We start from the raw sequence: 143,474 nt of genomic DNA on the forward strand, positions 1-143,474 counted from the left end.
CCTCTCCAGAGGTAAGTATTTGTAGACTTTTTGATGATGACCATTCTGACAGGTGTGAGATGATACCTCAATGTCGTTTTGGTTTGCATTTCTCTAATAGTTAATGATGTTGAGCAACTTTTCATATGCCTGTTGGCCATCTGTAATCAATGAAGTTAGAACACTCCCTTACACCATACACAAAAATAAATTCAAAATGGATTAAAAACTTGAATATAAGACACGAGACCATTAAACTCCTAGAAGAGAACATAGGCAAAACATTTTCTGACATAAATCATAGCAATGGTTTCTTAGGTCAGTCTCCCAAGGCAAAAGAAATATAAGCAAAAGTAAATAAATGAGACCAATCAAACTTATAAGCTTTTGCACATCAAAGGAAACCATAAACAAAATGAAAAGACAACCTACAGAATGGGAGAAAATATTTGCAAATGATGTGACCTACAGGGCTTAATTTCCAAAATATACAAAAACTCATAAAGCTCAATATCAAAAAAATAAATAGCCCAATCACAAAATGGGCAGAAGACCTAATGGACATTTCTCCAAAGATAAGTCTTTTTTTTTTTTAAATGGTGAATCAGAGAGGTTTTCCTATAGGTCTTAAAGAAGAAACAAATTGCCAGGTTGTGAACTGCCTATGAAAAGAGGGGGAGTTTCTATGAGCTGAAGGTGCTCTCCAGACAACAGCAGCAAGAAAAAGAAGACTTTAGACATCCATCTGAAAGGAAATAAAGGGAACTTGGAAGTGGATCTTGCCTCAGTCAATCCTTCTTAGGAGGACGCAATAAGCTAACACTTTGATTTCAGCCTCCTGAGACCTTGAGTAAAAGACCCAGCTGAAATGTGCCAGACTCCTGATCCATCAAAACTATAGGATAAAAAAAAGTTTGCTGTTTCAAGCTGCTAAGTTTGTGGTAATTTAACTGCTCTGATCCTCTTTTTCTTGCTTCTTAAAGTGGTACCTTGCATCATTTGTCTTAGATCTTTCTTCTTTTCTAAATGAGCATTAAAGCTACAAGATTTTAATACTAACAGTGGCTCAGCTGCATCCCACACATTTTGTTATTATCGATATATACTGATAGAGTAAGTTAGATTGACCTTCCATTTCATTATTTTTTTTGTTTGTTTTCTTCTGATTTTTATCTGTTTTTCTCTGATTTTTCTGTTAAGCCTTCCTGCCTTCTTCTAGATTATTTGTATATTTAAAGTATTTTATTCAGTTCTAAATACTTTCCAATCAATAGCTGGTATAATTTTTCTTTGACTTATTAATTACTGAAAAGTATGCTGTTAACTCCCAAGTATTTGGGATTTTCCTAAATATCTTATTGATATTCTAATTTAATTACATGGCTATTGGGGAACATTCTATTATTTCAATCATTCCAGACCTACTAGGATTTGTTTCATGACCCAACATAAACCTATCTTGATGAATATACCATGTACACTTGAAAATAATACATATTTTACAATTTTGGAGTGTACTATTCTATAAATATCTATTAAGTTGATGAAGTTGAGAGTCTTGTTCAAATTTTCTGTCTTTATTGAGTTTTTGTCTAGTGTTCTATTAAAGTCTGAGAGAAGAATGTTAAAATTTCTTACTACCATTCTGGAATAATCTATTTTCCCCTTTTTACCATCAATTTTTGTGTCATGTATTTTGAGGTTCTGGTACTAGACATGTATACATTAATAATTATGGCTTCCTGAAAATGTCTCTTTTATCATTATGAAATATCCCTTTTATCTCTAATAATTAACTTTGTCTTAAAGTCTATTTTATCAAATGTTAATATAACCACTCTAGCCCTCTTATATTTACTGTTTGAATAATACATCTTTTTCCATCCATTTAGTTTCAATCTGTTTGTGTCTTTGTAGTCCAAGTGTGTTCCTTGTAAGCAATACATAGTTAAGTCTCACTTTTTTTTTAACATTTTTTATTGATTTATAATCATTTTACAGTGTTGTGTCAAATTCCAGTGTTCAGCACAATTTTTCAGTCATTCATGGACAAGTCTCACTTTTTTATCCATTCAGATAATCTGTTTCCTTTCATTAGTGTTTAGACCTTTAACATTTCAGATAATTATTGATATGGTTGGATTTATACATGTTGCTTTTTGTTTTCTATTTTTCTCTATTGTTTCTTTGTTGCTTTGTTTTCCCTCTCCCTCTTTTGAATTATCTGAATCTTTTTTAGCATTCTATTTCAGAGCCTAATCTAGAGATTACAACACATTCTTAATCTTTCCCGATCTACTTGAAATTAGTATTCTGCTTCTCCACAGGAAATGTAGAAATCTTGAAACCATATAGGTATCTTTGCATCCCTGCCCCTTGAATACTTTACGGAATATTTGTCATAGGGATTACATTTACATACATTTAAAAAAATCACAGAAGCAATTGTTGTAATTTATATTTTAAGCAGTCATACATATTCTAAATAGCTTCTGTAGAAAATTGTAATCTTTTATTTTTCTCCAGTTATTTACCATTTCAATGTTCTTAATTTTTCCTGAATATCTAAGTTTCCCACTGATGCTACTTTCCTGCAGCAGTTAATACATTTGGACATTTTTCATGCTCTTAAATATTTTTTCTAAAACATGAATTTAAAAGCTTTATAATATTGCATCATATAGACGTTCTGTAATTTACCATTCTTCCATTTGGAGATGTTTCATTTTTTTCATTTTTGTAAAAACTTTGAGATGAGCTTTTGTCTGCACCTCTGATTATTTTGTCATAATGAATTCTATTGGGAAAAGGAGTATAAAGAACTTTAAAGATCTTAATCTAAAGAAGCTTTATATTTTATTGTCCCAGAAATGAGTTCCAACACTGGGTGCTGCATTTTTTTATTTATACAAAAATGATAGCAGAAATTATATTTTGTTGTTCACATTTTGTTTGGTTATTAGCAAATTTGGATATCATATTATGAGTTTGGGGCAGTGTTCTTTTTTTTTTTTTTGGAATCAATAGTCAATTAAGATAATACTTTAATATTTTTTCTAGAAATTGGAATACCCTTTTCCTAGTGAACTGTATGATCACTTTATGAGCTAATGACACTAATCCTTTATCTATTATGTGTGATACAGACTTTCATGATGTATTATTTGCCTTATACTTTTGTTGATGGCATTTTCATATGCCAAAGTTATCTAATGGATTATGGAGATATATTCATTTACTAAAATGCCCTCTTCTAGCCATGGGTGAAGAGACATAAGACATCTGCTGAGACTTCTCTAAATTTCTTTAAACATGAAACCAAAACTAGGTCTGAAGAGAGGAAATACCCATGTGTGATGTGGAAGACAAACCACTTCTCTCCAAAGCAGAGAGTCTTGATGCTCGAGATCTCTGAATATTAGGTGTTGGACAGAAAGATTTAAAGTCAGGAATCGCTAACTGCAAACAACCGAACAGCAAAGGACCACTTCAGAATCATGAACTAAGTGTTACTGTTTAAGAAAACCATAATCCTTGGGTCACTCAGTCTAGAGGACAGTTTCATTTTTCCAAAAGTGAGTGTAGTGAAATATATATTGGAGCATCCATTTCTGTCTGCTATGCACTTACAGGGGCGTACTCTTAATACGTAAACAAAAGCAATGTCTTGCTGATGAATCAAGAAACATTTATAACAAGAGTTATAAGTGACAAAGCAGCAGTCTCTCACAGGTCCCTGTGATGTTTTACTTTCCTCCCAGTACCGTCTTTCTAGTAGATGAAATCACATTTACAAATTACTCTCTCTTGACAGTTGTAGATTCTTCTCTCTCTACTCCTTGGATTGAAGGAAGTTGAATGGACCTATCTGCTACACAAGCCTCTCTGAAAACTAATCTCTCCCTTCTTCTCTGTCAAGGGGTAACTAATGTAATTCTGCTTCAACAACTGCTATTTCTTCATGCCTTCAACTAGGCCAGGGCTGCTTTACATATGGTGTGAGAGGTAAAAAGAGGAACAGAGGGAAGTAAGCACAAAAGGAAGAAGTAGTGGTTAGTAGCTTGCTGAGAAAGTTCTCAGATGGTTGCAAATTGAAAAGATTGGAAAAATGAGCAATTCTGTACAAGCGTCTGGTTTCTTTTCTGTGGCATTTCCAGGCAGAAGAAAAATAAATAATCTATGACTTCTCTTCCTTCTTTATGATCTCCAGGCAAGGTCAACTCCCTTGTCGGTACCCGGGGACCCATAAATAACTAAGCCCCTTCTGTCTAAGAGCTACAACAGTGTGGCCCCCTGCTACTTGAGGCCAAGGGAGCTCTGTGGTTACACACATCTGCCCTCCAAGTCACTTGCCCTGTCATACTGTGTGAGCAGACCTTGCCCTAAAAGGTAACCCTGCCTGCTGAGGAATGCTAATGAGAGAGGGGAGGCGCTCTTCACAGAGAAGGGCAGGTTTTACAGGTGGCTGTTGACAGAAAAATGTACCACCATAAATCCCCTTGGGGCTCGCAGTTGATAGATTCCAGTGCGATGGATCCTGAAAACAAGGGGGCTATTGCAGACAAATCCATGTTCCAAGTGTTCCATGTCCAGAATACAATAATATCCTTGTGATCATCATCTTTTTTCAGTATCCAACCTTGCTGCTTAACGTCAGCTTCAGATTAACCAGGTGCCTCAAATATTTCTCCATAAACACTTTTTTATTTTTGTCCTTCAATACCTGATGGAAAGAAGGCACTAATATGGCCAAGAGAAAAGCCCTGCTCTCCATGCAGGGTTAAATCTCCTGAAGTGGGGATTGCTCTTTTATTCATAAAGTATTGACAGGACTCTCTTGTTATCAGGGAACATAGTACGATAGACAGAAATGGGAAATTATTATTAAACAACCATGGCTTTTAGAGTACTGATTGGGAAGGTCAGGAAGAAACTGGAGCCAGAAAGTGGGATGCTGTGGGAACCTTGGCACAAACCTGCCCCTGCGACCAGACAGACTCCTCCACCTGCCATCTGTGTGCTTGGACAAGCTACTCAACTTTCTTACACTTCAATGTCCTCCTCTTCAAATGAGAATAATAACATTTACCGCGCAAGATTTAGTGAGGACAAAATGAGTTAACATATGTGAAGGGCTTGGCGCTATGTGTGAAATTTACTGACCACTCAGGTAGCAGTTACTGTTGCTGCTCTCATTGTTCGTGGTTGTTGGTTGCCCACGTATCTTCATTTCTATTGTGTTTCTTTGATAGAATTCCCACTATCTAAAATTATTTTGTTTACATAAATGTTTATTTGTGTAATATTTGCCTTCTCCGCTAACACGTAAGTTTCCTCACAGCCTCACTGAAGGAAGTGAAGCACAGCGGGTGCTCGGCCGTGTGCCCTGTTGCTGGTGCTGAGAACGCATGCTCAGCCTGCTTCTCACTCAGCCCTCGGAACACTTGAACTCTGGAAACTGTAACTATGTCTCATCGCCGGGGCTGCTTCTATCTCTCTGGCTAAAAGCTGGACTTCCTGGCCCAGGGAGGAGAGCTCAGGGAACCGCAACTGTAACGAAGATTTCATTCGAATTCATTCGGTTTCAAGTCAGACTGACTGAGAAGACGATCACAGACCAGGCTTGAAGTTCTGCCCCTTGGAAGGATTTCCTTCATCGCTTTCCTCCAGGAGCAATCCTAGTTGGGGTTGGAAGGCTGCAGCAGCCGACTTCCAGTGAATTCCAGCATTTTGTCCAAAGTCATCAAGAAACAAGCCTTGGTTTTTCTTCTTGAGTTAACTAGTTATAAAGATTTCTAGGTGAGGCCGTAGGTGTGGATGAGAGAGAGGAGGGAAGGAAGAAGAAGCTGGGGCCACAGCGGTGTGAGCTCCCTGCTCATACAAGCTGCTTGTGCCTCCCCGAGCCTTGTCTTTCCTTTCTTGTACATTTCCTCTTGAGGACGGATTGCTGCTGTGCATGTACAGCCTTATGATTAGATGACATTTAGCTCATGATGAGAAGTTCAGTTGTGTGGTCACCGGATGTCCCACGGTTAAGCATTCCATTTCCAACAAATTGGATGCTGCTTCTCAAAAGAAGAGCAGTTATCTCCAGGAGATAGTACGGTTTTGCTCAAAAATCCTAGAATCCTATGCTTGGAAGTCTCCTCTCCTAGTTCCCCAGATGCTCCATATGGCATCCACATAGGTCATGGTCACTTGAGGCCACATCAGATATGCTGGGCCATACACCTCACCCCATGTGGTGGAGCAGCTTCCACAGCAACGTGGACTTGTTGCAAAGCCTTCTCTTGCCCTAAGCCTCACTTAGAACTGACATCTGGGCTGCTCAGTAAGTGGGTCAGAGCAGTGCACTGAAATAATGAATGCATTACCTCCAAAATCCCCCAAAATCTACCAACTATTTTGCCTCCTCTTTAGTAATAACGGTGTGCAAGGTGTAGAAATTTGCTTTGACTTTGGTGATATCCTGAAATGGGGGTAATATCATCTAATTTAGAGCGGCTTTGTGAGGGGAACATGAGCTACTTGGTCCAACATATGACATTTGGTAAGTGATGATAATTCTGTTTATTATTGTTACTGTATTTGGCATTTAAGCACCACTGCTTAGAGAAGTCCTTTTCAGACTTCTAAAATTTTTTTCTTCCTCTGCTCCTCTGCACACCGCAATCAGCAGAGTCAGAAAGGGCTAGAGATAACATCTGAAGTAGCCATAACTTTATTAATAGCCCTTCATAAAAAGCGGCCATCAAATTCAAGAAATTAGCTTATATCACTACTATAAAAAAATTGATAAACAGATCCCTCAGTTCAATAGAGTTGGGAGGCCAGCAGGGGGAGCGCTCATGCCCGGTGATGATAGCAGAGGCCAACAGAAGAAAGATTCCTTTCCTGGCAGGGATTCAGCAAATAAAAAGCCATGGACTGTTTATTACAGCCCATCCAACTTCCTTCTCCCCTCTATAAAAGTATTCTTCTTCCCTTGACCTGTGAGGACTTGCATGTGGCTCGCCACATTTGCAGACCATGAACTGCAATTCTTTGCTGATTCCAAATTAACCCATCTTTGCTGGAGAAATAACTGGCAGCCTATTTGTGTCAGGTCGACAGTACAAACAGCTTATGTGGCTGAATCATTTTATATGTAGCAATATGTTTCTGTGAAGTCCTATGCTGTTTTTTTAAACAGCTTTTAGCAAGAAAAGGCAAGAATCTCCTTTGTCCATCCATACTTGCTGTATATATTTGTGTGAATGTGCATGCAGGGCAGGGGTATGAGGAAGGATGGGGTGGGGGGACAATAACTTTCATCCCCGAGAGGATAACAGGTCTTTGGGTACCTAAGTACCAAATTCTTCATAATCCTAGAAAGAATACATAGGTTTTTAATGGATTTCTGTGGGCTAAGACTTTCCCAATGGACAATTTAATCTTTACTTTCCAGAAGGGAATGAATACTTTGAGTTCAGAAGGCAAAGGCAGTGGTAGATGAGCCTGGAATGAGACTTGGGGGAAGAAAAAGAAACAGAGGCGTTGGGTCAAGGAGGGAGGTAGTCTCCTGCTCCTGAATAGATGGCACTCCTGCGTGTCTCCCTTACCTTGTTTCCCAGATCTGTCTGCATCCCACGAAGTCCTAGGGTCAATCACCTGTAGACGCTGCCACTGGGAGGGGCATTTTGAATGTGTCAAGCAGTGGTGGCTAAAACAGAGGACCTGCCCCAGAGGTACTTATGCTAAGGAAGCCCTCCTGCCACGTGACTAATATCATTGTTACCCATGGGCTCCCAAGCCCCGAACACCACTTACCTGCAGAGCTATGAGCAGGTAGGTTTTGTGGGAAAAGTGGGGGCAAGATATCAACAGGCAGATGGAGGAGGGAAAATCAAGGAGTGAACTGAGTGTCTGCTGTCTGTTGCAGACTGGCTGATTCTCCAGGTCCCATATTCTATCTTTGAAGGAGATAGAGTGATTCTGAGATGCTGGGGGAGGGAGGAGGGGACCTGAATGAAATGAATTATCGTAAAGATAGGAAAAAATTTGCTGCTTTTACAAGGAACTCAAGCTTCATCATACCAAAAGCAGTCTCCAGCGACAACGACTGGAGAATGGGGAACGTTACGTATCCCTATGGGAAGGAACTTCCAACCTGGTAAGGATCAAAGTTTAAGGTAATGGCTACGCGCCAGGTTTAGCAGGGCTGGATGCAAACAAGGCTTGTCAAGGAGCAGGGAGGTGGAGGGTGTGCTCATCAAGCTCCCCTAGAAAGCCATGGGTAGAAGCTGTGATAATTCAGCTGTGTCAGGGAGATGGGTGGTAATTCTGCTGACTTGGTTCTGTGAGACCTGCCTGATGGTGCTGAGACCACAGATAGGTCTCTCCAGGAGCTCTGGGCCTCCCTGCTCTGGGATTATGTTCGTTCTTCTCTCTAGAGCTGTTTCCACGTCCTGTGCTGATAATAACACCCTCTGGTCCACCAGGCAGAGTCCAGTTACCCTGACCTCTGAGACTCAGCTCTCTTGGCAGAGGTCAGATGTCCAACTTCAATTTAACTTCCTCAGAGATGTCTGGGACCTGGGGTTATGCTGGAGTGGCTCCCCGAAGCTCCAGCTGTCAGTGGGCAGATGGAGAAAAGACTCAGGGGCTTACTGGTACAAGGCACAGTGACTTCCTGTGTCTGGAAATGGAGCCAGTGATCCCAAATTCATGTGTGGAGTGAGTTTTGGTGAAAAGGGTCGTTGGGGATGGAAAAAGGGCATTAGTCAGACCTCAGTTCCTTCTTGTCCCATCAGATGGGAGTTGAGGTCTGTTCCAGAGACATCCTGATGCTCCCTGAGCTCCTCTCATTTCTAATAATGCTTTGGGACTGGAATGGTTATCAGGAGACCTCAAGAACTATGAAACTTCAGAGTGTTCACCACCTTCCTCTTAACTTTACCTTTCCCGTTGTAAAACCATCACATATATACTGGGTGCCTCTAATTATGCTGTAGAGGTTGTGTGGGATACACATGGTATGTGACGCATGTCCACTATGGGCAGGGAGCTGACATTCAGCTAGAGAATAGCCTGGTACCAAATCCAACACAAAATAGGGATTAAGAGAACAGAGAGACTCATTTTAGAGAAGATGGTATTGAAGCAGGAGGTCTTGAGGTAGGTCTGAAAAAAGGGGACAGAAGCAAAATATCATCTTTTGTGATGTCCCTTTAAAGGAAAGCTAATATTTTCCATTGTCCGTAGTTTTCAACACAGGACTTTTCCACACACTGTTGTTAAGCACATGCGCAAGTATTTTTCTCTGGGGTTGTCCATCCTGGCCTCCGAGGGATACCAGGCTCCTGAAGTGAGCACATGATGAGCTGGGGAACCACATGTGACTGCAGGCTGGGAAGTGAGGCTCTGGCTTCCCACAGAAATATACTCAGAATTTCTGAGTCTATACCCATCATCTTCTGTTCTTGCTCTGCAAAGACCTCTGTTTTCTGGTCTTGCCTGAAATTTTCCAACTCATCTGCTATCACTTTTAGGGTGACAACAACCACTTCAGCCCTGATGTTCCCCAGAGTCAGGTGTCCCCTGCTGTCTCCTGTTCACACAGGGATCCCTGTATCTTGTGTCTCCATGGAAACTCTGCACCCAGGGCGGGCAGCTGATTGAAGTGGAAGATGCTGGTCCTTGTGTGCTCTGTGGCTGAAGACACAGGGGACATCTCATTCTCCTGGCACAGGGAGGAGACGAAGGAGAGTCTAGGGAGGAAAACTTGGTGTTTCCAGAGAGGAAGGCTGGAAATCTCTGCTCTGAGGGAGAAGCAGCCTGGAGGCTGCACTGTACAGCTAACCACAGCTATGGCCTCATCCAGAGTGAGGCAGTGAACGTCACTGTGAGAAGTGAGTCCCACCCTCCCACAGTTCAGCCGGAGGCTCACAGACAGGGCTCAGGGATCCTGCATAGGGTCACGAGAACATTTTAAGACGGCCATAGGAACCAGAACTATGAAAAGCTCATTCTTTTCTGATAAAGGCAGACCTTCCAAAATAAATAGCTGCTCTAGGGAGCTACAAATTTGGTAGAAAAAAAATAAGCAAATAGTAAGATGAAAGAGATGAACGACCGTAATTGCAGCCAACAAGCCAGAAAAAGGCTTCCTAAAACTGAGCCTCACAGCTCTGGGGTAAAGGTCTCTACCCTTGTTCTGTCCAGAACAGTGGCCACTAGTCCATTTAGCTTTTTACATTCAAACTAATGGAAATAAAAATTCACTCCTTCATTCACACTAGTCCCACCTCAAGTGCACAACAGCCATGTGTGGGTAGTGGCTACCACACTAGACTACACAAGAATAGAGCATTTCCATCATTGCAGACAGTTCCATTGGACAGCTCTGCTCTAAGGATTAAATCTGGAATGTGGGGGCATTGAGATTTGAGAGATGTGTTTGGGGATGTGTTATGCTGAGTGTATGCAGGGTGAGGTCACGAACTGTCAAGCAGAAGGGACCCTCTCTGATGGCCCACTGTCTCCCTTAGACCCAGTGTCTCGCCCTGTCCTCACCCTCAGAGCTCCTGGGGCCCAGGCTGTGGTGGGAGACGTGCTGGAGCTTCACTGTGAGGCCCAGAGAGGCTCTCCCCCAGTCCTGTACTGGCTTTATCATCACCCTGGGGAATAGCTTGGCCCCTTCTGGAGAAGGAGCATTCTCTTCTAAACCTTTTTAAAGAAAATTTTATTTTATATTGAAGTGTGGTTGATTTACAATGTTAGTTTCAGGTGTACAGCAAAGCAATTCAGTTATACACATACATCCATATATATATTTTTTTTCAGATTCTTTTCCATGATATGTTATTATAAGAAATTGAATGTAGTTCCCTGTGCTATACAGTAGGTCCTTGCCATTTATCTATTTTATATATAGTAGTTAGAATCTGCAAATCTCGAACTTCCAATTTATCCCTTCCCGCCCCTTTTCCAGCTTGGTAACTATGTCTGTGAGTTTTGTTTCTATTTTGTAAATAGGTTCATTTGTGTTATTTTTTAAGATTCCACATGTAAGTGACATCGTATGGTATTTTTCTGTCTCCTTCTGGCTTACTTCACTTAGAATGACAATGTCCAGGTCCATCTATGTTGCTTCAAATGGCTTTGTTTTATTCTTCATTATTCTTCATTCTTCCATTGTGTGTATATACCACAACTTCTTTACCCAGTCATCTGTGGGTGGATATTTAGGTAGTATCCATGTGTTGGTTATTGTAAATAGTGCTTCTATGAGCACTGGGGTGCGAGTGTCTTTTTGAATTAGAGTTCCCTCTGGATATATGCCCAGGAGTGGGATTGCTGGATCATATGGTAACACTATTTTTAGTTTTTTAAGGAATCTCCGTACTGTGGAGGAGGAGCATTCTTGAACAGTTCTCTGACCACAGAACATTCTGGAAACTACTGTGTCAGGTCAACAATGGCCTGGGGGCTCAGCACAGTGAGGCAGTGCTATCCAGTGTCATTTGTGGGTTGCCTGAGGCTGGGCTATGAGCTCTCCTTCCAGAGGACAGACTCCAAGCCTGTCTAAGAGAAAGGGCATTTGGTTAAAACTGGAGTTCTTTTAATTCAAAAAGACACATGGACCCCAATGTTCGTAGCAGCACTATATAAATATATATATAAAAATATATAAATATAAATATATATAAAAATACATATATATATATATATATATATATATATATATATATAAACTATATATATATATAAAAACTGGGGTTGCTAAGTGACTGGAGATTGTAAAAGTTAGCAGCTGGCCTCACACTTGCCTGACAGGGGTGGACTACACTCCTGGTCATTGGACAAATAACTGAACATCTACTTAACTGTTTCAAACTAAGACAAAACTCACTGGGACCCCTGCCCCATCACCCTCCACCTCACACCCACCTCCCCTGCAGGATCTGCAGGATTCCAGCCTGCGCCTCGGACCTCTGAGCGTCACACACAGAAAGGCCTCTCTCCTCAGAGCCTGCAGAGGACAAGTCACCTTCTGGCTGCAGGTACTGGGGGAGCTGCTTGGTTTCCTGGCAACGGCTGCTCTACTTTTTTTTTTTTACCTAAGGTTCCAGAGGAAGTCACATTTGTAACTTCTGCTTTTACTCTTTGTTACTCTATCATTGATAATTACCAAACGTGCTACTTCTGTGGATCAGATAGCATACACATATCTGGAAGCTGTCAACCGAGGGTGGAGCTGTCAGTTAAAGTAATTCAACCCTCCAAGAAAGTGCTTTACATATGTGAAGTCAAGTGAGACTGATTGCACATTTAAATTTGTTTCTTCAATAGAATTCTTTTGCAAAACAGCTATTAGAAACGATCTCCATAAAGATGCATTAACAGAAGAAATACAACAGGGAACTAGATTTTATTTTTATTTTATTTTATATTTTAAAATTAATTTATTTTTAATTGAAGTATAGTCAGTTTATAATGTTGTGTCAATTTCTGGTGTACAAAGTAATGTTTCAGTCATACATATACATATATACATTCCTTTTCATATTCTTTTTCATTATAGGTTACTGCAAGATATTGAATATAGTTCCCTGTGCTCTACAGTAGGACCTTGTTGTTTATCTGTTTTGTATATAGTAGTTAGTGTCTGCAAATCATAAACTCCCAGTTTATCCCTTCCCACTCCCCTCTCCTCTGGTAACCATAAGTTTGTTTCCTTGTCTATGAGTCTCTTTCTATTTTGTAAATAAGTTCATTTGTTTTTGCTTTTCTTAGATTCCATATATAAGTGATATCATATGGTATTTGTCTTTTTCTTTCTGGCTTACTTTACTTAGAATGACAATCTCCAGGTCTATTCATGTTGCAACAAATGGCATTATTTCATTCTTTTTAATGACTGAGTAATATTCCATAGTGTACATACACCACATCTTCTTTAGCCAGTTACCTGTTAATGGACATTTACGTTGTTTCCATGTCTTGGGTATTGTAAATAGTGCTGCTATGAACATTGGGGTGCATGTATCTTTTCAAATTAGAGTTCCCTCCAGATATATGCCCAGGAGTGGGATTGCTGGATCTTATGGTTATTTTGGTTTTTTGAGGAATCTCCATACTGATTTCTATAGTGGCTGCACCAAACTGTATCCCCATCAACAGTGTAGGAGGATTCCCTTGTCTGCACAGCCTCTCCAGCATTTGTCATTAGTGGACTCATTGTTCATGTATGGCAATGGTCAGTGCTGCTCTTAGGTCAGGGCTGCAGGTAAGGATAGGGGTAGGGAAAGGACCAATGAGGTGGGGCTTGTAAGGATGTCCTTGACATCTCAGGTCCTGCTGAGACTCATTTGAGGTTGTCAAGGTAAGAATGAAGCATGTGATCGGAAAAAGTGCTTCTGTGAGTCCTTGGCCACCACTTCTGTCTAACCTTGTCCCCTCTTACAGTGAATCCAGTGTATCTCGGTGTGATTTATTCCCAGGTCTGGAGCACTCAGAGGGCGCAGGTGAGCTTTGGGGCAGTGCTTCTGTCTTTGCCGGAGCTGATGGGGAAAGTGGGCTGCTGGGCCCAGCAGAGCTTTTCAGGGCGGCAACTTCTGTCCCTTGGTACTGACAGCAATCATCGCTCTGCGCACAAGAGAATGTGGGTCTCCACTGATGGCTGTCTCCTTCAGAGCCCACTGCTGTCATGTCTCCTGTCTTGGGAGAGAAGCTGAAACTCTGGGGGGTGAAGTTTAAGGACTGGGCTGTAAGAAGCTTGTTGTCTTTCACTGCTCATAATTTTCTCATTCCCTCCAACCACCACCGCACCCAGCAGAGCACTTGGAAACAACTCTGAAAGGCAAAGTGGGCCCATGTTCCTGGTTTTCCTCTTCTCAGGACTAATTCTCCCTAATGAAGCATGTGTTCAATGCATTAAACACAGCGGGCCCTCCACAAAACGTTCATGAGCTTTTTCCTCCTCAGGGTTCCTCCGTTGTCTATGACAAGTTTAAGAAAGGACAGCCCCCCGCAGCCTCAGCTGAGCAGGTCTCAGCATGAAAGCAGCCTGAGAGGCACCTCCAGCAAGTCAGAACATGTCCTGTAAGCATGCCTTGACCTTGACTCAGGTCATCGGGGTCTTCTTGTACCCATCAGGATAACTGCGCATTTCTCTCCCAGGAGCCCCAGCCATTGTTTCCGGGAAAAGGAGAATTATTTGCCAGGTCAACAAGAGCTAAGAAGTACCTCAATAAGGATGCTAGAGAAGGTTCTGTATCCATGACCGGCTCATGACCCAGACCCTGTGTTTCCTATAGGGACCAGTGGTTGCTGTAGGAGCCATCTTTCCAGTTCTCTGCATCGTTTCACCCTGGACTATCCCTGTTACACTCCGAGGTGAAGTCAGAACAGCCCAGGGGCCCTCAGCCAGGAGATCCAGGCCACAGAAGGGACACAACGGCAAGGGGACCCTTGTGAGTAGGAGCCGCCCGCAGTCTCCTGAGGACCGGCTGTGCCGTCAGCACCTGCACATGGTGAGCGGAAGCCAGAGCGCCTGGGGGAGGCTTTGCCACGAGCCTCAGGTTTAATTGTGACAGACGGCTCTCAACTTGTTAAGCAGTGGGAGGAGATGTCCCTGCCAAGTCCATGTCCCTGCCAGACATTGCGATCTGCCACCCAGTGAACCTTCGTGCCTGCACAAGATTCGATTTCCCCAAACAGCATTCTGAAACAGGGTCAACTGATTATCTTGCCCTCCTTGCCTCGGTCGCAAGAAACCAAGACCTGAACTTTCAACCACTTTTACTACCAGGCAGGGCCTTCCGGTTTGCATGTCGTGTTATAATTCCACTCTTGGTTTTGTTTCACTCGTTGACCCCATTTCTTTACATTTAATCTTTCATTTAAGTCTTGATTGTCGCATACATTTTTTATCATCTACCCTAGGAGGCTAGAATAAATCAATAAATTAAATATAATAATGTAGTGTGAGCAGTTCTGTTTTTTTTTTTTGGCACTGTAGGTTCTCAGTTTTTGGACCCACAGTAAATTTTTTTTCCCTCATTTAAAAAAATGGGAGTATAGTTGATTTACAATGTTGTGTTAGTTTCTGATGTGCAACATATTGATTCAGTTATACATATAAATATATACATATTCTTTTTCTCTTTTATTACAGGTTACTATAAATCAAGCAGTTACTACAAGTAAGTAGTTCTAAATGGAAAAAGGAAGCAAGTAGTGAAAAAAACTCTTGTGATGACTCTGTATCAGTGGTATGCTGTCACATCCACCTGCCTTATCTGCATACTGCAGTAATACAGTCAGACTACACTGTACTACATTAAGGTAGTTTAATTATGTGCAAAACCACCTCAAAGCATTAAGTTCCCAGCTAAAGGGTTCCCTTTCTCACTCTGCATCCTCTACTCCCCATTTCTCCCCTCCAAAAAAAAACCCAGATTAATTCTTAATACAGTTTCTAGGTTAACTTTCTACTTGACATATATTTAAAAAGAAAGAAAAAATAACTTTCTTAGGCAATTTGAGTGTGAACATTCTTTCCAGAATTTTTTTTTACATTTTTTTATTGAGTTATAGTCATTTTACAATGTTGCGTCAAATTCCAGCGTAGAGTACAATTTTTCAGTTATACATGAACATACATATATTCATTATCACATTTTTTTTCGCTGTGAGCTACCACAAGATCTTGTTTATATTTCCCTGTGCTACACAGTATAAGCTTGTTTATCTATTCTACATTTTGAAATCCCAGTCTGTACCTTCCCACCCCCTGCCCCCTTGGCAACCACAAGTTTATATTTTATGTCTATGAGTCTGTTTCTGTTTTGTAGTTATGTTTTATTTTCATTTTTTTTTAGATTCCACATATGAGCGATCTCATATGGTATTTTTCTTTCTCTTCCTGGCTTACTTCACTTAGAATGACATTCTCCAGGAACATCTGCAAATGGCGTTATGTTGCTGCAAATGACGTTATGTTGTCGGTTTTTACAGAATTGTTTTTTTAATACACTATCAGCTTGAATTTCATATCCATTTAATCCCTAGCTCTAGAGATTTCAAATAGTTATGAAATAAGGCTTTCACACCAGGAAATATAAAGTAGTTGAGACAAATATAAATTTGCCTTTACAGAAAGTTCACTGCACTGTCCCTGAAAGCAGAGAGCTGCCTCTTTCCTTCTTTTATGCCAAGTTTTTCAGAGTCCATGGTCACCAAATACCGCAGACTGCCTCTCCTATCTTCCTCGTCCCCACCCCCACTTCTTACCATATATATCATCAGCCTCTTCTCTCTGGACTGCAGGAAAAATGTAAATCTTTGAAATGTTTCCATAAACTTGTTTAGACAAAGAAGACAAGACATATATTTCAGAAATAAAAGGGGGTAAAGTAAATTCTAAACAGAGAAATGATGGGTTAAAACAGCCCCTCGTTGCTGCAGAAATAATAAGGATGTCATAGACAAAAGTAAGGTGGAAAAAAAGAAGAAAGGAAAACCTGACAAGCCACCTCAGTTGAAGTCAAGACACTTGATGGTTAATCTTATTTGCCAACATGACTGGGCTCAGGGATGCCCAGATAGCTGGTAAGACATTAATTCTGGGTGTATCTGTGAAGGTGTTTCTGGAAGAGATTAGCATTTGGATCAGTAGACTGAGTAAAGATTTAACCTCAGCAATGCAGGTGAGCATCATTCAAACTGCTGCGGGTCCTAATAGAACAACAGGTGGAGAAAGGGCTTGAGCTGGGACATCTGTCTTCTCCTGCCTTCGGACACCAGAGCTCCTGGTTCTTGGCTTTCAGACTCAGATTGGTTACACCGTTGGCTCCCCCGGTCCTCAGGCTGTCAGATTTGGGCTACAACTACACCACTGGTTTTCCAGGGCCTCCAGCTTGCAGATAGCAGATCATGGGAATTCTGAACCTCCTTAATCGTGTGAGTCAATCCCTCTTAATAAATCTCCTTTTGATATATCTACCTATATTCTATTGGTTTTGTTTTCCTGGAGAACCCTGACAAATACAAGGCACAAAGGACGAGCTAGGTCAACCCAAAGAGGGCGTGTTTGGAATAAGAGCATCCGGAGTGCACCTAGCAGCACTTACCTGTGTGTTTGGAGCTGGCAGTGCTGAGAAGCACTCATCAGTAGGTTACAAACCAGAAAGAACTAGAAATAAGATGAGGGTCTGAGAATATCCGATTGACACAATGGTTAGGAAAGATATCTGCACAGACTTAACAATAACAAGATGAGGTTCACAAGGTATATTTGGGGCTGCGATCTTTCCCACTCTGTTTTTGGAAGAAAGGTGACATGACAGAACAAAAGGAGAACAAGATTGGTCACTGAAAGAATTTGAATCTCAGAAGTTCTGGACTCTGTATGTTCCAATCACAGATTTATTTGATTAATCAGTTAAAATATTTTCTAGACTCCCTGCTTTCTACAATGAAATGGAGGATTTTTGATTAAATGTGTTTTGTGGTCTATATAAAAACAATGCACTTGCTGGTGTGACTTACCCCAGTACAGAAGGATCGACTTCTACTTTCTCTCTCAATTTATACCATCACTAATGCCCACAAACCAACAATAACCCCAGTTCGGTTCTGGCAACCACATACATGCTGAGAATTTTTTTTTTTAATTCTGGAGTTCTTCAAGGTAGGAACTCCACCCAGTTGCCAAGAACTAAAGTAAGGAGACAAGCTTAGGAAATCTTCCAACTATCTGAATTGAAGAAATGTCTTCCTAAGCTTGAGAGAGCATGATATTCAGAAGTAAATGAATTCATAGTGTCTTTTTTTTTTTTTTTAGATTCCACATATGAGTGATATCATATGGTACTTTTCTTTCTCTTTCTGGCTTACTTCACTTTGAATGACAATCTCTCAGTCCATCCATGTTGCTGAAAATGGCATTATTTTATTCTTTTTATGGCAGAGTAGTATTCCATTGTATAAATATACCACAGCTTCTTTATCCAGTCATCTGTCTACGGACATTTCAGTTGGTTCCATGTCTTGGCTATTGCATATAGTGCTGCTATGAATATTTTGGTGCATGTATCTTTTTATATTAGAGTTCCCTGCAGATATATACCCAGAAGTTGGATTGCTAGATCATATGGTAAGTTTATTTTTAGTTTTTTGAGGAATCTACATACTGGCTTCCATAATGGCTACACCAAACTATATTCCCAGTGACAGTATAAGAGGGTTCCCTTTTCTCTACACCCTCTCCAGCATTTGTCATTTGTGGACTTTTGAATGATGGCCATTCTGACTGATTGTCACATTGCAATTGGCTATACTTCAATTTTAAAAAAAAGTAAATGGATGGATGGGGAAGGGAGAGAAGAAAGAGGTAGGACAAAGATTTTGTCCTACCCTCTCAAGCAGAACTCTTTGAAAATTGATGGTTCAGTGTTCTTCATCTCTTTGTGTACCCAACCATTTTTTTCCCCCAACCATAACCCCTTCCATAATCTGGAGAGGATTCAAGAGGGGTTACTACAAAAGGAGTTCAAACTTTAGGGTCCCGTAAGGAAGAATTTCTCTGTCAAAGAGGTAGAGTGTTTTATCATGCGGACCATGAGGAACCTATGAAGAGGGAGTTTTTTTCCACTTTCTTGAGATAAAGTTTCCTTCAGAATGCCTCCCCAGTCGGCCTCCTGCTACTTTTGTCTTTCTCCTCCCTGACTTGCTCTACCGGATCCTAAAGCCAAGCCCTGAAAAATCTTTGTCCTTCCCTATTTGTGCCCCTATTTTATCCCATCGTATCATACATTCTTTCATCTAGTCTGTGTTTCGGCCACTTTACTTAATACTATATATTGACCAGAGGGGAAACGTAAAACTCCCACCATACTGGTGCTGGTTGACTCATATAGCATTTAAAGGTATTGTTTAAATCAGTTGTAATTTAGAACTCAGGAGATTTCACATAAAAATCTGTATTTGGGGCTTCTCTTAAGATGTTTGAAAATCAGATAGTAACAGATCTTCAGACTTGGTAACAATATGCTGGAGTCGCTTTCAAATGGAGCGTGTGCTCTCCAATGGACCACGGTATCTGCCACTCCCTACTGCGTCATTGAATCTAAGCCAAGTGACAGCTACCATTTATTCTCTCAAAAGTCCAATTGTTTACTTACACTAGATTTAAAAGTGACTTTTTTTCTTTACCCATGTCTCTACCAAAAGCAGGAAAACAAAAGACAGAACTGGAAGAACTTGTGGCTTCAAGAAGAAAAGTAGAGGTCATTTCCTTGTAAAAGTGAAAAGTATACCCATATATATGCAAATAAAGTGTGTCCTTTTTGATTAAATACAAATAAAGGTATCATTATAAAGCAAATTATGACAGGCTAGAGGAAGATGCATGTTGAAGAACTTAATGAACTAAAAAATAAAGAACTGAACTTTAAAGAGGGCTTCGTTTTAGTATTCATAAATTAAATGTTACCACTATGAAATGTAGTTACATGCTCAGTGAAAAACAAAAAGTTTTCCAAGTAGAAAAACTTTCACAGAGAGTAAATCTATAAAAGAATGTCAACTGAGGGCAAAAATATCATGTTTCCTGAAGAGAATCAAGCATTGGCAAACAAGTCTGGGAAGTTGAAAATGTGGTTTAGGAGCTGAAAGGCTAAGTGAGTGAAAGTTTTAACTAATTCATGGTGTTTCCTAGAGCAGTCTATAAAAATATAAATATATATGCTACCCCCTGGAATAACTGTATTTCTTTCAATATCATTAAGAATTGGGATGGGACTAAAACCTCTGGTATTGATGCTAATTGTGCATTAAGAAAAGTCATATCAGATAGTAACTCTGTGTAGCAAACCATCCTAAAACTTAATGGCTTAAGTCAACATCCTTTTGTTTCTCTTCTGACTTGGCCGTGTGTTAACATGGCTTGGGTTTATCTCGACAGCTGCTCTGTCCTGGGCAGTGCTGAACTGTTACTGACTGGACTCACTTGTACATTTCTGCTGTCAGCTAATAGTTGAGTTTGGGCTGCCTGGTTTATGGGGAAGCAGTGAAGGCAGAAGCAGGCAAAACCTCTTGAGACATTCAGAACTTTCACATCATTGCTGCTGCCACTCTTTGTTGGCCAAAAGAAGGTGCAAGGGCAGACCATATTCAAGAGGTAAAGAAATAGATTCCCTCTTTTTTATGAGAGAGGCTACAGCGTCACGTTATAAGGTCACAGGTGCAGAGTGGGGAAGAATTTGTGGTCCCTTTTTGCATCTACCACAAGTCTTGAAATGTTTATAGCCTGGACATAATTAGCAAGGAAAATATAAATGTGCACTTCCAGTAGTCAGTACTGATGTTGAACTTGTTACGAAATGTAAATTCAAGATGGCAATGTTTTGCAGTGATAGGGAACTTAATCCTGTCACCACATCCTTCATGAGAAATCACTCTATGCTAAAAGAATGCATCTTGAACTCAGCAATTAAAACTCTGAGCTGGATAAATTCCTGAGACTGTAAGAACAGAGGGGTTAGTTACTTGATGAGTAAGATGCAGAGGATGTTGGTCATCTTTGCATGACTTTTAGGTGGCTTACTTGAGACAGGGCACCAAAGAGAACTGAAAGAAAATAACTTGTCCATGTCATCGCCCTCGGCTCCCCATCAAAGATCAGATTAAATATGTGGCCTTTTTAGTAGATAAAACGATCCGAAGGTTTCAAATTTATAAAACTGGATGTTAAAAAAAAAACTGGATGTTATGTTGCACATACAATATGAAATATAAATTCTGATACTGATTTCTTGATGCAGAATTAAAAATGCCAGGTTTCTAGTTCCAGTTAAGAAATAATAAATAATGAAAGAAAAAAATAATTAATGATGTCTGCATTCCAAGCTGTATTTTTCAAACTTGGATTTAAAGTGTAATCTCCAATGTCACACATGCTTGTATTATGTTACATACATATCCAATTGTTTGGTAAAATAATTAAACTTTTATTGCATTATGGCAGTTGGTTTTTCCTCACACCTCACTTTCTTCACTCTACATTGCCTGCCCAGCTCCCATAAGCTTTGAATTCACATCCCTTGAAATAGGCTAAGTCAGGTTAAAACTGATGCCAAGGGCACCAATCTTTGAAAAGCAATTAAAACAGGGTAAATCAGTAAAATGTAAACTTGCCAGACTCCCATAAAGTAGAGAGCACCCTCCCATGTAATTTTTTTAAAAATATACCTCTCTAGAATAGCCTCCTGTCTATCAAAGTTTTTGAGATGTGCATTCCCAGCTAAAAATGGGTAGTTATAGAACCAAATGAATAGTTTAATGCTGTTTACCAGTGATGGGTGATTTTACTTTCATATCTAAATTTTAAATTCTTTAATCTACAGCCTCCCAGTGACTTGCCTGATTTGGAAAATTACAAAATCTAGCTAAAAAGTTATGGTTTTAAAATTTTTATTTTGATGATTCTTTTTCGAAATGCTTTGGCCACTGGAAGTGAAGTTGTACAAAATTCAATTTCTACATATAACAAAATCAGTGGAAAAGCAGTATCTCACTTCCCCTTCCAAATAAATGTGCCTCTTCAACATTTGCAGGGTTCAAGACAAGAGTACAAATGGAGGCCTTCCTTGTATATATCTGGAGGTTTAAAAATTATAAATCAATCTAGTAAACTAATATGATTTCTCTTCCTACTTTGACAAATATACCTTTATAATCACCTGGTAGTCTAAGTTCAAATATAACATTCTTGTATCTTTGGAATTCCGTGCTGGATCACAGCATCATAAGAAATGCAAGCTCTGGTCACAGGTCCCAACCATGCAACTTTCTCCTTCTCTCCTGCCCCCTGCTCTACCCGACAGCACCATCCATGTGGACAAATCAGCCTGCATGTCCAAGCTTCTTACACATCCCACACACAGTGATACCTTTATCATCCCTCTGAAAGAAAATAAGCAAATGTGGTAAAATTTTAATAACTGATGAAACTATGTGAAGAGTACACTCATTGTATTATTTTTCATTGTGTTATTTTTACTATTTTTCTAAATGTTTAAAATTTTTCAAAACAAAAATGTAGAAAAAAATGAAGGTTTTGATACTTAAAAAAGAAATAAGTCTCAGAGCAGCAAAGTGGATCTGCCTTGACCTGTGTACCTTGTAAGTGATGGAGCAAACTCATAGCCAGACCTTAGATTTCACATCTGCAGTTCATTCCACACCCTTTGCCACACCCATGTGTCTGTGAATCTGGGCTAGAGGGCACTAAGGACCTGTGCTTCTGTTCTCATTTGGAGTTTTTGAGCAAAAAGATCTGTATGTTCATGAAGATGGAGGAACCCCTACTTAGAATAAGCAAGCATCTCAGAAAATCTCTAAAACCAATGGCAACATCTTTTGCTGTTGGAGGTTAGAAATATTCCTGGTTTTTTTTGCAGGGAAAACAAAATAATACTTCCAGACAGCTGATTCACTGCCTTTTCTTTGAAGTTCAAAGTTGATTATTCTAAGGAGTTATTCCTCCTTCACTAACAAATCAGGCTCCAGATTAAGGCTATAGAAACCTTAGCTACTGGTTTTAAAGCAGAAGCTATTAAAACAAGAACCACTAATTTACCTGCCCAGTATTTTTCCACTCATAAAACATTCTCAAGATCACAGACACTCTATCACTTACCTTAAAATACGTACTTTTTTCCCCACTAGTAAGAACATCCCCAACATCCAGATTTTGGCTTCTAAATTTCTTCTTCATTGAAAGGAATCAGGGCTCCTTGGAGAAATAGCAAATTCCAGAGCTGGGGCACTAGAGCATCTTGTAGTGTTAGAGAGTCAGGAAGTGCTCAAAAGAAACAAACAAACAAACAAAAGGATGAGGGCATGTCAAAGGGAAATAGAGGCTAAACTGAAAGAGCTCCCAATGGCCAAAGCTGAAACATTTTAAGTGATGAAACAAATAAAGTAACATTAGATTATTACCTAAATTATAAAATAAATAGATGATTCCATAGTGTTATAAACAAAGATTGATTGAATGAATGAATACACAGACAAACAAATAAATAAATGGAGAAGAAAAGAAAAACTTTCCTTAAGAAGCTGGAACTTAACCCCCTCCCAGCCCCACCTCCTGAGTGTGGGGTGGACTTGGTGACTTGCTTCCAAACGATAGAGTATGGAAAGGGACAAATGGTAACTTTGCCCTGAAGAAACCTGGCAAACATCATGCCTGTGATGATAACGGTGATGGTGACTGCCTTCCACTTTCGTCCACGCTTATCTCTCAGTCACAGAATAATACCCTTCAACTTGGATATTACTTCCACTGGGAAGCCTCTCCTGATTCCCCAGAAATGGGTCAGAGTTTCCTCCTATTGAACTATCGGAACACGTTCCACTCTGTATTTAACTCCCTATTGGCTTTTCTGTCTTCCCACTAGTTCAAAAGCTTATCGAGTCTTGCTTAGCTCTATGCTCCCATCACCTGGCACCATGCCTAACATACAGCCATATAATCAATATGTACTTGTTGAGACATTCCTATAGCAAATTTTATATTCTAGGACGTTAAGTTAAAAATTTCACAGTCCATCCTCCAGGAAGAGAGTGATGGGGCTGTAATGAATTGTTTAGTTTTGGGAGGGGGATGGGAAGGGGCAGACTGGGAGTTTGAAATTTGTAGATATTGACAGGCATATGTAGAATAGATAAACGAGATTATCCTGTATAGCACAGGGACATATATACAAGATCTTGTGTAGCTCACAGTGAGAAAGAATGTGACAATGAATACATGTATGTTCATGTATAGTTGAAAAATGGTGCTCTACACTGGAATTTGACACAACACTGTAAACTGAGTGTAACTGAATAAAAAAGTGTTTTAAAAAATTGTTTAGTTTGCATCCTACTCAGATCAGAGTTTGTAGCTTCCTCTGAGACAAATGAATCAGGACAGTTTCATATATGTCAGACAAGATACAAGTTGTCTTATGATTCAGATACTTCATCATATGTACATGATCAGATGGACGTGGTCCAGCAGAGGCTGTCAGGGGTCGGAGGAGGCCATTTCTGCACCGAATGAGAAGTTTTCCAACTCTGGAGTGATTTAGGCACATCCTTGGATTATGCGAATCTCAGCAGCACTGCAGTCTTACCTGACATCTGGTAGCAGAGAGAATAAGTTGCACCTTCCTTGGAAAACAGAGGCTGGAGGGTTCTGAAACTGTGACAGCTAGAGCCTTGAGAAGCTATTCATACCAAGATGTCATAGCAGCACTTAAATACTTTGATAGAATATTGACTTTTGCCACTGAGATTCTCTCAAGCGGGTAACATGCTGTTTGGTGTTTTAAGATATTCCTCCACTTCCCCCTTTCACTTCATTATCGCAGCCAGCTATACTCAGAGAAGCACCTTGTTGAACTCACTCCCCAGCTCCGGGAACTGACCCATCTCCTGAGAGCTGCTCCTCTTCAGGATCCCAGAGCAGGCTTCCATGCTACTGTGGGCATCCTTGCTGGTCCTCGGTAAGTGGTGGGGAGGGGAAGCCTCTGCTCCCTGAGAAACCTGAGCCTCTCCACGGGCAAAAGATCTTTCCTCTGGGCTGCGGAACAGATGGATTTTATTCCCGTTTAGAACAGCAGAAAATGAACAAAGGGGGAAGACACTGATTTAATGGCATGAGGGGAAAAATTTTTATTTCCAAAAATGTGTTCTGCATTTGCTTTTAATTGCCTATGAAAAACGCCTCCTACTTCTCCTTCCCCCAAAGTAGACTTATTTTTCCATGTAAAAAACTACAATTAGATTTGGTTACCTCCCTAATTACAGATCATGAAGACCAGGAGTAAAAGATGAACTGAGTCCATTGTGAAAGGACCATGTTCTGACTGTGAGCTGTTATAGAATGGTCTTCTGCCAAGAATGGTTACTTCTTTCTCTGTGTTCTAAGATCAAACCTGCTCTGCTGTTTGCCAAGAGCATGAGAAGAGAAGAAATATGATGGTTTTCCTTTGATTTTCCCCCCGAATTCTGTACTGCTCGTCAATATTTGTCCAAAGGAGGAACTGGTTTCCTAGTAGGTCAAGCTAGGGAAATAAAGACCAGGCAGTGATTTGTGGACTGAATTTTATGAAACGTGTCTGTCTTGTTCTTAGCTATATCTCTAGACTCTGATTAAGGGAAGAGTTATTAGTGTGACTGGCACATTATGGGAACTCAGTGAATAGTGACTGAATGGTCATATGGAGCACAGCACAGTGCTGGGCACTGCAGAGGACACAGGGACATGGAGGACACGGCTTCTGCCCTCAAGAACTGACGCTGATAAGGAAACCAAAGTACAAATGCAAGAACATTTGACTTGGCAATACAAGAAAAATATTACACAATAGATCACAGGATAATGTGTGATGATAGTTAATTCTTGCTGAAAATACTTAATTCTTGCTGAGCCCAATGTCAGGCAGTCTTCTGAGACTACCCCAAGTGCTAATGTGTCTAATCCTCTAACAATCAATGAGCTGAAACTGCTATAAATCCTGTTTTACAGATAAGGAAACTAAGGCACAGAGTTGTTCTCTTACCTTAAGTTTCAGGAAGTAGTACGGTGGCAGAGCAGGGTTCAAACCCATAATCTGACGCAGGAGCTTTGCTTTTAACCATTGCCCCTTGCTCCATGTCTAATTATGAATTTCAAATGAGCTGTGGTGGTTAATGTTCTGAGTCAAAAGAAAACTGAGGATGCTGCAACCTAGAGGCATCTGGGAAGGCTTCACGGAGGAGGTGGGATTTCATCTGGGTTTTAATGCATGGGTGTGACTTGACTTTGCTTTGTGCTGAAGAGAAAGAGTAACAGTCCAGGCAAGAAGACAGTGAAGCCGAGCCCCAGCGACAGCCACAGACATGCCAAAAAATAATCACATGGCTCTTAATTGAAGACTTACTAATTTAACTCATTAAAACAAGACCATGGGGTCCCCATTTTACAGATGAGGAAACTGAGCCTTGGAGATTTTATGCAGTTTCCCAGAGTCACACAGCTAAAATCCAAACCTGTTTCTGCCAAGTCTACAGCCTGAGCTTTCGGCCATGGTGTTACCTACTTCTCCAGGATGAGTGAAAATGGACATGTTTCTCCTCCTCTTGGCTGGAAGGTGGGCTCTCAGGGTGGAATGGTTTGGGACTCCGTGCCTTGTGCTGATGCCTGGCTCTTATCTCTCTCGCAGCAGCTCCAGTGAGCGGACCACTTGGTAAGTTCCTCTTTTCCTTTCCTTTCTCTTTTATGTTTTCTAGATATCCTAATAATCGTCCTCTATCTCAAATCCTTGTCAAAAGAGGACTTCTTGCCCTTGTGTCCTTTTCCTGAGGACTACAGGCAAGTGCAAACATGTCTTAAGACTCTGACTCTAAGAGTTTGGGAGTCACACTCTCAGCCCAAACCTGCCATTGTGCTGGATGCTCTTGGTCAGGGGGCCGGGTCCCATGTCGTGGAGTTCAAGGAGAGGGGCTGTCCCTGTCTGATGTGGGATCCTAGCCAACCAGACAGAATGCATAGAATTATGAGAGGGGAAAGACAGAAATAAGCCATTACTTCAACAAGGGAGGTTGACGTGCAAACAACTTGCCTACTTCTCCACATTTCCTGTCTCTAGCTCAACAACACATTGCCCCTAAGGGTATGCAACCAATTCATCCCAAACTTCAGCATTCTTTGTAGACATTTTTCTGTTAATAAGCTCAGATGATGATGATGACTTTGAGCCCCTATCCTACTGGTCAGCAGAAAGTTCACCCTTCTATTGGGAGCTGTCTCCAGGTGTTCTGGCAATCCCTGCAGAGACCTTCAAGCCCACTCTACCCAAGAAGCTGCTTACAGTGGATACAGAACACTTTCCACAAATTTCTACCTAACTGGGAGGAGATTATAATTTGGCAAGACTTTGTTAAACATTCTAGGATGGAGAAATACAGAGAGTGTATTATGTCAGCTGGTAGGTGTGGTTAATTTTAGAACTCACTGACTTGGTCCCAATCTCACCAAGATTCTGACAAGATGTGTCTTCTCCTGACCATAGGACCACCTGCACACAGCAGGGGCAGCTTACTTGGACCAGTGAGGAATGAAGTTGCGTATATCAAAGGAAGTTTTCCCTTCCCTCCAGTACAACACCTGCTGCCCAAGTCCCCATTTCTCTAACTGCATGTGCTTCCCAGAAACACGGAGAGTGAAGATGTTTACTCTCTTCAAGAGAAACAAAACCCCATACCCACTGGGGACATAGGAGATTTGTAAAAACCTCTAAAGAAAGAGAGAGAAAAAAGTCTGCAGAGACACATGAATATTTATGTTATTGAACTCAGTTCTGGCTGCTCATCCCTCAAAAGTCAACACTCCAGAGGCAAGGTAGCTTTAACCACAATGGTGGCATCCTGGGGAGAAGGTGGACTCCTGTCCCAAAACCAACTCTGAAGATTCTGCTTAGCCATGAAAGTTTTCGAAGGGGAAAAGGGGGAGTAATGTCAGGTGACCCCTGAGATAAGAGTACAGATTTGTTGCCATCTCCGACTGCAGTCCTGTCAACTCCCTGTGATCTTTCTTTAGATGCGAACTTCTTCACACAGTTTGCTCATGAGATTACTGAAGGGGAAGCTGGGGAGATGACCCAGTCATCTGTTAATTACTTATTCTTCATTTCTATTTCTTTGATCTAAGAAAAGAGCCAACAGATGAGGCAAGGCTTTGTGTGATCAAAAGATTTGAAAGGTGTGATTGGGCTGGAGATGAGCAGAGCCTGGGGGCGCCTGGCTTAAGTAGTGACGATATGGCTTTGCTAAAGTGACAGGACAAAAGGGGCCTCCTGCAGAGAGCTCTTTCCTGCCGAAAGCTGCTTATATTCATATACCCAGACAGAACATTTAGCTTCTTCATTTAAAATACACGTTCATGCTACTCTACAGTTTTTACCCCAAAACAGGCTTTTTCCATTACATTTGGGTATAATTCTAAGGCATATGTGGGCAATTCTTCTAGAAAAAGTTAAGAACATTTAAAATCTCAAGCTTTAAAACAGCAATTGCTCGTAAGCTCTTGAATATTGACAGTCCTCCATACCTGAGTATAAAAGGTACTAAGAAAAAAACACATTAAAGTGATTCCACTTACAATTTTAAAGTAAATTGCATACCCCCAACATTGAGATTTTGTTTTAGGAAAAAAATACAAATAGAAATAATTTGTTTTATTTTCTACATCACATAATTTAGATTACCATAGACAATTTGTAGAACAAAGCATGAATCTATTTATTTATTTATTTATTTATTTATTTATTTATTTATTTAGTATATGGTAGCTGCCGCAGCTTCAGGCATCATGAAAAATTAACCTATCAAAGCACTGATCTTTGAGCAGGCTAGATAGTAGCATTAAAGAGGTCAGGATGTTTGAGTAGATGTTTCCAACAGTAGATAATTTGTAATTTTATTATGTCAAAGAAGAAATTTTTTTCTATCCTCTTAGGTTTTAAAATGGGGGTCTGCAAATTAAACTGACAAAAGCCAGACTAGCAAGAGAAAAGACAAATTTTTATTCAAAACTTGCAGGAGTACACACAGAAAAAAAGTGACTCAAGGAGGCAGTTAGAATTTGGGACTTGTATAACATCTGGATAAGGAAAGGGGAAGCAGAAAAGGGTACTTACTGGGAAACAAATCACCTATAGGAAAGACAGATGGGCACTTAAGAGACTAGATTTTAAGCTATGACAGTTCTGTGACAATGTCTATTTAGGGGTGATGCTGACTTCCAGTCTCCTGCCATAAGAGTTAATCATTTATTTGTTCCTGGAGATATGATATATGACAATTGAGCTTTTCAGGAGGCTTTGCTTTTAGGCAGATAAGGGAATTCAGATCAAAAAAAGTAAAATAAAACCTACTCTCAAATGCCTCCAGCTCAAAATAATTTTTATGCCATGGTGGTGTATTCACCCTTCAGTTAGTAATCCTCACAACCTTGAAACTACAAAACTTAGAAAATGAACACTCAGATAACAAAGAAATGCAGTAACAGTTTCTTGTTGGGGAAATATAGTTAAAAACACAGTCTCTTAACTCTGAAATCCTCTCCACAAAGGTAATAAAGAAAACACTTTTAATACTGAATAAGCATTAAACCAGAATAGACTGGGCACCCAGGCAATCCACTAACAGACGGCAAAGACAGGAAAGAATCTCTCTTACAGAGCCAAGGAGATTCAGCCCAATACATACATGTTTTCAAGATAAACAGTCACTAGATCTCAGGCAGGAGGACTTGACAGCCCTTTCTGTGGCACACAGTTTATCCTCAGGTTATCACGGTAATTGGCTTTTATCCAGAGGAGAAACAAACGTCTCACATCTTTAGGACTGGTGGTAGTTTTCCATATGAGAGTTAGGTGCCCAGCAGAGGTAAATCATAATGAGAGCCAGGGGAGCGTCTCCCTAAATGCCCGCATCTCAAAAAGATGGTGCCTTCTTGAGAAAGATGTTTCCGAGTTGTGAAGCGGGCTAGAGGCTTATTTAGCCGTTAGAAAGATTTACATAGACTTGAAAGAAACTCTGAAAGAAAAGAGAGAGAGGGCGGAGTCCTTCCCTCTGTTTTCAACAGGGAGAATTAGATGTCTTCCTTTTAATTTGTCTTTACCCTTACATTCTCCAGCTTCTGTCCATCAGTGTTTCAAAGATCTTAAGGCCTGATTTTATGCCAGATCCACATTTTCTTTCCTTGAAAGTATCTTTGAGTTTTGGGGAGTTAGAAGCACTTACTTCTCAGCAGTCATACTCACTGTAGTTTTTTAAGTATTGTCTCCACTTCAGACAACAGCCTGCTCGCCCCTCCCCTGCCTGCTTCTTGTTGGTCAAAGTACTACTTGGGCCATTTTCCATCACTGCATAATTGACCTCAAATTCCTACACTCCTTCCATCTACAATCTGCACCCCACCACAAGGTCATGCCACATACATGGCCGTCTTAGAGAGGCGACTGTAATATGGAAAGCCCCGAGGGGAGGGAGTCCAGGAGGCATCTACTTGAGGACCTGGCCCATGGGAAAAGGTCAGGGGGTTTGTGAGCCTCCCATCACTAACCTTCCGTGCTGAGTAGATCCTGCTGTGGTTGGCCTCCGAAAGGCCAGTCTGCTCCTGTAGACCACAGAGCAGCCACCCCACTGCTGGGTAAGGTCAACTCAGCTGGAGAACCTGCAACCTGGGGAAACAACTGCCCCGCCAGGGGGCCTTGTGAAAATTCTCCGAAGCCATGTCTTCCTGTCTGTCCCATGCAAACCACCGTGGTGGGGACTGCAGGCGCTTCCGCCTGAAACTCATTTCTCTTCTTCTCAGTTCCTATATCGAAGTCCGTGATTTCCCTCCAGCCTCCATGGACCCCTGTCTTCCGTGGAGAGAGAGTGAATCTGACGTGCGATGGATTTCGCCTCTATGCACCAGAGAGAGTAGAGTGGTACCATGTGTTCTCCAGGAGAAGAAATTCAAGTGAAACCATGGGAAACATCCTTGAGGTTCGTGATTCTGGAGAGTACAGATGCCGGGCACCCGGCTCACTCCTGAGTAACCCCGTGCAGTTAATCTTTCACCCAGGTGAGAAGGAAGGTGAATTAGTTAAACCTTTGGTTTTGTTGCCAGAAAACTGGCCTCTGTACCCCAGTAGCTGAATTGAGAGGCAGAGGCAGAGTTTCGAGAGGATAGAAAAGAACAGCTTTATAGCTTTGCCAGGCAAAGGGACCCACAGCAGGCTGATGCCTTAAAGTCTGTGAGCCTGCCTTGGGGGAAGTGTCCTGGGGTTTTAAGGAAAAATGGGAATAAGAGGGTGATAACAATCAGGGTGTGAGCAGGGGCTACATTCCTGTCATCTCAACAAGAGCTCGATGTCGTTATGGAGGAATTTAGGAGGGTCTGCCCATTTTCTTGAGGGTCAGTCCATGGCCTTCTTTCAAGACCTCTAGTGTAAAAGGGTAAGTTGTTCTAAGAGACTCTCAACGTGACTTCAGCAGAGTAGGCATTGGAGTCACCTACCGCATGAATCTGACTTCTCATATCTCGGAGGAATGCTGTGATATTGCCACCTTCATCTGGAACAGAAGTAAGGCTTTCAGTGTGAATCACTGCCCGGGTCCTCTTCTAGGAGGTGGTCAGAATATCCAAAGCCATTTGATTTTGTAATGAACAAAAAAATGGGGGACACGGAAAGGATTTGTACCAGGGAGGATCCCACAGGGCCCTGCTGTTTCAGTTTTAGTACATCTTAGCTCCCTGGAGTGTCTACGAACTGAGGTCTTTTCATTCTACTCTAAACTGCGATCTCTGTTCCTTTCAAATTCTCATCCTCCGTCATTGTCTGCAAGTGTTTTTCAAATTACTATTGACATTAGAGTTTAAGTGTCTGATATTAATCAACAGACATTCTTGCACCTTCACACAGTCCGCTTCAGGGGATTCAATTGTGAAGCTCTCTTAGAAGCTGCCTTCTAGGACTTTGCAGCCTCCTGTGAGAGAACTTAACCTGAATGTACTGAGTACAAAATAGAAACTGAAAAGTGACATAAAATAAGAGTTCAGAGGTGGGAAATCTCCAGCCCCAGGTCTCATGTCCCCACCTGTCCTAGACTCTGTCCCTTCTCTACCCCGCTCTTCTAACCTGCACCCATACCTCTTCGTGTCTAGTTGTGTCCACAGGGATCATCGTTTGGATCCCTCCACAGGCAACGTTCTGCAGAAGAAGGCATTCACTGCAGTCATTTCAGTGAGAAAGAATGGAGCTAGCCTCTAATTAGAATCTGACGAGCATGAGCGTTTCCTTAGCGGATTACATGCACTGTCCCTCAACTCTGAATGTGTGTCTGCACCCATAAGCCTGCTGCATATTGCACCCCAATGTGCTGTAATACATCTTGGTATATTTTTCCAAAAACCACCTCTTTGATGACTCCTGCTCTAGGATTTGGTGAACAAGTTGGTGTTGATCCTCTCTGTATTCAACGATATTGAAGATTTTGGGGGATTTTTGAAGACACCTCCTCTCAGCTTTTCCTCTCCGTATTAGAACCCTCATACTTTGAATCTGTCCCAGGATAATGAAACAGATGTGTTTGGGATTTATTTAGAAATTATATCTGAAGCAGGTCACACTGATTTGGAAGGAAGGAAGTGAGCTTGAATCAGGAGACTAAATCCTGGAGAAGAATTGTAATTTGTAATTCAAGGTACACTGAGGAAGGAATGCCCTAATGAATGCCTTATCTCTGCTTGGTTTCCAGGGTACTTCATCCTCCAGGCCCCATATTCTGTGTTTGAAGGTGACGAGTTAGTTTTGAGATGCCAGAAAAGGGGAAAAGAGAAAATGACTGCTGTGAGATACATTTGGAATGGAAAAGTTATTTCTAACTCTAGTAAAAGCACAGATGTTTTGATACCACAAGCAAGATTAAGTAACAGTGGCTGTTACCAATGCATCGGATACTTGGAAAACGCTTATGTATTAAAATCAAATCTCAGATATATTCAAATTCAAGGTAAACCCTTCCTGTCATAGGACTTTGCCTACCAATGTGGGGTTAGGGGAATTGGGCACATCAGTGGGGATCTATGTAAGTTGATATCGTATCAAAATTTTAGATAAATGCGAGGCTAAAGTCCTCTAAGGGGCAGAGAAAGTGGAATGATTTGACTTAAAATAATCCTTGGGGGGAAATGTGATAGAGTGGTCAATCGGTTTGTTGGTCTTACTGTGTCCGAAGTTTGCTGAAACTGAGAATCTAAGCCTGCCTCTCCCAGAGCTCTGAAAGCCCTCACACAGAACTTGATTTACTTCTTGTCTCTAGAACTGTTTTCACGTCCAAAGGTGAAAGTCACAGACCCTCAGCCTACAGAAGGGAATTCGGTAAACCTGAGCTGTGAAACACAGCTTCCTCTAGAGCGACCAGACACTCGGCTTCACTTTGTCTTCCTTAGAGACAATGGGGTCCTCCTCTCAAACTGGAGCAGGTCCCCGGAACTCCAGATCGCAGCCATCTGGAGAGAGGACTCAGGGTCCTACTGGTGTCGTGCTGAGACGGTGACCAGCAGTGTCCACAAACGCAGCCTCCCACTCAAGATCCATGTGCAGAGTGAGTGCCGGAGAGCCAGGCAGGCGGGGCCAGGCTGTGGCTTCTTCCCTGACTGCTCCTTCTGACCCTGTGCGCGTAGGGACTGCCCAATACAGATGGATTTTGTCATCCTGACAGGGGCCAGGCTTAGACTGAGAAGGGAGGTACTATAATAAAAGAAATACAAGATTTCATTTCCACCTCTGTTTCTCTAAAAACTCAGTCTTTCTTTGAAACTCTATTGCCTTGAAATGATAGAGGTGATTCATGGAGGTAGGTAGATATAAGAATTGGGGGGGAAAATATCCAAAAACAAAAAACAAAGTGCCCTGCTACTGAACTGACAGATTCTAGGATGTCAAATCTCAGGACAAATGATTTGGAAGACAAGCATCCCCAGAGGTGGGTCATAATCGATAGCAGCAAATAGCGTGAGTGGCTGTGATGTGTGAAGCAGAAGAGAAGGACATATGTACATACAAAGATAAATGCAGTAAGTACCAGCTTGTCTCAGCTACCAGAGCAGGACTTCTGGAAATGGGTGTGGTCTGGGTCAGTGTGATGATAGCCGCCATTGCTATGACCTATCCCTCAGAATAATTCAGACTGACAACTAGGACATGAGACAAAACCCAGATGCTTTTCCAGGGAGTCAGGTTTTCTCTCCCGCTGCCTTGTGTGCCAGGATGGGAAGTTTGTTACATTTAGTGATACTCTAGGTCCAAAATCCACCGTCTACGGGCTATAATGCCAGCACATAAAAGTGACCCTATGCAACATCCTAGCCCTGCCCGCCTCCCATCATGCCCTCACCTGTTGCTTCATGTTCACACAGGAATCCCCGTGTCTGACGTGCTCCTGGAGATCCAGCCCCAGGGGGATCTGGTGGTTGAAGGGGAGACGCTGGTCCTTGTCTGCTCTGTGGCTGAAGGCACAGGGAACATCACGTTCTCCTGGCACAGAGAGGATATGGAGGAGAGTCTGGGGAAGAAGAGTCAGCGTTCCCAGAGAGCAGAGCTGGAGATCCCTGACATCAGGGAGAGCCAAGCAGGGAGCTACTACTGCGCAGCTGACAACAGCTACGGTCTCATCCAGAGTGAGGCAGTGAACGTCACTGTGAGAAGTGAGTTTTAATCCCCATTGACCTTATTTATTCTTAGATTTCTCAAATTAGGGGTGTGCATGGCCACCCCTATCTTCATGATTCTCCTTTTCCTGTTTCCATTTTGCCATCTTCCATTGTGATAGATAATTTCTTCCATTATATAGCGATGACTCAGGTTATCATAGTGAGGTAATGCTGGCCAGGAGCCATGTCGCCTCTTTGGGATGGTTTTGTGGGCCTGTACGCTGATCCATTGTGTGTTGATCTCAAATGGCATCTCACGTCATTAGTGTTTTGGGGGAGGGTGTAGCTCCATCATCTAAGCATCAGCTGTTCTCTCCTTTCAGTAAATCAGCCACAGCATATCTGACAGGTCTCTTCAAGTCTAAAAGGACCAAAGACATAAGTCTTTCCTTTACTCCATTACTGCAGGCCTGAGAGTGTGTCTGTCTCTTACAAGTACCAAGAGCGAACACAGAGCCCTGTTACGTCCACACCTGTTATGTTACTCGCTGGATCATCTCATCAGTCTTGAGATTTTAAGTGCACTTAACACTTCTGTATACTCATGACTCCCACATTCAGTCTACAGCCTAGATCTCTAGTCTGAACTCAAGACCCATATATCCAAGTACTTCCATCAACTGCTCTACAGGAAAGGCTAATTGGCATCTCAAACTTAATTCTCCCCAAACCAAACTTTTAATTTTCACTCCAAATCTGTTCCTGCTTAAAACCTCCCCTTGGTAAGTGTAAAACACCACCCTCCTAGTTGCTCTGGCCAAAAATCCAGACATCATTCTAGATCCTCCACATCTAGCCCACCTGCAAGTCTGGATGGCACTACCTTCAAAATGTCACCAGAATATGACTGATTCCCACCACTTCCTCTGCCACCACCTGATCCAAGCCACCAACATTCTCTGCCTGGATTATTCCAATAACTCTCTGACCTTCTGTTTCACTTGTTGCTCAGCACAACCTATTCTTAACACAGCATCAGAAAGAACTCTCTGAATCATAGATTGGATCATGTTACTCTTCTGTTCAATATCCTCCTCTGGCTTCTCACCTCCTTCAGAGGGAGAGCCAACATCCTCTCAATGTCCTACCAGGTCCTGATGATGTGGCCCTCCTGCTACTTTGACCTGACCTCCCATGGGAGAGGGTGACCTCTCCCTTCACCTTCTCTACTCTAGCCACTATGGCCCTCTGTCTCTTCCTCAGACCTTTCAGTCACACTCCCACCTCAGGGCCTTTGCACTGCTCTTCCCCCATATCCTCATACTCATCCCCTTACTTCCTCCAGAATTCTACTCACCTTCTCAATGAGACCTTCCCAACCACCCTATACAACGTAGTATCTCTTCACCAAGGTGCTTCCTCTCCAGGTCCTGCTTGATTCTTCCTCACAGCATGAGTCACTGCCAAGCCATGGAGTCTTTGTTTGCTGTCTCCTCCCACACCTCCCATGGTAGCCTCATGAAGCTAGATCTCTGTCTTGACCATATTGTATCCCAAATGCCTGTTCCAGTGCCCAGCTCATACTGTGCATTCAATAGATATTTGTTGAATGAATAAATTATACGTGTCATTTTTGTTGATTGTAGTAATAATCTTAGAAAATAAAGATATTATTATCTCCATTCTATAGAAAAGGAATATGAAGCTTAGAAAGTTTTGGTAATTTGCATAAGATCACAAAGCTTATACCTGGAAGCCCAGATTTGAACCTCGATAAAATCTTTTGGCTAAAAAAGACAGAGATCGTTGTCAAAGTTCTTTGAAGAAGTACCAAACAGTCAAGCATCTACCATCAGCCATGCTAAATAAGTGGAGAGCTGTGTTGTTTATTTAAAAGCAGTCAGCCCTGACAGAGCCGTGACCCTGAACAATTTGGTTAGTGACCCTTGAAAGGGGGTTGCTATGCTAATGGCCCAGCTGCTGTGCAATGTTCCCTTCAGCTCCCTCGAGGCAAGTCTTGTGATCAAGCAAGGCCTTCCCAGGTCAGGGCACTGACATGTCTTCCCATAAATGGATGTCACAGGAGGGTCTGCATCTCACCCTCAGAATTTCGTAGAGAATAGTAACGTTGGGTGTAATTCCCAGCAGATAAGGGCAGAGACTAAGCCTGGTGTCATTTTAATGGCAATTCAAGAATCAGGTGGGCGAAGGGAAAAAGAGGTTAGCAAAGCTGAAAGCTGCCCAAGGATGTCCCCTGAAGACTCTTGAATCCCCTAAAATCCAGAGTGACTTTGGCGGTAAGAGTGTTGCTTTTCCAGGAAGGTGCTTGTATTAAAAATTTACCTTGGGGACCCCAAAGGTTGCCATGCTGAAGAACAGAGTAATTGTGAATCTGTTGGTAATTCACAACTAAGTGTAACATTTCTCATCTTCCTTTTGGAGGTTGAGATCATTAGGATGAATTAGCCTCCTCTGATACAGGCAGTGAGCCAGTTACTTCACACATGGAATTTCATTTTTCTCTCACAAACTCCTCTGCAGGGCAGATGTCATCATCTGCTCAGGAAATGGGATCTCAGAGGTTAAGCAGATATCAAGGATTCCATTGATATTTGACAGAACAAGAATTTCTTCTTAAATCTTAATTCATGGATGTTATGCAAAATCTTGTGCTTAGAAATGGGAGAATTTCCACCAGGAGAGAAACTCTGACTGTGGCCCGGAGCACCAAGGCTAAAGTGGTCTTTCTTAGCTTGCATTGCTATAGCCAGGTGGCTCTAACAACAGAAATGTATTTCTCATAGTTCTGAAGGCCGGAAGTCTGAGATCAGGTCAAAGGTCAGGATGTCTGTATGGTCAGGTTTTGATGGGAGCTCTCTTCTTGTCTTGCAGACAGCTGCCTTCTGGCTGTGTCTTCATGTGACATAGTCAGGGGAGAGAGGGAGAGAGCCCGCTGTCTGACGTCTCTTCTTAAAAGGATGCTAATCCCATCATGAGGGGCCACTCTCAGGATCTCATCTAAACCTGACTACCTCCCAAAGTTCCCATCTCCAAAACCATCACATTGGGGTTAGGGCTGCTTCAGCACATGAATTTTGGTGGAACCCAATTTGGTCCATAGTAAGGGCTGAAGTTGGCTGGGGTGGTGTTGTGTGGAAGCAGGCCTCGTGTTGGGGTGGGGGGTCCCCTAAGCTGGTCAGAAGGTAGCATGATATTTCTGAGGGCCTAGGGCATAGTGTAGGGGAAACAAATAAGAACTAACACTTATACAGACATAGCACTTATCATGTGTCAGAAACTGTTCAAAGCACTTTACATACATTAACTCGTTTCCTCCACTAATAATTGTGCTACTATAGCTGCCATTGTCTCCATTATACAGATGGTAAAACTGAGGCAAGGGAGATTAAATAAAGGAATCTACATACTGTTTTCCATAGTGGATGCACCAATTTACATTCGGACCAATGGTGCACAAGGGTTCCCTTTCTCCACTTTCTCACCAACATTGGTTATTTTCTGTCTTCTTTATAAAAGCCATTGTAACAGGTGTGAGATGCCACCTCACTGTGGTTTTCATTTGCATTTCCCTGATGATCAGTGATATTGAGCTCTTTTTCATGAACCTGTTGGCCTTTGCATATCTTCTTTGTAAAAATGTCTATTCAGATACTTTATCCATTTTTAAATTAGATTATTTGAGTTTTTCACTATGGAGTTGCATGACTTCCTTATATTATTGGATACTAACCCCTTATCAGATATATGATTTCCATGTATTTTCTCCCATTCTGTAGATTGCCTTTTCATGTTGCTGATTATTTCTTTTGCTGTACAGAAGCTTTTTAATTTAATGTTCTACTACTTGTTTATTTTTGCTCTTTTGCTTGTGCTTATGGTGTCATATCCAAAAAAATCATTGCCAAGACCAAGGTCAATGAGCTTTTTCTCTATGTTTTTTTCTAGGGGTTTTATGGGTTTGGGTCTTACCTTTAAGCCTTTAATGCATTTCAAGTTAATTTCTGTGAGTGGTGTAAGATAGAGGTCCAGTTTCATTCTTTTGCATGTGAATATTCCCAGCACCATTTGCTGAGATATCTTCCCCATTGAGTATTCTTGCCTCCCTTGCCAAATATTAGTTGATGGTATATGCACGGGTTTATGTCTGGGCTCTTGATTCAGTTCTGCTGGTTTAGGTATTTGTTTTTATGCTGATACCAATTTGTTTTGGTTACTCTAGCTTTGTTGTATAGTTGAAATCAGGGTGTGTGAAGCCTCCAGCTTTGTTCTTTTGTCACAGGATTGCGTTGATTATTTGGTGTATTTTGTCATTCATATAAATTTTGGGATTTAAAAAAAATTTCTTCAAAAATGCCATTGGAGTCTTGATAGAGATTGTGCTGAATCTGTAGATGACTTTGGATAGTATGAACCTTTTAACAACATTAATTTTTCAATCCACAAACATGGGATATCTTTTCATATATTTGTTTCTTCTTCAATTTTGAAAAATACTGTCTTGCAGTTTTCAATATACAGAACTTTTAGCTCCTTGTTTCAATCTCTTAGGAAGTATGTTATTGTCTTTAATGCTATTGAAAATAGAATTGTTTTCTTTATTTCTTCTTCAGATAATTTATTGTTCTGTATAGAAACACGATTGATTTTTGTATGTTGATTTTGTATCCTGCAACTGTCCTGAATTCGCTTATTAGCTCTAATAGTTTTTTGTTTGTTTGGCTGGTTGGTTTTGGTGTGGAATCTTTAGGATTTTCTTTATTTAAGATCATGTCATCTGCAATCAGAGACAATTTTTCTTCTTCCTTTCCAATTTGGATGCCTTATTATTATTATTATTATTATTAATTTATCTTTTGCCTGATTGCTCTGGGTAGGACCTCTACAACTATGCTAAATAGGAGTGGTGAAAAGGAAACTCTTGTCTTGAAGAATGGATCCAATGGAAAAATCAGAATTCCCCAACAATTTAGTTTGTTTCTTCCATCAGTTTCTTTCCCTTCAAAGCATGTAGGACTCAGGCTTCTATGAGGAAGGAGACTGACATCATTTAGGTGTACTTTGTGGTGCCCCACACAGACTTTGTTAATGGAGAGCAATCTCAGAATTACTGCTGGTTGAGCTAGTGCCCTAATCAGTGCTAATATTTACTTTCTTTCTCAGGCGGGCTGATGTTCCAAAGTTAGGTGCTGCCAAACCCCTGCCCCATAACATATTTCCAGATGTCTGGAGGAAGTGTCTAAAAGGCCAGATTATAAGAATATGGGATGGCTAGATAGATAGACAGATGATGGGTGGATGGATTTCCCCCCAAAGGTTAATTTCTGAAATGATGTCAGTGGGTCACTGCAGAGAGCTGGCTGCCTTTCCTCCCCTCCGCCACAACCCACCCAGACTCCACTTCACAGTGAGTCACTTCCTGCCACACACAGGCTCGGGGCTGTGCTGCCTGCAAGTAGAAGCCTGCTTCCTGTGCCACACCAGCCAGCCTAGTCCTCAAGGTCCCCATGAATCCTAGACTTTAAGATTCCTCCCTCTCCCAGGGCCCAGGACCCCAGCCACGCCGAGGAGAGGTTCCAGGGCTTCATGGCAATTCCAGGCCCTAGACCTCTCTCCCTGAGGCTCACACAGACTTTCTCCCTCCAGGCATGCCCGGAAACAGAGGAGGCCTTGTTGCTGCAAGAGCCACTGGGGGAACACTCAGCACGCTTCTCCTGGCTGTGGCCCTGCTCTTTTACTGCTGGCACCGGAGGAAACCAGGTTTGGATTCCCTCTTGCCCTTAGCTGGAATCCACGCCCTGTCTCTGCCCCAGATACCTCAGCTTGCCGCAGCCCCAGTCACCGCCACGCCACCGCCCGCCACCTCACCACCCCAGTGCTTACAGACACATTCACACCCATTCTTCAAATGGCAGTTTCCTTAACAAATATCTAGTCTGTTTTACTAAGCCTCAAGTGAAAGTTAAGGAGGAAGTAAAAATTTTAATGTAAAGTTTCAAAATTTTTAAACAGGTTCCTTGAGTAGTTTCTTTGGTTCGAACAGACTGGTCAGCTAGATACTTCAGCCCATCCTACGTTCCCCATAAGTGGACAATCAAAATAAACTGAAGGGCCCATGAAGAGATGACTGAGTATAGCAGCTGGCGAATCTCTGTCTTTCTTCCTCAGGGACTTCCTCGAGTCAAAGCCTGAACCCACCACCCTGTGCTCCAGTGGTCCTGCTCTCCACAGGTCAGCTTCCGGCTCCCTGTCTACCTGGGGGGGGGGTTCTCCCAAGCCTTCTCTGCCACATGCTTCCAAAGTCTTGCTGCCTTAGTCCAGGTCAGGCTAGTTTCAGATGCCAGAAAACCTGGGGTAGAAGACAGGTACAGAATCTCTTTCAGTTCTAGTATAATTACTTACCTCCTCCAACTCTGTCTCTTAATTCAACTCAACTCAACTCAACTCAACTCAATTCAGTTCAATTCAATTCAATTCAATTCAATCACCATATCCTCCTGAGTCCCTTCTGTGCACGCTCCACTGGACTGGATATAGGGAGCTTCGCACCTCTGACCGTAAGTCTCCTTAACAGGTTTGAATCGGAGCCTGAGGTTCCTCTGGGCATAACCCCAGGTGCTCCTGAAAGTCCACCAACAGCCCCTCACCACTCTGCAAGAAAGGCAGTATTTCTTGAGGTATATCCACACAGCCTTGAACTTTAAGTCAAGTCTCAAATAATGGCATATTCAACCCAGGAATGTGTAGCCCTGTCCCCAGCAATTTATCTGCTTTGTTAAGTTCTTTTTCACATCATTTTCATCAGAATCCGGAACTGGGCCCATGTTTGAACTGACCTTTTCTGATGACCTCTCTTAGGCAGCACAGCTGTGTGAAGTACTTGTGAACGAGCGCCCTCTGCTGACACAAATCTGCCTTTGTTTTATTTTGCAGGAGATGGTTTTCTGGGAGACACAACCAGGTGAGGCCTCAGCCTTCTGGTTCCCCAAGAATAAAATATGATGAACTGTGGGGCTGCAAAATTAGGCCAAGTAATTTCTCTATGTCCCTGTGGCTAGGTGCTCCCGTTTTCACATTGCTTGAAATGGCCACAATTATAGTTTCCTGGAACCTTTCTAATAGTTTGTATAACAAATGTTGTATGTATTTAGATCAGTTTCTTATTTCAAAATTATCCGTTCATCTAAATGGATGATACCAAAGGTTATAGGTTTTCTAGGTTAGCATGGGATATTTCTGGTGCCAACAGTCCTTATAGTTAGACAATGTGTTACTATAACTATGTATAAAACGACTATCAGATCTAGATTTTCTAAGGGATTCTCAGTTTCTGGCAATCTTTTTGCCCCACATGTGCATATATACTCATCAGACTTTATGTCTTTAAATTTGGTTTGGAAAATATGGTCTTATTCTTCTATGTCAGCATCTCAGTCGTAGGTTATAGTCAGGGACTTGGAGCACATATTATGTCTAATGTCTTCTTGAATTGTCCAGACAGGATGACTTGAGGACACTACCTCCAGAAGATGAGGCTGGGTTTTTTAACCAGTTGAAAGTGACCGTTCTATCCATGAGATGATTGTTCCTACGATGTCAGACTCCCCCAGTTCCTTCTCCACTCTGTCTATCCCACTCTCGTGCATAGGATAATGTTCCAAGGGTGATCACGTGTTTCTGTGTCTCACAGAAGCCCTGCCAGCCCAGGCCCCGGAGAGCACCCCCATCCTGTGTGCCCCGCCCCAGTGGGGCTGCAGCTGTTGTACGACAACGGTAAGGATTCCCCGGTAGGAAGTTGCTCCCTGCCCAAGGCAGGGAGATATACTGTGTTTTGAGGTCTGGCAAAGGCTCCTCGTCTCCCTAAAGTATTCCAAACCCAGACACTCACAATAGAGGATTGCTTAGGAAGAAGCATCTGAAGCACATTGCACTGACTGGGGCAGCTTAGAAAGCATTATTTTTTCTTCTCAGTGCACCTCAGAGAAAGAGACTTGGTGTATTCTGAGATCCAGATTGTTCAGCCGGGAGAAGAAGGAGCAGGTAAGTCACTGGGGAGAGATTCTGGTTGCAAACTATATCGATTCATTCAGCTCTTATTTATCGAGCACCTCTTATGTGATACTGTTTTAAGTGCATCTAAAAGAGTGAACCAGTGACAAGGAAGATAAAAATCTCTGCAGTGTGGTGCTTAGATTCTAAGGAGAGAAGACAGACACTGGAAAGTACATATCTTTGCTGATGATCAGAACAGAAATTAAACATCATTCTAATAGATATTGTAATTGTGAAGGTGTGTATGCAAAGGCTCCCGTTAAGTAATGAATCAGTCATTACAAAGCACTTACTATGTCATAAATATATATATATACACATATGTATATATATGTTTACTTAATCCGTATAACAACCCTATGTAACCAATACACTGAACAAGCAAGACTTGTAACTTAATTGCAAAAATTTTCTATCCTTTTGCTTTTTCTCTCTCTCTTTTTTAAATGGAGGTACTGGGGATTGAAACCAAGACCTCATGCATGCTAAGCACGTGCTCTACCACTGAGCTATTACCCCACCCCCACCCCCACTGTCTCTTTAAACTTTATTCTGCAGATCTTTCTGGGCACTTATGATGAAAATTCTGGTAGCCAAAGGCTTTTCAACATACTCTGCTTTCTCTTAGGTAATAGACAGTAGCTGGATAGGTGGATGCCTTATGTCACAATCTCAATTTAGTAACTAGAATACCTAGTTTGAAGATGTTAATTAAAACTTTCCCCTCGACTACTCCAGGCAAATTTCAGAATGGAAGCTGGCAATGGTAGGGATGAAAGGGAGAAAGGGAGGACAGGGTACAACTGGCTTCTTCTCTCTTTCTTTAATTGGCTGTTTCTAACTAGCCTGGAGGTTTCTAGGGAAAGGAGTTACTCCACCTGGTATCTTAGAAGCTGGCTCCGCCTCCCTGGGATGGCAGGTGCTCAAGCGGGCACTCTCCCCTGTGAGGTCCATGTATGGTCTCTCGAGGTTTCCTGCTGGATCCCTCCTTTCTAAAGCTCCTTTGGCACAGCTGACACATTTCTAATTCCAGGAGTTGTGACTCCATCAGTGGCCTCACCTCCAGTCAGTCACACTCAGCTTCCTGCTGCTGGAGTCCCTTGGAACCTGTAGACCCTACTGAACAGGACCCAAGACGACCACATGCCTATTTGTTCTGTCTCCCACATGAACCACATCTGTCCTTGGGAACAGAAATATAGCTCCTCCCCAGTATCTTTGTGCCTAGTAGAAACTTCAATTGTAACCTGATCCTGAACTTATTTTACAAATGAGGTGAAGGGCTTTTACAAGGTCACAAAGCTAGTAAGAGACTTGCTGCTTACAGTGCCGACTGCTATATTTGACTAACGCGTATCATCTGAACACCTGCTTTGTCTGTCACTTTGATTTCTCAGCCATCCCCACTCATCAGGACCTTCTGAGTGATAGAATTAGAACTGTCACCAATTTGCTTGGGTTAATTGGGTGCTTCTTATGGAGTCACCTTGATCAGCTGCTGCTCTTCACACTCTGCCCTTGACATATTTGTCAAAATACCACTGAAGCTGAGCACTCAGTTGGCGGACTAGTTACATTTTAGGCTCTTTATGTACTGATGATCTGTAGCAAGATTTCTTCACCAGTGCCTCAAAGTTTGCATAAAGCCCCTGAAATTGTATGCAAAGTTCTATGCATATGACTATTGTTTTGGGGGAGAGGGTACATAGCTTCTATCAGGTCATTTAAAAGATCTGTAACCCCAAAAGATCTATGGTAAAAATGTGGTGAAAAAGAGAGAAATCTTGAGTGTACCAGGATGTATCTTTTTCTTTTCCCCAGGCTCTATCTCTCAGTAAAATTTCTATATAGCCCTCATTATTTTACCTCCTTCTCTGAAATTTTTAATTTCTAATACACGGTATGAGATAAATCACACCTGCTTAACTTCTCTCTCCTGTGGCTCCATCTCTCCATCTCTAAGAAATTTAAGCAATAAAATCAAGAGCTAGAACTTGCTAACGCAGGGAAGTTTCCCTCACAGGGCATACGTGTGAAGAGCTCTAGTGGGAACTTGCAGAACAACTGAGAGATGGACTTTGAATTTGGGGAGAGATGGAGGAGGTGCTATACGTTAAGAGAGGCAAGAATTGAAACTAAGAGAGAATTTATTTCTTAACATCTGGTAAAGGAAGAGAGTGAAGTTTCTTGGTGTCGTATTGAGGGGAGGACTTTATAGATCAATGGAGCTTGAAAAGAATGTCCAGAGGGCTGGGTTAAGAAATGGTAAAACAAAATTACATGTATTGTTAGATACGTTGGGGCAGGGTGGAAAAAAACATGATAATCAATGGAAAAGTCCCGTGGCTCTCAGACCCTGGGGAATAAGCTAGAAGACTGGGTTCTGACTGGATCCAAATACTCATAGTTTGGCGGTTTCCTTTTCTTCCACAGCCAGTACCTCCAGAACATCTGTAGAGAATAAGGTGAGTTTAATCTCCTGACTATTTTCTCCCCGGCTAATACCTATAGCCCCATACTCCCTCACTTTCCAGATCTTCTTCTATCTTTTTCCCACCCCAGCATGCCTCGACTGTTTACTCTGTGGTGAAGGCACAGCTCTGAGATGATTCAGCTGGAAATGTCAGCTCTGAAGATGAAGATGCCATGGAAAGTTATGCGGGTGTCCCACTCGTGTGCCTTGTCCCTGACCCAAAGCCCCCGGCTCAGTGAAGTCCTCAAGGTTTCTGGAGTGATCAGCTAGTTCTAGCTTTCCAGTTCTTCCTGCCCATTCACTCCCAGGACTTTTAATTCATTCACTCTGAGGTGGTGATGGGAAGGCCCTCCAAGGTCTTCGCTAAAATGACCAGGATCCGTGGTCAAGAGAAGAGCCTGTATGCCTGCTGTGAGCCTGACTTAATGTGTTTCCTAGGTTCTGATTTAGGGAAAAGGAATAAGGAAGGAGAAGGACTGATGTTGGAAAACAGAAGCACAAATTTTGGTGAATTGGGACTTGCACGAGACGGAAAAGACTGAGTGACTCAGGTCTCTGTTCAATGCATCTTCAACGATTCTCCCACTGGGGAATCATCTGCATCAATTGGTTTCACTATGAGTGGCTACACGTGTGCTTCACAGACAATTCATAGCTTCGTCCCTTCTGCTTACACTGTTTACATTGTCAAGATTCAGTTGCAGACCAAAGAATCCATTCCAAATGGTTTACAGATAAAGGAATGTAACAGTTTATATTAACCACTTTGAAAAACCATTAGGAGAGCTGGAGAAGCAGGCTCTAGGCTGAGCTTCCAAAAGCAGAAAGTAATTATGTTAATGTCATTAAGGACAAAACTTTTTAACATCAGAGAAAAAAAATACAAATACAAAATCAAAAAGCTAATTAACAACCCTGAAAGCCTAAATCTGAACAGGAAATATCAGCAAACACTGATGGCAAATCCTACCTTTTTTAAAAAAACGTTATTTCCTAGGTCTGTCCACTGGAAAGTCTAGAAATAATTACCAACCCAATAACTCATTACACATGTTGTAGTTTCTAAATACTATTTCCTACTCAAAGGATATGGAGCTCACTTTCTTGTAGGAGCTGTATCTTTGAGTCATCAAATAGGTAATGTTAGAATAATTCCTCCAATAAACGAAGAAGGACTGAAAGAAATAGAAAATGACTATTCTGTGTGAATGTTTCATGCTACACCTACTGATTAAGTTAATATACAAAAGCCAGCCTAACATTCTGTGCCTCCTGATAGGAGTGACCGATACCACCTACAAAGTTCTTACGCCCGAAACATCAAAGCTGAATCCACTCAAGTCTCTAGACCTAACCACCAGTTTTCGGAGTACATGGGATCAAGCACTGCGCTAAACAGCACCACGGGATTGCAGTCAGAAAAATCTAAACTGCAGGAAAACTCTACAGGGCAAATGACCTGGTTTCTCCCAAAAATAAATGACAAAAAGAAGGAAAGAAACTGAAAGAGGGAAGGAAGGTCTACAAATTAAATGCGACTTGAGATACATCAGTCAAAAGGAATGAGTGGGCCTTGACTCAAACAAACCAAGTTAAAAATAAATTGCTTATGAGCTACTAAAGGAAACTTGTGCATTAATTTGAAGAAATTGTGTTTGGATAAGTTCTGCGTTTGAAGAATGTTATGTGTTTTGGATATAAATGATAATATTGTGGTTATAAAGGAGCATTCATCTTTTACCTCATACTGAAGTATTTGTAGATTAAATGTTATGATTTTGTTTGAAACAATCTAAGGAGGGGAGGGTGGGTAGGAAGTGGGTAGCGGTACAGATGAAAGGAGACTGGTCATGTGAGCACCATTTCTGAACCGGGTGACAGGTACCTTGTGGGAGGAAGGACAGCTTATACTAATCTCTGCTTTTGTGTGTTTTAAATTTTCTACAATAAAAAGTTAAAAATCTCTATTTCCAGAATAGCACCTCATTTCGTCACCACCAGTGTTTCCGCCCTCGTGTGAGGCACCTCTCACTTTATTACGGCTGTGGATTCCTGTCTCCCTTTTTGTCTCTTTTCTCCCTACAGCCCATCCTCAGCGCTGTGCTCGTGGTGCTCAACACCTTGCAGTGAATTCTCATCTCCCTCACAGTCAAAGCCAAGCCCGTAAGTGTGCTGCCAGGTCTTCCCTCCCATTGCCTCCCCTCATCACTGAGCTGTGAGTGCTCTGCACACACCAGGCAAATGCCCACTGAAGGCCTTTGCATTGTCTGTTCCCTTTGCTTAAAATGCTCTTCCTTCTGGATATCCATCCACGCCTACCATGAATCACATAAATTTGAAAATTCCTTTCCCCCATCTCCAGCCCTCTCACTCTCCCTTACTCTGATTTACTTTTCTTTTTCTCCATAGCACTTATCACGGTAACATATACTCTAAAATTTACCTATTTATTATGCTTATTGTATGTCAGCCCTCTAGAAAGTAAGTTAAGGGCAACAACGTTTGTCTTTTTTATTCGCTGATATACCCCCAAGCACCAAGAACTGTGGCTGGCACATTGTAGGTGCTTAACGGATCCTTTTGAATGATTGAACGACCTATTTCATTGAGCAAAACAGCTGCTCTCTCCAGAACGGAAGGGATCCAACGTGAACAATCTACTACCATGTAGCAAGTTGGCCCCCCAAGGATCTGGCACTTCATCAGACTCAGGTCTGGCCGCTGTGTCTGTCAGGTCGGGCACGTAAGAGTGGCCAGACTGGTCGTGGCAGTGAGCAAATGCTCATATAACTGAGTCCATACTTAAGCTCTGCCTCTCCCACCAATGCTGCTTTTTACATGAACCTTTAGAGCAGTCAGTTGGGTAGCTGGGGAAAGAGCCGACTGATATTCAGTAGGGCAAGCTATCATGTCCCTCAGTTCAATCAGAGAGGTCCGCCCATGTAACTTTTCCCTAATCTTCCAGTTTTGTTCTTTCCAACCCCCAGGCCCTATGGCCCCTGCTCCTGAATCAGAGTAGGCCCCCATCTCTGGATATCTCATCGTCCAGGCAAAGTGGACCGTTAGATGTGCCACCAAAAGTTCTGCTACTGGCAGCACTCTGATTCACAAGCCTTCAAGGGCTCGCCAGAGTGAGGCTTCAGTGATACAACGGTCACCTCCAGCTGATGCTGGCATGTTTAAACCACAATAGACTTTTGTCCTCCTCTGTCAGCTGATCAGAGGAAACTCACCACCAGGCTCCAGTTGTCGGTTGAGAGAGAAGTCAAAGAGCAGCATACAAGCCAGTGATTGTTTACTCAACTTATACGCACCTTCAGGTGCCAGATCTTCTTAATCACTGTCACTCATTGATGGGATGATCCTGGACATGTATGAGTTTAGTGGCTCAGACAACTTCCAGCTAATGACAAACAGCTCAGGGCTCTGGTGTGTCGTGTTCAAGTGTTCGGTGACTACCTGACCAACGCTTCCCCAAGAGTTTTTGCATAAAGATGGTAGTTACTTAAAGAGGGCATAGGTTTACTGCAAAACCTAGGGTCATGCACTGTGACTCTCTTGTCAAGGCTCACTACAGCCCCACACAACATCCTAACCAGCCACCACATTTTTGGGCCCTTTGGGTAGACTGGGTCATAAAAACCAAGGATGGAGCTGATAGCGCTCTAGCCTAGACCAGCTGAAGACCTCTCCCTTGCTCAGGGCCAATTACACCATAAAACCCAGAAAAGGAAGGATTACATGTTAAGAGAATTTTTTAAAATTATACATTTATAATAGCAAAACCCTGGACTGGATAGTTTACTTAGGATGGTAGACCAGGTCGGTAGGAAGATAATTTGGTTTGGAGCTAAGTTAACTGATTTCATTTGGTGGAGATTCTGAATTCAACATAGGAACACAAGCAGCTGGGAGAGGTCCTAATCGGTCGCTCTCTTGGTAGATCAAAACCTACACAACAGCGGTCCGGGCTAAATGAAGTTGTGACCACAACAATTCACTGATATAATGTAGTAGAAGGATTCAAAGATTAATACAAATTATATTGTTGAAGTAGATTTATCACATATGACTCATTCACATTCACCCTAACTATATCTCCCAGGAGGTCCCAGCGGACACCTCTTTCCACATGGAGCATTGAAAATTACATTAATGACAGAAGTCCAAGCATCTTTGAAAAGCATAATAGAAATACGCAAAAGTGAAGGTCCTCCTTCTGCAATGAGTTTCCTGATTACGATGGAGTTCAGCGCAGCAGAGGCTAAAGTGGGCGTGTCTGCTGTAAGAGGAAGCGAGGTCAGGATGGTAATCAGAACACTATGGCTGACAAGGGCTTCACATCACGGGACCAAAATAGATAAGCAAGCTCTATCTGCACAACTGAAAACAAACTGGGACCCTGGCTTAAGTGATCAGAGCCATGGTCACCCCATATTTTGTGCCAGTTACTCTATCAAGTCAGGGTTTGGTGGCAGACAACAGAATCTACCATAGCTGATTTATAAAGAAAGGGATTTAAAATGGGAAAGTAAGGGAAAGGCTGGAGAATGAGGCTGTGGTCTGAGCCTCCAGGGGAAACTCCAAGAAGCAAACTGCCAAGCTGATCTGGCAAAAAAAAGCAGCCAGTGCTCCTACAGGTGACTCAAGATCAGCAAGGTCTTGGCTGCTACTGGCAAAGTCCCCAAATGAAGAAGCTGCTGTCACTGCCATTCAACACTACCAAATTGGAGACAGACCCAGAAGGAGAGCCTTTCCTTCTGCAGCTCAGAGGAATCAGAACACCCAGCTCTACCGTCCAGCTTCCAGAAGAGTCCACAGCTGCAGTTTCATTACATCAAAGCCCACCTCTAAGTCTGGCAGATGATCTGTTTAGTGAAGGAGAGGCTACGTGCAGAAGCACTAGCTTCACCCTTCCAGTCTCTAGTGAACAAGAAGTCATATCGAAAACATTGGTATTCTGAAAGCCATTCTTCAGGATGTGCCATAATGGTTCTTTTAGAATGTTGTGTATACACGTGTGCATGTGTTTGTACACATTTAGTGTAACTAGTAAAAGTTACAGGCAAGGGAGTGTATCAAAATGAATGTGGGCTTTTAAATCCAAAGGATTTCAGTTTAAGCCCTGAATGCGCCACTTACAAATTATAAGTTCTTGGAGAAGTTACTTAAATTTTCTGGGTTCAGTTTCCTTCTATGCAAAATAAAGATAGTACGTACCTGGTTCAGCCTTTGTGAGCACATTCCTACTCCAGGCTTGTGTACTTGCTGTTCCTTCTGCCTGTAATGCTTTTCCTCCTGATAGCCACTGCTTGTTTCTTCTCAAACTTCAGTACTTACTCTAATGTCATAAGTTCCAGGAGGTCTTCCCTTATCACCTGTTTAAGATAACCAACATCTCATAACCCCCACCAACTCTTTTTCTTACTCTACTTCGTATTTCTCCAAATCACCTTCATCATCTGACGTTCTACAAACTTTTCTTATTTGTTTACTATCTGATTACTCCAGGTACAATTTATGTCATGCAGGAACATGGGTTTTTATTTGTTTTGTTCACTAATGTATCCCTAGTGCCTCATTCAGAGATCAATACACGGTAAGCTCTTAATTAACACTTGTGAATTAAGGCAGTTATATAAAGCAATGAATATAACTGTCTGATAATGTGCCTTTTGCATGTAAGCATTCAATGCATATTGATTATCAGTGTTAGTATTTAGTAAGCCATTGATATATTTTCTAGGTCAACAAATATTTATTGTGCACTTAATATGCCAAACATAAAGATTGATCAGAAAAGGTGTCTCTCCTTCAGAAGATGTTTCCTGTAACATTGTAAATCAACTACACGTCAATAAAAAATAAAACTAAAAAAAAAAAAAGAGAGAGAGAGAAAAATTTCCAAAGTAACGTACTGGAAGAGATAGATATATAAAGAGATAATTCCCATATAATGTGAAAGTAATGCTAGACATGCACCTAGACCACATGTTAGGGAAAGTGACATTAACAGTTGTAACAGAGGACCCTAGAAGTCTTAGCAGCTTTCCAAACAAAGCATCACTTGCTCTCAGCTTAAAGGGAAAAGCTGTGCTCCACCTAGTCATTCAGGAACCTAGGCTGCTTCCGTCTCATGGCACTGCCATCTTTAGGGTTTCCAATTTCTCTGCAAAAGGAGAGAGAGTGTGCAAGGTCCCCTGAGAGACTTTAGGGGCCAGCCCTGAAAGTGACATGCCTTCATTCCTCCCACAGTCCATTGACCAGAATTTAGCCACAGTTTCCCTGCTTAACTCAGGGTGGGGAAAAAGCAGTGAAGCTGTGGCCTGGGGAGCAAAGGACACAGATCTGGTGAACATCCCAGCCAGTCACTACCCCACTCAGCCAAGGGAAATTTTCAGGGAAATTTTGCTGGAAGAGATAGCACACAGTGATTAAGAGAGTAATTAACATGTGGAGCCAAGAGGATCTGAGTTCAGATCCAGATCACAGTTAGTAACTGTGTGGCCTTAAGTGACAAGTTAAGTTACTCAAGCATCTCTTCAGAGATAAAAAGTGGGACGAATGATAGAATCGAATTCAGAAACTTCCTGTGAGGATTAAATGTGGGAAGTCTTATTGAGCACAGAGCCTAGACACAGGAAGTTGTTAATAAATGTTAGCTGTCACAAGGAGGAGGAAGAAAGGAACAGAAAGAAGAAGGAAAAGAAACCGAGTTGGAAAACTAGACACAGAAAAGATGGGCTAGGGAGTGAAGAAAGGGCTTTAGACAGACAGAGAAAATGTGCACAGGCATGAAACAGCAAAATGTGTCCAGGAACTTACAAGCAGCTTAGTCTGTTTGCAGAATAAAATTCTGTTTACTGGAAAATTGTGTCCATCTGGAAAGGGTGGAAATCCCAGGAGGCCTTGGTGCCGTGAGATTTATCTTGTACCCACAGGGGACCACCGATGTTTAGTCAGAGAGCATAATTCAGATTTGTCCTTCACAGAGATCTTCCTGGTGGCTGTGTGAAGATCAGCTTCATGGTGAGAGAGACCAGTGACAGGGAGAGAGGTTAAGTGCTATTACCAGCATCCGGGTGAGATGAAGAGGGCAGAGCCACAGGTGCAGTAGATGAGGGGGTACAAAACTCGCTTTGTAGGAAACTCAGTAAAAGCAGTTGACTGATTGGAGGTGAAGGAAGGCCTCTAGGAAAACTCCCAGGAATTTGGCTTAGGCAACCAGGGGAATGACAGTGCCATGAATGGGGATAGATTGAAGTACAATTAACAAACTCTTTGGCACAAGTGCAGTCTCACCCATTTTTCTCTGTGTTGCATTAGATGTGTCAGCATTTAATTATTTTCCAAATCTGCTCGCCAAAAAACTTGTAGACACTTTGAGATTCATATCAGATTTCTCTCCCCATGGCCAATCACTTTGTGGCCTAACTTCTTCTTCTTCTTCTTTTTTTTTTTTTTTTTTAAGAATTTTGAGTACTTTTAACAATTCCTTGCCTTTACTTTTGAGTCAAGTTAGAAAGTCTGCCTGGACCATCACTGCGGTACTTCCAGCTTGTATGTTGGATGATTCTGCGGTGCACACCATCAGCCTTCAGTTCACTTTAGCTCCATCCCAGTTTCTTGCTTATTATACTTAATAAAATCTCTAAAGCTGAGAGTGAACTTGAGGTAAGTAGTAACACCAGCCCCCACTCAAATGTCAGTTCAAGAGTCTCAGAAAGAGGAACCCCAAGATAAATATATCATTTATGTTTATGCAAAAGTATGTTGGGTCTTTGGACTTCCCAGAGGCATGGAAAAATAACACCTCAAAAATTTACATAAGATGGAGGGGCAAGGGGAAAGCCTCAAACCAGTTTGGCTTCTATTATTTTCTGGCTTAAAAAAAAAAAATGAGAATTTTCATTACGAAAGGAAGTTGGCTTATCTGCACAGGGCCTCCTTCCCTAAAAGCACACGAATTTCAAGTTCTCCCCAGGAAGCTACTCAGGACCACAAAGAAGAGAGCAAAGTTAAGTGTGAGATGCTAAATAACTTTCATGGCCCAATAAAAAAATGAAAACACAAGATCACTTGTTCAAAAACCAAGGGGGGAAAAGTGCTGTTAAAGGTACTAAGATACAAAGCCTTTTTTTTTTTCCCTTTCCCCATGGTCTCTGCCTCTTCATGTTCGTTTTTGTTTTTGTTTTTGTTTTTTTAATTTGCTATCTCAAGGTGTTATAGGAAAAGAAAAAACAAAATTTTAAAACTGCATGAATTTTATGGTTCATCTTTACATTTTCCAATGTCAGTTTCAATTGCAAATCTAAGAGCATTTCACTCATATGTAGAACCACTGAGATTACACAATTTGTATTTCATTGCTCATTCACACACGTGCATTTTGTTCTTATGAGAACAGTGGAAATGCTGCCCAAAAGAACTCTCAACTTTTAAACATTTATTTCTTAATATGTGCACATTCTGCCAACACTGTCTACCTCTGGATTATTGATAAGTAAGGAAAGACTGAAATATAGTTGTCTTACCATTCTGTTCCTTTCATGCTATTTTCAGCGTACATGGTTAGCTAATGTAGGGAAACACCGTAAGAAAGGCTACAGTAGGGTTCTTTAGTTGTTCAAGTTTCTTAGAACACGATTGCCTTCTGACTACATCTGAAACAAATTCTGGCTCAAGTGGGAAGCATGGCTTCTCGGGGTGGTTAGCCATTCATGTAACATGCTTACTTTGTACTCGCTTTGAGGCTTGCTGAACTTACGTGCGTTGTGGATCCAGCTGGAAATCTGTATTCATGGGGTATTTGAATGCTACTTGCATTTGGCAGCAAGGAACGTGGACACACATATTCCAGGTATCTTCTCTGCCCATGTGCTGACGTCACTGTCCCATCAGACTTCATTTATAGAACACAGATTCAAAGATAAAATTCTTAGAAATTTCAAGACGGCAAGAGCACGGCATTAGCCGAAGCTCAGGGCCCGTAGGAGAGCACAGGTCGGATACTTGTGAAACCAGATGTAGTTCTGATGCTTTCAAGTCATAAGCGGTTAGCCAGAGGCCTTCTCACATGAAGAGCTGACCTCCTAGAATCGAATAGTCCCAAACAAGTTCTCTCTATTTCTAAATTCTTTGTAACGATTTGAGCCCGTCATTGGAATTTGTAATTACGCTAGTTCTGGAATTAGAAGACAATGGGATTGGAAAAGCCCAGCCTGAGGGCAGCCTTAGTCCAGCAATTACCGTGAGAATGGAAAAGAGAGCTAAGCTGAGGATCGCAAGCCAATGAACTTCATAACTGCCCTTTGTGCAGCATCTGCCATGTGCTTGTGACACAACCTTCACAAACATCTTATTTAATCCTGACAACAACAAGAACGCAAGTATAATTAATACCTGCTTTATGAATGAGAAAACTGGAGCTCAAAATCTTGCATGGTTTTTCCAGACTCACCCAGATGGTAAGTGGCAGAGATAAGATTCAATTTCACGTCTATCCAATTCAAGTACCAGTGTTCTTCCTGCAAAGAAATCTTCCTCCCTGACCAATGATCAGAGTCTGAATAGATGAGGCAGATGGTTGTACTGAGATGGCCAATTTGGGGGGAAAAACCCCACCGAGAGAGAAGAAGGGTCTTTGTGCAGAGATTTTAGGTGAGATTCACCTTGACAGGTCCAGTATGAATCCTAAGATGGGGAAAGATTTGCTTGACAAACCTAATGATGAAGGTCTGTTTCAATTAATTTTTCTAAGTATAAGTAGGTAGGTAAATTAATAAGAAATAAAAATCAATATGAAACGATGAATAGAGGGTATTCAGAGGTTGAATTAGGTGAAGGAAGTGGGCATATGTTAGAGAACTAACAAAAAGTTGGAAGACTGGGGAGCTTTTGTTCTTGGAACTCTGTGCAAGGTAGCAAAGCCACAGCATGCAAAGAGAACGCCCAGCATTCAAAGACAGAGGCCAGGTACCAGCCTAATCTGACCTAAAATCCCTTCTGGACATGGTCGAGAAAATTGTAACAAGTATGCAAAGTGACGCATAGGCTCATCTGAGAACCCTAGAAAGACTAATGGTAGACATGTTCTTTCTTTCTGATCTCTGGCTGTTGCTCTGGTTTATCAAACTCGGGTAGATACAGGCAGTACCCTCAAGGAAACTGTGAAACATTCAAGTAGATCCTTAGTAAATCTTGTTAATTCTAGTCAAGATGATTCAAGCTACAAAACACACATCCACAAAATACTGATGCATGTTAAAACACAGACGAGCCTCAGAAACTTTATACTAAGTGAAAGAAGCCACACACCGAAGACCACATATTGTATGAATCAACTTCTATGGTTAGAATATGCAAATCTACAGAGAAAGGAAGTAAATTAGTAATCTGTTGCCTGGGGCTGTGGGTGGAAATGGAGAGTACAAATGAGAGCCAGGTTTCTATTCGGGGTAGTGGGAAATTTTTAAAAATCAGATGGTGGTGATAAAGCAAGTGAATTTTATTGAAAACTGTACTTCAGCAGAGCTATTGTGTATATACACACTCATCCAGTGATTTTCAGTATGCATTCATCACCACAAGTAAAGACAACTTGATAAAAAGTCTGTAGTGTAGACAGTGAGCTTTGGAAGAACAACTGATTTTGGTGTTTGAGGGTCTGAGCTTTGAATATGCTGACACCAACCTAATGAGGTGTGTGATGTGGACTCCTTTATAAAGACAGAGAAACTCGGGGTCAGTTTGCTCGAGGTCATCCCTCCGGTGAGTGGCAGAGCCGCAAGTCTCTCGGGGACAGAACCTGTGTGCCTTTTCCTCACTGTCATGACCAAGCATTGCTTGTGAGATTTTCCCTCAGGAAAATGACTTGATAGTAACATTTAAAAATTAAATTCTCCCTTTGTCCAGATTTGTTTACGCTGTCAACTCTCCCTCTTCATCTTTGTCAACGCACTCTCCCCACTGTGTCCATGAGCGTTTCCCCACAGCTGCTTACAGCCCGAGCATCTGAGAGGCTCCCCTCCTTTTCCACATTGATAGATAGAGCCCTTGAGCTACACCCAGCTTACCCAACGATCATAAGATTACTGGGGTTCACTCCCTACTCCCTGCTTTAATTACATCTCTCCTTTTGCCCTTCAAAAACCCTTGGTTTTAATCTGTACTGCTACACATAGTGCAGTGTTTATTTATAAACTCCAAAAAACAAATTTCCATTTCCCGCCCCCAGGGCCCCAGAATAGGCCCTCAGGAACTGCCTTTGAGATACAATCCTTCAACCATGGAAACTGTCGCTGCTACAGATAACAGTAGGAAGTGTTGTATCTAGACGCCTGTCCAAATATCATAACGGTCAGATCTCTTTATTGAATTGGTTTGGCTCGTGCTCAGACAGAGCTGCGTTCCAGGCCTGGCTCCACGACTTCCTGTGTATGAGTCTTCGGGTTTACAAGTTACTTGTAATAAAGGTACTTAATTTCTTTGAGCTTCAGTTTTCCTCATCTGTAAAATGAGGATAATAGTATCTGCCTGATAGAACATTGCTTGTGTGATTTCATTGTTTAACTGTTTCAGTGTTGAGGCAAAGATTAAGTAAGTTAATATATACAGAGTTCCTGGTGTGATGTGTGACAGTCAGCATCTAGTATACAGTAGCTCTTAGAATAAACATCGCTTTACTTTCAGTTCAGAATAATAACATATCGACTGCTTTTTACTTTCTGAGACAAACCGCAAATGACAAAAAGAGTGAAAAGTAAAATTCCATCTTCAGCGAAACTTTTTTTTTCCTTTTTCTTGCGGGAGTTTCAACAAAGAACATTTCTTCCAAGCATAATTTTCCTTGGTACTTAAACCCATGGGTATTTCGAGGGAAAAAAAAAATCCATCTGTTTTTAATTCTTTTATGTTTAACTCATCAGAATATTACTGGAGAAGAGTTGTTGAGTGTCAAGGTCACTTCCCCCACTCCTTAAACTTCTATTACTTCTTCTTTTTCTTTTCTTTTTTTTACTCTTGAATTTGTAGATTAATGTGGTAAGGTTTAAGGTCATTATGTTATCATGTTGCTGTCCACAGATGTAACTCTCCATTTATCCAGCTTTTTATGTCAGTAAATTTTACAGTTTTCTTAAGGGGCTTGTATATTTTTTCCTTCTTCCTTTTCATTCCCTTCATCCATTTCTCCCACCCCAAAACCCTTGCCCCTGGCAACCACCAATCTGTTCTTTGTATCTATGAAGCTGTTTTTTCGGAGGAGTTGTTTATTTTTTTCAGATTCTCCACATAAGAGAGGTCATTTAATATTTGTCCTTCTCTGTCCGACTTATTTCACTTAATATGATGTCCACCCATGTTGTCACAAATGGTAAGATTTTATCTTTCCTATGGATGAATAATATTCCACTGTGTGTGTGCACCACAATTTCCTTACTCATCCATCGATGGATACTTAGGTTGTTTTCATATCCTGAATATTGTAAATAATACTGCAGTGAACATAGGGGTGCATATATCTTTTTGAGTTAGAGTTTTCACTTTTTTTTTTTGGATAAATACCCAGAAGTAAAATTGCTGGATCATATGATAGTTCTATTTCAAATTTTTGAGTAACGTTTATACTGTTTTCCACAGAGGCTGCACCAATTTGCCTTCCCACCAACAATGCACAAGTGTTCCCTTTTCTCCACATCCTCACCAACACTTGCTGTTTCCCCTCTTTTTTATAATAGCTGTTCTAATAGGTATGCAGTATTATCTCATTGTGGTTTTGATTTACACTTCCCTGATGATGAGCGATGTTGAGCACTTCTTCAGATACCTGTTGGCCATTTGTGTACCTTCTTTGAAAAAAGTGTCTATTCAGATCTTCTGCCCGTTTTCTAATCAAATTAGTTTTTTTTTTTTGCTGTTGAATTGTATGAGTTCTTTATATATTATGGATAGTAACTTCTCATCATATATACGATTTGAAAATATTCTGTCGCACTCAGTAGATTCCCTTCCCATTTTGTTGATGGTTTCTTTTGCTGTGCAGAAATGTTTAACTATGATGAAATCCTACTTCATCATAATAAAAAAGCATTTGTGTTTGCTTTTGTTGCTTTTGCTTTTGTTGTCAGATGAAAAAATTCATCGCCAACACTTATGTCAAGGAGCTTATCATCTATGTTTTCTTCCAGGAGTTTTATTGTTTCAGGTCTTACATTCAAGTCTTTAACCTATTTTGGTTAATTTTTGTGTATGGTATGAGATAGTGGTCAAGTTTCATGCTTTTTTAAAATATATTTTAATTTTATATTCGACTGAAATGTAGTTGTTTTACCATGTTCGTTTCAGGTGTACAGCAAAATGATTCAGTTATACATATACAGACATATATTTTCAGATTCTTTTCCATTATAGCTTATTATAAGAATTTGAATATAGTTCCTTGTGCTGTACAGTGTTAAGTTTCATTCTTTTGCAAGGGGCTGTCCAGTTTTCTCAATACCATGTATGGAAGAAACTGTTCTTTCCCCATCATATATTTCTGGCTCCTTTGTCATAAATTAATTGGCCATATTTGTGTGTGTTTATTTCTGGGCTCTCTATTCTGTTCCATTGATCTATGTGTCTGTTTTTATGCCAATACCATACTGTTTTAACACTATAGCTCTATAATATAATTTGAAACCAGAGAATGCAATGCCTCTAGCTTTATTCTTCTTTCTCAAGATTGCTTTGCCATTCAGGGTGTGTGTGTGTGTGTGTGTGTGTGTGTGTGTGTGTGTGTGTGTGTGTGTGGTTCCATACAAATTTTAGGATTATTCCATTTTTGTGAAAACGCCATTGGAATTTTGGTAGGGATTGCATTGAATCTGTAGATTGCTTTGGGTGGTATGGACATTTAAAACATACTGATTCTTTTAATCCATGAAAACAGTATATCTTTCCATCTGTTTGTATCATCTTCAATTTCTTTCAGTAATACTTGTAGTTTTAAATATATAGGTCTTTGATCTAATTGGTTAAATTTATTCCTAAGTATTTTATTCATTTTGATGCAGTTGTAAATGGGACTGTTTTCTTTATTCCCCTTTCTGGTAGTTTGTTATTAGTGGATAGACATGCAGCAGATTTTTTATATTCATTTTGTATCCTACAACTTTACAGAATTTATTTATTTATTATCTTTAAAAGTTTTTTTGATGGAGTCTTTAGGGTTTTCTATGCATAATATCACATCACCTGCAAATAGTGACAAATTTACTTCTTCCTTTTATTTCTTTCCCTTGCCTACTTGCTTTGGCTAGGACTTCTATTACTATATTGGGTAAAAGTGGAGAGAGTGGGTATGCTTATTTCATTCCTGATCAAAGAGGAAAGGCTTTCAGCTTTTCACTGTTAAATATGACGTTCGCTGTGGGCTTATCATATATATATATAGCCTTGATTATGTTGAGGTGGTTTCCCTCTGTGCTGACTTTGTTGAAAGTTTTTATCACAAATAAAGGTTGAATTTTGTCACAAGCTTTCTACGTTTATTGAGATGATCATATGATTTTTATCCTTTAGTTTGTTAAGGTGGCATATCACATTGACTGATTTGTGGATGTTGAACTTGGAACTGCTTTTACTATATCCCACAAATCTTGGTACATTTCAATTTTTGTTTTTCTCAAAGTTTTTTGTTTATTTCTGTTTTGATTTCCTCTTTGACTCATCTGTTGTTCAGTAGCATGTTGTTTAATTTCCACATATCTTTGAATGTTTTTTATGTAATTAATTTCTAGTTTAATATCATAGTGTTCAGAAAGATGCTTGATACGATTTCAATTATCATAAATTTATTAAGACTTTTTTTGTAGACTAACGACAGATCCATTCTGGAAGTAATCTATGTGCACTTGAGAAGAATGTGCTTTCTGTTACTTTTGGATGTAATGTTCTAAATATATCTGTTAAGTCCATCTGGCTAACATGTCCTTTAAGGCCAATGTTTCCTTATTGATTGTCTGTCTGAATGATCTATTTATTGATGTAAGTGGGACATTAAAATTCCCTACTATTATTACAGTATCGCCATCTATTTCTTCCTTTACGCCTGTTAAAATTTGCTTTATATATTTAGGTGCTCCTATGTTGGGTGCAAAAATATTTACAAATATTACATCCTCTTCTTGGATTGACCCCTTTTTCATTATGTAATGCTCATCTTTGTCTCTTACTACAGTCTTTGTTTTAAAGTCTGTGTTTTCTGATATAAGTATAGCTACTCCAGCTTCTTTTGGTTTTCATTTGCATAGACTATTTTATCCCATGCCTTCACTTTGAGTCTGTGTGTGTCCTTACATCTCAAATGAGTCTCTCGTAGACAGCACACATGCAGGTCTTTTTTTCTTTTTTTTTTTTACTTATTTTAATGTATTTATTATTGTGTTATTACTATTATTATTATGGCAGGAGGAGGTAACTAGGTTTATTTATTTTTAATGGAGGTACTGGGGATTGAACCCAGGACCTCATGCATGCTAAGCATGTGCTCTACCACTTGAGCTACACCCTCCCCTCAGGTCTTTTTTTTTATTTTTAATCAGTCAGCCACTCTATGTATTTTAAAACAATTATTGGTAGATATATATATTTATTACCATTTTGTTAATTCTTTTTTCATTGCTTTTGTAGTTCTGTGTTCCTTTTTTCTTCTTTTGCTCTCTTGTTTTTGTAGACATAACAGATTTTGTATTGCTTTCGTTTGTTAAATAATTATTTTAGCTACAAAATATTTAAATACATATAAGTAAAATTATATGTTCAACAAAATTAAATTGCAATCATTGATGTTTCCAAAAAGCTTTGTTCTTCAAAACTTATCATGCCAAATTTACAAAGGTTAGATTTTCTTCTTAAACAATCTTTATAATTTTTAGAAATTTAAATATTATCTCTCAGATAAATTTTAAAAATCACTTTTGATCTTTCTGTAGTGTACCAGCTTAAATTATAATTTTAAAATTGAGTTATAGTTGATTTACATATTAGCTTCTGGTGTACAATATACTGATTCAATATTTTTAGATTATACTCCATTTATAATTATTACAAAATAATGGCTACATTTCCCTTTGCTGGACAGGACATTCTTGTTGATTATTTATTTTATACATAGTAGTTTGTATCTCTTAATTCTCTATACTATCTTGCCCCGCCTGCTTTCCCTCTCCCCACTGGTAACCACTACTTTGCTCTTTATATCTGTGAGTCTGTTTCCATTTTGTTATGTACACTCATTTGTTTCATTTTTAGATTCCACCTATAAGTGATATCATACAGTAGTTTTCTTTCTCTGAATTATGTCACTTAGCATAATAGCCTTCAATATCACCCATGTTGCTGCAAATGGCAGAATTTCATTCTGTTTTATGGCTGAATAATATTCCAGTGTGTGTGTGTGTGTGTGTGTGTGTGACATTTTCTTAATCCATTCCTAGGCTGCCTCCATATCTTGACTATTGTAAATAATGCTGCTATAAACATTGGGGAGCATTATCTTTTTGAATTTGTATTTTTGTTTTCTTTGGATATATACCCAGGAGTGGAATTACTAGATCATATATTAGTTCAATTTTTAGTTTTTTGAGGAAATTCTATACAGTTTTCCATAGTGCTGCACCAATTTACATTCCCACCAACAGTGTCCTAGGTTTCCCTTTTCTCCACATCCTCCCCAACATTTGTTATTTGTATACTTTTAGGTAATAGACATTCTGCCAGGTGTGAGGTGATACCTCATTGTGGTTTGGAATTTCTCTAATGTTTAACTATATTGAGCATCTTTTCATGTGTTTGTTGGCCATCTGTATGTCTTCTCTGAAAAAAAAAAAGTCTATTAAGTTCTTTTGCCCATTTTTTAACCTGATTGGTTTTGATATTGAGCTGTATAAGCTGTTCATACATTTTGGATATTAATCCCTTATCAGTCATATCATTTGCAAATATGTTCTCCCATTCAGTTATATGTCTTTTCATTTTGTTGATGGTTTCCTTTGCTGTGCAAAAGCTTTAAGTTTAATTAGGTCCTATTTGTCTATTTTTTATTTTCTTTCTTTTGCCTTAGGAGGCTGATCCATAAAAATATTGCTTCAGTTTATGTCAAAGAGTGTTCTGCCTATGTTCTCTTCTAGGAGTTTTTTCATGTCTTACATTCAGGTCTTTAATACTTTTTGAGTTTATTTCTGTATATGGTGTTAGAAAACGTTCTAATGTCATCCTTTTACGTGTAGCTGTCCAGTTTCTCAGCACCACTTAATCTTACTTTCTTCCTTTGTGGTTTGATGACTTTTTTTTTAACTACTTTACTTATATTACTTTCTATTTCTCTCTGTCTTTCTTTTTGTACTGTAGGATTGCTTTGCGGTTACTAGGAGGCTTTTGTGTAATAACGTAATGGTAAAACTCTTTTAAGTTGATTTTAAGTTGATAATAAAGTAAGTTTGATCCCTGAGGCTCAACATTTTTACTCTCCTCCTCATATGCTATGCTTTTGATATCACATTTTATATTTTTTTATCTTGTGTTTTCTTTTAACTACTTATTATAATCATAGTTTTTTTTAACTACTTTTGCCTTTTCTATATGAGCTTTATAAGTGTTTAAATCACTACATTACTATATATTTACCTTTCCAGTGAGATTTTTTTCTTTCATATGTTTTCTTGTTACTAATTAAACTTTCTTTTCAGTTTAAATAAGTTCTTTTAACACTTTTTGTAAGGCCAATTTTGTAGTGAAAATTCTTTTAGCTTTTACTTGTCTGGAAAACTCTTTCTTCTTCAATACTGGATGATAACTTTTCTGGCTGGAGTGTTATTGGTTGGATTTTTTTTTTTTTTTTTAGTTTCAGCACTTTGAATATATTATTTCACTCCCTTCTGATCTGCAAAGTTTCTGCTAAAAAATCTACAGATAGTCTTTTTTTTTAATTGAAGTACAGTCAGTTACAATGTGTCAATTTCTGGTGTACAGCACAATGTCCCTGTCATGCATATATGTACATATATTCATTTTCATATTTTTTCCATTAAAAGTTATCACAAGATATTAAACATAGTTCCCTGTGATATACAAAAATAAACTTTTAAAAAAATCTATTTTTATACATAGTGGCTAACATCATGTAAATCTCAGACTGCCAAATATATCCCTTCCCATCCCCTTTCCCTGGTAACCATAGGATTGTTTACTAAGTCTGTGAGTCTTTCTGTTTTGTAGATGAGTTCATAGTGTCCTCTTTTGTTTTGTTTTTTTTTAGACTCCACATATGGGTGATATATGGTATTTTTCTTTCTCTTTCTGGCTTACTTCACTTTGAATGATAATCTCTAGGTCCATCCATGTTGCTGTAAATGGCATTATTTTATTCATTTTTTACGGCAGAGTAGTATTCTATTGTATAAATATACCACAACTTTATCCAGTCATCTGTCAATGGTCATTTAGGTTGCTTCCATGTATTGGCTATTGTATATAGTGCTGCTATGAACATTGGGGTACATGTATCTTTTTGCATTAGAATTCCCTCTGGACATATACCCAGAAGTGGGACTGCTGGATCATGTATAGGTAGTCTTATGAGTGTCTCCTTTCATATAACAAAATGTTTTATTCTTGCTGCTTTTAATGTTCTCTTTTTGTCTTTAACTTTTGATGTTTTAATTATAATGTGTCTTCATGTAGGCCTCTTTGGGTTCATCTTATTTGAGTTCTGAGCTTCCTAGATCTGGATATCTGTTTCTTTACCCAGGTTAGGGATGTTTTCAGCCATTATTTATTCAAACAAGATTTCTGCCATTTTCTCTATCTCTTCTCCTTCTGGGACCCCTATAAGTTGAACATAGGTCCATTTGATTTTGTCTCATAAGTTCCTTCAGCTATCTTCGATTTTTAAATTACTTATTTTTTCTTTGCTGCTCTGATTGAATGAGTTCTAACTGCCCTGTCTTAAAGTCAGCAGATTCTTTTTTAGGCTTCATCTAGTCTGCTGTTGACTCTCTCTGGTGTCCTTTTTAGTTTAGTTATTGTATTCAGCAGCACTGATTTCTGTTTGGTTCTTTCTCATATTTTCCATCTTTTTGTGGATGTTTTTATGTGTCCATCCATTCTTCTCCCCACTAACCATTGCTTTGAACATTTTATCAGGTACATTATTTAAGTCTGTTTCATTAAGTTTTTTTTCTTTCAAGGCTGTATCTTGTTCTTTTATTTGGAATATATTCTTCTGTTTCTTTATTTTGCTTGACTCTGTTTTGGTTTCTATTCAGTAGATGAAACCACTTCTCCCCATATTGAAGAAGTTGCATCATGTAGGATTTAACGCTTATTGTTCACTGACTTTCCCAGGGCTTTGTTATCTCTCAAATCTTTGTGCTTGTACAAACAGCCTGTGATATTTTTTTAAATGCTCTCAGTATTTGAGGGTGTGCCAAGACCTGTCAGTGCCCCTAAGAGGAAGATCTCCGGACCTAAATTCAAGCTATTTGGAAGCCAGAACTCAGGCAGCAGCTTTTAAAAGTATGCAAGTATATACAGTTTTGTGGGAACTTAAACTTAAGCCCCACTGGCCAAGAGATACGATTATGTCCTCTGGGTGGCAGTTGCAAAATTTGGGATTCCAGATGATGGTAAGGTGTGAATTAACACAACCACTTTGAAAAATAATTTAGCAATACCTTCTAAACTAAACCTCATGAGCTAGGAATCTACTCCCTGGTTTATACTCAATGGAAACACATGCCCATGTGCATCAAGAGATCTGTACCAGAATATTTGTAGCAGAGCTCCTTGAATTAGCTTCCAAAGCAAGTGAAAGCCCTTTGTTCCCTTTGAGGTCCTTCTGTTGGACTGAGATGTAATAATCTCTGTTTAACCTTATATGCTTTTCCTGTCTTGGAGCAAAGTAGGTGGGATGTAATATAATATATGTAAGGTGATATGCTTTTGTCGATATAAATTTAAATGCCCCTTAGGAAGACCAAAGTATGGACCCAGAAAGAAAGGGTAGGCAAAATTATTTGAAAATAAGAAATTTGCCTGCCTCAAGGCAGCTAATGTCCTAGAGATCTTTGTTAACGGTATGCCAGGATAGAAACGTGACTTCTGAAAAGTCACAAAAGCAATTCACCTTCTGTAGTAATTAAAAAAAAAAATCAAACAGTATAGAAAGACATAAAATGGAATGTCTCCTTCCCACATAGTTTTTCAAATATAACTACTATTTTAGGTATGTTTTTCCAGGAAACAGAAAGGGATACTTATGTTAGTTTATATACACATGTATTCCATTTTTTTACAACAACCCCAATGTGATAATACTACAAATCCCAATCTATTCCTCACTTTTTTCTCTTCGTATTAATCAGGGTTGTCTTGCCTTCTTGTATGTGCAGGTTTACCTCATTCTTAACGTCTACATTGTGTGTCATTGTGTAGATGTACCAGAATATTCTTAGACATTCCCATATTCATTCAGTCCTATTATGTTGTTTACAGTGTTTTGGCAATTATGAATGATGTCACAGTAAACATTATTTTAGAGCTATTTTCACGTACTTTCCTTAGGGTATTTTCTCAGCAATAGAAATGTGGGGCCATGTTTATGTGCTTTATAAAAACCCTAACATTTATTTTTTCACTCTGACCACAGGGCAGGAAATTTTGATTAGTAGTTAAATATGGGTATGTCCACTTCCTTTTTTCTGATTTACTAGGGCACCCTGCTCTTGAAAAAAGCAGTTTCTCAGCTGTGCTCCTTGAGGCTAGTGTGACAGTATACTACTGTAAGATCAAAACCAAACCTGTAATCCCTCAGAAAACCTCTCTTTTGTTCTCAGCCCTGGGCAGGCCAGGTCTTCATGCTGCTGTGGGTGTCGCTCCTTGTCCTGGGTAAGTAGAACCACTTAACATGGGCGCTGGGTGGGGTCGGGACAGCCTCTTTCTGCCACGGACCTAGCCTTTGCTTGGGGCTCAGCCCCTGCTCGGAGAGCTTTCCGATCTGGGGAGATTATATTCTCCAGCTTTACCACACAGCTCCTGGACTTCTTCCTTGAGGCTGAAGGACTGGTCAGAGCTGGATTAAAACTTTAACCTTACAGAGAAGGAAACCACAGTGACCACAACACTTAAGGATTTATTCTTTTTTTTTCCCTCCCCTCCAAGGGTTTATTCTTTTTTTTCCCCTCTTACAACAAATATTACTTTATGAAGTCCAAGAGGTGTATTATGTTTGCTTGTTCATATTGACTTATTCAAAGAAGACTCTACTTTTATTTCTGCGAAGGAAGTGTATTTATTCCCTGTATGATAATCACATGCTGGACATGGAGGACAAGTTTTCTAGATTGTGGTGCTGGACATGGAGGACAAGTTTTCTAACATGGAAGATGTCTCTTTTTGCACACAAATTCAAACCACAGCAGTGGCTGATAGATAAAGAACACAGGGAAGGGGAGGAGAGGAGGCGATTTGTAGGGGTAAGTGGGCAAGGCAAGGAAAAAACGTAAGACAGATGACACTCTTTCTCCTCCTCACCCAGGTTTGTTGAAGTATAACTGACAGATAAAAATTGTATATATTTAAGATGCACAAGATGATGATTTGATATACATATGTTATGAAATAATTACCAAAATCAGCTAATTAACATTTATATCATTTCACATAGCTGCATTATGTGTGTGTGTGTGATGAGAATATTCAGAATCAACTCTCCTAGCAAATTTCAAGTACATATTGTTATTAACTGTAGTCATCATATTGTACATTAGATCTCCAGTACTTATTTGTCTTATAACTGAAAATTTGTTTCCTTTGACCAGCATCTCCCCAGTTCCGCCACATCCAACTCACTAGCTGCCAACACCATTTTATTCTCTGCTTTTGTGAGTTCAACTTTCTCAGATTCCTCATATAAGTGAAATCATGCAGTATTTGCCTTTTGCTGTTTGGCTTATTTCATTTAGCATAATGTTCTCCAGTTTTATCCACGGTGTCACAATGGCAGGATTTCTTTCTCTTTTTAAAAAGTGAATAATATTCTGCTGCCTATATGTACCACATTGTCTTTATCCATCAATCAGTCAACAGACACTTAGATTATTTCCATATTTCAGTTACTGTGAATAATGATGCAATGAATATGGGAGTACAGGAATCTCTCTGAGATACTGATTTCATTTCCTTTGGATGCATACCCAGAAGTAAGATTGCCAGATCCTATGATAGTTTTACTTTTAATTTTTTAGGAACTTCCATACTGTTTTCACATAATGGCTGCATGAATTTACATTCTTACCAACAGTGTTCAAGGGTTCCTCACCAACACTTGTTATCTTTTGCCTATTTGGTAATAGTCATTCTAACAGGTGTGAGGTAATATCTTGTGGTTTTGATTTGCATTCCCTGATGATTGCTAACACTGAGCATCTTCTCATATACTTATCATACATTTGTATGTCTTCTATTGAGTATATCTATTTAAGTGCTTAACTGTTTTTAAATCAAGTTATTTGTATTTTGCTATTGATTTGTTTGAGTTCCTTAGACATTTAATATATTAACCCCTTATCAGATATAAGGTTTGCAAGTATTTTCTCCCATTCCATAGGTTACTTTTATGCTGTTGATTATTTCCTTTGCTGTGCAAAAGCCTTTCTTTTTGATGCAATCCTGTTTATTTTTGTTTTTGCTTTTGTTGTCTATGCTTTGGGGGTCATATCCAAAAACTCATGTCCCAGATCAATGCCAAGAAGCTTTCTCTCTATGTTCTCTTTTAGTAGTTTACAGTTTCAGGTTGTAGATTTAAGTCTTAATCTACTTTGAGTTGATTTTTGTACACGGTGAGCTATAAGGGTCCAATTTTATTTTATTTTTTCATGTGAATTGTCAGTTTTTGCAGCATGATTTATGGAGGAAGCTATCCTTTCTTTCTTGTGTGTTCTTGGCAACTTTTTTGAAGCTCGGTTGACTATAAGGGTGTGGGTTAATTTCTGGGGTCTCTGTTTTGATCCATTGATCTGTATGTCTGTTTTTTTATGCCAGTTTTGATTATTATAGCTTTGTAATGTAGTTTGAAGCCAGAAAGTATGATGTCTCCAGTTTTGGTCTTCTGGCTCAAGATAGTTTTGGCTTTTGGGGTCTTTTGTGTATTTATTACGATTTCTTTTTCCTTGTGATTACTGTGAGGCTTATGTAAAACATAACAGTCAACTTAAATTAAATAATTTATTTCAATCACATATTAAAAACTATACTTTTAGTCTCCTTTCCCCTATTTTGTTATAGATATCACAATTTACATGTTTTTATATTATGTATACATTAAACTATTGTAGCTACAGTTTTTTTTAATAGTTTTGGCTTTTTAAATTTTACATTAGCATTAAAAGAGATTTATATGCCACCATATAGGATGCTATGGTCTGAATGTTTGAGATGATAGGGCCTTTGGGAGGTGATTATGTCACGAGGGCAGAACCATTATGAAAGAGATTAGTGCCCTTATAAAAGAGGCCAAAGAGAGCCCCCTCTTACCTTCTTCTTTGTGAGAGTATAGTGAGAATATGGCTGTCTATGATGAAGTGGGCAGTACCAGAGATGAGCTCATGACATAGAAGAGCCTTGAACAAGGGCAACGTACAGGAAATATCTGTGTAACAAGATCTCAGTTAAACAATTGTCCAGGCAAAGTTACCAATGACAGTAAAAGTGGGTAATAAACTGTATGCCAAGTAGCTGGTAATGACTTTATGAAACAGAGAGAGAGTAGGAGCTGGAGGGGGCAGAGATGGAGTGGAGCACAATGTAAGAAAAATGGACCCCACAGATGGAAGCTGTATGGAATATTCCAGAAATAGGAAAAACATCCTAGTGTGCACCAAAGCAGAGTGGCAGGATAGGGTAATGGCCAAGAGTACGTGCTTTGTGGTCAAACAAGATGGGTTCAAGGAAATGGGTTAGAGACTTCATTCTGTCCTTAAATAGTTTCTAGTCTGTAAAATGGGGATAACCATAGAACTTTCCTCATAAGGATAGTGAGATTACATGGAATAATATGTGTGTATGTCTACCATATAGAATACACTCAGAAAAATATCAGCTACTTTTAATGTGACACAAAACCCACGGTGACCAAGATATTTAGGAAATGGCAAATAATCCGTTGTTCTGTAAATAACACTTAGATTTTAATTACATCTCCATCAGCCCCATGTGGACAGGAATAAGATCCTTCCTGCTCACTGCTGGATTCCATTGCCTTGTCCAGCTCCTAGCATATGATTGGCATTCCAAAACTTTCTCTTGAAGGAATGAAGCAAATCTGTCCCTCATCTGGAATATCGAATCAACTTATAAGCTTGTCAGTCTTGCCTCCTCTGTCTCTCCGTTACCCTTTGCGCAAACCTGTGTCCTCCTAAGGAGAGATACTAACTGACCTAGCACTCTAATTGAGTCATTACTCAACAAGTAGTATTCAGTACATATTTGTGGCATATCTCTCACGTGCACTGTTATAGATTCTGGGGGCAATACAGTGAACATGAGAAGTCCCTGTTCTCCCAGAGCTCCTGTTCTAGTCTCTCTGCTTCGTACTTGGTCTGCCTGGACTCCACGCATGGCCGGAGTGCTAAGTCACAGATTTTAAGCTTGTCACTCTCTTGCATAAACCCTTTCCATGGCTCCCACTGCTTTTATAATGAGCTCGTAACTACCTAATTTAGGCCTGTATGCCTCTCTGATTTCTGATCTCCCCTAAACTCCCTAGCTTCCAGAACCTCTCCTCCCCCAAACTGCACACCAGTGCTATCTCTTCTCTTCTGTGCCCTTTCTGCCTTGATTACCCTCCGCACCATCTCATTGCCTGGCTGATTCCTATATTCTCACTCACAGGTTTCTCAAGTAGCATTTCTTTCAGGTGTCCTTCATGGTCCGCCCACCGTCTTTGCCGCACACTCACACACACACACACCCTACACACTGGGACGGGCGGTCCTTCTGCCCTTAAGATGCCCCGTGTGTATTTCTATTACTGCACTTACACGCTGTATTATAATTTATATTATTTTGCTTCAGGTTTCTGTTTACCCTACTGATCAACTTCTTGCTATCTGAATCCATTTTTAAAATTCATCTTAAAAGTCCAAGCACAATGGTCAGTATATATAGACATTTGATAAATGACTGTTACTTTAAAAAATAAGTTTTTACAAAAAAATAATAATTGGATGGGGAAAATATAAACATTACCTTTGAAAAGCCAAATAATTCTTGCTCTGTGCTCATCTCTGGCTCCTTCTATTTTTACAGCTCCCGTCACTGGACAGTCTGGTGAGTACTTCTTTCTTATGTTGTTCAGTGTCCCTGGTAATAAATATGAAATATTTGTGACGCTTGTCTGAGGATCTCTAATACCTCCTGTTCTTGCTGAGGCCGGCAGGAATGTGAAAGTGTCACCTGGTCTACTGGCTTTGCCCAGGGGCCAGGATATCTACATGGCCATCCTTTAATGTAATGGTCATCCGTTAATCCTTCCTGGAAGAAGTGGTGAATGTCCAAGCAGCTGCTGGCCTTCACTAGGCCCTGCACTTGCTCCTATTACAAATGGGCCCCAGCTAACAAGGCAGACCATCTGAACCCCATGGCAATTGTGCAGGACTTGGGATAAGATATTCTCCAATCAGCAAGCCGCCAAACCCCTCTGAAAACATCACACAGTGGGGAGGCCAGCAGGAATGCTGCATTCGCTACAGTTTTAGGAGTAAAATCCTCCAGGAAATGTTCAAAGAGTAGAAGAACATCCAACAAATGGTCCCTTAAAAGGAGGAAATGCACAAAAAAGGGAAATTGGGGGAGATGACAAATCGTCTGTATCCCACATTTTTTTTTTTTGAATTCTGACCCTTACTGTGCTTCTTCTGGGTAGAGAATCTTGGATATTTGGGGACCCATGAAGAGCACGAACCCTTTACCACCTCCCTCCTGTCCAAAGTTGGCTGCCCCAGGTTTCATCCTTGACTAGATCACCTCTGGATTCCAGCTAATGATTTGTCCCTTCCTTGCTCTCCCACAAGTAACTATGATGGGATTTTTCTGGCATGATCTGTAAAATGAAGGCAAGCTAATATCTCAAACTTCTGTTAGTGCCCAAACCATGATATGCTTTATCCTTTTATGGAAAGTGCAAAATTGTGATTTAACAACTGCTTCGGAAGTTCTTCTGAGGCTATGAACGTGATGAAGTGGCAGGGGCAGGGGGTGACTTTTGCCAGGCTCCAGTTCCACAACAGAACAGCCAGCCTTGTTTTTCCCACTGACATTTGGCAGCAAATCCTGCTGACACTGCCCTTTTCAAATCACTTTGCTCATTGCCATCCCCTCAGCAATCATTGTTTACTGAGTGAGGTGAGTGCTCTGGTTGACACATGGCCTTGAGCAATCAGTGACCTTCCCTGTGGGATTACTTAGGGGTTCTCTAAAGCCAGGTCCTCCAGTCTATCCCTCACAAGCCACTGTGATGGGGATTGCAGGTCACTCCACCTCATGCTCTTTCTCTTTCCTCCACAGTCACGGAACCAAAACCTGTAATTTCCCTCCATCCTCCATGGACCACCGTTTTCCAAGGAGAGAGAGTGACACTGACTTGTAATGCATTTCACTTCAGTGCAAAGTACCGTTGGTACTTTGAGGAAACTTCATATGAAACCTTCAGCAACACTCTTGAAGTTCAAAATTCTGGAGAGTACAGATGCCAGGCCCAGAATTCACCCCTAAGTAATCGGGTGCCCCTGCTCTTTTCTCCAGGTGAGAAAGAAATGAAAGAAAAAAGAAAACTTTAGAAATAATCAAGTTACCCAGAACTCAGCTTGTATTTACTAAATTAAAAGCTATAGAGATAAGACCCAAGAATTTATATATTTTATAAACTGCTCAGGTAAAAGGAAATTTGAGAAACAATTTATTAGAATTGTTCCTGAATCTATGTATAGTTTTAAGCCTGTAAAATTAACTTGGAATAATAAGATGCATGAGGAGAGGGAGAGAGACAGAAAATTTTTGATTTCTATCCTAAAACCACCTGTTTTGAATTTGAAGCAGTACCTTTCTAGCTATGATGCTCTTTATTTTTTTTTTAACATTTTTTAGTGAGCTATAGTCATTTTACAATGTTGTATCAAATTCCAGTGTAATGCTCTTTACTTTAGTGAACAAGGAAGCAGTGTGGCAGCCAGGAGCAGAGGAAGTGCTTATCCTCTTTGACCTGACAATTCTGCTCTTAAAAAAATTACCCACTGAAATAATGATATATATTTACCACCAAAACTGAAGACAAACAGTCAAGAAAAGAAAGCTCATTAAATAAATTACATTACTAGCATGAAAGGAAAACTTTGTGGTCATCAGAAACCAGGTTTGGGAATGATGTTGATGAGCTGTTGATGATATAGAAAAGTATTCATGGCCAGGTAAGTGAAAAGCAAGTTATCAAATAGATAAATATTATTCTAATTCCATCAAAAGAAAAAAATACACATAGACTCATGTATACATGCACATAGGAAAAAGAACTGGAAAAATGTATACCAAAATCTGGGCAGTGAAATGATAGCAGATTTAAACTTACGTTTCTGCTTTCCAAATGTTCTCAAGGCAGATACGTTATTATTTTTAAGAATCCTTTTTCCCAGCCCTCATTCCTGTGAAATCTATTGGGATAATAATGAAAAGAAGGAGGAAACAATCAGATGAAACAAAGAACTGCTCTGTGTTTCCAACAGCCAACCTGATCCTGCAGGCTCCACTTGACGTGTTTGAAGAGGAATCCGTAGTTCTGAGATGCCAAACAAGGGCAAAAACAGGACTAAATGCTGTAATGCTGTACAAGAATGGAAAATTCCTGAAAGCCCTTGAAAACATCTCTGACTTCACTATTCATCAAGCAAGTCTGAAAGACAATGGTATATATCACTGTACTGGAGTTAAGGAAGATGGTCACTATGTTTCTTCAAACTCAGTGGAAATCCAAGTCCAAGGTAAAGACCTCATTATTTTGTGAGATAGGTTAGTCGAAAGGAGGACCCCTGAGACTGTAAAGGATAAAAAGAGTGGGCTGAAATACCGCTGAACCTCAGGGCACACTCCTACAAGGAACAGAGAAAGGTTCAACTGTGCTTTGGGCTGAAGGATGTTAGGGATCAAAAGTGGCGCCCCTCCTGCCTGCTTCTGTAAGCTCTGCTTGCTGGTGCTGAGGATGAATTGTGTTTTTCTCCAGAGCATTTCCAAGCCTCATGGCTCTGGGGTTTGTTGTGATCCTTTTCTCTAGAGCTGTTTCCACCCCCTGTGCTGACAGCAAGCCCCACCAACTTCATCGAGGGGAGGGCGGTGACCCTGACCTGTCTGACCCAGCCCGTTCCACAGAGGCCAAATGTACAGCTCCAGTTCCAGTTCCTCAGAGATAGCTGGACCCTGGAATCAGACTGGCGCAGCTCCCCAGAATTCCAGATCACCACCATATGGAGAGAAGACTCAAGGTCTTCCTACTGGTGCCAGGCACGGAGAGTGACTTCCCTTGTCCACAAAAAGAGCCAGAGATTCCAGATGCATGTGCAAAGTGAGTGTCAGTGGGTTCTGAGATCTGCTGAGACTGGGACTGGGAAGAGCCACGGAGAGTGTCTCACATCAGTTTGTGCCACTGGTCTATGTGGAAAGGGTTTCTCGTGCCTGTGAGGATGGGAGCAGTATAAGAGAAGAAACCCTAATTCTGTGGACATTTTAGAGGAGCTTATACCCAGAAAAGTCCAGAGAAAGAGAGATGGGTTTATTTTCTTTCTTTCAATATCGTGAGATATAATTCTTTCTTTTTCCTCTGAAGGTTCTCTTCCTAAACACCATTCTTACCCCTGGTAGGTCTGCAGGCATTAGCTATGAGCTATGGCAGAGCTCTTTGACTGGGCTGATTGGACTCTGCTGGGCCAGAGAGACAGACTCTAGAATGCTAGATGCCCGGAGCAGAGCACTTAAGAATAAGAAAACCAAAGTACAACAGCTTGGGGATAAATGGTTCCACTCGCTATCCTTAGGGATGGAGTTGTACCCACCATCAGTTTTCCCTAAGTCTCTGAGACTTTGCAGGTTCTCAGTCATGACTGCTAATCGATGGTCAAATGCCTCTTCTGATTAAATCTGACCTGCCTCAGAGGAAACGTGTTTGAGCATTAGGAAGGAGGCACAGTCTGGGGTGCATGCTTTCCTGAGTGAGGAAGGAGTGACAGTGGTAGCATTCTCCATAAATTCACTCTGGTTCCTAAGCAACAAAGAACGTTCTATGACCCTGTTTCTTCTGAGCTGCCCAGATTTGATTAATCTTTGTTCTCCAGTCACAGGCAGCAGGTGTTTCTTAGGTCACTGGTTTGGACTGGAAAATTGAGAGGTGGAGAGGCTGTTACCCAGCAGTTGCAACACAGTAATTTCTAGCACAGGATCTCCCCCAGCATAACTGATGGAGCCCCAACCTCAAGCCCTACTCTTTCTCTGTTCCCAGGTATCTCCCTTTGCTCCTCCAGCCCCACAGGATGACTCCAAAGGGCACTGCCCTAAGACAACATCGTAGTATAAAACCACAATCACCTGGAGTATGGAACACTTTCATCACAGATTTTGCCACTTTTAGGAGGGCTGTCATGGGTCCACCTCCTCTGACCTTCTGATAGGCAGAGGTGTTCAGAAGTGCGTGCTTGCGAGCAAGCTTACTGTATGTGTTAATGATGGGTCTCCAACTGGCCACTGCAGCTGCCACAGCTTCAGAACAAGCACCTCTGATGCCAAGTCGTTCTGTCTCCCGCACCATCCCCACCACCTCCTCCAAGCAGCACCGCTGTTGAGTCCTGGGTGTAATTTGCAGAATGGCTGGTCCATGCTCTAGCAGGGGATAGGCCGGGCATGAGGGGAGGGTGGGCAGGGTTGCCTCTACTCCTTGTGCAAGATGCTCCACAAGATCATTAGGAAGTAGAAGTTCTCCCAAACAATCAATGGAGGGATCACAGTCTCTCCACTTTCTCCCTCTTCCCAAAGAACAAGCTCAGCTCCACCCCAGGCCAACTTCTCTCACTGGATTAGCAATTTAGCTCTTTTCACTCTTCTCCAACCATGGGCACTCCAATGCCAACAATCCCACATGTCATTTTTATTCATTTAGGCGTTACTGCCGAAATCCGAATATACACCTACCCAGAGTTGCCACTTAAAGGGCAGAAGCTGGTTATCATCTGCTCAGTAGGTGGAATCCAAGAGCCCATCACATTCTTCTGGTACAAAAGAACCAACAAGCTGAGCCGGAGAACAAAGATTCATACTTCCTCAGAAAGAGAGTTCAGGATCCCTGTGTTGACAGACAGCCATGCTGGAGAGTATTGCTGTGTTGCCAGAAACCGTCACCAATCCTTCTTCAGCGACTTAGTGACAGTCAATGTGAAAGGTATGTCTGCTAGACAGCATCTGAGGAATGGGTTTTTGTGATGACTACGAGGTGGTCGGGTGGGAGTGGATGTCAATAGCCACCAATAGTTTACTACTCTCAACAATCTACCAGAACTTAGAGACCAGCAGGAGTTAGGATAGAAGGGTCTATGGGGGCTTTTGGAGGTCAAGAAAATACTCAGTGTTGGATATAAGGCTACACTCTTCATTTTTACAAATTACTTTTTCATTTAAATGCAATGGTTCCTGGGATAAAGCCAGAACAAATAGAATTTTGGAACCAGAATGATCTGGGACCATGTCTCTTGACAAGCCTCCTTAATTTAAGTATGTGCCATGACACTCCCTACTAACTTGCTGTCTCTTTCAGTCCCAGTGACACATCCTTTCCTTGTCTTCAGGGCTCCTAGGGCACAGGGGTGCTGGGAAGATTGAGCTAGAGCTTCAGAGTGCCACTGTGAAACCAATCCTACATCAGTTTTATCATGAGGCTGAAATCCTGAGGACCCTGGGTCCCTATAGTAGAGGAGCATCCATGAATCTCTCTGCCCACAGAATATCCTGGGAATGATTCCTGTGCTCAGACAATGGCCTGGGGACCCAGGCGGCAAGGAGGGGCCACTCTCATCAGAAGTGAGTTAACTCTGATCACCAGAAGTCACAGCCAGGGTCAGGGTGTAAGTGCCCCCCACAATCTAAAGACTGCAGCTACAGAAATTCACAGGCTTTTTTTGGCTCATATGACATCATGGCAGGCTCACTGCCTCTGCTTGGTAGACCTGAGCGCCTTGCTGTGACTACACTCTCAGGAACTCAGGAATACCTTAGAGTGGATTATCAACAGGAAAATGCACAGTCTGACCAAAATGTTCCTAACAAAGCTATGAAGACTTTCCAGAGTTTCCCAGATTCTGTCAGATCAGTAATCTCTGGCCAAAGAGAAATTGCAGAGCCCAGCATCACCTCATTTAGATGATACTCAGTCCTTGGTTTTCCTGTCAGTCAGAAAAAAAGTCCAGCCATTCCTGGTTCCAGCCTTCCTCCTACTGCTACCCAACAAGCCTTTACTCCCTTATCCATTTCCTGTTCTTCCTCAAGTCACCTATAATACGCTGCTTAAGCTGCCATAACAAAATACCACAGACTGGCTGGCTTAGACAACAGTTTATTTTCTCACAGTTCTGGAGGTAAAAAGTTCAAGATCAAGGTCCCAGTAGGATTGGTGGCTCTCTTCCTGGCCTGCAGCCACCTTCTCTCTGTGTCCTCACATGACCTTTCCTCTGTGCAGTCGGGAGAGAGAATTCTCTGGAATCTCTTCCTCTTCTATAAGGACACCAGTCCTGTCTGATTAGGGCCCCACCCTTATAATCTCATTTAACCTTAATTATTTTCTTAAAGGCCCTATCTCCAAATACAGCCACATTGGGAATTAGGGCTTCAACATACATATTTGGGAGGGACACAATTCAGTCCATAACACCATCCAAACGTCCCCATTGGCTCCCAGGTCTTTGAACAAGTGTCTCTATTGTGTGGGCCTTATTCTTCGACCAGTTCAGATACCATCACATCCCTTAATGTGTCAGCAGCACCTCTCTCCCGCTCCACCCTCCCTCACCCACCTTGGTCCCTGGCATCTGTAGAACTCACTGTTTTTCTCTCATCCTTCTCTGTCTTCCCAGATGCTTGAGTTTTCAGTCAATCTTAGTAGTTCCCAAATCATTTCTCTTTCCAAGGAATATGGAGATATCTGTCATCTGACTCAAGTTAATTATTGGCAATAACAATGTGAAAATCCATGTAGGACACAAGACAGGTAGTGACATGGTGTTTATGCCAAATATGTGACTGTGGTGGTAGGAAGAACCCCAGACTACATCACCTCCTCTCCCAGTATCTAATGCCATCTTACCTTCAAAGCTGTTGTGGTAGTTGTGGTAGTGAGAGGGAAACAGCTTCTACAGAGCCCTGTGCTGTTCCCTTCACTGCTGGGAAATTCCAGGCCCACTTTTAAGGAGACGATGTGATTCAGCACTGAACCAGAAGTCAGAAGACAGACTTAGGTCCTGTCAGGCCCTGGAAACAGCCTGCTGAGTGACCAGAGGTAGATTTCCTAACATCTTCCGGGCTCAGCTTTCTCACCTGTACGGTCAAGCTGGATGCAGGGAGATTATAAGAACAGAGGAGAGGGTCCTGAAAGAGTATGTGAATCTGGCAGGGAAAAGGACCCAGGGTAGAGCCCTGAAGTCCACCCCAGTGAAGGAAGAAATGGAGAGCAGGTACTGACAAGAAGACTCAGGATGGCTTGGGAAGGTGAGGGAAGAGCTCTTCCATGGTCATATAGCAAAGGGAAGGGACAAGTTATGTTGGTCTGGTGGCAGGAAAAGAATGGACCTCTTCCCTGAGAGCATCATTTCCTCTGGAAAATGGGAGAAAGGTCACCTAACAAGGGGCCAGGAGAGGAGAAGGGGAGAAGGGGCCAGGTCTGATGTGAAAGAGAAAGACCAACATGGAGAGGAGGAACGAGCTGAGGAGAATAGCCTGGGGGATGCTGGGCTGCCCCAAGGGCCAGTGGAGAGGAGACCTGACACTTCATTAGCCACTGATTGAAACCTACAGGCAGAAGCAACAGTTGACTAAGTTTTTCTCTCCCCCAGTTCCTGTGTCTCCTCCCATCCTCACCCTCAGCCCTCCTGGTGCCCGGACTCTTGAAGGAGATGTGGTGACACTTCTCTGTGAAGTTCAGAGAGGTTCTCTGCCCATCTCGTATCAGCTTTTTCGTAAAGGTGTGTTGCTCAAGAAGATAGGAGCCACTTCATGGAGGACAACCTCCTTTCAGTTATTTCTGACTGAAGAACATTCTGGAAACTACTACTGCACAGCTGACAATGGCTTTGGTCCCCAGCACAGTACAGCCATGAGCCTCTCTGTCTATGGTAAGCCTTGGATGGCTGCTGCTGAACCATCCTTGACCCTGATCCCTCTTGCACCAATCCCTTCAAAGCTCTGCGTGGATCTTCCAGTTTCCTTCAATCAACCTAATGCCTCTCTTAGCTCCTTTCTCGTAGAACCAGCTATCTGTGGACCTCAGTCCTCATTCAGCACAGGCTCAGCCAGACCCCTCAGATAACTCAGCATATTCCCCAGCTTTTGCCAAGTGAATTTTTTCCCTCAAATTATCTTCTCATGCCCTGTACGCTCAGTCTCCAAGCCAATTTCTCTTAACTCGATTCACAGAAGCATCTCCTGTTTCCCCACTGACACGTATTAATTTAGCTACAAGCACAGTCATATGGACAGAGAGTGGGCAAGACTTTACTTTCTCTAAAAAGTTCTGGAGCAGTTTAAGCTCTCACAATAGGTTTGAAGAGGGCTGAAGTTGAGGGGAAGGGAGGAAGCAGCTTCCTGGAAAACAGCTTGTTGGTTTTCTGGGGTTTCCAAGATCCCTTGTCTCAACCCATTAAAATAAGTGTCATTTCATTGTAGTTTGTCTTTTAAATTTTTGTTGCAGTATGACATACATTTATAAAAGTATACAAATTATAGGTGCACAGCTCATGGTTACCCATGTACCCATGAAAAAGTGTCATTTTAGGAGCAAAATTGCTTCTCTTTACACCTGGATCTTTGTTTAGTAGAGAGTGAAAGTTCACTTTTTCTTCTCAGAAAAGCAGAAGTATGGGTAGAAAAAATCTTGCTTTTGGTACATCGGCCCATTTTAGATCACAAGAAAAGATACCCCAGTATCTCCACAAAGCACTGGTTACAAACGCAGGTTTTCTGGTTCTCATTTCTATTCTTCTGCTTTTGTATTCAACACATTGTAGCTCAGTGGGCAAGGATGTGTTGTAGGGATAGCCAGGGGGTAAAAACAAATAAAACAGGTTATACTGGTACCTAGTGTTCTCTACTTCGAGGTCCATCGCCTACTTTCTTTCTGTGTCTTTCTGCCCCATTGCCCTAAGCGTTTTCCCTTCTCCATCCCTGTATCTTGTGGCTTATCTTTACTCAAACCTTCTGCTAATTCCAGCATTAACTGCCTCAGACTTCTGAGTATGATGTTCCTGCTGCGTATTTCAGTGTCTGCCCCACCTGCCAATGCTGTATGACTCACTGCCAAGACAGTGGCTCGAACTAGTCTTCTAACTAGCCTAACTAGCCGAGATACCACATAGGCCACTGGCAAGTCCGTAGGTGCAAAGTTCTTAGACCAACTGCCCACCTCTAGCTCAACAGAGCTGGAAAAGTCCCTCCCCTGACTGTCCCCTCTGAGGAATGATGGCCAAGATAGTAGGGTGTCTTGGGACAACATGACATCACTATGTTTAAGAAAATGCTTTTTCTAAGAAATTTCTATGTACAACAGGAACTCTGAGGTTTCCTAAAAAGAGCCAATGTACACACACAAAAAAAAAACAACCTGCTTGGGTTGTCTGATATAAGTGTAGGTCAGAAAACCTGAATTCTAGCTCCAGCTGTGAAAATACTAGTTCATAATTTGGGCAAAACTTTTAAACTTTCTTTGTCTTACTGTTTTTACCTTCTGTTGAGAGTTAGATAAGACAGTATCCTTTAGAGCCCCAGAATTCTGTGATTTGAGTTGGAATAGGAACCCAAAGGCCATGAATTCTTGAAGTTCTGGAAGAAATCAAGTGAGGGAAAAACTAAGCAATACTCATCGAAGCCCCAGACAAGATGACCAGGGAAATCTGCAGGTGCCCCAAAGCTGGGCTTGTTTACCTGGCAAAGCAAGGGAGAGCACCACCTTGACAGAGTCCCATCACCCCTCCTAGGGGGGAGTCAGGGGAGGTACTTTTAGGGTTTGGGGAGCGGGGAATAGTCAGAGTGGGATTGTGACTGTAAGAGCGGTCCGGGCAGAATTTGTAAATTAAGCGAGTTGTTGTCTGTGGTCTTAGAGATCCATGAGTTCTTTTGGAATTCTTATTACTACGGTCCTATCTTGGAACATATGGATCTGAAAGATCTCTTGCTCCTTGATAGCTCTTGTTTCAGGTCATGGAATTAAAACATGGCTAAAGGAAGACATCACCCACCCCAAAAATTGTTGGCCAAAGAGATTATCTAAGAAATGTAAAAGCTCTGAGACTTAGACTCCAAAGCCTGAACCCAGGAAAGCCCCAAGCCCTAAGACATCCTCTGTCTCATTATCATGTTGTACTTTCTTCTCAAACTTAGTAATATCTAAAACCTCTTTATTTCCTGTTTCATGTCTATATCCCTCAACACCAGAATATAAGCCTCATGAGAATGAAACCTTACCGGTTTTCATCTGCACCTCATCCCTGTGCCTACTTGGTGTCTGGCACAGAGTAAGTCCTCAGTCAGCGTTTGTAATTCCATGAACAAGTGGTGAGATGAGGAAGAAGAGAGCAGGGAGAGAACACTGATCTTTGCATCTGCTAATATCAACTGAACAGACATAAATGAGCCCCATATTAGCAAACAAGTAGTCCATGAGCTGAGAAACTTCACTGTGAGCCATGCAGACTTTCTGGCAGAATAATGTTTTTTATTTTTCCCCAAGGGAATATACCCCAAAGAGAAGACATGGGAATTTCATGGGAATGTGATCTGTTAAGATATACCCAGTTTGAATTTATCAATAGCCCTAGGTCACTGAAACACACACACACACACACAGAGCATTCTCAAACAAATACAACACTCTGAATATAACTTTATTTATTGAAAGATAAGGCATAAACAAACAAACAAAAAAGTCCAATATGGGAATCTCTGCATTTAAAATTATGAGAAGGAAAGAAAGGGCACACAATCCATAATACTTTTCAAAAGAAGAATTGCTTTAGGAAACGGAAAAAAATTCTTCTGGATATTCTTGATACAATTAAAGAAAAATACAGATTCCATCAGGGGAAGTACAAAGGGGAATTTAAGTTAAAGAAGAGATGATAAGATAACAGAAAAAATACGTATGTCTAGCAGAGCTCAGGAGAAAAACCAAAGAAAATAACAAAGCTATTTTGGAAATAAAATCCAAAGTTGAAGCAGAAAGAAGAGAATTCTGAAAGCTATTAATAGAATGGAGAATTGGTTTGAGGAAATAATATAGAACGCAAAATAGAAACACACAGAAGAAGGTAAAAAGAAAAAGAAATTAAAATATGGATGTCAGACAATGAAGACCACAAATGTGGGAAATTAAGGTCTTTAGGTTTGAAAATCAAATTGAAGAGAAAAACAAAACTCAAAGATGTAATAAACAAATTTCCTGAAGTGAAGAAAACTTGAATGTGTAGATCAAAAGATGTATCCTAATGAGGTTATTGAACTTGAAGGCTAAAAATATAGTTATGTGTGTGTGTATAATCACGACAAATTAAAAAAGTAGTCATCTCAGAAAGAAAACATACTAAGCTGGTCTCAGACTTTCCACAGAAGTCAATACTAAAAGAGAGGAAGAGTGTCTGGACTTACACTTTCAGGGAGGGATGAGAACTGAGAATTTTATATCAAATAAAAAAGACATTTTCAAACATTCAGAGATTCAAACTTAGTACCCATTAACCCTTCTTAAAATAGTACTTGATGACAAACTCTAGCTAGCCAAGGTTTGAATCAGTATGAAAGACTCAAAACAAGGAAACTGTGATATGGAAAGTGAATACTGAATCTCTTCAGACCAGTATTTCTCAGCTTTGGTTGTATATTAGAATCACCTAGGAACTTTGGAAAAATAACTTATTACTAAGCCTTCTGCAGATGAATTAAATTCAGAATCCTCAGCTGGGACCTCAGAATCCATATGGTTACCGAATAGAAAGGAACTATTATAAATGAAAAAAGTGTAAAAAATATATGTAACAAAGAAAAATCAGTCAGAGGGAGAAGAAATAAAAATAATTTTCTCATGATTATTATTTCATAATGAAGAACAAAAAATTGACTTGATAATTTAGAAAAACTAATGACAGATTTCAAAATTTTCATTTTGTAAATAATTTCTGAATTCTTTATAGACTGCAGCTCATCATTAATGGATTATGGGATTATAGTTCACTAGCAGTCCATAAAAAAAAAATCAAGTAGTAAACTATAAGGTCTTATGGGAGAGAATGAGTCAATCTTCACATGGAACCACTGTACAGTTTAAGACTAGGAAAAGAGAAATAATAAAAAAAAATAAGCCTGTGCAGTTATATGACTGTATTTGATCAGAGTGTGAGGAGCAGAAACTCTTATATATTATTAGTGCAATTGTAAATTGGTTGAAACTTTTTGAAGAACAATTTAGCATTACATATCATTATTTGAAATGCCCATATCCCTCATCCTAGAAATCCCATTTTTAAGAATTTATCCTAAGAAATGCACTGACAAAATACAATTTTATATGTATATATATATATATATATATGGATTGGGTAATGTGGCAGTTATTTGAAATTAGAAAAAAATACCAACCTAAAGATGCATAATGGGGAATTGCTTAAGTGTAGTACAGTAAATTCATACAATGGGATGATTTGTGGTTGTTAAAATAAGCAATAATACCCCAAATTATCGAATGTTAAATTTAAAAGAGTTGCATTTTTGCATGTAAATTATACTTCAATAAAGCTGATTTTTTTTTTTTTTTTAGTGAATGAGATAGACTTTAAGTAATAACACAGACTGATGCCCATGGTATTTTGCTAAGGGGAAAAATCAGGTTGTAGACCAGTATACATACATAGTGACTCCATGCTTGTATGTGGGAGTTTTATGCATTTATGTATGTGGTGATATGAATGAGTGTTCTTATACGTAGAAAAGATCTAGAAAGTGTCACCAAATAATCAACAGAGGTAATCTTTGGAAAATAAAGGCAATGGGGAAAAATCCTGGTGTCCACTAACTCATTTTTGTCCTCAGTTCCAGTGTCTCGCCCTGTCCTCACCCTCAGGACTCCCAGGGCCCAGACTGTGGAGGGGAACATGGTGGAGCTTCACTGTGAAGCCCAGAGAGGCTCTCCTCCGATCCAGTACCAGCTTTTCCATGAAGATGTCGCCCTGGAGAGCAGCTCCAGCCCTTTTGGCAGGGGAGCAACCTTCAACCTCTTTCTGAAGGCAGAGCATTCTGGGAACTACATCTGTCAGGCCAACAATGGCCTGGGGGTCCAGCGCAGTGACACAGTGTCACTCAGTGTCAGAGGTAAGTGGACCCAACTACAGCACAACCAGGGGCCAACCATCTACCCCACCTTCCCCAGGAGCCGAGTTTGGAGGTACCCCAGCGCCATTTGCTGTGTGACATCATTGCAAGCCTGCTGCCGACACAGCCTCCATCGGAGAGTTCTGTATTGTACATTTTCGGGAACTTGCACCTTCCCTTTGCTTGCTTTATCTCTCCTACTAGCAACACTACGGCCATCGTGACTAAAATTTCCCTAACGTAGGAGTAAAGGCTTTTACAACACAAACTGCATCCTGGCCAAGAATGATCAGCAAAAAAGGAAATTATAAAGTTCAGCGTGTCTCACCTCAGAAGAGATTTCGTTGGGGTTTCCTCTGCCTGTCAGTCAATAAAAAGGCCAGCTCATTCTTTCATCTGCTTGTGAATTTCTCTCTAGCTTCTCCTGCCCCTGTCCCAGAACAGCTCAGACCCCTCCCAAAACTCTTGCTAGAAGACTTCTCAACATCGTTCCCCTGACTCTTACCTGTCATTCAGCTGGAGCACGCTCTCTCCCACCCAGCCCTCTCGTGGACTGATCTAGTCGTGTCCACTTTCAGTGCAGGCTTGACACCTCACCCATAGTCTTCCTCTCCACCCTGCAATCCTCCCATCGCTCCATGACTCTAATGTCCACATGGATGAGCCACTCACTACCACGGCTTGTCATTCTTTCCACATCAGCCACCCACTCCCACACGCATACATGACTCCGGTTGCCCGACCACAACCTCCCATCATTCTACTTGCTTCTTCCACTCCTCCAATCACTCAGACTCCAACAGAACCCCCAGTTCACTAGCACTTTGACTTCCTCCCAGACAATCGCACCCTTGACTTCCACCACCATGTCGAGTGTCTCTGTACCCACCCAGTAACTTATCCCTCCTCTTGCTAAGGTACAGGATAGAAGACTGTGCTTCCGATGAAAAGTGAAAATCCCTATCTGATCTCTAGAGTCCACCCTTTCCTGTATTCTCAAGAAACAACTGAACAACCAACTGTCCCCTTCTCTCTTATGTCCCCCAGCATCTCCTGCTCTGTAGGATCCTTCCCGTTGACATTTAACACACTACATCTCTCGTATGTCTAAGAAAAACCTCCCACTTGAGACTGTATATCAAAAATACTCCAAACTATATATAACACTATGCAAATGATGCTATTTCTTCAGATCTGGAGAAATCATAGCTGAATTCTAAGAGATGTCACAAGGCCATTAAAAACTGAGAAAAATATTTTCCTGTTTGAAATGTTTTGTCTATAGAGGAACATATTTAAATAGTAAGAAGTAACAATTAACTATTTTTCTTCCCTCAGTTCCAGTGTCTCGCCCTGTCCTCACCCTCAGGACTCCCAGGGCCCAGGCTGTGGAGGGGGACATGGTGGAGCTTCACTGTGAGGCCCAGAGAGGCTCTTCCCCAATCCTGTACCAGTTTTTCCATGAGGATGTCGCCCTGGGGAGCAGATCCAGCCCCTCTGGAGGAGGAGCGCCCTTCAACCTCTCTCTGACGGCAGAGCATTCTGGGAACTACTCCTGCAAAGCTGACAATGGCCTGGGGGCCCAGCGTAGTGAGGTGATGACACTCAGTGTCATAGGTGAGTTGGCCCTGCCCACAAGCAGCATAACCGAGGACTGACTGCCTTCTCTCCCCGGTAGCTGAACTGAAGCTCCAGCACCCCTATGTGCTGGTGTGACAGCCCAGCATACTTCCTGCCTATAGAAGCTCCGTTTGAAAGTCTGGGATCCTTCCCGTGGCTATAGTCTCAGGAATCTGGAGCTTCCCAGCAGCATCATTCAAGAAGTCTTCTCAAATGGGATCAAATGCAAAGAAGATTTTTAGAACACAGACTATATTCCGATCTGCAATTATGATACAAAAGGGAAACTAAAGAATTCTAAGTATAGTCTTTCTTCTCCAAAAAAGGTTTGGCCATTCTTTACGCAGGTTTTTGTTTGTTTTTGTTTTTTCATTGACTCCCAACAAGCTGTTGCATTTCTTTCACTAACAGGGGTATAAATATGCCTCACATTCTGTATTAAAATTCTATGTTAACATTAGCTAGGTGCTGGCTTTAAGGGCATACAATCGATCCAAGTTAGTTTATAAAGTAATTCTTAAAGTGGTGGGGACACAGAGGTGAAAGCAGGATGACATGGAATGGAAATGGCCACCCATCAATCAAATTCCTTCATCCCCTTAGCCATCCTTTGACATCTTGGTATTAAGTGCAATAACCAAAGGAAACCTGCTTCTTGTGAGCTCTGAATCTGTTTCATGATCACCTCCTATAGGCCTAAACTAGGGTATAGCAGAAGTGTACTAGGAGCTGTTGAGATAGAAGTTCTAGTCTTGGCTCTGAAGATAACTAGCTGTATGACCTTGGCCAAGCATATTTCCCTATATCGTCCTCAATTTCTTCACTCACAGAGTGGCAAAATCGAACTAGATGAGTATTATGATCATCCCCAGCCCTAAAATTCTATGATTTGGGTGCACAGGGAATATGGAGTATTTTAGACTCAGAAGTTTCTGGAAGGAGACCTGTAAAAGAAGACTGCTCCTAGGATACATCCCAGAGAAACAGGAGACCATCAAATAGTACGCAAACACTCTCTGAAGTACATAGAGCAAAATACAGGCTGCCACTCTTAGTCTCTCTTGGTTAGGTCCTTGGGTATTTAAAGAAACAGAGACAAAGTCACATGAGCAGGTTGATTTGGGGATACCAGGCCAGGATTCAACATCTCAAGGTGGCTGGAGGAGCCATCTCTTTAGCATCCAGGAGGCAACTTGATTTTTTCCATTAAGCCAGTCCATTCTTCTTCCCCCACTGGCAGGCAGCACCTACCTTGGCCAGTTTTCCGCTAAGATTCACAGGGACTCTTACCCCGTGGTTTACATACTTACTTCTTAGATCCACCACTAAGATGTACTGCTGACCAAGTGCCACATCCTCTCTCTTCACAGCGCAGTGGACCAGCACATCACACCCCTCACACTCTGCATTCATGATTTTCTGCACATCTGCTATCCTTTTTTGATACAATACCCTGGTGCAAATGTATGTTATTTCTGCTGCTGCTATCACACCTAAAAGACTTCTTGTTAGATGAACTGTATCTGAGTCCTAGAACTAGAACACAGATCATGGAGATCTGCAAGAATTTCTCATTGTCGTGGTCACTACCATCATCATCACCATCACCACCATCATCATTGTCATCATCAGCACTGACGGAGCCGTTGCACATGCCAGACCTTGTGCTTAGTACCTGATATGCTATAGCTCATTTAATCTTTACAATAAACCAGTGAGGTTAAAAATGAAATCATTTTTATCCTCAACTTACAGGAGAGGAAACTGAAGCTTAGGGAAGTGAAGTAACTAGCTTACAGACACAGCTAGCAATGCTAAAGTCAGACTGAAACATGAACCTTAAGGTTACATGCACCCTTAACGTAAGTCTACATTATGACATCTCCCATCCTTTGTGACCATGCTGTAACACGACTTTTTAGCTTTTAATAATTTACTACTCTGAAAGAATACATAAATCTTCATGATACAGAAGTCAAATAGAACAAAAGGGACAACATGAAAAATCAAGATCTCTTTCTACTTGCATCCATACACTTTCACATTCACATGCTTCCAAGACATAACTGCTATAAATACTTTCAGGCATATGTTTCTAGAAATATTAAAATGTATTATAAACATAAAGGCATAGAAATTTTTTTTTACAAAAGTAGAATCATATTACCCATATACTTAATGCAACTTGCACTTTTCACTTTAAGTATATCTTGGGTATCTTTCATACTTTATTAGCCAGTCAACTAGGTTGTCTTCAGGTTTTAGCTATCATAAAAATTCTACAATAGAAATCCTTGTGCATTTATCTTTGCATATCTTATGTTAGTGTCCCTAAAGGAAATAGTCTTAGAAGTAGATTTGCTGGATCAAATTTATGTGCCTTTTAAATTCAGTAGATATTGCCATATCAAGGAAGAGTCTCAAATTTGCATTCTGACCTAGAACATATCAAGGTGCCTGTTAGTCCACAACCTCATCCATATTATGTGTCTTTTTAAGCTTTGCCTATCTAATGGGTGTTTTTACTTGTATACGTTAATTAGTGATGAAGATGATAATCTCTGTATACGTTTATTGGCTGTTTGAAGTTTTTACTGATTCATACCCTTTTTCATTTTCCTGCTGGATGTTTTTGTGCATTGAAAACTGTTTGTAGATTCAGGTCATTAACTTTGTCATATGTGTTTTAGTCTGTTTTCCTAGATTGAGATCTGACTTATTATTTGTTTATATTCTTTTTTCACTTATGAATACGCTAGAACTAGAAATTGCTATTGACTTTCTGTTTTCCCTCAGTTCCAGTGTCTCGCCCTGTCCTAACTCTGAAGGTTCCCGGGGCCCAGGCTGTGGAGGGGGACATGGTGGAGCTTCTCTGTGAGGCCCAGAGAGGCTCTCCTCCCATCCTGTACCGGTTTTATCATGAGAATGTCACCCTGGAGAGCAGTGTATCCCACTCTGGACAAGGAGTGTCCTTCAACCTCTCAGTGACTGCAGAACATTCTGGGAACTACTCCTGTGAGGTTGACAATGGCCTGGGTCCCCAGTGCAGTGAGGCAGTGACACTTCACATCACTGGTAAGTTTCCTATGCCCAGGCCACAGATGTGGGCAAAGTATTTCCTCCAAAGATACTCTGATAATCCTCATTGATGTTTGACCAGGACAGTGCCTCTCAGGGACCAGTACACAAATCTGGAAGGTCTCTAAATTGCTGTTTTCAGAAGTATTTCTGGAGCCATAGCACCCGGGTGGAAGAGGGAGGGCCAAAGAGGATCACCGAGTTTAATGTGCATCAGCTGGCACTGTCCATCGGGGCCCTCAAGCCCTGCACCAGCCCCTTCCCACCCCAGCACCTGCTCAGCCTCAGGGGTCCTGGTTCCGCAGGCTCATCCTCCCTCCCAGCATCAGCTCCAGGGGTCGGGGTAGCTCAAGACCACAAGCCTCTCCCTCTGGCTCATGCTTGGGGTCTCCCTCTCAGGGCTGACAGGGAGCAGAATTGGCCCTGTTGCCACCGGTGTCACCGGGGGGCTGCTCAGCATCATGGGTCTTGCTGCCGTGGCACTCCTGCTCTATGGCTGGCCCCTAAGAAAAGCAGGTGGGTACCTCCCTGGATAACCTCTGCCTGAGTCCCTGTCCTTCCCATCTCCATTCCCTCAGGCTCATGCTGCCTTTGTGACCACCCCTAAGCTCTCAACAGCTCCTCCCCACACAATTCCACAGCCCTCACCGTCCCTTCTTGGGCCTCCAGAGTTTGCCTTTTCAAATGCGAAGTTTCCAAAGCAGCCCTATTGTGTAGACAATGACTTCACATGACAAACTGCCATGTATCTCCCTCTCTACCCTTACAAGACCCCCAGGGAATGGGAAGAGAAAAAAAAAACTCTGAGGAATAGGAGTGAGAACAGAAACCAAATGGAATTTGATAACTTACTGATTTTTCTAAATGCTCAGTACTTTCATAGCAGATCAAGTCTATTTTCCCACATTCAGCTGTTGACCATTATTCTTCAAACTCCAGGTTAAAGGGTAATGGATTGTGGGCTTTTGTATTGTAACTAGACTCCTCCTGGAAGCCAGGAACAGTAGTTTTTGCCCTATCTGCCACTGCCCTTGGACATAACAAAGACGGGTTCACATTTTAGTGACAGCAACTCCTGCAGGCTCTAGGTAAACTTCCTATGAGCTGTGCTCCCTGTGAAGTTCTCTTTCTCCCAGATCCAATGCCTCTCTGCTTTCCTTTGCAGGAAGAAGGCCTACCTCTGACTCCTCCAGGTAAGACCCTGGCTGTATTCCTGTGTGGTTAATAAAATGCCCATAGGGTATGAAAATAGAATTGAATCTGGTTCCTGCTGAGAGCACAGTCACTGCTTAATGTTACTGAGATGGGCTGTGCCAGTTTCTTGTTGCCACCTCCCCTGGGAGACCTCCAGAAAATTCCCAGGACCTTCTTACCCATCATCTTACCTAAATGGTCCTTTTTCTTGCAGCAAGTGTTGTTTTTTATTTATTAACTTACATCCTCGTTCAATTGTTGCCTTATTCATTGTTGTTTGTGTGACCACTACAACCACTAAATTGATCCATGTCTTAAGATGATCTCAGCTTTATCCACCTGGGGAGCTCTGGCCATGGCCAACCCAGCCTAACCAACACCTGTTGTGATGACAGCCAAGAAGGTGGAGTCACACAACTCGATCACCCAGAGAGACCTCTCTGCTAACAGGAGGTTGTACCTGTGAAGAAGGGGCTGCCATCTTGGATCCCAAAAGCTGACTTGAGAAGCCACATCACAGCTCACAAACTATCCCTGGGCAAGCTCCCGGTAGCAGCATCCAAACCATCCAGAGTTCCTCTGAGCTGTTCTAATCACTGATTTCTCTGGGACACTGATCTCTCTGAGAGTCTAGGCCTTGGAGCCAGGTTTGAATCTTGGCTCTTTCCCTTTCCAATTACAAAGTCTCAAGCAAGTCACTTCATCCCTTGGAACCTCCATGTTTTCCATCTATAAAATAGAGATAATAGAATTGACTTAATATTGTTATAAGCACCAGCCCAATGCCTGGGACATACCGTGTGACCATAAAGTCTGGGAACATAGATAATATCAATTTATCACGATGTATAATATAATAGTCCATAGCAACAGACCATTTGTCATGTAGTTACCTATGTTTCCAGGATTGGCAACTATCCTGTGGTGAAGACTCACTCTCAGAGAGTGATCATTATGGCTACTTTGTCAGGATTCCTGGGAAACATCAACATTTCTGTCTCATAGGAACCCTTCAGACTCGGATTCCCAAGAGCCCACCTACCACAATGTACCGGCCTGGATAGAACTGCAGCCAGTGTACAGCAATGGTGAGGACTGAGGACCCTCCATTTGCACAGGGGCCCCAGGGTTGGTCCGGGAAGGAGTGGGACAGGAGATAAGGAAGGGTCAGTGCAGAAGCCTGGAGGGCTCTGCTCCCTTCAGAAAACCAGCTCTAGCTGGGGGTGGAGGAAGTAGCTCAGACAAGGGGCAAGAATCTTGAGAATCTTCTCAAACTTCAACTTCTTTCCAAGTAAATCCCAAAGGAGGAGACATAGTATACGCAGAAGTCCAGAGCATTCCGGGGAAGAGCAAACATGCAGGTAAGACCTGAGGACCTTTGATCTTGACAGTCGATTGCTATGTGTGGCTCCGTCTCCACCCTGTCAGCAGGTCTGGGCCAGTCAGACGCAGAGCTGCCCCTCAGGCTAGGTCACTGGGCTTCTTAACTTGCGCCCACCTACACTGCCGGGGTGGATCCAAGCTCACTGCGCAGCGCTGCTTTCTCCCATCTCTGTGGAAGTCCACCTAAGTAACAAAGCCACCCCCCAGGCAGTCACTGAACCTCTCGGAGCTTCGGTGTCCAGTCTGTGAAATGCGATAGGACTATCCATCATTCCCCATCTACCTGTGTCTGTTTCCTACTGCTGCTGTGGCAAATGACCGCCAACTTGATGGCATTAAGCAATACAATTAATTACCTTCCTGTGCTATAGGTCAGAAATCTAACACAGGTCTCATTGGGCTAAAAATCAGTCTTGGCAGGGCTGTGCTCCTTTGTGGACGCTCCAGGGGAGAATGTATTATTTCCCTGCCTTTTCCAGCTTCTAAACAGCACCGCTTTCTATGGCTTACGGCCCCACTCTCCATCTTCAAAGCCAGCAATATTGCATCTCTCTAACCATTCTTCCATAGTCAGGCCTCCCTCTGACCCCAACTAGGAAAAGTTCTCAGATTTTAAAGTTCTCCCTCAAATCCCACTCAGATAATCCCTCATTTCAAGGTCCTTAATCTTAATTGCATCTGCAAAAATTCCTTTTCCAGCTAAGGTCACATAGTCCCAGGTTCCAGGGATGAGGGCATGGACATTTTGTGGGAGATTTCATTCTGCCTACCACACTATCTCACGGAGCTTCTGTGGGGATCAAATACAAAAATGGATATGGAAATGCTATTACCACAGCAGAGATTAAGCAGCTCTTATGATGAGTCTCCACTGGTTGTCTGGCTGTGTCATCAGTCCTCAATCATGGGAGAAGATCTGCAATGAAAGATCCCAGGCTGGTTTCCTCTAGCTAGGAGCAGGAAATGGAGAGAACAGCCTTCGGGGCACACTTCTTTCTAACTCTATTCTGTAAAAAGTGCTGTATGATTTTAGCCACTTTGCTTCCTCCTTTGGTTTCGTTTTATTGTTATTGTTGTTGTTGTTTTAATGGAGGTACTAGGGATTGAACTCAGGAACCCAGGACCTAGTGCATGCTAAGCAGATGCTCTACAACTGAGCTACACCCACCACCTCCCCATCTCTGTTTTCTGATCCTTCCTGGATAAAGTCAAATGAACTGTTTTTTCCCATCCTTGGTTCAGTGGCCCACCCCTCACACACACGAACTCATTCACACTCACGAATTTCTTTGATGTGAGTATTGTTATTATCCCCATTTTACAGAGGAAGGAAATGAGGCAGAGAGATCTTAAATGACCAACCTGAAGTCACATAGCTAACAAATCACAAAGCAGTCTGTCAGAGTGCAAGCTTTGGACCAAGCTCTGCTTCTCAGGGCCATTCCAGGGAGCCCTGATGCTCATTCCAAACCCAAAGGAGAAAGCCCTGTTATATTTCATTCCAGTTTTAAGACAATATAACAATAATAATAGCTTCTAGCATCATATCAACATGTGTTGAGCAGTTCCTATATGTCTGGTACAGTCCTGAGTACTGTAAATAAACACATTATAAGTATATATGCCATAAACATATACACACATATACATTTGTAGTTTGTTTGTTTATAGAACTCAGAATTGTACCTGCACATTGGGACTGCTCAACACATGACACATACTAGAAATCGCATACAAATACACATACACATATACACTGATAGAAATTTACGAGAACCCTATAGGTAGATATTCCCATCATACAAGTGAGACGGCCGAGGCAAGGGGTATTGAGTGTATTGAGTGACTTGCCCAGGGCCACAAAGGTGGCACGTCTGACCAGGACTCAGTCTGGGGCGGTCTAGATCCAGACTCTGCTCTAAACTACCGCATTGCCTCTGCTCCAGGCCAGATGCTTTTCCATAACACACACAATGAATCTATGATCAAAGCAAGAGCAAAAGGTAGATTTCTTCCTTTTGCGAGCCCCTGGGGAGCTCAGCGTGGGGAACAAGGAGGGAAGTGCTGGTGAAGAGCGAGTAGATTGAAGCTGTGAGGCTGAGGGTCTTGGAAAAGGTGCGGCGGCAGCAGTCCCGGGCGGGCCCCACGGAGATGGCTGTGGCCGGGCTGACACAAGGAGAGGACTCTGAGCTCACCGCTGAATGCTTCCCTTCTCTCCACAGTGGCCTCCGCACCAGGGCTTCTCAAGAACACGATGAGTCCCACGACCTGTTTACCCTCCCACCTCCGGCCCGCCAGCCTCTGGCCCTCAGCTGCGTGCTCTCTCCCCCAGGATTCCTCTGTCATCTACTCCCAGGTGAAGGGCCCTTCAACCCCAGCCTCTGTGCCCCAGCTCATGGCTCCCTCGGCTCCTCACAGATGAGTCGACACAGCTCCCAACTGCTGTCTCAGCCTCTGCACCCCAAAGCCATCCTTGGGGGAGAAGGGACACCCAGGTGGGAAGAGTTAAAAGACCCCAGGCCACATCCAGTGGCCTCTGTGTCAAGTGCCCACACCCTAGACTGCACAGAACTCAGGGCCCTGCAGGACTCCAGCCTATTTGTGAATGACAGCCATGCCCTAGTGGTCCTTTTTCCTAATGACATGTTGCTCTCAACCCAGGGCCCCGCTGAGTCTCCTGGCTTCCTTAGTGGGCTTCAGCTTTGGTCACTCTTCTGAGTCCTGCTCACACACACATCCCCACCATTTCTCTATGAGACCCACTCCTGAACTCTGCTGTAGACAACCTGCTCTCAGTGGGTGATTTTCTCAGTTACCATCAGCTTGGTGGGGCTACTGTGGGGCTCTGCTAAACAGGACAGCACACGCCCCCAGAGACGCATGCCCTGGGCTCACTATGGACCTCCCCACACTGGGACGGCAGGATGGGACTTCTGCTCCCCATCTGCCCGTCTGAAACTCTAAGCTCAGCTCCTGACACTGGGCCAACTTCTCTCCTGCCCATGCGCCACTGTCTACACGCCCCAGGAAGTGGATTTCATACCCTGGGAACTAGATCCTTTCCATCCTGCCAGAAGTAACCCGGCACAGTCATGGCCAGGAGGACCAGAGATGCAAGTGAAATGCATATTGGAATATAGGAGATGTTCTATTACTGTATGATTGAATGAATAAATGAATGAATGAGGAAGATAGTATGGGTCATTACAATGCATTCTTGCCAGAAACTGGTATCTGATCCACTGTGCTCCCTAGGAAATCAAGGAAGTACTCTTTTCTCCTCCCTGAGTAGGAAATAAACTAAGGAAAGGAGTTTGGGTGAGAAAAGCTCCCTTCAGAAAGCAGGAAGCGTTCTTAAACTTTAAAGTGCTTATGGTTCACCTGGGGATCCTGTTAAAGGCAGACTCTCACTCAGTGGGTCTGGGCAGAGGCTAAGATCCTGAATTTATAACAAGCTTCTGCAAGATACTGACGCTGCCGATCCTAGGACCGTACTGAGTACAGGGCCCCGTGGGTCTTGGCAGAGGCCCATGGAGAAGCACCACGTGCTCTGGCAACCCACTGCCCAGCTCCGTGGGGGCCATTCACACAGACCACATGCTCCCCACGCTGCCCTTCCACTAGAAGGCCACCCGCTGCTGTTCCTGACAGAACTTCTCTGTGACATGCTAGGTTTCTTCCCCAACCCTGGGTAGGGAAAAAGTAGCTTCCACCATCTTTGTTTCCCCACCCCCAGGCCTCACGCGTTTCCACGAAGGGAATTAAAAAATACATCTCCTCCATTCAAAGTTGATCAACCTCACCTTTGAGCCATTGGCATATTTTATTCCATTTTTAGGATGAGCATCACACCTTATCTTAATCTCCACTCTCCAGGGGATTGTACAGGGGCTCATGTCCAAGCTCCATTGACCTGGAATAAAATCCTTCAAGGGACTTTCAAGGGCCTTCTCCACCTGGCACCACCTACTTCCCTCTCCAGACTTTCCCAAGGTGGTTGCCCTCCACACCCTTCCCTCAGTCATGGGATAACCTTCCCCATTTTCTAGCACAGCCTCTCTGCACTTCCTCCTCCTGGAAGGCCTTTCCCCGTCATTTGTATATACTAGAATCCTGCTCATTCCCCGGGCCCCAACTTAAAGGTCAGCTCCTATCAGAATTTATCCGTCTCTCCTTTGGGCTCCCTTAGCACTAATGGTTAATGTTTAATGAGAACTTAGAGTTTATCTAGGCCACTTCTCTTATTTTGTGGTTGGAAACTGAAGACTAGAGAGGAAGAGCAACTAGATGGAAATCACACATTCAGTTAGTGGCAAAGCACATACTGAGCTAAACCGAGGATTCCCAGCACCCAGGACGGAGTTCTTTCCTCTCCACGGCTCCTCTGCTATAGGTACCTGTGCTTTTTTCTGTTTCCCTGAAAGACTGAGAGTTCATTAAAAGCAAAGCCCAGATCCAATTTGTGTACATCCAGAGCCAACATAGTACCTGGCATTCAGTTGGTGCTCAATGAATGGTTGTCAAATTGAATGTTTATGAAGTCCCCTAATGCATAACGTCAGCTCCACAAATTCATCTATGTCATCGCCTGCTCTGTGTTAACCCAGAGAAGTGCAATGCATGTTCAGACCTCAGAGTTTTCTTTATAATGCCAATGGAATCATTGCTACTAGGTCCACCTGTCAGTTTGAGATGAATGTTACATCTTTTCAAAACCTGCATGACCCGCAGTATCTCAAATGCAACACCAACAACATGAAAAACCCAATCAGTTGTCCCCACAAAACTTGCTTCCCTTCCTGTGCTCTGTTCCTCCCTCCCTTCTTCCATTCTTCCTTCTTTCCTCTCTCACTTCCTTCCTTCATTTCCTCCTCCTCCTCCTTCTTCCTCTTCTATTTCTCTTTCTCCCTCTTTCTTTTTTCTTCTCCTTCATCTTTTTTTTTTCTACCTGAATATACCACTGTATCCAGTCACCCAAGACAGAAGATGCATAGCTATCTCTGAGTCCCTACATTGTATTGGCCACCCAGGCCAATCCAGTCAACTTTATTTGTGAAATGTCTCTCAGATCACACCCTCCTCTGAGTTCCCAGTACCACTGCCTTAGTACTGGCTTTCATCACCTACCACCAGGACTACTGTCATAGCCCCATAACTGGTTTCCCTACTTCCAGACTCTCTCCTTGCACAACCAGCCCCAACAGAGTTGCTAGTAGTATGACCTCCAAGAGTTGCTAATGTGACCTTTCTTCTGCTTATTCCTCTGCTTGAAATCCTTCAGTTGTCCAGAGTTCAGAGTCTATCATGGGATACAAGGCTCTTCATGATTTAACTCCAACTTACGTTTTCAGCATCCTCTCCCAATATTGCCTTTATTTGACAAGAACACATACCATGGGTTCCTGCCACACAAACTCTTTTTTTTTTTCATTTCCTGCGCATACCACCTTCTTTCAAGCAGCTGTGGCTTTGCACAGTGCTTTCTTCTAATAACTTTCTTAGTAAATTTTTCTTAGTAACTTTCTTTTTTCCTAACAACTTTTTCCTAGTAACTTCCCCCTTTTTGTCTTGTCCAGCTCACTCTTCCTTCAAGACCTAGTTCAAATGTCACCACTCAGTGAGGTTTCACTTCTCTTTACGGGTTTCCATACCTATCGCATCTGTGTCTCCTATAGCCCTTACAAGAGTGTGTGTGTGTGTGTGTGTGTGTGTGTGTGTGTGTGTGCGTGTGCGTGCGCGTGTTTTCTTCTCTCCCTGGACTACTTAAAGTCTCCAGGACTAGTGTCATGACTAGTTCTAGTTTGTTGCCCTCCTCTCATCCTCACATCACCCTCAACCCACAACACAGGGCCTGGTTTATCATAGATGCTTAATTCACAGTAAATAAATGAATGTGCAACAGTGTTGAATGTACTTTACCTGTTGTCCTCAGGATAACACCTAAAACCCCAATCTGCACTCAACGTTTGATAGTAACTCACATGTTCTGAAGAGGAGCTTCTAGACACATCCCACAGGATTGACTCAGAAGTGGCCACTCGACCCCTGGTCACTTCCCTGGCTCCTTGCACACCCTCTGTCGGCTGATGTGTAGAGCTCACTGAGGGGGTGATGGGGAAGGAGATGGTGATCTGATGCAGGGCACTGGGCATTTCGCCTCCCTTCCCAACTCCAGTAAGGGGAAGGCAGGATTCCTAGATAATTGCTTAAAGAGGGGAAGCTGGCGCCTTCCCTCACCACTCAAGAATTGTTGAGCCTCGGGCACTCACAGGCCCTGGCTGTCCCCAGAGCAGAGCCCAGTGAGAGAGCTTGTAGGAGGTCTTGACATGAGCGTCCTGAGGTTTGGGGATGTTGGCGGGGAGCACTTTCTTCCCCACTCTTGTTGTTTCCTTTCATGGGGAGTTTCATTAGCATCACACTCTTGGCCTCTCATGGTTTTAGAAGGAGAACATGGGTGTGCATGGTCCAGCACCTCTGTCTTCCTTTTTCATGGCCAAGAGCAGCCCAATGGACCTTGTGTTCCCTCTGCCCTAAGTTTTGAAAGGATCTGTCTCTATAGAAATGTACTTACGGTTTCACAGGTGTAACCCCAACCTCAGAGTTTGGCTTAGGAGACTTCGAACCTTGAGAAATAAAAATAGAGAATTCAGGGGAACAGAATACACAGCAAGAGATGGAAACTTCTGCTCCAGCCAGGACGGATGGCTTTGTGCATTGGTGGTGCTCCCCAGGCATGGATCAGTGAAGTCTGGGTGTTTTTTGTTTTGTTTTGTATTTTTTACTGTGGTTCTTTATGGCAATTTATTGGAGCTGAGTTGGCTTTTGACTGCTGAAGTTGAGAACGGAGCTCAAAGCCTTAGGTTGTGCTGTTTTGTGGCACTAGAGCTTGGGCAAGTCTTCAACCAAAGGTTATAAGGCTGGGGATGTATTCACAAACAATTAAGCAATGGTGAGCAAGTGCACTGAACTCTTCTGGCTGCAAGGGCGCTAGACACAGCTTACACAATTCCTGTGGTTGTGAATCCAGGAAGCTACTTCTGCCAGTCAAGGATTCTAGTTCCTCCTGGCACTTGGCGGCATGACCTGCCAGCATCTCACTCACACACATGCCATGCACCTCCCACCTCCATGCCAAGACTCCTCTGTTGGGCTGAAGTGCAAGCGTGCAGGGAAGTTGACCTTGACAATGGGATATTGAAGGCAGTGGATTAATTTTGCTCCTTTTCTCCTCTCCACAACCCCTTCCCCAAATGCATTGTTCAGAGATGCAAAAGCTTTATTTGTATGACCTCTCTGAGGACACCCTGAGAGACCAAGTAGTCAATGTGTCGCAAAACTGTGGCCAAGTTGGGGACACACACCCTTAAATGTGTTTCCTTCCCAGCCCCTGCTACTTCCTCTCTCTCCCTCTTCCCTGAGGTTATTCTCACCCATGGTGTGTCAGCACATGAGTTTCTGCTTCAGGCTATTTTCTGGGTAAACATCAAGGTCCCCAGCAAAGCCAGCGACCTTGAAAAGGAGCCCGCTTTTCCTTCAACAGATGTGGCTTTCCTGAACAGCTGCAGCTGTGGCCAAGATTCAGCCATCAGAGTCTTTTCATTCAAGGCCTTTGACATATCGGGAGGAGCCAGGGAAATATTTTCTGCTTTCAGTGGCCAGGAGACTGACTTTCATGTGTGTCAGAGAGCTTTTCAAGCTGTTAGGTGTTAGGGTGGTGCCAAGGTGGGCAGGGCGGGGTCTGCTGACCCAGCCTCAGCTGTGCCTTTTAACAAGGAGAACCAGACACCAGAGACACGAGCCTGAACTACAGCCCTTCATATTCTTTTTCACTATAGGTTACTACAAGACATTGAATATAGTTCCTTGTGCTACACAGTGGCTTCTTTTAAATAGTGTTGTAGTCAGCTTGGGCTGCTATAACAAAAATCCCATAGACAGAGTGGCTTATTAGCAACATAAATTTATTTATTACAGTTCTGGAAGCTGAGAAGTCCATGATCAAAGTGCTGGCAGATTTAGTGTCTGGTGAGGGCCCGCTCCCTGGTTCATAAACATGTTCTCACCTGGCAGAAAGGGCAAGGGAGCTCCCCGGAGTCTCTTTTATAAGAACACGAATCCCCTTGAGGGGGGCTCTGTCCTCATGACCTAATCACCTCCCAAAGGCCGCACCACCTAATGCCATCACACGGGGGATTAGGTTTCAACATAAGAATTTGGAGGAGACACAAATATCTAATACGTAGCAAATTGTAAGACACAACACCTGTGAGCTCACCTTGGGGTAATTTGAGCATGAAAAATAATAGTAGTAGTAATAAGCTGTAACACAGTGAACTTTAAAAGAATTTATGAGATAATTATTCTCAAAGGGAAAAAGAGAGCAGGCAAAAACTCCTATATACAGAAGACAACAAATGATAAATATGGAAGGAATGCTGACAATAGGAAATCACCACTTTGCAATCCCATGGCAGCAATCGATCCAGGCCAGGATCACCTATGGATGTTAAAATTGCTGGATGAGTGGTTGCTGGGCAACAGGAGGTCCACATGGTCTCAGTGCATCACCACCCACAGTACTTGCTAATCAAGAGGGGAAATGTACCTTTACAATGGAGAGACCTAGCAGGGCCAGCTTAACTAAGTGTAGCATCACCAACGGTAGGGGACACTGTCCCCAGGTGATCTCTAACGTGGTGCTGTAGGAGGTCCAGTCTCACCTTCAAGGTGCTGTTGTCAAAGACACTAACCAAGAACTTGCTTGAGGAGACAAATTCAGAACGTGGACAATTTGGAGAGAGATTCCTCAAAATTATCAATGTCACGAAGATGAGGACAAAAGAGCAGTGAGACTAAGGGAGACTGAAAAAGCACGACAACCTAATAGGAACCCTGATTGGATTCTGGATCTAAAAAAAAAAAGCCAAAGACGAAATTAGGGAAAACTGAATATGGACTATATATTATTGATACTATTGAATCAATAATCTGATACTACTTTATAAATATTTCTAAAAATATTTGAAGTACTTTCAAATGATTTGGTAAAATTTTTTTAATGTGTGTGTGTATGTAAGGAGAAAGAGCCCAAATATGGCCAAAAAAATTAGCAATTGGTGAATGCAGGGAAGGGCATGCTGGTTATTCATTGTATGAGTCTTTCAGCTTTCCTGAAATTTGAAAATTTTTTAAATAAAATATCAGGTGGGGGAGAAGGAAGCACCTCAGACACTTGGCGTTGAATTGATAGGTGCCCTGAGGTGCTGGTATAACTCCACCTACCGTATGAGCCACCCTGTCCTGCTGCTGGTGTGGCAAGAACCCTGCTTGGCTCAGGCACTGAGACTCCTGGCCAAGGACAGAGCCAAACGGGACATCGAGGATGATGACTGGGATTTTAAACTTAACATATTTTACTTTAATTTCCTTGGAAATTTAATTTTTTTTAATGGAGGTACTGGGGATTGAGCTACACATGTGCTCTACCACTGAGCTATACCTGCCCCCTAGAAATTTCATTTCTGAGTTATCCTTCCTCCCTGCGGATTTCCTAATGGAAGGAAGTTTGTTTTTGACATCAGAGTATCTTCATATTGGCGTGTTATGATTGTAAAACGAAATGATGTCATCAGACCTCACTACACAGCTTCTGATAGACTGTCAGAAAACATGAATGAAATAACTTGAGATGGGTAATGGAACAGAGAGGCCCAGCACCAGGGACCCTGTGACCCGGAGTGGACTCTAGTAGGTCACTGTTCTGACCCACTTCAGAGCTGTCAACGAAGCCTCAGCTGCAGCTCTGTTCCCAGGAGGCTGCACACAGGTAGGACATTTGGTTTGGGGGAGCAGCCTCCCACACAGGCATCAGCAGACAGTCTTCCTGCTGCCCACACCCCTGACCGACCCCAGGCTTCATGGATAAGCACAATGAGCTGAACAAAAATCTAGGGAACACTAGGATTTTCCCTAAACACCCCCTTATATTTTCCCCAGTTAGTGGGTGATGGTCATTTGTTCACATGTCTTCACCAGTGAATCTGCTCTATCCAAGTCCTAGGCATGGAGATTCCTTCCCTTTCTCCTTTCTCTCTACCCAGGACCAGTGTAAGCCTACCATCTAGATGCATGTGTCTTCTCTGCGGACTGAAACACTCCCTCAGGTGCACTTTCTCAAGCTCCAGCCTGGAGAGAAAGCTGTTAGCCAGCTCATCTGGGCCTCACACTCAAGCTTTAATAATCATTTCAGTAAGATTCTCCAGAGAAACAGAAGCCACAGGAGATTGATCTATCGATCTATCTATCTATCTATCTATCTATCTATCTATCTATCTAGAAGAGACATTAATTTATTATAAGAAATTGGCTCACAAGTTGGAAGCTGACAAGTCCCAAGGTTTGCATTTGGTAAACTGGAGACCCAGGAAAGCTGATGGTGTAACTCCAGTGCAAACACCAGCACGTGAGAAACCCGGAAAGGGCCATTATTTCAGTTTGAGTCCAAGGAAGGAAGACAAACCAATGTCCCAGCTTGAAGTTAGTCTGGCAGGAGAAATTCTCTCTTACTTCAGAGAAGGTCAGCCTTTTCTGTTCTATCAAGCCTTCAGCTGATTGGATGAGGTCCACTCACATTAAGGAAGGCAATCTGCTTTGCTTAGTTCACCACTGAAAGTGTTACTCTCATCCAGAGACACCCTCACAGACACACCCAGAATAATGTTTGTGCAAATGTCTGAGTACCCCGTGGACAAGTTAATTTGAAAATTCACCATCGCAATCATAACGGTGGTCTACTGGCTCCAGTATTTCTTTTGGTTTGCTTCTCAATTGGTTCAGTGCTCGGACAGGAAAGAGGGGTGCTATTGGAGGGATCTCCTCAAAGAGGGGTGGTACCTTCTGGCCTCCCTCAATTTTGCGGTTAAAAGAATGTCAACCATTTCAAGGTTACACCTGTTTTCTCTTTCTGTTTGGCCCGTTGGCCCTCCTCAGGGTCCCGCTTTCTTTTGAATCTGGCTGGTCTGCACAGCGTCTCCTGATTTAACTCCTTCTGCATCAGCTAGCCAACTTCGTCGTCTTTCCCCTCTTCCTGTCCCCTCTGACCAGCACTGCCCACTCCGCAGAGACCTAACTCATAAGAATAAGTTCTATTTTTTGAAGAAAGAATAAACATCAGGCATCATGCTAGGCAGTCTGCATAAATCATTTAATTCTCACCATAAGCCTATGAAATAAGTTTCCATCACTGTCCCTTTTATAGGTGAGGAAACTGAAGCTTAGAGAGATCAAGTTACTTATTCAAGAGCACACATTAGTAGTTTTGAGCTAGAACTGTCCAGCACTGAAGTCCATGCTCTTAGTCACTTCATTCAATGTCCTTGGTGGAATGCAAGGGTCGCTAGTCTTATTTGGAGGCATCTAAGTTCAAATGGTATCTGGTTCAAATCTGGTGCAAACTCAAGTGTGGGGTAATTGTGGGTAAATGACTGAGTAGAAGGAAAAAAATCTTCATTCGTAGCACATTCTCCCTCGAGTGCCCATGCTTTAATTACATGTTACTTTCTTTCCTTTTCCGTGGGCCTAATCACAGTACTGGGTTCTGCAGTGGATAATGTTTACATAATCATAATGCCTTAAATACTGTTCAACGGGTTTAAGTTTTCAGAATCAACCCAGAGAACAGAACACTTAATTATGGTTACTTCAGTATTTAATTGCTATAAACATGCTCAGTATAAACGTGATAGTATGGCTGACAGAAATCTGGAGGAGGAGGGTGGAGGGAAGTCTACACGCACGGATTTCCTTGTTTTGTGTAGTGGAGAATCAGCAGGTTATGTCTAAAGATGACATATCAAGAAATCGAGATTTAAGTACACACTTGTAAAGCCTACATCTAACCACTGGAAAACTAATAACATTACAGATCAAAAGCAGGAAGTAGAGGGGGCAGGAAGAAAGCAAGGCCATCTAATGCCCTCAATTCTTTATCTTTCCTACCAGGTAGTTAATAGCTACTATCTAAAGTTGATAAACCAAGAATTTGTATATATTATCATGTTATTTATACTTGTAATAACAAGATGACAAAAAACAGAAATTGGTCATTGCAGGGGTAAATGTGGATTAATAAGGAAGAGAAACTTTAGTTTCTATTGAATGCCTTTATCTATTGTTTGAGTTTTAAACATGAGCATGTATCCTTTACGCACAAGTATGTCTGTTCAATCTGCCTTTGAGTCGCTATGATCACACATTGAAAATTCAAAGTAAAGCCGCAGTTCTAACAGTGACCACTAGATGTCACTGGGCTCCCAGGCTGGCGCCAGGCCTGGGAGCAGAGTATTCAGCCAGCATCAACCTGGGGGAGCTGCCTCCTGTCTCCTTGGGGCCATGACAGGGAAAGGGGACAGAGGGAGGAAGGAGGTGGAGGCCAGTGGCTTGGCCAGTGGCAGGAGCTGGCATTCTGCACGCAGCCAGCAATGCCCCAGACATGGGCAGCCTCAGACTGGCCAGTGGGGAACACACAGTGTCAGGGGCCCCCTCAGCAGGCCACTGTCTAACTCAGCAGAGTTTAGCATCCTCACCTGGAAAGGAGCAACAGTACCTACTCCAAACAGCTGTTGTGAAGAAGCATACACTTCCTGTACAACTCAGCAGTCCCAAGGGGAATGAAAACCCATGCTTACACTGAGCCCTGCACACGGATGTTTGTTAGCAGTTTTGTTTATAGTCGACAAAACCTGGAAATAACCCACATATCCCTTAACTGAGAACTCAGTAAACAAAATGGACAAACTCTATACAATGGAATCCATTCAGCAGTTTAAAAAACGGAAAACTACTGCTACCTACAACATGGATAAACCTCAAAGGCATTATGCCGAGTGGAAGAAGCGGTTCTCAAAAACTGCAAATGGCACGATTCCATCTTTACGATATTCTTACAAGGCAAAACCATAAGGACAGCAAATACATCAGTGGCTGCCAGAAATGGGGGTGGGGCGGGAGAAGAACTCCCTCTGCGGAGGAACACAGGGTTCTTGGGGGTGATGGAATGTTCTATCTTGGCTGTGGTGGTGGGTATATGAATGTGTATATTTGTCCAAAAGTACAGACCATGCACTAAAAAGAATGTAAGTTTTTAAACTGGGGGGAGGGGAACTGTTTTTCAGTGAGGTTTATTGCTACTGGGGAGCCTTTGCCCCGGCTGTGCCCCCCACCAGACACTTCCTCCCCCAGGGCTTGGCAGGACTCCTTCCTGCCCTGCATTCCAGTTTCTGCTCAGATGACACTTCCTGAGAGAGACTGGCTTGGCCCATTCTGTCCAAAACGATGCTTCCGCAGCCAGACAGACTGGCCCTCCCTCTGTCACTTACTGTCCCTTTGCCCTGCTTCTCGGTTCTTGAAGCACTTGTCACGGCATAACCTCGTGTTCCATAGGCTTGTTTCTGTGTTCATCTGCTCTGCCCTGCTCCCGGGTGCTGTCCATGAGACTGCATTTCCCTCTCTTAGAATAATACTTAGTACCTCGGAGGCTGTCATTAAGTATTTTATGAATGATGAATGAATTAAATGCTTAGAGCTGGGCTTAGCCCATGAGAAGAACTCATTAGACATTAGCTATTAGCATCATTATATGTAATTACATGTATCACGGCTAGTGGCGGTAATGACTCCAGTTCATGTATCTTCTTTGTTAAAATGACAGATGGCATTGGGTGTAAGTAAGGTGAGTGGGCTTCTCTTCTCTTCCAGCTGAAGGACCACACACATCGTGAAGGCTCCGTCAAAACCAGGTTGTATTTTTCTGGCTGTGCAGACGTAGAAGAGATGCTTCCAAACCCAAACAGGGATGCGGTGTGCAGTGAAGGCCATCGTGCTGCTGTGGACCAGCTCCCCCGTGTGACGAGGGGCCTTTCCTGGGCGACGGGAATTCAGCCCTTGCCGAGAGAGGACCGGGGATGCGGAGGGACCATTAGGTCTCCTGATTCTTTGCCCTCAGCTCCTGCCTAACTACAACCCATGGGCTTTCTGTCCAACCTCAGCCTCTGCGCACATTCCGTCCAGCCACCCAGCCACCCCTCAACACGCACACGTATCAGTGGCAAAGAAGAGCTCTAGCCTCGAAAGGTTGGCTTGCGGCAGCGTGGGTCATACCCTGCTGGTGCCTGTGAAGGAAGACGGACGGCGGGGCTGCAATACTCAGCCTCGCCACAGGGGGCGCTTTACTAACATTTAGATGAGTTCGTGCGCATGCACAGGAGCCTAAGGCCGGTACCAGACGTACGTCGGACGTCTATTTCTTTGATTTTTTTTTCTACTTTATTATTATCTATGGTTAGTGTAAAGATCCACTGGTTAAGTAAAGCGATATATGTTAAGAAATAATACAGGGGAAATAAATGATTATAGCTCTAGGGAGAACTAAGTAAACATTTTGCCACCTCCCCCAAAACATCTTGAGATAAAACGAGAGCCTCATTATTTGCACAGTGTGATAACTGCGCCTTTTCAGTAGAGAGGTCGCCATAAAATGTTCTGAACCCGCATCTGCTCAACCGATTTCTGGCCTGTATTCCCCTCTCATTCCTCACCTGGGGTTTCCTGCGTCTCCGCTCCTCTAAGTTAAAATTCCCCTGCCAGGTTCACTCTTCTCTCACACCTGCTAACCTGTACAATTCTTCAAGAAGAGGGCAAGATGACAGGGGCGTTGACTGGAACCATTACTAAAACTGATCGTGGTAAATATAATTATACCTACTGAAGGTAATAGCAAATGTGTCATCTGGTCTTTCCAGGTGCTAGGCACTGCCTTAAGCATTTTGTTGCCCTAAAGGCAGTACGGAGGTTATAAGGGCCATTACCTGCGTTTCAACAGGCCAGATGGCCTCTTCCCTAAGTCTTGGGGGTGGGGCTGTCCTGCAGAGCCATGGAGGCCAAGACCCCCACCTAAAACTGTAGGAGTGACGCTGCCACCCATTGGCCCTAGAGGGCAGAGCACTGAGCCAAAGAGGATTATCCTTGAGCCTACTGGAATCTGCCCTGCTCGCTGTGGGACCTGCCTGCCTGGGACCTGACCCCCTTTTCTTCCGATTCCTCCCTTTTGTAATGGGAATGTCTATCCTATGCCTGTCTCACCTTTATTTTGGAAACACGTAACTTGTCTGGTTTCACACATTCACAAGGGGAAAGGAATTTTGCCTCATTATGAACTGTGCCTTGAATCTCACCCATATCTGATTAAGATGATGTGTACATGAGTTTGGATTTTTAGAGTTGATGCTGGAATGAGTTACGACTTTGGGGCTGTTGGGATGAAATGAATGTATTTCACATTTGAGAAGTACATGAATTTGGGGGGGCCATGGGTGGAATGTTACGGACTGAATACACCCCTGCCCCCAGTTCATATAGTGAAGCCCCAGAGTGGCTGTATTTAGAATAATGAAGCAATTAAGGTTAAACAAAGTCATGAGGGTGAGGCCCTCATGATGGGATTAGTGCCCTTATAAGAAGAAACACCAGCAGGCTGGATCTTTCTCTCTCTCTCTTTCTCTCTTTCTCTCTGTCTCTCTGTCTCTCTTTCACATGAGGACACAGCAAGAAAGCAGCCTATTCTGCAATCAAAAATGAGAGCTCTCAACAGAAACCAAACCCTGCTGGACTTGATTTGGGGTTTCCAGCCCATAGAACTGTGAGGAATAATTTTCCATTGTGTAAGCCACCTAGCCTGTGGCATTTCATTATGGCAGGTCTGGTGATTAATTTTATATGTCAACCTGACTGAGCTAAGCAATGATCAGATAGCCGGTAAGACATTAATTATAGATGTATCTGCAAGAGTGTTTCAGGGAGAAATTAGCATTTGAATCAGTAGACTAAGTAAAAATCACCCTCATCAGTCTGGGTGGGTATTAGCTAATCAGTCGAGGGCCAGAATAGAACAAAAAGGTGGAGGGCGAATTCTGCTCTCTGTCCGAGCTGGGACATCCATTTTCTCCTGCTCTTGGACATCGGGCACTCCTGATCCTTGGGTCTTCAGATTTAGAGTGAGACTTACACCACCAGCTTTCCTGGGTCTCTGTGAAGCAGAAAACAGATTATGGGACTTCATCAGGCTTGATAATGTAATGAGTCAGTCCTTCATAATACATACATATCTGTCTGTCTGTCTGTCTATCTACCTATCTATCTATTTTTTATCTATTATCTATTGTCTGTCTATTATCTATCTATTGTCTATCTATCGATTATCTATCTCTTGTCTATCTGTCTGTTATTTATCTATCTATTTATCTTAGTGGCTTTGTTTCTCTGGAGAGCCCCAACTATAATAGCAGAGCTAATTGACTAAAATGGTTTCTATTCAGTAAAGGTTTTGCTATTGAGATTTAAAGAAAAGCCTCATGGCAAAATGTTGTTGTTGTTGTTGTTGCTGCTGGGGTGTTTTGGTTTTTGTTTTGTTCGTTTGTGTATTTTTGCTTTGACTCCATGTACGGTACTCAAACTCCTAACAAACCTTGGTTAAGAGGGGTGTGTGACTCCAAACCGCTAATCCAGTCCCCCAGTCCAACAAAGTCTGCTAATTGTTTTTCACGTAATACACATTAAAACTTTGTGTTTCAGTAATTTGAAGGATTGAAACGTTGTTTATTTAAGTTATCTAAGTCATAAGAAAATAATTAGGTAAAAATAAAAGGCGATTTGAAAAATTACATGAGTTGATACAAATAATTCAGCAGTAAACTTATCAAACTTTCTAAGTACATGGTTTTTAAGGACTTTAGTTTTTTAATGTTTTTGTTGAAAGACAGTCAAGTGTTGTGTCAATTTCTGGCGTACAGCGTAATGTTTCAGCCATATATATACGTATGTGTTTGTTTCCATATTCTTTTTCATTATAGGTCACTGCAAGGCATTGCATATAGTTCCCTGTGCTCTACAGTAGAAACTTGTTGTTTATCTATTTTATAAATAGTAGTTAGGATCTGCAAACCTAAAACTCCCAATTTATAAGGTTTTTTTTTCATTTTCATATTCTTCATTAAAGATTATTGCAAGATACTGAATATCGTTCCTTGTGCTATATGGAAATTTGTCTAAATCTATTTTTATATATAGTAGTTATTATTTGCAAATCTCAAACTCCCAAATTTATCCCTTCCAACCCTCCTTTCCCTCGGTAACCATAAGACTGTTTACTATGTCTGCAAATCTGTTTCTGTTTTGTAGATGGGTTCATTAGTGTCTTCTTTTCTTTTTTTTTTTAGAGTCCCCATGTGAGTGATATCATATGGTACTGTTCTCTCTCTTTCTGGCTTACTTCACTTATAATGACAATCTCCATGTCCATCCATGTTGCTGCAAATGGCATTATTTCATTCTTTTTTATGGCCGAGTAGTATTTCATTGTATAAAGGTACCACAACTTCTTTATCCAGTCACCTGTCAGTGGACATCCAGATTGCTTCCATGTCTTGGCTATTGTAAACAGTGTGGCTATGAACACTGGGGTGCATGTATCTTTTCGAATTAGAGTTTATAAAGACTTATTTTCAATGCTGAAAAGATAACTGTGGTGTCAAGGAAACAATTTCACTGTTCTCTTTCAACAACAACAAAAAAATTAAGTAATTTCTGAATTTAAAAAATTAAAACTAAATCCATTGTAGTGATTTTGTTTTGGCAATCACTGTCTTTCACATCTCAAACAAACACTACCTTATTTCTAGCTCCCACTAAGGGCTGAAAAAAACGCACCTGAGGCTTTTGGCCATACCCCCACCTAGTCTCCTTTTTCTCGCAGCTACCCTAGTGCCTGCAGCCCATGAAGTTTTCATAACATCTCTCAGCTGCTATTAAGCCTCAGTTCTCCCCTGTAAGAGTTACTGAGCTCTATAACTTGCCTATCTTTTGTATCCCTAGTCTATATCCCCAAAATAAAGACCAGTAAAGTCCTGAGAACAAATGTGCCCAGGAATAGGCAGGCCCCAGGGAGCCAGGTCCAAAGTCAGAGTCAAGGGAAGAGAAAATCCCAGTTAAAGTGGCTGTTAGAAGCTTTAAAAGGGAAAAATAAGCTGGGCCCTGGACCTTGTGGGAGGAAAGGGAGGGGGTCCAGGGAGGGCTGGGTTTCCTACCAGAAGGCCAGTGGGACCACCGAACTCTCGACAGTGGGACTGGGAGCCACGTTCATGAGGTCACTGGCCTCAAAACAGAAGGCGTCTTCCATTTCCATCCTTCCTCTAAGGCCTCTAAGAGCCAGTAACCCTGTGTGGTGCATACTCACTGCACAGGTCACCAACATGGGGGGGTGGGGGTGGAAACATAACAGGTGCAGGGCTCAGGTGCCCAAAAGCAGGCCACGTAGTGGCTGCATGGCCCGTGGGGGAGGCAGGGCGGTCAGGCCTCCAGGGCAGCCTCACCGGCCACAGTGTTTTCTAGAAGAGCGGGGATGATAAGCAGGTGGTCGAGCATCAGAGCAAGATGTTCTGTAACAGGAAGGGCTACATGAAAGAGACGAAGCTCGAGAAAACTACCCATCAAGAAAATACATAAAAAGCCCAAAAGGATCACTTCAACACTGGGCTCTGGGTGCCTGGGCTCCTGGCAGATGCTGGCAGCACCCTTCTCAGAGGCCCCTGCCCTCCCCACCAGGCCCGCTCACCCCCCACCTACCTCCACCCATTCTGATAAAGGCTTTCGGTAAAAGACAAACCAAAAACCAAAACCAAAAGTTTAAAACATGATACTAAAGTACCGTCACATGGACTGGAAGGCATTGTCACATATTGTCGCCCTTGACACAGCTGCGTAAGGACGCACAGCACAAATTCTCACTCACTCATTAATTCCCTTGTTCTGTCAGCCTTGATGGTGCAACGTGTCCAAAAGCATTAGGGTTTCCTTAAAGTAGAGGCACATGTCTATTTCTTTATCTTCATTCAGCCTTGTCACTTGAGTCATAGCATCCACACACAGGCTTAAAATCTCATGACAGAAAAGTCACCAGATGTCAGGACCACACATCAGAGTCTGTGGGTTACCACAGTGCTGTCCCATCCCAGGGTTACTGAACCCTGTTACCACTTGGCAGACCTCAAGTCCCTTCACAGAAGAGCCGGCTTCTGTAAGTGGCTGGAAGCCTGGGCAGCATGATGAGCATCCCCAGAGTCCGCCTCACTTCCTCTGGGGCATCAGAAGCTTCCAGGACACCCTGGCTATTCGCCAGCTCTCCGGACACCTGTGAACATCTCCAAACCCACATGCTCATGGTCACCCAGTAGTTACCGCCTCCCATTTGGTGGGGGTTTTAGCATCTGTAAAACAACTCAGGAAATATGCGTCAGATGCTGTCTTCCAGATACTTCGGAGAGGAACTAACGCAGAGAACATGGAGGGAGGGGTCTGACCCAAGAAGTCCCCATAGTGTCCAGCTGGGTTACACGTGCTCCTAGAGCTCAGGGTCACTGCGTCACTTGATTCTGAGGAAATTCTTGTCAAGTTCCTTTTTCTCGCAGCTGCCCCAGTGCCTGCAGCCCAAGAGGTTTTCATAAAAACTCTCAGCTGCTGTTAAGCCTCAGGTTACCCCTGTAGTAGTTACATACAATCTACAGGTGGTTGTTTAGAGGCAGGAACCCAGTCAAGGAGAGGCTGCTCGGGCCACCAGTGTAACACGTGGATCTCAGATCCTAGATCAGGTGGATTTTCCAGGGTGGGCAGCACCTCCTTCAAACAGCACAGATCCAGGGCCTACAATCCAGGGGCTCCACAGCCCGGAGTCCGAAACCAAGGAGAGTCCTCAAGGCATTGCTGAGAAGGGCTGTGCAGAAACCATGCATCTGATCGCTTCCCAGTCCTGGAGAACCTGGACAGCCAGGCCTTCCTTCTTCTCTCTCTCCCTCTCTCTCTCTCTCTTTTAAAATTGAAGTATAGTTTATTTACAATACTGTGTTTTAGTTTCTGGTGTACAGCATAGAGATTCAGTTGTAAATACATATAGATTTCTTTTCATGTTCATTTTCATTACAGGCCATTACAAGGTATTGAACACAGTTCCCTGTGCTGTACAGTGGGGCCTTGTTGTTTGTCTACTTTGTATACAGTAGTGCGTATCTCTTCCCACGCCTCTTGCTGTGTTAGGCAGCCTCCTTCATCTAACGACTGTCCTCTTGCTCTGCCCTGACTCTCCCAGTCCGTAGGAACCTTGGCAGTTCCTTTGTTTCGTTTTGAAGATTTCTTCAGCACACAAGTTCCTCTTATCTCAGGATCCCCATAATTCTCTTCCGTATAAATGTGACCTTGGTCACGGCAGGACTTGCGATCAATCTCTTGTGTCTTTTTAACTGCACTTTGTCCATGACTTTCCTAAATTCATCACAGTTGTTTTGAACAACCTTATCTTGCGGCCATGCTTCTTCTTCCCGGCCTTTGTGGATTTTTCCTGCAGGTGTCATGGTTGACGGGCCTTAGGCTGCGAGGGGGTTTGGGTGCTGCACCTGCTGTCCTTATGGGGATCTCTCTATAAATCTACGGCTCTGAGCCCTGAGTCTCCATCTGTCCACGTTGCCCCACATTAAGCACATGACCACCTCTGAGCCTGTCACGGTGACAAAGGCTGAAAACGTCCTCACTCTAAAAGTCATCATTTGTTTCTATGTTCTGTTCCTAGCACATGAAATCTAATTCTCTCCTCCATATAGTTGCTCCACATAGCTGAAGAGCCACAGGGAGGGACCAGGGACTGGTGGTCACTTTATTTCAAGACTCAACCAGATGAATGCCGAAGATTAATCAGTCCAAGAGAAGGATGTTTAAACCCACCATCAGTGAAGGTGCAGTTCTGTCTCATGCCACTAAATGTCACTAACTTTACACGTGACAGATACTACTTACGTTAAGGCTGAGAATCCGATCCCTTTTAAAAGTAAAACTCACCATGAACACTTTGAACTGCAATCTTCATTTAAATTATTTTATTTTTACATTACTCAAAGGTATACAAATACAAAGTCTATACACCATGTGCTTATTACCTCATAGTAAAATTTCAAGTATAAAAACAGAAACAGTAGAAAAATTCAAGTTAACGTCAATTTCATGTGGTGGGTAATTTTAGTCTGCTGGAACTAAATTGGTGATGTCAACTTTAATAGAATGCAAAATTAATGTGTTCACATTTTTTAGTGATGGACAAACCTGATGGACTGTCACTTGAGTCATTTTCAAAATGCCTATTTAAAAATTTACTCATTTTTAACCATCAACCCCATTCTTTTGATGAGCCAACAACTTAAAGAATGTAAATTCAGTCATTCAATTCACTCGTTCCCCTTGCAATTTTGACTCATTACAATGCTAATTACTTTCGAAATATTCTCCTAAAAGAGTTACATATAAATACAAACCATTGCAATTACTATTAACATTTTCCTTATGCTCCTCAGTCCATGAGCTCCGCAGACCCTGGGTAGCAAAACTACCAGGTCCTCTCTGTCCTTCCTGACACCCCCATGAGGTGCAGCTGAGCCAAGATGCGCAGCTGTTTCACCCTGGCCCCAGAGGTCCTTGTAGCCTCAAGGCCCCACCAGAGCTGCCTCTACCAGCTCTTGCTTCAAAGACCGCTGACCTCAGAGCTCTGAGCCGCGCAGCTGGTCTCACCAGCGAAGCCAAGCACCTGGGTCCTCCCGCCCACCCCGGCTAGGCTCGGCTCAGCTCGACAGCCTCAGCTCTGGGCCTTATGAAGCAGGATCTGAAAGGGGCCTCGGCAGAGCAGCATCTAATGCTGGGGAAGCAACTAGAAAGCTGGGAATTCATGCCATGGCTCCGCTAACCCCTAGCCTCTGAAAATTAGTTTACGGAGAGGGGCCCCATCAGCTCACCTGAACTGCCAGTTCTTTCCTGCGGTTCTACTGTGCACAGAGAGACATGTGAGGGTGTGGCTAAGCTGCTGAGAGCAATTCCCCAACACTCCCCTGTAGCCTCAACATTCCTGCTGACATCCTGCGATGGGAACTGGTCTGCACCAACACTGGTGAGAACTTGCTTAATTCCAAGTGAACCCTTAGAAACCGCGGTCTTGGTTCTCACCAGACACCCACCCTCCCTACCCTTCTCTAAGCCGGTTCCCTCCGATCCAGGAACAGCTGCAGACTTTTGGGGCCCTTCTGAGCTCAGCCACCAAGTGGTGCGACACTGTGACGGTGGCTCAGGCCGACTCCCTGGGAAGCTGCGGGAGGGAAGCAGCATCCTTGTGCCTGCTGGTGTTGCACTGCGCTGGGTGCTCTTTGCACCACATTTACTTACTTCCCCGAACCACCATGGGAAGTAGGTATTGTCCCATTTTACAGATGTGCCCACTGAGCATCTGCCCACGATTACCTGGCCTCGTGGGGGAAGCAGAAATGGAGTCAACGTCTGTCTGTCTGCAAAGTCCTGCCTCCCAGCCCTCTGGGCTCTCAGAAAGTCATTCTGTCCCCTCAGGATGTACACGCTGATGGGGAGGCACCCAGGACACCGCACCTGAGCCTGGGCCAGGCCGTCTCGTAAAGGAGGAGGGTGGGTGAGGAGTATCCAGGCCTTAGCTTTAGTTACTGAAGGGGAGAAGGGGGTTTTAAGGGGGAAATAAGGTACAGTTAAAACCACTCATGTGAATCCCTTAGGACGCTGCTGTGCTGCAGACCCACGTCCCACCCTCAGCAAGCTGTCCTCCTGCTTTGGAAGAGGCTGCCCTTGCCTCCTGACACACAGCTGGCTGTGTTTCCCAGCAGCCCTGCATGAAAAATGTACCTGCATATTGAAACGTTAGATTCTGCCCCCAGACAGTGATGTGCTGCGAACACCAGAAACTGGCTTATGAGAGCTGGTTTGAGGCATCTTTCGCCACGTCTGTGCTCAGTGTCATCACGCTGGGGGTTTGAAATGAGCCACAGCGGCGGTGTCTGCGCCACAGGAACTGACAGGTGCTGGAGCCCAGGGCCTTTTCCCCCCGAAGAGCCGGCTATCACACAGGTCCCGCACAGCACCAGCACCAGGGAAGCGGGTGGGAGCAGAGGGACGGGCCGAGGGGCCCGAGGGAACCCATGGATTTACAGCTTCCATCTCAAGCCCACTCCGAGGCCTTCAGTTTGGGAAGAGAGTAGATTCTACACAGCAGAAATGCTGCACAATTTAAGTTGCTACATCTCTCTTGGTACTTTATTGCTGCTGAGAGCAAATAACTGAATTTGAGTATAAAACACGCATGAGCTGTGTCTGCACTGCAAAGCGAGGTGGCGGACACGGGCCTGTGTGTTTGGACCCGACGCGTGACAGACTGTGCCTGGGGCCTGACGAGGTGGGGCAGCCACACAGGACAGGGTGCGGGGTGTCAGCTGTGGAGGGACGGCCCACACGTGACGCTCCGGGCCCGTGGGGACGGAGAGCAGAGGGGCGCTCACCTCATACTCCCATAGACACGGCGCCCTGGGCCCCCGGGGGGCCGAGGAGCTGTCAGAGGGGGACGTGGCGGGGGAGGGCGTGCTGCCCGTGTAGAATGTGCACTAGACATTCTTTCCGGAACAAACACACACACATTGCCTGACACACACACCCTTTGCCTTACACAAGACTCCCACCTACCCATGCTTCCTCCATGACCCCAGACTCAGCGTCCAGACCCAGGCCCTAACCCCCTCCTCTGTGGCATGGGCAGCACCTCTACACGGTCCCCACTCCTGGGCTCGTGTTCTCAGGAAGACACACCAGCGACACAGCAGAGGCTGAGGGGATTAGCCTGTACACAGTCGGGGAGGCTGCTTTGTGAAGCATCAGGAGGAGGAGGGTCAGGAGAAGAGTCAGTGATGGAGAAAGAGCACTCATGCTGCAGGTGCGAGGATCCTGGGAGGGAGGGCAGCTTGAGGGGGTGTCAGAGGAAGTGATGACATGTGCCCAGCTAGCTGTGGCCATGAGGGTCAGAGCGAAGCGGACCAAAAGGCGGCTGGAACTAGACCGGAGCTGGGAGAGGCAGGTGTCTGCAAGGGTCGGACTCAGGTTGGAGGTGTTCCAGGGGTGCCGATTCTTCTGCTTCCTCCAACTAAATTATCTTCATGGCATGACCTGGCTTACAGAGTTCACTGTAGATAGTGAGAGGCCCCTTTTCTCTCAGATGTTGCTCGCTGATACCCTGGGAATGCAAGACAAAGGGTTCCTGAAACAGCTGAAGGACAGAGGGACCCAGAAGGGCCAGCATAGAACCAGTGCTTCTGACATGCAATGCTCATGAATTCCCCCTAAGCGCTCAGCACTGCATCGGTCCCAGATGTCAATTTTCTTAGTTAATACTGTTGCTTGTCCAGAAAGAATTGAAGAGGCAGCAGGGACAGAAACAGCAGTGACTGGGTTTGACAAACCCAGGTGTGGGCAGTGAGGGGCCTGGGAGAGCACGGAGCCCCGCTCTCACCTGGTTAGTACTCTCCCGAGATTCCTGCTGGCTCAGCTCTACATACTGGATGCTGTCATCAGCATCGTCTTGGTCTTCTTGTGATCCTGCACCTGAGTCATACACAGAGTGGAGCTTGAATCTGGGCTTTGGAAACCTGCACCCTCCCTCACCACTGCGGACTCAGCATGGCCACACCCACTACCTCCTCTGTAGGGACATTCCCAGTCAACAAAATGCAGAAGCAAGGGAGCCAAGGATCCAGAGAGGTAAGAGAGGTGTCTGGGCCAGGAAGGAGAAGTACGACCTGCCTCTTCCAGTCTCCATCTTCTTCTTCTTCTTCTTCTTCCCACGTGTCTTCCAAAGGTACAGTCCACTTCCGAGGATCAACAGCACAGCTGTGATGGCCCCTATGATGCCTCGCAGGGTGTTAGCCTGTCCATGTGAACCTGTTTCCCTCACACAGAGAGTGAAGAAAGGTTAAGAAAGGTAGAACTTGAGATACCCATTGCCCTGGGGAGAGAGAGGGAGAGCAGGGGGAGGAGTCTGAAGGGTCCTGGTTCAGAAGCTGAAGGGGGAGGAGCAGGGCAGTTTTATTTATTCAACTGGAGGAATTGCAGTGCAATAGAAGTTTACGCCTTGTACACGTGTATTCAGGTGTACACGTGTACACCTCCCAGAGGAGGTGATGCAAAAACTGATCTTGAGGGATGAGTAAGATTTACCAGTGTGGACAAAAAATGTCACCTGCTGTTTTGGTAAACAAAGGATGGTGTGCCATCACCCTCTGCAGGCATCCCTAAAGGCACACCCTGAGGGGATTCAGGATGGAGGAAAACAGGATACTGGCCTTAGATGGATGTCAAAGGAATAATTTCATTAAGTCGAGACTCTTGCATCTTCCCATACATAGAAAAGCACTAAATTAATTAACTTGAGATACCTGGCTTTCTTTAATTAGCAGTAAACTTTTGATGCCCCAATTGCTAGATTTGTTTTTGTTTTTTTGCAAAACCTATTATATATCCTGGCTTCTCTCTTACCTCTTTGGAACAATTCCTCAGAGTTATCTGAGAGGCTGTATCTCAGGCTTAAGTCCTCGATAAGACCCCCAAATGAAACATAATTCTCAGCTTTTCAGTTGTGCATTTTTTTTCAGTCAACACCAGATACTCAGGGTGCCTCTTCCCAGAAGAGGGGACACCATGTTTCGGAAATGGTTGTGCCTAAAGCCAGCCCCTGGGAGTGGCCAGCACCCAGCTGCTGCAGGCAGGAGGACAGGGCAGGGAGGAGCCATAGACAAGGAGGGTCGGAGGGGGCTCTGAGTCATGCTATGCACTGAAATGTATCTGACGGTTTAGTCTGGGGCTAGAGAGGAGGCCAAGTAACAAATGTTTTAAGTGATGCTGACACGTGATTACCCTCCAGCATCTTATGAGAGGCTGTATGCAGGGATTCAAAGGCGAACAAACTGTGGCCCCTCTCTTGAGGTGTTCTTGCCTACGGAGACAACAAATCATTACCATTCAGTGTAAAGTGGCCACAAATAGCTTAAAGGAAGTGATGCCTGAGGGCAGGATGGCTACATCATTGCAGAGCCCTGTGCAAAATGAAAGGCAGACCCCTTGTTAAAACTTTATTAAAATTTCAAGACAGCAACAGCATATTCTAAACTTCTTAGGGCAGGGCCATATGTAAGTACATGTTCACATGCCCATGAATCTGGCAGTGACTGAGAAGGCTTCATAAAGAATAAGACAGGAAGTCAAAGGCACAGGGTATGGAGGGCTCATGGTAGAGGAAATAGCATGTCTGGAAGCTAAAAGCTTGCAATAGCAGGATGCATCCTGGGAACCACAAGCAAGCATTTCAGTGTTAAATGTGTAAAGAGGCTAGATATGTGGGCAGAGGAGTTTCTGAGCCCAAAATTCTGCAGGGAGTTGTGGAAGTCAGACTTGAAGGAAGGGCAAGGACAAATGACTCAATTTGTTTTACTTTCCTAAAGACAATGCTGAATGCAAAGTGGATGATGGATGGGGTTGGGGAGAGGTATTAGAAGGCTGCTAGATGGACCAGCAGGGGCAAAGGGTTTAGAGGGGAATATGGATGTGAGAGACATTCGAAAGCAACAATAAGTTGGACGTACATCCCAGTGTCCTGTATGGAGTGTCTGGGTGGAAGGTAATGCTAATAGAGAGGTGAGGAGAGAAGCCCTGAACCCTCAGACCACAGTGCTTTCTGAGCTCTCAGAGTGCCCCTCCCCTACGGCAGGTTGCACTCACCATGGGCACAGAATTCCGCAAGGTTTTTGGAGGCAGTTTTCTTGTCCACTTGGTTGTTGACCACACACATGAGGCTGACGTTGGACTGGTTCAGGGGAAGGCTCACAGCCAGGGTCCAGGAGTTGGAGGCTGGTCCCAATGTCCCTCTGTGATTCAGTTCTTTGGGGAGTCCCTTGCTCTCCCAGGTCACATTCAGGTCCTTTTTGGCCCCTATAACCCTGCACTCCAGTGTGATATTGCAACAGTCTGGTGTGATGTATAGCGACCCAACCAGAATCTCAGGACAGGGAACAGGCTCTAGGGTAGGAGGCAACAAAAGAATGGAACTTCACATATGTGGAGAACATTGCATGTCACAGTTTAACATTTATTATTGCATTGGAGCCCTGGCCAGAGCAAAGCCCAGTGCTTCTAAAAGTATAGACATTTGTGGGAGATACAATGGTAGCATCTAGGAATGGCAATTCTGAGTGTGGTTAGAACATGAACTTGTGGTATAGACAGAAAGAGAATCAAAGGATATACAAGTCTAAAAACCACATGGAAACCTAGAAGGCATTTTCTCCATAGGAGGACTTTTTCCTGTGCAGAGAGGAACTTTACAGAAAGAAAGAGTTCACTAAATGGGTGTCTTAATAAGTGTTGCAGGGTAAACCTTCTCCTATACCTATGTAGAGCTGGATTGATGGCTTCTTTTCTGAGTGAGGCCAGCAGTGGCTTGGTTCTGAGTCAGAGGACAGGAGGCAGAGAGGACTAACTACACTTGTATTTCCAAACTGTGGTAGGCAGAATAATGTCCTCTCAAAGATGTTCATGTATTAATCCTTAGAGCCTGTGAATCTGTTAGGTTACATTGAGAGGGCAATTAAGGTAGCAGATACAATTAAGGTTGTTAATCAGTTGACCTGAAGTATGGAGATTATTCTGCATTATCTGGATCAGCAAAATGTAATTAATAAGTGTCCTTAAAAGCGCAAGAAGGCAGTGACACCAGCAAGATGGCAGGATACGAGAGTTTAGCAACTATCCACAGCCAAGAAGGCCTTTATGAGGATTCTGCAGTGCAGTTTAAGGTTAAAGCACCCTAGTAGACCACAAAATCCTAGGTCAGCCACAATGAAAAGGTAAGAATTATAGTTTCACTTTACTACATCACTTTTACCCCATGCTAGCATGACTCAGTGCTGATAGAGATACCCTTGGCCCGTGACTTCTTCCACAGGGGAAAGAGGGAGTAAAGTGAGAGTCCACCTTCTCCATGCTTTTGGAAAACTGCCTGGGAGGCCTGCTTTTGTCTTGGTGCACCCAGATTCTGAGGAAATCAGCATGGGTGAATGTTTGTGAGCAGATAAGAACAAAGAGATGTGACAGGGGCTCACAGCAACTGGCACATATGCTCCTGCAGACCATGTCCTGAGCATCTCTGCAAATGGTAACCAAAGCAACCCTATAGCCAGCATCCCACATGCTCCTGTAGCCAGCATCTCACATGTTTCTGCAGCTGGTGCCCCAGAATCTCTTGTTGAGCTTTCTGGTGAAAGTCTTTCTTGCAAAACAAGTCCTTAAAAACAGGAAAAAGTGATTGTTTATTCAAATGCACAGACACCAGTGCAAGGCTACAAGGATTACAAAGAATCACAGAAATGTGACACTACCAAAGGAACATACAGAGCTCCTATAACCAACTCCAAAGAAACAGAGATCTACAAACTGTCTAACAAAGCTTAAAGAAGTTCACTGAGCTACAAGAGAACATAGGGAACTAAATAAAATTTGGAAAACAATACATAAACAAAGAAACATTTTCAGTATGAAAATAGAAAGCATAAAAAAAGAACAAAACCGAAATTTTGAAGCTGAAGAATGCAATTATAGCACTGAAAACTTCAGTAAAGGGCCTTAACAGTGAACCTGATGAAGCAGAAAGAAGAATCAGCAAGCTTAAAACAGGTCATTTAATATTACCTAGTCAGTTGTGAAAAAAGGAAAAATAGTGAAGCAAGTCTGTGGGACACCATGAGGAAAATCAATATACACATTATGGGAGTTCCAGGAAGAGAATATGGAGAAAAGCAGAAATCTTATATAATGGAATAAAGGCTGAACATTTCCCAGGTCTGGGGAAATCTGGAGGTAAATGGACATCCATATTCAAATAGGTAGAACCTAAAGAAGTCTAAACCAAGACACGTTATAATTAAATATTCAAAACTCAAAGACAAAGAGGGAATTTTGAAAACAGCAAGAGAAAACTACTCATCACACACAAGGGAATCCCCATAAGACTATCATCAGTTTCTCAGCAGAAATCTTGCAGGCCAGGAGAGAGTGGGATGATACACTCAAAGTGCTGGGAACCCGCCTGCCCGAACGCCCCCAGTAACCAAGAATAATCTACCTGGCAAGAATGTCCTTTAAAAATGAAGGGAGAAAAGACAATCCATGACAAGCAAAAACTAAGGAACTCTGTCATCAGTAAACCTGCCTCATAAGAAGTGCTAATGAGGATTCTTAGGTTGAAATGAAAGGATGCTAAACATAGAAGAAAGCATATAAAAATATACTGTAATCATAATGTATAAATCACTTTTAATCCTAGTATAAAAGTTAAAAGACTAAAGATTTAGGAATAACTATAACAGAAACCTCTGTCGATAAGTGCACAGTATAAAAGATGTAATTGTGACATTAATAACACAAAATGTGTGTGTGGAGTAGAAATTAAAATGTAGGGTTTTTTGTGAATGAAATTGTTTGCTTAAAATGGAGTGTTATAATTGTAAGATGTTTTATGTAGCCTCATGGGAAAAGAATACATCTAAAAAAAGACACACAAAAGAAAAAGGGAAATGAATCAAAGCATGTCAATTAAAAAAATCACCATTTCACATTGGAAGATGGCAAGAGGGGGAAGAAGAAATGAAATAACTACAGACAGAAAACAGTTAACAAAATGACAATCATATGTCCTTACGAATCAATAATTACTTTAAATGTAAATAGATTAAACTCCCCAGTCAAAAGACATATAGTGGCTAATAGGATAAATAACAAGATTCAAATATATGCTGTCTAAAAGTGATTTACTTTAGATTTAAGGGCACACAGAGCCTAAAAGTGTGGGCTTGAAAACAGAGAGAGCAGGGAAGAGTATATTTATATCCGACAAAGTAGACTTTAAATCAAAAACTGTCATGAAAGAAAAAAAGTCATTACATAACGATAAAATGGTCAGTTCAACAGGAAGATATAATAATTATAAATATTTATGCACCCAACATCAGAGCACCTAAATATACAAAGAAGCATTAACAGATCTGAAGGGAGAAATAGAAATACAATGATAGTAGACTTCAGTATGCTGCTTTCAATAACGGATAAAATATCCAGACAGAAAATCGAGATGGAAACAGCAAGAGCTGATTAATGCTATGGACCAACTAGATCTAACAAACATACACAGAAAATTACATCCAACAGCAGCAGAACACAGACTATTTTCAAATGTACACAGAATACACGCTATATCACTGTATGTTAGGCCACAGAACAAATCTTAACAAATTTAAGAAGACTAAAACTATACCAAGTATCTTTTCCAACCACACTGGAATTAACCTAAAAATCAATAAGTGAAAGAAAGCAGGAAAATTTATAAATACATGGAAATTAAGCAACACAGTCTTGAACAAACATTGGGTCAAAAAATAAACCAAAAGGGAAATTAGAAAACATCATGAGTCAAAAGAAAAGAAAAAAACCATAAAACTTAAGGAAAAGCAGCAAAAGCAATACTAAGAAGGAAGGTTATAGTGGTAAAGACTTACATTAAAAACGGAGAAAGACATCAAATAAACAACCTAGCTTTCCACCTCACGGAACTAGGAAAAGAAGAAAAAACTAAGCCAAAGGAAGGAAATAATGACTAGAGCAGAAATAAATGAAACAGAGACTAGCAATACAACAAAGAAATCCAGTGAAATTAAAGGTTGGTTTTTTGAGAAGATAAACAAATTTGACAAACCCTTGATAGTTAAGACTAAGATATAAGGAAAGAAGACTCAAAGAAAATCAGAAAAGGAAGAGGAGACAATATAATTGGTGCTGTAGAAACAAAAGAGAACAGAAGAGACAGTTATGAACAAGTACATACTATCAAACTGGATAACCTAGGAGAAATGGATAAGTTCCTAAGAACCTGCAACCTACCAATGCTGAATTAAGAAGAAATGGGAACTTGAACAGACCAACAACAAATAAGAGATTGAATCAGCAATCAGAAGCCTTCTAACAAAGAACAGTCCAGGATCAGATACCAGCACAGGTGAATTCAACCAAACAGCTAAAGAAAAATTAACATTACATCTTCATAAACATTTTAAAAAAGTAGAAGAAAAGAAATACCACCAAAATTATTTAATGTTGTCGGCATACCCCGATACCAAAGGCAGGCATATACACCTCAAAAATATGCCAGTGTCCCTGATGATTTGAAGATGGAGGCAGGAGGATGTCAGCCAAGGACAATAGGGAGCTACTTGAAGGTGGAAAAGGCAAGAAATGGATTCTCCCCTGGAGTCACCAGGAAGGCAGACAGCCCTGCCAATGCCTTGATTTGGCCCATTGGGAAACATGTCTGGCTTATGACCTACAGAATGGTAAGAGAATACATTTGAGTTGTTTTAAGGCCCTAAGTCTGTGGTAATTTGTTATAGTAGTAATAAGAAACAATACAGAAATTAAGTAACCTTAGCTATAGAAAGAACAATTGATGTCAGTAGAAAAATTCTCATTTTCCCCAAATTTCCATGTTCCTCCCTCAGAATACTGAAGTGATTTTCCTCCCTGATGTGAATCTCAACTCTGTTCACATTTCACAGTTAACACTTACCTTATAATTAGGGAAGAAAAGAGTCTGAAGGTTGGGGTCTAAGTGAAATCCTTCAAAGTGGGGCCTATGTGGCACTCCTAGGACAAAAGAAGGAGGTAAGCCATGGGATGAGGTAGGGGGTGGGTTCACATACCATAGACAGTGAGGTAGAAATCCTGGGAAAATTCTATTCCTTCAGTCAAGGTGACTCGAACCCGGTAGAGCCCACTGTCCTCAATGGATAGGTTCTCAATCCTCAGGGATGTCATGTTGGGCACACGGACCCTCTTCTGGTACTTGTCCTGGAGGTTGACCCAGACTGGAGCGGTTGACCCAGCACAGATGCTCAGCATGATTGTCTGGTTTAACTGATGGCCAAAGCCCCATGAGACGTTCTCCATCTTGGCTCCTGGATCTATTTCTGGTCCCTTGATCGCATGAAACAACACAGAATCTCCTTGGATCTTATGCAGATAAACGTGATTTCCAGAATCCTTACTTCCAGAACCATGTGCCCCAGAACTATTGGCCCCCGGGTTGCACATGCCTAGAGCATTGGAAACAGAAAATGTGTTTTTTCATTGAAAGTAAAGGAGAGAACCACAGAAACCTGTTTTAATGAAATCCATATAATATAATCCCTGGAGTCTAGGAAGACAGACCAGTAAAATGAATTTGAAGCAATTTCTGGAATCAAGTTCTGGTTCTAGAAGAATGTAACCTTGAACAGGACCTTAAACAAGCTAATCTGCAGTTTCTTTACCTGCCTGATAATTTTAGCATGAATTAAATGAGATTGTGGATCAGAATCACAGTTTTAGGCTCATATTATGTGCATAACTGTAGGAAAAGCTTCTAAAGTGGTTCCAAAGATTACTCTCTCCTCTGTTCAAACCCTCGTCAAACACCCGACCTTGAGTGTGGGCCGCACTTAGTGACTTGCTCCCAGGAAGGGAACACAGCAGACGTGATGCATGTCACTCAGTGACACTGGGTTATACAAGACTCTAACTTCCCTCTTGCTCCCATTCTCTCTCTCTCCTTCACTCTCTCTTGCTCACTCTGAGGGATCCAGCTGCCATGTTGTTAGCTTCCCTATGAAGAGGCCCACATGACAAGGAACCAAGGGCAGCCTCCAGCCAACATCCAGGGAGGAACTGGAGCCCTCAGTCCAACAGCCACAGGAACTGCCTCCCATCAGCGATGGCATGAGTGAGCTTAGAAATAGATCCTGTCCAGTTGAGCCTGGAGCTGACTGCAGCCCCAGCCAAGACCTTGATTTCAGCCTGCCAGACCCTGAGCCAGAGGACCCAGCTGAAGCACCCCTGGGCCCTGACCTACAAAGTCTGTGAGCCTATACCTGGTGGTGTTTAAGGCACTAAGTTTTGGGGTGACAGGTTACACAGCAATCTAGACCCATAATCAAGTATGAAAGCTGCTCCCTTCCCCGCTCCTTCCAGGCAGTGTGTAGGGCAGGCTAGGCTGTGCTTATTCGGACACCCTCTGTCCCCAGGAGCCAGCTTCTCTGTCTCCATCCCTCTCCCCAGGCAGCTCCAGGCTCTCGTGGCTTCCCTGTTCTTACAGCAGAAGCAGCCTCACCTCCTTGGAAATGTTTCCCTAAGGCAGCCAACGCCGTCTCAGCTCAGGGTTCCCAGCCTTGCCATAACCAGAAGGCCGTTTTATTTTTACATTTTACCCTTCGGCTCTAAACCAAATGCATTGCATTAGAAAAATGATAACAGAGTTGTTTCCCTTTTTGTCACCAACGACATCGAAACCTTAACAGCCCTCCCCGTGGGCAGGGCTCAGCTTTGCTGGCTCTATTCGACATCCCTCCCTTCCCAGGAGCCCATGCCACTCACTGAGAAGGAGACTGATGAATCCCAGGTGCCAAGAGGCCCAGCAGCGGTGGGGGCCTTCCGAGCAGAGCCCCATTGCAGGCTGCGTGCTGGCCTGGTCAGCTGCAGAGGAAACATTGACGGAGGTAGCCGCAAGAGAAGAAAAGCTTGAGCCCTAACTTGCCACACTCAGGGTGGAGCTAAACAGTTTCTAGTTGACCACTGGCCAGCATGTAAGTTCTGGGGAGGCAGCCCTGCCGGTCTAGAGAAAGCTCTTTCTTCTTATCCCCAGTACATACAGTACGCATTCAATAAACAGCCTGCCCCAGGCAGCCCTGCTCACCAGTGCCAGCCTACGCAGGCACAGAGGTCACGCTTTACAAAAAGGCTGTGCTTCCCCACCTCGATTTGGTGGCTGCCCTCTGTCTCTATTCCATTTAATGAGTCAAATTTCCTTTCTGATTTTCCACAAACTTGAACTCTTAGTTGCCTATGTAAGAAGCTCTGGGCAAAGAACAAAGCTTTTTTTGTGGGCAGTGTCAGCTCCCCAAGTTCCAAAACAGACACTGACATTTACCTATTGCTTGCATCTGTCTGGCCTTCTCAGCGTCACTGGTGCTCCGGACACTCAAGGCAAAGCCAGACCCCCACAGAAAGTGCATCACAACCGAGTGTTTCCTTTTCATCTCCGTCGGCCCTGTTGCTGCTGTCACAGAGGGGAAGAGATAGAGATCTACACCTTCTCCTCGTCATGGCCTCAGCTGCCTGAGTCCACATGCTTGGCTGAGGGTCAGGCCTTGGCTTCTTCTCCCCAGACTGGATGGCCCACATTATCTGAGACTCTCACCTCCCGTGCCCCGGGGGGAACAGCGCCACCTTCCTAACCCAGGGAGCACCGGCAAGATCAAGACACAGCCTTTCTGGAATCACAGCCCGTCTCCCATCCCACTGTGTGGTTTCAAGCAAGTCATCTGGAGTCTAGTCTGTGTTTCTCCAAAACTGGTCTGCAGCATCTCAGACAAGAGAATATTCAGCACTGGGTTTATTTCCCTGCCATTCTACCTAGTAAGGGAGAAATCATCTCAAAATGTGGTTCATGCATCCTGTGGTCAGAAACTATATTGAATAATAATTTGAGCTTCTCATTCACTGGTCACCTTTAGAGCGATGGTGAGCAAGCCACACATCCTTCCTCCCCCTTGACTTCAAAGTACTCATGGGAGCACTCCTAGGGTGAGAACTGTTTAGTTATGGAAATCACTTGGCTGTGGGGAAGAATGAAAACTATCTGTATTTGAAGATGACATGATCTTGGATATAGAAAATCTAAAGGAATCCTCAAAATATTATTATACCTAATAAATCAATTCAGCAAGTTTGCAGGGTACAAGATGCATTTACAAAAATCAGTTATATTTGTATTCCCCACCATTGGACATTTCAAAAGTTAGTTAAGAAAATAATTTCATTTTAACAGTATAAAAAGAATCACGTATTTGGGAAAAATTCAACAAGAGAAATGCAATACTATTGCATTGAAAACTGAAAAATATTGTGGAAGGAGTTGAAGAGGACCTAAACAAAGGAAAAGACCTCCCATGTTCATGGAGAAACTCACCATTGATTTGGCATGTGTCAGCCGTGCTCACATTGGGCTTGTCCACGTGATTTGTTTTGATCAATAGAATGTGAGCAGAAGTAACATGTGCCACTTCTGACTAGAAGCTTTAAAACGCATCATCTAGTCTCATTTTTGCAAGTTTTCTCTCTGCCTTAAGGCATTAAAAGAAGATACCCCCAGAGAGCTCTCTGATTCCTTCCACCATTCCCGACACAGAGAGAAGACTGCCATCTACAAATCAGGAGTCAGGTCTGGTTTATCGGACAGCAAGTCTGCTGGTGCCTTGCTCGTGGACATCCTGGCCTCCAGAGCTGTGATAAATGAATGTTTGTTGTTTAAGCTGCCCTGTCTATGATATTTTTGTTGTAGCAGCATGAAAAGATTTAGACAACAACTCAGAGAATAGGACAAAAGATTTGCAAATTACATATCTGATAAGAGTCTAGTATCCAGATTCTATGAAGAACACTTATTACTCAGCAACAGAAGATAAATAACTGAATTTAAAAAAATGGCAAAAATATTTGAATAGACATTTTTTTCAAAGTGACTATACAAATGTCCAATAAACTAATGGAAGGAGTGACCACATCACTAGTCATTAGGGAAATGAAAACCAAATCCACATTGAGATACCATTTCATACTTACAAGGATGATTAGAATCAAAAAGCTGAGCAGTAGCAGATGTTGGCAAGAATGTGGAGAAATTGGAACACTCATACACTGATGTGCAACCACTTCAGAAAACAGTTTGGCAATTCCTCAACCTGCTAACCGTACAGCGACCATAAGGCCCAGGTATTTCACTCCTTGGAAAAATATCCAGGAAAAATAAAAACATGCTCACAGAAAAACTCAGCATTACTCCTGATAGTCAAAAAGTGGAAATAACATGAACATTCATCACCTGACGAGTGAATAAATAAAATGTGGTGTATCTACCCATATGATGGCATATTTAAGCTTTATTATTTCCTCGCCTCTGCTTCCTTTAGGCTTAGTGTGTTCTTCTGTTTATACTTTTTTGTGTTAGAATATTAGGTTATTGATCTGAGACCTTCTTTTTTAACATAGACTTTTATACTTACACGTTTCCTCAAATACTGCTTTTTGATATATCAAATAATTTCAGAACATTGTTTACAATTTTTTTTCATCTCAAAGACTTTTCTACTTCTTTGTGATTTTTCCCGCCCTTTTTTTCTCCTTTTACCCTTTGGTTGATGAATGTGTTGTTTAATTTCCACATATTTGTGAGCTTGTGAAATTTCCTGTTATTACTGATTGCTACTTTTAGTCCATTGGAGTTAGAGGATATCATCGGTATGATTTCAATCTTTTAAAGTTTCTTAATGCTTGCTTATGGCCTAATATACAGTCTACTTGGGAGAATATTCCATATACATTTGAGAAGGGTGTGCAATCCGCTCCATAGTGAACAGTTCAATAGAAGGAGTGTGGAGTGTTCAATACATGTCCACTGGCTAGTTACCTCATAGTGCTCTATTGTATTCTACATCCTGTTGAAGTGTCTCAATGTTCCATCCATCATTGAAACTGGAATATTGTTGTTTGCGGCTGTTACAGTTGAAATGTCTGTTTTTTCTTTTCATCGTGTCAGTTACTGCATCATCTACTTTTGGGATCTCTTTTTAGGTGTGTATATGTTTATAGTTTTTATAGCTTCTTTGTGGACTGACCCTTTTATCACAATAAAATATACTTATTTGTCTTTAGTAACATTTTATCTTGAAGTATATTTTGTCTGATATTAGTATAGTCACACAAGCTTTTTTGGGGATGTGGTTGTATGGCATACCTTTTTCCAGCCTTTTACTGCCAGCCTATTTGTCTCTAACTAAAATGTGTTTCCTGCAGAAAGCACATAGGTGGATCGTGTTTTTTATTTTATTTTATTTATTCTGCCAACTCTACTTTTTGATTGGAGTTTGTAATCCTTTTATACTTATTGATAAGGAAAACTTTGCATCTGCCATTTTTCTGCTTATTGTAGATTTCACTCATGCCTTCTTTGTCTCTCTATTCCTTCATTGTTACCCTTTTTTAATCTTAAATAGTTATTTTCTATGGTATCATTTAAACTACCTTCTCATTTCTTTTACTATCTATTTTTGAGTTATTTTCTAAGTGATTGTCTTAGAGATTACAATTGACTTATTAATTTAACAATTTATATTAATCACAACTTAATAATAAATATTAATATAATTATAATATATAAGATTTATATAGGAGAATTCAATTAAGCATTCTAAATTTTAGGTGAAAATATAAAAATTAACAAACCATATTACATCAGTTCTAATCAAATAGGAAATGTAATACAAGGAAAAAAGATCTAATTCACAGGAGTAAAATGATTTCTAATATAAATAAAGGTCTGCATTGTCTCCATGGAGAGCCTGAGTCTCCTGAAAGTCTCAAGAAGAAGGTCATCATTTTATCACATTCAAAGATGTTAGAATGGAGAAGTCAAGCCCTCTTTGCTTCTCCCTGTTGTATCTAGGTTATTATATCTCCACCAAAATGCCCAACGTTCAATCGTTTGAGGATATATCTGGCTATATCACACACTGTACCTCCTCCTTACAGTCAGTTATCTACTTCTTGGTCACCTCCAAACAAAGACAGGCTCAGGCATTTTCTCCAGTGAAATTCTCCAAAGGCAGTAGCATCCCTGTGTGAATGAATTAGGATGCTTGGCTGCAAATAACAGAAATCTTCTTCTGTGATCCTGAGGTTGAGAAGCCACCACCAGCACGGTTGGTTGCAGAGTCATTCCACAGCATTCAGATATCCTTATCAGAAAATCAGTGTCAAAAACATTGTCTCCTAACACCTGTGAGTATAGTGACCACACACAGGCGCCTATGTTGCTGCAGAATATCCATTGATTACATGACTAGTCTTAACACAGAAACAGCAGAAAAACAAAGATACGGCTTCTGTCTCAATCCTATCCTCCAAGCCTATCTCTGACAATCAAACATGAATCACATGTGGAACCCCAGCTTCCAGGGGGCCTGGGAAATGTGGGGTTAGCTTTCCACTTCTGCAGTACAGGAGTCCTATCGAGTGCCTGATCCCCATATCCACCACACTTCTTTCACTACCCTGCTAAAGCCATGGATCATCTCATCAAAACTCAGGTCAGTCTCCTAAATGTCTTTGTTCCACTGTCACTTGGTTTCACCTACTTAAGGACTGATCCAACTGTTCTCCACCTCTACACAACACTCGAGATGCTTGAAAGAATCACCAACCTCCCAGACAGAGCCATTATAAATTTACAATATTTAGCCTCAGCCAACCTTTAACAGCACCCATCAATCAGTCATTTGGATGACAGCTATTTAAAGATAATATAAATTAACAATAGCTACTGCTTATTGAGTGCTTGCTACGTATGATGCACTGTTCTAAGCATTTTGCATGTTTTAACTCAATTGATACTGATAAAAACTGTTTGAGATGGGCATCATTATCCCCATTTCACAGATTAGAAAACAAAGGCATACAGCTGGGAAGTATCAGAACCAGGATTAAATCCAGGTAGTTCGGCTCCAGAGCCCAAATTTTCATGACTCTGCTAGTGCACTCTCACATGCTTCCAAATCTTCACCACCCTATCACTCTGGCAAATGATAAGATCCCCCATTTCTAGAGAAATTTAGAAGGCAGAAAGGGATGCCTTCAAGTCTCTAGCAAATACGTTTGATTGTCCTGTATTGATTTATGTCCATCCCAAATTTCTCTTGTCCCACAGAAGATGCTGTTCTTCAATGTAATATCAGTACCTTCATCTGCGCTCCTCTGAGCTTCTGGGAAATATTGCTGTCTAATATGTTTCCTCTTTCTCTGGTACCTTCCAGTGATCCCTCTTTGTTCACTCCTTTTCTGCAGCCCTTGAGTGTTCTTAACACTCTCCCTTCTTGACGTCACGCTTAATCCTATGTCCCCAACTATTGCCCTTTTTCCTACTCTTTCCCCTCACAGTCACACTTATACACTTGCTTCACGACACTCATTCCGTTGGCCTTACTTCATCAGGACTCCTTAGGACGTCACAAAGTGACCAGCTACTACTCCTGCATTTGACACTATTGACGCCTCTTTTTTTCCATAAAATCGTTCTTCTGTAGCTTCTTTTTTTCGATATTACACTTTCCTGGATCTCCCTTTCTCAACTGCCATCCTCCTTAGGCTCTTTTTCTGGTTCCTTGTCCTCTGCTTCTATCTTCCCCTCAAATATTGGTGCTTCCAGGGGTTTGGGGACAGCTCCCTTTTCATCTCATTTTTTTTATTCTTTCGCTATGACATCTACTCCATGGTTTGTATTATCATTCACATACTGCTAATGCCCAAGTCTATTTCTCCACACACCCTGTACTTAGCATCAGACCCCGCATCCAACTGTACTAGACAACTCCTCTGGGGCTCTTACTCAGTGGGTCTGATGCTGCATTCATTTCCTTCCACTTCTAACCTGTTTCTGGGTTCTTATTTCCAGTAAGTGCATCACTCCAGAAACCTGGGCCTTGTCCTTGGCTCCTTTCTCTCCCTACACTTTGAAGAGCAGTTGATCTAGTGTATACAACTCATCAGATCCAGTGCTAAGCACCTCACACACAACACCTTTATTTTATTGTCACAATCTTATGGAAGAAAGAAAGAGGGAAAGTTTAGTTGTTTCTAGTACTTATTGGTGAGGAAACCTGAGCAGAGTTCCTTAATCCATCACGCTTCTTCTCAGCTTACCCCCATGCCTTTTGTGGCTGTCTGGAATAGGCTCATCCAGCCCCACCCCTCTGTCTGACCTCTGACCAGTGGAGATGTTCTTTTTATGTCCTCCACAGCCCTCTCATCCTCCTGTATTGCAGAGTTCCATGTTCCTTTCTTGTATTATATTGAACTTAGTGAGAAAGAAGGATTCTTCTCCACAGAGAATAAATGCAGGAGAAATCAATGCAGGAGAAGAGAAAGGGGGATGGCATTATAGTGTTAGGGTTGGAGGGATCTCCTTACCACTTCAGCCCCTGTTGAGCTGAGATGGACAAGAATGATGACAATTGATTAGCGTCATTCAACAGACTTTATTTTCCTTTCAAATATTTTTATAAAATTCTATAAATAAGGAGTCAGGTGGCGAAAGAAGAGAAGGATTGAGAAATATGGACAGGGTGTCTACCAAACAGCTCTGGTCCAGATAAAGTATAGCTAATCATTGACTATCCAGGCAAAAAGAGGGGTTAGAGGCCTTGGGACACCAGAGGTATAATCTCCTTGAGAAGGCACTTCTCAATTTAAAATATTCACTTTATACCTAATTGTATGCTAATAGACAGAAAAAGATTGAACATGCTTGAGACCCACAAACCTGGCTCTTCTCCTGCCTTTTAACCCCTTCAGACACAATATTATGTCAGTTATTTCCATTCAATGTTATGTCTTCAACTTCTCCCTCTCTCCTGAATCTTTTCTCTTATTCTAAAAATATGACTGAATCTCTTCCAGTAAAGAAAACGAAAACTTACTAAATCTTATGATTTTCCTCAATCCTGACCCATCTCTTTCTAACTCATTACAGGCAAACTTCCTGGGAGAAAAATCTACATTTTTTTTTATTGTTTCCACGTATTCAGGTATCACTCACATCTATCCCTGGCTCTCTCTGTGCTCACTGCTCTTATAATTTAGGAAAGTCTCGCTGACCAGATTTCCTCACGGGGTGCTGATGAGGTAGGTCTGAGAGCCTGTCCAGTTTGCTCTCTCAGAGACTAATTTGAATATGGAGTACTAACCAAAATTTACAGCAATGTTAACAAAGAAACACGTTCTGGGCTCGACTGAATTTTTTCCATGGAAGCTAGCACAGAACTGGAACAAAAGAACAGGTGTGAATGCAGGTGTGAAAGGGTTAACATGGGAGGGAAGAAGTGGGGGGGTGTTATGAGCCAGTAAAATCGGGTAATTACAGAAGGCAGAGAGGGACTTGTATTATGTAAAAAGAGAGGAGTCAAAATAATTTAAAATAGATCTCTGAGGACAAGATTAACAATGGGAACCAGTCTATCCAACACACATTACATTCCTGATTCAGGAATCTTTCATACATGGCAGTGATGAATATTTCCAAACTGCAATTTCTAGACTCCTTATGGCTAAGGTTCTATCATTGCTTTTACATACACGAGGCTTTTTTTTTTTTAACAACACAAGATTTTATTTGAGACTGAGTTTTTTTTTTACATTTTTATTGATTCATAATCATTTTACAGTGTTGTGTCAAATTCCAGTGTTCAGTACAATTTTTCAGTCATACATGGACATATACACACTCATTGTCACATTTTTTTCTCTGTGATTTATCATAACATTTTGTGTATATTTCCCTGTGCTATACAGTGTAATCTTGTTTATCTGTTCTACAATTTTGAAATCCCAGTCTATCCCTTCCCACCCTCTACCCCGCCCCCCCCCCCCCCGGTAACCACAAGTCTGTATTCTCTGTCCATGAGTCTATTTCTGTCCTGTATTTATGCTTTGTTTTTGTTTGTTTGTTTGTTTTTGTTTTTTAGATTCCACATATGAGCGATCTCATATGGTATTTTTCTTTCTCTTTCTGGCTTACTTCACTTAGAATGACATTCTCTAGGAGCATCCATGTTGCTGCAAATGGCATTATGTTGTCGGTTTTTATGGCTGAGTAGTATTCCATTGTATAAATATACCACATCTTCTTTATCCAGTCACCTGTTGATGGACATTTAGGTTGTTTCCATGTTTTGGCTATTGTAAATAGTGCTGCTATGAACATTGGGGTGCAGGTGTCATCCTGAAGTAGATTTCCTTCTGGGTACAAGCCCAGGAGTGGGATTAATTTCAGCTTTGATTTCCTCATTGATCCATTGTTTTTTCAATAACATATTGTTTAATCTCCATGCTTTTCTTTTTTTCTCCTTTGTTTCTCTGTTGTTGATTTCCAGTTTCATGGCATTGTGGTCAGTAAAGATGCTTGAGATAATTTCTATCTTCTTAAATTTGTTGAGGTTTCTTTTGTGTCCAAGTACGTGATCGATCCTGGAAAATGTTCCATGTGCACTTGAAAAGAATGTATATTCTATTTTTGGGGGGTGTAAAGCTCTGAAAATATCCACCAAATCTAGTTTTTCTATTGTAGTATTTAATTTCTCTGTTGCCTTGTTTATTTTCTGTCTGAAAGATCTGTCTAGTGATGTTAATGCAGTGTTAAAATCTCCAACTATGATTGTATTCCCATCAATATCCCCCTTTATCTCTGTTAGTAATTCTTGTATGTACTTAGGTGCTCCTATATTGGGTGCTTATATATTAACGAGTGTAATATCTTCATCTTGTATCACTCCTTTAATCATTATAAAATGTCCTTCTTTATCTTTCTTTATGGCCTTTGTTTTAAAGTCTATTTTGTCTGAAATCAGTACTGCAACACCTGCTTTTTTGGCTTTTCCATTTGCATGGAATATCCTTTTCCATCCTTTCACTCTCAATCTATATGTGTCCTTCTCCCTAAAGTGGGTCTCTTGTATGCAGCATATTGAAGGTTCTTGCTTTATTATCCACTCTGCCACTCTATGTCTTTTGACTGGAGCATTTAGTCCATTAACATTTACAGTAATTAATGATAGATGTGTGTTTATTGCCATTTTGAACTTATCTTTGCAGTTGAATTGGTATATCCTCTTTGTTCCTTTCTTCTTCCTTTTGTGGTTTGGTAATTTTCCTTTGTATTATCATGGATTTAGTTTAATTTTTGTGACTCCCTTGTAAATTTTTGACTTGTGGTTACCCTTTTTTGTAAATCTATTAACCTATACCCGTTTTTAATAAACTGATAATAACATGATCTCAAACCCATCCTACTGTTAAAAAAATTTAAAAAAGAAAGAAAAAAATTCTATATTTCCCTGCCTCCCTCTCCCACTCTCAGTGATTTGTATGTCTTCTTTTATAATTTCATGTTTTCTTTATTTGTAATTCATGAGTTATCACCTTTCCAGTTGTACGTTTCTCATTTCTGTAGCATCCTGCTGCTTTTCTATTTAGAATAGCCCTTTCAATATTTCTTTTAGCATGGGTTTAGTGTTGCTAAACTCCTGCAGCTTTTTTTTGTCTGTGAAACTCTTTATTTCTCCTTCTATCCTAAAGGATAGCCTTGCTGGATAAAGTATCCTAGGCTGCATCTTTTTTTCATTCAGGGCTTTGAATATATCTTGCCACTCCCTTCTGGCCTGTAGTGTTTGTGTAGAGAAATCAGCTGAGAGCCTTATGGGGGTTCCCTTGTAGTTCACTCTTTGCTTTTCTCTTGCTGCCTTTAGAATCATTTCTTTATCCTTGACTCTGGCCATCTTGATGATGATAAGTCTTGGTGTGGGTCTATTTGGGTTCTTCCTGTTTGGGACCCTCTGAGCTTCCTGTACTTGTATATCTGATTCCTTCTTTAAGTTTGGGAAGTTTTCAGTCATGATTTCTTCAAAAACCTTTTCAATTCCCTTTGATCCTTCTTCCCCTTCTGGGACCCCTATTATGCGAAGATTGGGACGCTTTATATTATCCCATAGGTCCCTTATGCTATTATCATTATTTTTTATTTGCTTATCTTGTAGTTCTTCTGAATGGGTGCTTTCTGTTGCCCTGTCTTCTAGATCACTAATTCGTTCCTCTGCATTAACTAGTCGGCTTTGCACAGCTGTTAGATCATTCCTCATCTCTGTCATTGAGTTTTCCCATTTTGCTTGGCTCTTCTTTATAGCTTCAATTTCATTTTTGACATATTTTATTTCTCTAAGCATTAGAGAGGCCCGAGGGAACCCATGGATTTACAGCTTCCATCTCAAGCACCATCCACAGCAGATGGTGACCCAGACAGGAAGGGAGGGCCCTGGCAATGCCGAGACACACATGTATCCAGTAAATATTTGCTGAGTGGAAATTAGTCATGGTTGCCATGTGCAGCTTAGCTGAAAGATGTGTGTCCTGTTCAAGAACAGATGTGACACCCCAGCGTCCTCACAGGAGGGCTGGGACAAGGGAGAGACAGCAAGACAGCCACCCTCAGGTGCCGACCCTGCAGGGGCACCGGCCTGAAAGTGGGGCCTTCCTGCCTCCCCTGTTCACAGGGCCTGCATCAGAAGGAGGGGACAGGAGCCAGTGACCTGGTCATGTCACCAATGACCGACGACTTGCTGAAGTGCTGGGGGAGCCCAGCGCGGAGAGCACCTAGTTCCATCTGGGGCAGGACGGGGCAGCTCCCGGGGGCCATGTGAGCTGCATCTGGAAGGGTCGGTGGGCATTAGAAGGGGGCAGAGGGAAGGGTCTCCCTCCAGGGAGCGGGAGCAGGTGTGCGGGCTGGAGGCTGACGGGTGTTCCTCTCTTAGGCGCATAAGGGACGGGGTTGCCCCCTCAAATGGGGAGGTCTTCCCCAGTTACCTGCTCCTGCTGGGCTCTCCCTCCTCTCTGTGCCCCCAGTGAGAGGGTCTCAGATGTCTGTGGGCACGTTCTCGGGGCTGCGAGTGGGGACGTGCAAAGCCCGCCCTCTTCCCCCTGGGGTGGAGTGCTGTGGTCTGAGCCCCTTGGGTGCAAAGGAAATTGAGTTTAGTATTGTGGTCTGTCCTCCCCTCGCTGGACGGAAGAGAGATGGTGAGAACCTGTCCAGCCAAGAACCGCAAGGGAAACCTAGTGATAAAGGAAGCCCAGCTGGAAAGAGGCCGACTGATGTGGTTGGGATGAGAGTCACCCACAAGCTGAGGTCGGGGAGGGGTCCTCACAGGAGCTGGGCACGAGCACGGAGTGCGAGCAGTCCCTCCACCAGGAAGGACGGCTGGTCCACCAGCCTGTAGCTCACAGACACTGAAGGTCCCTGGGTCCTGCTGGGAGACCAGCTGAGGCTTCTCAGGCCAGCAGCCGTTGCAGGGCTGGGCTGGGCTGGGGGTGCAGGCCTGGCTGTGATGCACTGAGTGCAGGGGGAGGCGGCTGTGGTTGGACACGGGCCGCCTTGATCTCACAGGTGCTGAGATGCAGCCACAGGCTTTAGCTCTTCTGTCCTCGGACAAGCCTGGCCTCCCTCCCCCTCATGTGGCTTCTCAAGGCCTGAAGTCATCTGAGTGTGGGAGATTCACTGCACTGAGATGGACTTGGATCCTGAAAGACTGCTGATCTGAAAGGCCAGAGACCTAGTCTTAGCCCAGGCTCTACCATATACTGGCTTCCATCTCTTAGAGTTTACCAGCCAACCTCTATAGCCTCAGTTTCCTCATCTGTAAAATGGGAAGGTGATCATAATGGTCCTTTTCTTCCTCTCAGTGGTAAAAGTGCTTTTACACTGGGAAGTGCTAGACAAGTGGGGGCATTGGTGGTGATTTAGCTCTTCCGTGCCCTTGACAGGCTGGAGAGCAGGGGAAATATCTGGGTTGATTCAGCACAAAAAGATTCAGCAGTGACCCCACTTATCCAAGGGTCAGATTTTTCCCATCTTTAACCTTTTAGAATTTAGACCGGAGCTGGCCTCCCACCTCATTGCCATGGGCACAGGGGCCCGTCTCCATGACCTGAGCACAGGACTGCCCATTGCCCACCTTTGGGGACTCCTCTCCCACCAGAATGGTTTTCTCAGGCTGCTCAGCTGCACACTATGGACATATTTTCCAATTGTTTCACACAGAACCAGGCAGCTGTTTTAAATGTCTTTTTCATGCTACATACAGCAAATCACATCACTGATTTTTTTTTAAAAAGCACCATATAAGTAAAAGATGTAAAAAGTTAACGTGCCATGAAATAGATTCCTCAGTGACTGTCCTGAGACCATGCATATATTTAGCATTCGATCTGTGCTCAGTATCTGTTGAGTTGAAGATGTGGAAGTCATCCTGAGGGGTGTCCCCACTGTCCCTGCCACTTTGCATCACCCTGACCCTTTTGGGGGCATGTGAAGTGGAGCTCTGAGCCCAGGCCCCAGAGGGAGGTCACATTTCTTTGAGAATGAGGTCTGTCCTGGGGTCCTGGGGTCTTTCTCTGGAAGGTCCAGAGTTGTCCTGGCTCTTCAGGTCAGCCTCAGGCCCTGGACTTGCAAATGAGCTCTTAGCATCAGAGATGGAGCCAGAGGGTGGAAAGGGTGCAGGAAAGATGCTGCCTGGATGGCCGCAATGTGACCCAGATCTCCAGAACCCAGGTCATAGGCAGGTCTGGGCACACTCCTGACACGGGACAATCCGGCGATTGTGAGTAACGGATGGTTCCGCCTTTAGGTCACTTCCTCACTAATTTCCACCTCTTCTGAGCTCCTGGTCTGCATTACTGTGTAGGAGAAACTCATTCCTTCCTCCTGTGTGTCCCCCCTTGACTCTCATGCCATATGCACCACACTCACCGCACTTCTGACACTGGGTGTGGGGAGGGGAGACAGCATCAGATCCTGCAGGTTAAGGACTCAATCCTATGAAACTATCCCTAACACGTCAATCACAAGTCCAGGTCGTCATTTGTGCTTCTGATGATGCTGTAAATCACAGGTCCCCACAACCTCCTCCTTGGGTTCAATTAATTTGCTAGAGCAGCTCACGGGACTCAAGAAAACAGTTTACGTCCTGTTTACCAATTTATTATAAAAGGATATTTAAGGATACGGATGAACAGCCAAACAGAAGAGATGCCGAGGGCAAGGTATGTGGGAGGAGGTGCGGGGCTCCCGCTGCCTCTCCAGGCTTGCCAGTCCCTCAGCACGTCTATGTGCTCACCAACCCCGAAGTTTTCCAAACTCCAGACTATTGGAATTTTGCTGGAGGCCTCCTCATGTAGGCATGATTAATTAACAACTCCATTTCCAGTCTCTTTTCTTTCTCTGGCGAAATGAGAGTGGGGCTGAAAATTCCAAACTTCTAATCATAGCCTGGGCTTTCTCGTGATGAGCCTCCGTCTAGGAGCTCACCGAGAGTCCCCTCGTAGGAACAAAAGACTCTGCTACCAGCCAGGAAATTCCCAGAACTTAGGAAAACTGTTTCAGAAACCAGGCTCAAAGACCAAATATCAGAACAACAACAAAAAGTGCTCCTAGTGCCTTATCACTTAGGAAACAACGAGGGTTTTAGGAGTGCTATGCCAGGAACTCAAGGCAGGGACCAAAATATACTTTTTCTGTTACCTCAAAATTACCAACCATTGTTGGTCCCACAGGCTCCTCATGGCCAGTCCTCCAGGCAAGGCTCCCTGTCCTGCCCAGAGTCCCTGCAGGCCCAGCACCCTCCCTACTGGACAGCTGGGTCCCTTCTTGCCTTCCCCTCTCACATCCAGTCCTTTGCCAAGGGATTCTGCCGCAGCCGTGTCTCCCTATCCTGTCCTCTCTTCCCTCCATCGCTGCCCTGACTTAGCCCCTCATCTCCTGCCTGGATTCTTACCATGTCCCCTGTCTGACGCTCCACCTCCAGTGTCTCCTGATAGGCCGTGCTGCCCTGATTAGTCCCCCTAACCATCCTCTGAGCCTGCCTCACCCATGCTCAAAGATTTCTATTTCACAAAGGTTAGTGATTTCCAGTTAGCCACAGAACTTATTTCAAATGTATCAGCCTGGCTTTTAGCATCATCTGCAGCCTCGCTACTCGGCATGTGGTCCTCAGACAGCACCACCCAGGAGCTTGTCAGAAAGGCCGACTCTCAGGGTCCCCAGAATCACTGAGTCAGAATCTGCTATTTAACGAGGTTGCCGAATGAGTTGTGTGCACATTCAAGTTTGAGAAGTGCTGCTCCATGGTCTGATTTCTTCTGTTTAAGTATATATAATCATATATATAAAACTGTCATAAGTATTATGTATACATATTTGTGGCACGCATATTTACATCATCAAGTCATGCATGCACCGAAACATTTCAGTCTCCTGTGGGCCCCAATTCATCTCCCCAGAGTCAACCACTTCTATCATTTCTAGTTTTAGTTTTTCTGTGGTTATTCTTCGTCTCTAGGTAGTGCTTCTAAGGGTATTTCTGGAGTTTTCAAACTCAGACATCACCTGGCGACTTCCTGCTACTCTGGGGGGGATTTAACTCCCTGATGCCCCCTGCCCCCTTCAGCCCACTCCCAGTGGTTGGAATTGATCTTTGTGCTGCTGGCTTTTCTCATGTGTCTGGTGATCCTTGGGTTTCCTCTTATGTTTGAAAAAGAGCCAGGAAGCTTTGTGGGAAACTGAACTCCACCTTAGCGTGGGAGCAGAGGGCAGGCTTTTATGCTGGGGAATTCCTAAATGTCAGAATAAGGCAGCTTTCCTGATGCCCTGGTACTCTCAGAAGCTGTGGGAATTCTCTCCAGACCATGCATTCAGGGTAACTGGGTTTCATTTTTGGTTTAGAAGAGACTTCCTTTGTTGATAACTGAGAAGGAAGTGCTTGACTCCCGGCCGTTCCCGCCTGGGCTGGGCAGAGGGCTGGAGGTTGACTATTTCATGTTCAGACCTGCTAGTAGGTTCCTTGTTTCAGCCCCATTCTCACCCTGCCCTCCTTCCTACCTGGCCCTCTGAGTCCAGAGGCCCTGCTGTTCCTCTGTACAGATGGCGCCATCCTCTGCTGTCCCCCTGGGTGTGTGTTCTAGGTCAGTGGTTCTCAAACGTGGCTGTACACTGGGCTCACCTGGGTCATTAACAAAGTCCTGTCCTCTGGGCGCTACCCCAGGGATTCTGATGTAATTAGTCCAGGGTTGGCTCTAGGCAGCCCTCTTCCTTCTCTCTGAGATTCCAGGCATCTCTGGTCTCCTGATTAGTTGCCTCCTTGTCTCTCTTTGATGTGATTGATAGAGAAACTTAAACTAAATAAATCTACTATAGCTTTAAGGTTCTGGGAAAGGAGAGGACACACATGGATTTGCCTGGTTCGTGAACATTTTGAACAAGAAATCCAGAACCTAATTTCAATCTACACGTCCAACTTCATCTCCAACCACTCCTTCTTTGCTCTCTATAATTTAGCAAATACAGACAAACTCCTAAGCTGTTCCCTTTCACCCATCTACATGTTGCTTTTTCCCACATCTGTAGCATCACTCTTGCAGCTCCCCTGGTAACTTCTAAGCCCAGAGCCGAGCTGTGTCTCGGCCTCCGCATCTCCCAACCTTCCCTCTGCTCTGTAACGGCTCCGACAGTGTCAAGCTCCACATTCTCACACAGCCACCTTCAGAGGCAAGAGCCCATGGGCGGCACGGGGCAGGGGCTTCTCCTCTCCCACCTTCCGCTTGTCAGGACGGAAGCCATTCTCAGAAGCTCCCAGGGAACCTTTCTGACATATCACTGGCCAGACTAGGGTCACTGGGCTGACACAAGATCAGGGGAGTATCCCCACCTACATCCCTGAGCCAGGCATCTCGTCTTGACAGCAGGACAATCAGGGCTCCGCTAGTAAGAAGAGGGGGGCTCTGGGGGAGGAAACAGATGGTGTTGATCATGGCACTTTTTCCTCCATTCCTTCTCTGTCTTCTTTGGGGACACTGGTTGTCTACACATTTGGTCTCCCTTGTCAGTCCTTATTGATCTTCTTTGTTCTAATTGCTTCCCTCCTGTTTTTTACATTATTTTCGCATCCTGTCTTTCACATCATTGATAAAGTTTCTTGTGGTATTGATTCTGTTCTTTGCATTTTTAAATTCTGCAAAAGAATTACTTTTCTTCTGTTATTTTCTAAGCCCTTCCCCACAATCATATTCTAACATCTTAGCTCATCTTTCACTGCTGGTTTCGTCAGTCTTTTGCAAACTAATTTTTCTTTCCTTTATTTTGGAGGACCAAATACTTATCTAGGTCTCATGTTCAGTTTTTCGGGTTTTTTTTTTTCCTTGCTTTTTCATCTTTGGATTGGAGTCTTTCTATTATTTCTGCTGTTTGCCTCAGCAAACATGTATATTTGAATTCCTTTTGAGTTTGCTTTCCATCAGGGCACTGAAGTCCGAGCACAAGAGCTGGAGAACTAGATGTGATGGCTGTACTCTTTGTCTGGTCTCACTGCTGGTTGGAGAGGGGAGGGAGAGAGCGTGGACTTTGGGCAGTAGGAGCGGAGACTCATGTCTGCTCTGTCTGCTCTGTCTGCTCCTGTTCTGTGAAAACCGCATGGAAACAGGCTCCTCCGGGGCAGTGGGGTGGTGGGGGGCAGTACTCCTGCTCCACGAGGAGCGCCCTATGGGATTCCACTCCCGCCACTTCCTCCCCATCAGACTGGGCAGGCCATGTGGTGTGACATCCTCTTGGTTCATGGGTTTTCTGTCCCCAACTCCTGCTGCTCCTTTGTCATGCTGCATTTCCCATCTGGGTCCGTTGCTCCTGGAATGATGTTTCTCAAACTGGTGTGCTTGGTAGTCTCAGGGTCCTGCAAGTGCTCTGTAGAATGTTTGTATTTCATGCTTTCATTGTAACAATAATCTGACAGTTAATAATTTGGGGATTAGTACAGGCATCTTTGGATCGTGCAGGTGCCCAGCTTGTAACAAGGGCATTTTCAGGGTTATGTTTGCTTCTGTGATAAAGCATCTTCACAGGACGACCAGATAATGGCACAGCATCATCCTGTAATGGGGACGACCTGGTTCACGGTCATGTGGAGGAGACTGGGGGGCAGGGAGAACTGGCCATGAGTTGGGGCAGAGCAGAGCAACATTAATAACATGTGCTTTTGATGCCGGCTCCACTCTGAGCGCTGTGAGCGTAGTAACTCAGTGACTCTGTCCCCAACTCAGTGAGGGAGGCCCTGATTCCTCCACTCTTACAGCTGAGGACACTGAGGCCCTCGGGTGTCAAGTCCCTGCTCAGGAGTGTAGAGCTGGGACTTGGCCTGAGGGTCTGATGCAGGCAGCTGGGCCCCGAAGCCAAATTCCTTACCAATTAAACAGTAAGACTCACATACCTTTACGCAAAAGTCAATTCAGCTAAAACCAGTTTACTAAAAGATAGTTTACAGAAGAATCCATTTTCTAAATCACTGAACAACCAATTTGTTCAATTCGCCAAATTTATAAAACATTTACTTTTTTCTTATTTTTTTCTTATTTTATGCAGATATTTATTATCTGAGATCTGAGCCAATTTGAACAAAGACACTGAATTAATTGTAGAGGTAAGAGGTAGACTGGGCAAATCTTTTTTGCAAGCAGTCTTCTTTTTATATAAATATATATTTTGTTGAAGTACAGTCAGTTTACAATGAGTCAATTTCTGGTGTACAGCACAATGCTTCAATCATATAGGAACATACATATATTCTTTTTCATATTCTCTTTCACTATTAAGTGACTACAAGATATTGAATATAGTTCCCTATGATATACAGTATAAACTTGTTGTTTATCTATTTTTATATATTAGTTAGTATCTTTCAGTTATTAATAAAACTCATAACAATTTGAATCAGATGGATTACCAGAGCCTGTGAGAACCTTGGGGAGCAAAAACCCGAGCGATCTGGTTTCAGCTTGGCTCCCTAGCCTGTATCCCCTTCCTCTTCCTGTCAGTCTCCTCAACTCTCTGCCCCCCAACCTTCCCCTCCCAGGCTGTGTTGTGAACTGATTTCCCTTTCTGTCTCTAGCAGGGAGCTGGGTAGAGAAACATGGAGCACTGCTTAAGGTGATCTTAGGAAGAAATAACGAAAACCTGTCAACTAAAACCTCAGAACTCTTCAAAAACTGTTAAAAACCATTCTATCCAATATGAATTGCTTTGAGTTTTATACATAGTTAAAAGAGAGGAGTTTCTGGTAAATGGATAGATTTGATCATTTTGATGACTTGCTCGTTCACTGAATTGGCATCTGGCAACCTGGCCCCCCTATGCCCTCAGCACCTCTCAAACAGGCGTGTCACGTTCAAAAGTTCCTGCTCTGTAGCCGTCAGGGGCATATCTGACTTGCAAGCAGAGGTATGGGATTCTATCTTTGTGGCACCAACTTGTAAAATTCACTAGTAGTTAAGTGGTAAATACCCACTACATGGGGAAATATCCAATGAAGAACTTTTTTATTGTATGATTCCAGTAATACATAGATAGATATTCATTCAATGGGGATTTCAATAGTGCTGCAATGTTAATTTTTTTCAGGTATATGAAACAGTTTTAGAGATGTATCAATTATCACCTGGTTGAATTTTGGTTAAGATGAGGTTGACTATTCTGAACTAGTAAACAAAAACTTTAATTACATGCTGTACAACAAATGTATGTGAAGTAGCATTCTCTGTATTCAACTTAAAAAATAATAACTTAAAAACAGAACGTGATGTGAACCTGCAGGTTTTTCCTCTTAATATTGACATTAATGGTTTAGTTTCAGCAAAACAAAACCACTCATCACATTACATTAAAGTTGCATGTTTGAATATTAATTTGAATAATCATTGCTTCATTGTTTTACTGCTTTATTTTCAGTTACTTTATATACATTTTTGGTTTATAATATAAAAGCTGTAGCATAAGACATAAATACATGGTTTCATGTTTATACATCTTTAACATAATAAAAATTTAATCAACACCGAGTAATGACAATTATTTTCTTAAGAGGAATTTTTTTTACTATAAAGCAAATTTTAATTGAATTATTATGAGAAATGAGGATAAAAGGGATCTTAAATAAGCATGACACAAATGCCAAATTGACCAAGTAAAGCATAAAAAAAGTATAAGAGAATTTCATTTATAAATAATGATGCAGA

General features: G+C 42.5%; 3 protein-coding genes across 5 annotated transcripts; 2 read left to right on the forward strand and 1 right to left on the reverse strand.

Annotated features, from left to right (window-relative positions):
• Positions 1-7,758: 7,758 nt before the first annotated feature.
• FCRL4 (Fc receptor like 4) lies at positions 7,759-46,880 on the forward strand. The gene is made up of 15 exons (XM_072946914.1): positions 7,759-7,806; positions 14,280-14,495; positions 24,349-24,521; positions 26,223-26,246; positions 26,733-26,812; positions 30,380-30,634; positions 32,311-32,565; positions 32,875-33,159; positions 33,974-34,261; positions 39,872-39,985; positions 41,159-41,186; positions 41,916-41,998; positions 42,197-42,265; positions 44,711-44,742; positions 46,836-46,880. Exons 1-15 carry the CDS (start codon positions 7,759-7,761, stop codon positions 46,878-46,880), a joined length of 1,995 nt encoding a protein of 664 aa, XP_072803015.1.
• An 18,630-nt stretch (positions 46,881-65,510) lies between these two features.
• On the forward strand, positions 65,511-93,907 carry FCRL5 (Fc receptor like 5). 3 transcript variants are annotated; one of them, XM_015248995.3, is made up of 15 exons: positions 65,515-65,678; positions 70,098-70,118; positions 71,355-71,591; positions 72,566-72,820; positions 73,111-73,398; positions 74,983-75,261; positions 77,921-78,199; positions 83,160-83,438; positions 84,777-85,055; positions 87,855-88,133; positions 88,536-88,652; positions 89,302-89,329; positions 90,336-90,418; positions 90,623-90,691; positions 92,936-93,907. In XM_015248995.3, exons 1-15 carry the CDS (start codon positions 65,648-65,650, stop codon positions 93,133-93,135), a joined length of 2,724 nt encoding a protein of 907 aa, XP_015104481.2. In that variant the 5' UTR covers positions 65,515-65,647; the 3' UTR covers positions 93,136-93,907. The 3 variants fall into 3 exon arrangements, with proteins under 3 accessions (XP_031545018.2, XP_015104481.2, XP_031545019.2); XM_031689158.2 differs by lacking the exon at positions 88,536-88,652 and having other exon boundaries at positions 65,511-65,678; XM_031689159.2 differs by lacking the exon at positions 77,921-78,199.
• A 19,985-nt stretch (positions 93,908-113,892) lies between these two features.
• LOC140688162 (SLAM family member 8-like) lies at positions 113,893-124,804 on the reverse strand. Its single transcript, XM_072946915.1, has 7 exons — positions 124,696-124,804; positions 124,143-124,241; positions 122,435-122,827; positions 117,411-117,707; positions 115,440-115,577; positions 115,150-115,241; positions 113,893-114,873 (listed from the first exon to the last, which is right to left on the reverse strand). The coding sequence occupies exons 1-7, from the start codon at positions 124,802-124,804 to the stop codon at positions 114,784-114,786; spliced, it is 1,218 nt and encodes a 405-aa protein (XP_072803016.1). The 3' UTR covers positions 113,893-114,783.
• Positions 124,805-143,474: the final 18,670 nt, after the last annotated feature.

This window comes from Vicugna pacos, chromosome 21 (genome assembly GCF_048564905.1).
Source record: "Vicugna pacos chromosome 21, VicPac4, whole genome shotgun sequence".
Lineage (NCBI taxonomy): Eukaryota > Metazoa > Chordata > Mammalia > Artiodactyla > Camelidae > Vicugna > Vicugna pacos.

Excerpts from the sequence above, each read along its gene's own strand:
- LOC140688162 (XM_072946915.1), bottom strand. The coding sequence starts at position 124,804 with ATGAAAAGGAAACACTCGGTTGTGATGCACTTTCTGTGGGGGTCTGGC. Across the intron at positions 122,828-124,142 it reads ATTCATCAGTCTCCTTCTCA|GCATGTGCAACCCGGGGGCC; the intron begins GTGAGTGGCATG and ends CCAATGCTCTAG. Across the intron at positions 115,578-117,410 it reads TGCGGAATTCTGTGCCCATG|GTTCACATGGACAGGCTAAC; the intron begins GTGAGTGCAACC and ends TGAGGGAAACAG.
- FCRL5 (XM_015248995.3), top strand. The coding sequence starts at position 65,648 with ATGCTGCTGTGGGTGTCGCTCCTTGTCCTGG. Across the intron at positions 73,399-74,982 it reads ATTCCAGATGCATGTGCAAA|GCGTTACTGCCGAAATCCGA; the intron begins GTGAGTGTCAGT and ends TTATTCATTTAG. Across the intron at positions 90,692-92,935 it reads GGGGAAGAGCAAACATGCAG|TGGCCTCCGCACCAGGGCTT; the intron begins GTAAGACCTGAG and ends TTCTCTCCACAG.
- FCRL4 (XM_072946914.1), top strand. The coding sequence starts at position 7,759 with ATGGGCTCCCAAGCCCCGAACACCACTTACCTGCAGAGCTATGAGCAG. Across the intron at positions 24,522-26,222 it reads GGCATCCTTGCTGGTCCTCG|CAGCTCCAGTGAGCGGACCA; the intron begins GTAAGTGGTGGG and ends TCTCTCTCGCAG. Across the intron at positions 34,262-39,871 it reads AGTGAACGTCACTGTGAGAA|GCATGCCCGGAAACAGAGGA; the intron begins GTGAGTTTTAAT and ends TTCTCCCTCCAG.